At 32.3% G+C, this 114,386-nt stretch overlaps 1 protein-coding gene across 2 annotated transcripts; it reads right to left on the bottom strand.

Annotated features, from left to right (window-relative positions):
- Positions 1 to 12,856: 12,856 nt before the first annotated feature.
- Positions 12,857 to 102,668, bottom strand: LOC124366464 (tripartite motif-containing protein 3-like). Of its 2 annotated transcripts, XM_046823039.1 has the most exons (13): positions 102,170 to 102,667; positions 71,626 to 71,736; positions 58,585 to 58,689; positions 58,261 to 58,418; positions 56,987 to 57,154; positions 45,529 to 45,744; positions 44,026 to 44,266; positions 43,090 to 43,291; positions 41,381 to 41,546; positions 36,770 to 36,910; positions 26,216 to 26,407; positions 23,379 to 23,529; positions 12,857 to 18,993 (listed from the first exon to the last, which is right to left on the bottom strand). In XM_046823039.1, exons 2-13 carry the CDS (start codon positions 71,714 to 71,716, stop codon positions 18,755 to 18,757), a joined length of 2,070 nt encoding a protein of 689 aa, XP_046678995.1. In that variant the 5' UTR covers positions 71,717 to 71,736; positions 102,170 to 102,667; the 3' UTR covers positions 12,857 to 18,754. The 2 variants fall into 2 exon arrangements, with proteins under 2 accessions (XP_046678995.1, XP_046678994.1); XM_046823038.1 differs by lacking the exon at positions 58,585 to 58,689 and having other exon boundaries at positions 58,261 to 58,526; positions 102,170 to 102,668.
- Between the last annotated feature and the right edge of the window lie 11,718 nt (positions 102,669 to 114,386).

The following is a 114,386-nucleotide window of genomic DNA, read 5'->3' as shown; positions in this document are numbered from 1 at the left end:
TGCCCTCAACATTTTTTATTGCAGATGTTACAGGTTGATTAATTTTTTGAATAAATTCTTGTTCTTTTTCATCAATTCGAATCTGTTCTTTAAATTCTTTGATTAATTTCTTTTCTATTTGATCAAGTTTTTTTTGCTTCTTCTGAAGTTACGTTCGCCATTTATTTAGGAAAATTTTGAAACGTAAAACGTGAACGTGGAACGTGAAACACGAACGTGAAACATGAACGTGAAACGTAAACACGAACGTGAAACATGAACGTGAAACATGAACGTGAACGTGGACCGTAAAAAACGTGAATGAAACATGAACGTGAAACATGAACGTGAAACACGAACGTGAAACATGAACGTGAAACATGAACGTGAACGTGGAACGTAAAAACGAGAACACGAAACGTAAACGTGAACGTTAAAAACATGAAAACAACTAGATTATCACACGTTTATATTGGAAAATTTATTCAAATATTTACCATTTTTTAGGCTTCAAAGTTAGATTAATAGTTAAAAATCCATAGTCTTCTTTCCAAATTTTATCACACAATTCATTAAAGTGGTTAAAAACTCATATCAGATCCCACATAATTGTTATAAATCTTTCTCGAATAGTGATCATCTTGCTTAAAAATACACAAACATATTCAAATTATTTCTTATAACTTGTTTATCAACCTTTGAAAAGCATTGGGGAAGATAGATACAAGATATGTTTTTGTGACGGGACATTACGAAAATATTCCTTAATAACGTCCTGATTTTCCAAAATACAATCATCAAAAACGATTAACGAATTGGGTTTACATTCGCTTAACGGAACTATGTCCTCAGAAGCATTATAAAAATGTGATATTTTTTTGTTTAAGTTTTTCTCAATGTTTTTCAAATTCTTTCTTGTAATTTTTTATAGGCGTCCTGTTCTAAAGATTTACTAAAAACATAGAAATTGGAATAAGGAAATCAACCTATTGTAGATAAAATTCAATAATAAAGTTGTTTTTCCACATCCACTTGAACCAACAATTAACAATCTGATTGGGTTGATCTTTCTTATTTTCTTCAAACGTTTGAAGTTTTATCTGATCTTTTTGCTTTAAAATTTCTCCATTTAAATAGAAGATTTTCATCTTGAAGCAACGCTTGCGAAAATGAAGCTGTTCAAGTTGACTTCAGAAAGCTCTAAATTAGTTTTAAAACTTGGAACATCCTATACACTTAGAGGAAGAAATCAAATTATTTTATCGGTTTTAAGCGGTTTTTATTCTGACAATTTTTGTAATAAATATTAGTGAAAGTTCTCCTTATTGTATAGGATTTAGTGAGAAGAACATAACAAAATATTTATGGTTTAAACAAAGGATATTATACTTTCGATCAAATAAAAAATTCCCTTAAAAATTATCTGAAAACATTCAAACAATCAGATAAATCTTTAAACTTTGACGAAAACAAGTTTGAAATGCAAAAAAAATTATCTCTCTAATAAAATTCAAATAAAATCACCAGTAAGAATAATGTTTTCAGCAATTATTGTAGATTTATTAGGGTTTGTTCAAGAAACTATTGAGCCAAATCAGGTATATTTAGGAATAAAACGCTAAAATTTAGACCGTTTGATGTAATTGAAGTACATTGTAATCTCGTTGAACCTAGTTTTGAAAATATCATACCGAACATTTACACAAAGAATCTGAAATTTTGTACACTTTTTTCCCAAATGTTGCTTATGGATCAAAAATCAGTGAAAAACCGAATGAAATCGATTATATTCCAATTAGAAAAAATATTAAAAGAATTCAAAAAATCGTTCTAACTATACAAGACTCTGAGGGAAATTTATTAAATAATGAGAGTAAAACAACAATTTATTTAAGATTGATGAGAGGCGATTAGATTAAAATGACGATAATGACGAGAAAATAGCCCTTAAATGTATAAATCACTGGAGTCTATCCCATAGACCCCGAGAAAATATTCAAAAACATACGTTCTGACAAGGGTATCGAATCGCGACTCTTACAAACATTACATCCTAGTTCAATTTTTATTAATGAATCTGGACTTTACACTCAAATAATTGCTTGTTAAATTTTTTTCTTTCTAAATGGAGTCAGTTGTGGATCTGCTCAATAACCAACTTACATTCGATAACACGAATATCTTAACTATTGTAGACGAAAAACAATGTGATCTGGTTTAAAGCGAAAGATGTTGCAGAAATATTAGAATATGAAAACACTAGACAAGCAATCATATTAAACGTTGATGATGATGACAAAATTCAATATTTTTACTTAAAAAACAAGGGTCTATTCGAATGGCCCCTTAAAAATCTTCATCCCTGTACTGTTTTTATTAATGAAACCAGGTCTTTATTCTCAAAAATAAAAATTACTAGTTAAATTTTTTTTCTATCTAAATGGAGTCAGTTGTGAATCTACTCAAATTCAATAATAAAGAAATTTTTAACAATTGTTGACGAAAATAATGAATTTTGGTTTAAGGCTAAAGATGTTGCAGAAATATTGGAATATAACAATACAGAAAAAAGCGATTAGAAATAATGTCGATGAAGGTGACAAATCTCAATACTTTTATCTAAAAGATAAGGTAGCCCTCGAGGGCCACCTCGCAAATATTCACAAAGATATACTATTTTCATTAATGAATCAGGACTTTATTCGTTAATTTTAAGATCTCATAAAATAGAAGCAAAAAGCTTTCAACAAAGGGTTACAAGAGATGTTTTACCAAGCATTCGTAAAATTTGGTGTGTACAAAACTTGAAAACAAGATTAAATATTTAGAGGACAAAGTTAAGCACTTGCAAATTAAAGATGAAATCAAAACGGAAATAATTGCAAAACAAAGTGTAAAAAATTGACTTAATGAAACCAGATCTTGTTTGTAAAGATTTTGATAAGAAAAAACACACCATGTTTTTGTGTTAATTAAGAAGAATCACATGTGGGAAATGGCCTTATTACGTTATCAGAGCTCAAAAGAGAGAAATACCGAAAAGATTGAAAAGAACTTGAAATTGATTACCCAGAAATGGAAATTTTATTAAGACATGGAGATCCAAATAGTATAAATCTCTACAACCAAATGAAAGAATCTTTGAATATTTTTATACAACGGAAATCATTTTACTACAATATGGCAGAATCTCGACTGATTTATAGAATATCTAAATTACACGATGAAAATGTTTCTAAATTTTACTAAAAACTCTCGATTTATTATATTTTGTTTGTAAATGTTTAGCATAACTAGGTAACCATTGTAGAATTCTTTTTTCATATTCACAAGGCATTTCGTTTTTTATAACTTTTCGCTGAAAATTTTTTTTAGCACAATCTTTGCAAAAAAGCATCTTTTCTATCTTTACTATACTGCCAGTTATTAAATTCAGAAATATTTTTAATTTCTTTACAAAAGTAACAACTTTTTCTCTTCTAAAGTTAATTTGTTCATTTTATCGTATAATTCCTTACAATAACAGTCTTTTCTATTCTCTTCTTGACACTTTGTTACATTTCTTTTGAGACTCCATTTATATAGAAAAAATTATTACACGATGAAAATGTTAAAACTCTTTGAATTATGATATTTTGTTTGTAAATGTTTTTGATAATTAATTATTTAACCATTTTATAGTTCTTCCACATTCACATTGAGTATCTTCATAATATAATCTATGGTGATTCTTCTTTACACAATCTTTACAATATGAGTCTTTCTTATCTCTACTATAGTGATCACTATTAAACTCTGAAATTTTTTTAGTTTCTTTACATTTAGACATTCTTTCTCTTCCAAAGTTAATTTTTCTATTTTATCATACAGCTCTTTATGATACTTCCTATAAACAATCTTTACAATTATAAATAATTCCATCTTTTCTACTCTTATCTTTATAAAATCCTTCAAAACCTTTTAATTCTTTGCACATTGAAACATTTCTTTTGGGCCTCCATTTATATAGAAAAAAATCTTTGACTTTCTCAATTCATATTCATAAAACTTTCCGGTTATTTCTTCATTATTTAAATCTTTTATACTATAAGTTACAGGATCTGTGTTATTAATTTGATAAATCACAAAGATTTCTCTTGACCAGTTGTTCTTATATTTGTTCGAAAATGTTTGTTTTTTACTAACAATTCTTACATGATCATTGACTTTAAATTTAGTTTTCGTGTGAATTTCAGGTGGAACATACTTGAAAACGGTTCTCTAATAACTCCTTTTCTGCATCCTTATCTATGTCTTTCGGTTTCATTTTGATTGTGCTGTGAACTGTATCGTTATAATTGTTTACGATTTTTTTGAAGAATATCGATCCATTTAAAGTTTTTATTAATCTCAAAAAGAACCTTCATTCTTTCATTTTGAGTTCTGTTATATCTCTCTACAATACTTGATTTCTCTTCGTTTCAGTATGATAAATCTTAATGTTGTATTTTCTCAAAACATCGTTAAATTCTTTATTTTTAAACTCTAAACCCTTATCTGTATGAAGTAGGTTAGGAGGTTTGTGATTGATCCTTATGGCATCTTTTACTATATCTTCGAAAGCTTTTGAAATATCTTTACCGTTTTTTCTTTTGATAGCTCTTGACCAAGCATATTTTGAGAAAAGTATCAATAACATTTTAACATATACTTAAATCCATCATTTTGATCTGAATAGTTAGACATTATAACTAAATCTGCTGCCCATAAATCGTTCAATTCCTTAATGTTATAATTTTTCTCTTTTTTAAACTTTTTTTCGTACCGGTGCATGAATTTCTCGAGCTTCAATCTCTATCTCATCTTTAGTCTTCAATTCTTGCTTAACTGGTTTTGGATTTGGATTCTTTATAAACTTACTCTTGTTTGTCTTACATTTTGAACATTTTGCAGCAATTCTATACAATCCATTTTGAGTTTGAACGATTTTTGAATCTATATTTTTCGTTTTCTTTTTACACTTGTGACAGTGAATTAAATCATCTTCCATTTACATATCAAAGTTTCCAAGTTTGTTTAACTCTTCTAAAATATCTGTTTTATATCCATACGGTACTGTATCGATCTTATTTTCTAGGACAATTCTCTTATCATCTTTAGCGTTCAGTGCCAGCTTGTTTATGGTAACAGTGTACAACTCATGTTTATAACTTTTGATGACTGTCATCTCCCTAAATTTCTTCTTTATCTTCGAACAAACATCTCTTCAAGTTTTCGATATTTATTGTTTTATTTACAACGCTTCTCTTAATTCCTTTACACCCTAACTGGGTTTTTTATCTAGATATTTGTACGAGTTACATCTTAGACCTTAAACCACAAAATTCTTCTAAAACTTCGCTATTTAAACTCATCTTTTGAATTTCCCTATTACCTTCTTATTTTTAGTAGTGAAACATTCATGATCTTTTGGATAATCACTTGTATCAAAGTCATCTATATTTTCTTTAATAATTTTAAAAGGATCTCGTTTCAGTTCTAGAAAATAACTGTCTGTATCCATGTAACACAGATTCAAATCTGGATCAAACTTCTTTAATTTGTTGTAATAAAACTCGTACATTAGCAATTTTGAGAGGTCGAGAACTGAAAATTCCTATGTAAATCGGTTTGTTAAATTTAACCTTTTGTTTGTACATGTGACTCGCTATACAGTTGTCGTCAAAGATGTTAAAGCATTTGAAATTTGTTGTTCTTAGCTTGTTTCATTGAAAATTCTTCATTTCCAAGCTTAATATCACATCTGTTTCTCACATTTTCCATAGATTTTCCAAAAAAACTGAGTTGTTCATCAGCTTATAAAAGTCCTTTTCAAAGTCGCTTGTAGCTTTGGTTCTCATGTTTGTGTTAAAATCAATGTATTCTTTCATAAAAGGCTTCTGATCGAATGCAATAACTCTATTCACATGTTTCAAAATCATACCTTGTTCCAAATAGAACTTCAAATTTCTCGAATGAACAACGTATTCAGTTTTATCCAGTAGAGTTGTGCAAAGTTTGTTTTTAAAATGTTCTGGGAGCAAGAGGTAAATCCTTGTGATGTTCGTGTAAATTTGTTGGATATCCAAGATCGACTTCGAGAATATAGCCATAATCTTCGTCGCCAGTGAGTTCCAAAATTGTTTCTTTCCATTCTGCAGTTGTGTAAGTTTTTTGGATCCATCCACTTGATATCACTAAACGGCAGTTTTTTTTGCATTAGGCCATACCCATAAAGGTTATTAGCATCAAACGTATAACAAATAGTTTTCGGGCTTTGTCTTATCGAAATCTTTCAAATATTTGTTATTTGCTTTAACATATCGCTTAATACACTGAGAAAATGCCCCCGCGAATGCCTTTTTCAATCATCAAATACATATTATAATCGTTAATTAGCTGAAGCTCAATTTTCGTTAATTTTAACATTGCGTTCCCATGCGAGACTGGGAGCTGTTAGATAGTGTGCCGGATCGACTTTATAGCAATTCAAACAAATATTCCTAAAATTTTTCAAAGATATCAGCGAGCAATAGAACATCTTGAATGTTATAGAGATCAGAGTAATTTCCAAGATTTTTCTCTTTTAATTTGTTCCAAACGCTCAAGTAGTGTTGATAATCTTTCTCAGATATGCTCTCATCTGTCAAAAGTGAATAGAAATCTTGAATTCTTAATTCTTCTGTGTAATCAAGTTTTTCAATACTATCGATAAATTCATAGGGAAATATTCCTTTTCCAGATAGAATTTTAAAGATTTCTTCTTCGTCATTTGGCTGTCTTTCTATAATTTCATTCAGTCCATCCTGTATAAAATGATTTGTATGTTTGAAGTCTTCTCTCTTTAGATTTTTAGCTAACTTTTCTATAGACGAGGCCATGAATCTGAACGTGTCTACAAACGAAAACTTGATGAATTTTCTTGGCTTATCACCTTCGAATTCATAGCCATATCCAGAATTTACAGAATAATTTATATATTTTTCATCGGTGTTTGCAATCAAATCAACATTTCCATATTGTTTTGCCAATTCTTTTATGTACAAATGCGTATCGTAATTAGACATATTGTGACAGAAAACGGGAATATTCTGAGGAAATTTCAAAATTCAGATTACAAATTCTATGAGGCTGCACCTCGAAATTTTCCAGTCAAATGACAGTGATCTCTGCATTTTTTGAATGCATCATAAGCAGAACTCCAATTATCTGGTAAAAAACCCTAAAGTTTTTTCAGTGTCTTGATACGATATTTCTTCACAAATGTGGCAAAGATTTGAATTTTGATACGAAATTTCTTCTTCGTCAGTCAATTTCATGGGCTTCATGTTCTTTGAATTATATTTTTTAGCTATGTACTTCGATAATTTATTGAGTTCTTCAAACAATTTTGCAGGAACGTTCGGCAAACTCTTCTTCATCATTTTTTGCTCGATAACATATCGGCTTGTACATACGATTGGTCACATTAGACACTAAATATAGAGTAAAAACCATAAGGAATATGCTTCTGAATCTTGGTTGTAGTCGATTTTTGCGGATTGTTTTTGCATGTGGGAATCTTTCTCTAATATGCTTTCAAAATCCATATAAATAACGTACGGATGGCTAAACTTCTTTTGATAATTAGTAAATTTAGTTGTTTGACCTGGAAATGGCACAAATAGGTTTGCATACTTCATGTTGCTTGCAAATTTCTAAATGATCTGCTAAATCTCCAGATTTGTAGAAATGGCTTAAACATCTTCTACATAGCAATTTTTTATGTTCGTGTTTAGATAACTGAGAACTCACTAATCTATTTAAAATCAGTTATCAAAACAAAATGGGATTTGTCTTCTTGTTTTACATACAGTAGATCAATATTTAATTCTGCATCATATTTTTCAGAAATTTGTAACGGAACAACCTTAATACTTTCATCAAAACTGTAGACATTGATAGACATTTTTGGATATTTGTACTTGGAATTGTAACTTCGTTTCTCAAATAATTGTATATCTTTTAAGGACATTGGATACTCGAAACCTGAAAATATCTCGTCATTTACAAATTTTTCATATTGTTTTGATCTTTCGCAGTCTCTTTCGGGTTTTTCAATAGCACATAGGATAGAATAAATAAAGCAATAATCATCTTTATTTTTGATATTTATACAAGCTTTTTTATCTTTGATTTTCTTTGGCAAATCGATATATGATCCTGCGTTCATCATTTCGTGTTTGTTAAGCTCAAAAACTAGTTGTTTGCAGCTTTTAAATGTCCATCCAGAACCCTTATTTGGATGATTTGTCTGTTCTCGATGTGTTAATTTATTAAATTGCTTAGTAATAAAGTCGTTTACGTCAAATATTTCGTCTGATTTTATAGTAAAGTACATTGGACACGTTTGTGTTTCACCGTTCACTAAAGTTCGTTCGTATTCGCATTCTAAAGATAAATAACCTTTCATATTTTTAACGGTTTCTTGAAATTTTTCTATTAAACTTTTAATCTCTGGCCTCATAATTGATAGATATTTGTAAATTGACATGAACTTATCGTTTAAATTCGTTAAAATGTATTGCTTGAAAAGACCGTGTATTGAGGATAAAACTTCTACATCTATGATATTTTCAGGTTTTTCGTTAAGAGTTTTATCAATTTCTTCGATCATTTCAGACTTAGTTTTATCGTTTGTTTCTATGGACAATTTTTTCAGCGATTGATTGAATTTTTTCATCATTAAATAGATTGAGATCTTTTTTATCTTCCTTAAAGCTTTTCTTTAATTCACGCAATTTTTTCTATATTGTACATCTTTTCGTGACCATTGATTTTGATTCTCTTTAGCCCAAGTCCTCAAATAATTTAGTTCTTTTTTCATAAATATCTTTATTTTTCAGATGATTCTTTGAATTATAATGCCTGGTGTAATGATGTTCAAAAAACATCTTTTTTTGCAGTATGGGCACTCTATCTTTTTCCGCTCCATATTTAAAGAGCAAAAAAATTTGTAAACTAAAAATTTTGAGAAGTGGTGATTTTTGACACAAATCAGCACAATTTCTGGTCAAATGTTTTCAGATTGTTTCTATTTATTGTAGAAAAAATCTTTTAACTAAAATTTAGTTAAAAGATTTTTCTATAATAAATGGCGGCGCTGTTACAAGAGTTGAATAAGGTTGGTGAACTAAGATTCAAAGAATATAAGAAATTAGTGGAATTGGAAGAAAAAAAGAAACATAGAATCTTGAAATTTGGAGAAAATGAAAGATAAATTCGGGTTTACAATAATTGCCGAGTTGGAAGATTGTAAAGTACACTTACCGAACAGATTTTTGACTGTTTTGGATGAGAAAAAGATTAAAAGAATTAAACAAAAATGAAAAAATTACACTTGGTTGTTACTGGAAAGAAGACTATTAAAGATAAAGACTGTGTTACTATCAATTTTGTAGAGTAGAAGATTTTTCGTCGTAGCAGACATTTCAAATAGATTGATTTGACAGCTCAAGAAAGTAGAAGCAAACAGCTATAGATTCGGTAATTTTTCATTCGTGAGTTACAGATTCGTTTTATTGTCCTTTAAAACAGTATTTTTCATTGATTTACCGTCTGTCCCAAAAGTGAGCTAGAACCGCCTTACTGTTTGATTTTACAGATTCGTTTATTGTCCTTTAAACAGTATTTTCCCTTGATTTTCTGTCTGTCCCAAAAGTGCGCTAGAACCGCCATATTCATATCTACTTATATATATATATATGTGTGTGTGTGTGTGTGTGTACGTGCGCGCTTGCGTGCATGCACGTATATTTTCTGTTTAGGTTAAGCATGAAATGTTTAGTTTGTATGCATATAAATTGTAAGTTTTAAATTTGTTTTTGAAAAAAATAAAGTTTATTATTATTATAATTATTAATATATTAAGACTAAAAAACAGCTCATCATAGGATGGGAAGTTTCCTACTAAAACTTGAAATAACCACCCTCTATATGTAAGTGGATACCTACGTCTGCTCAGACACCACATCTAAACAAACAGGTTTACTAAACAAATGATAACTAATCGTTTTCAAATATTACATATATGCTGATATAAAAAAAATATTGCTACTCACCAATTACCATTGAAGATTTGGCAGGGGCATGGCAGGTGAGCTGGTGGAGATAACAGGTAAATGATAAGATTGGCAATCTCCTCTACATTCAATGCTGTTATTTGTTAGAGTCAAGTGAAAATAAAATGTAAATTAAGAAATTTGTATTTAGTTTAAGGAACGTAACATTGCATATTATCAGGGTTTTAATAATCATCTTAACAGGTTTCATTTAATTTTCCAAGGTATCTGTGCCTAAAGTAGTTAATTAAATTATCATGTGTACAGATCACATTAATAGTTTGATATAAAAATACATATTTATTTATTTTGTATAATTTATGTAAATGTTCTTAATTTAAAAAAGTAACTCATTTATTTTAATTGCGTACAAATTATGTTAATGTTTAGATACTTTAAAAGAAAGATCATCTTGCACTTAGTTCATGAATCAAAACAAAGTCAAACAAAACAATTTTGGGTATAATGTTTAACTATAAAATTTGTCATTGAAATCAATGAAATATAACTTGTAATATAAAATCCAATATCAAATTTTATTCATGCTCAGTATTAAAGTTTAATGTGCTAAATATCTATTGATGATCTCTGTTGTAATTTAATATGAACTCAAAATAATTGGATTTTTTTATATAAAAATAGGTGCTGGTTCATATGAGTGTGTTGTGTTGTCGATAGAACCTAGTAATAAATCTTCTCATAATAGCCCTAGCTTGAAATATATTTTAACTCACAGCCAAGCCTTACTTGATGAACTCCCAATCAGACTTTGTACGGTAAAATACAACCACAACCTGACAGTATGAAAATGTAATTTTTAATACTTTAAAAATAAGTATTAACATCGTCTGAGTTGTTCGTGAATTTTATAGAACACTAGCTGTTTCCTGCGGCTTCGCACACTTTTCGTAAGCTTTGCGTGTATATGAGCACTTCTGGTTCAAGTTAATTATATTTCCAATGCCGATGTAGTTTATCTTGTTGCCATCATCAAGAAAATCTGTCAAAAGTGTATGTTTATAGCCACTGTACATATACATGTAATTTTTTATGAAATGGTCTAATACTCAGGCTTTAAGTTCAACCAGAAATTTATTTTAAACACAAATATGTAGCATAACTTAGTGCTTTCAGGTAGTGTTTGGCTATTTAAAATACGTAACTGTCTCGTAATTGCAGTTTATAATGTCCAGGCCCTTTCAAAACTTCTATCTTTTGCGGCGCTGCCTTGTGACCAGTTACATTAATGGGCACAACATATAAACCTTCTCCATGAAAAAATACATATACATACAAATTTTCATAATGATCGGTCAAATAGATTACGATTCTATAAAGGACATACAGACAAACATTCATCATTTTTATATATTTTACTAGCGGGCCCGGCGCGCTTTGCTGCGCATTTCAATAATTTTTTGCAAAAGTTGCCCGCGGCTTCGCACGCAATTTCCCGTTGAAAACAGTACACTATATTCACTTATTCTTTTTCTATCACATTCTAAACATTGCTGAGATAATTGATAGTCGTTCCATCGTGAGCCTCTTGGGCGTATTATGAAGGTATGTACCATATTCCTGCCTCTATCTAGCTGTTACCCACGGCTTCGCACGCAAATCTTAAGAACCGAAGTCCTTATATTACTTAGTAAATTTTTTTTTTACTATAATAAATTTTAGATTAAATTAGTTATATCTCCGATGCCACGATTGAGCTTGCTTTGTTGTCTCGATCGAGAGAATATGTACACACGGAGTTTTGAGAACCATACTTCTGTCAAAAAAAACAACTAAGGTTGATTTTATAACATTCTTTATATTTGTAGCCAACGTAAGATAGTAATTATGATATCTGCATTACTCTTCTGATCAAGCATGAGCATGGTTTATATTAAATAAATATTGCAGTTAAAGGTGAATTTTTACGTCAAATTTGAATTGTATTATCTGGATAGTAAAGTCTATGTTTAACAGTGATTGCAAAAACAGTTTAAACAAAATTTGTCGTTTCTCTTAAGCTTACTCTATGCTTTAAAACTATAAGTGTAATATATGTTTACAAAGAACAGCTGATTAAAAATTTGAAAAGACGTTAACATATGTTTGCTGCAATGCATTTCTTATGGGTATTTCTGTAACCAGTGGGGCGGAATCCTGAATCGGGAAAGGGATGGGCATAGCTTATAAACCTTCTCCGTGGAAAAATACATATACGTACAAATTTTCATCATGATCGGTCCAATAGTTCACGATTCCATAAAGGACAAACATACAAACATTCATTTTTATATATATAGATTCATCAATCTCTTGTAAGGAATTTTGGCCCTCAAAGTTTTGTGTAACTAAGCATGCAGCAGTTAGTGTTTTACCTTGATTGTAGGACATTATAAACGAATAATGTAGATTTTCTACTGCAGTTATCCTTCATTTTGTAACGTTTGGTAAATTTTTATTATCAAATTTCGTAATAAAACTAATTAACCATATGTTTTTAATTACAAAAATATCTGTTTCAGCCATTTCCTTAGTTATTCCACAATAAGAAATATTAGCCACTGAAGTGAGTTGTAACAGCTTGAAATGTAAGGTTTTTTTTTGATAAAAGTTCCCCAGAAGAGCTCATCCTTGACATGTGATTTCTAATCTACATCCGATCAGATCCAAAATTTCTATATTTCTATATTGGATTAATACTATAAAGTAGACCTAAAATGGGAGGACACAGGTTTCACACACAAGAAAATAAGTCAAAAGGATGAATGTTGTAGATAAATGTTGCAGTTTATTGTGATATACATGAAGTACGGTATGACAACACAATGCGGCAGTTGAAACTGTTGTAGCTAGAGAACGATACAAATGATACAATAGTGAGTAATGACTAGAGGAGCACAGTGATATTAATACAAGATCCAAACACAACTGAACTGACAATGAAAAATGTTTCAAGTCAATAACAACAATTTATAGAATAAAAATTAACATTATATGTATAAAAAGGGAAATATCTCAATACTGATAAATTTACAGGTCATTGTTCTTGTGTGTGATGTGATGTAAAAACGTTTATGCAATTTTGAGATAAACATTTAATAAAATGTGAAAAACAGAATATCTTGTCATAAAAAAAACCAGCTGACTTAAGTACTTATAAAGTCTTGTAGTTCAATCATTTTCAAATTATAACTAAACACAACTATTTTAAATGTGTTCACTTTGTGACTGCAATATTTTTTATAAACGCTTTCATGGACTGTAACAGCAGTATGGATAACATTTGCACTTAATAAATTAACTTCTTACAAACAAATCTAATATTGATGTGTACACAGTTATTTTTATTTGTCAGAATAATTCGTACTTATTACTTCAAAATATTAGAATTAATTCTAATATTGAACACAGTATTACAGCTTACAATTTATTGCTAAAACAGGTGAGTTTATATAACCGAACAAAAACTTCTAATTTAAAGACCATTCTTAAAATAACAATATTTTTGTATGTGAATAATTAATTCAATAACAATCAAGGATTTTTCTGTACTGACTAATTTAAACATTACGTTTCATTTTAGTAGGTACATTTTTTACACAATACAGTTTATCGATTTAAAAACATGAAGAATCACGAAATATCATGATGAATGTAAATTTTTAAGTTAATGAGCGTATTTAAACCATACAATACGTATTACTATATTTACTACATTGTAAGATTTACAATGTAGTAAAAACCTTTTACAAAATATGTCTTTAGTTGTGTCATGAAAATGAAAATAAATCTAATATTAAAATTATACTGTATACATATTACTATAATAAACTAATATTTAATCATTGTCTAAAATATTTACCTATTATTGTTCACTATGATTTTTATTAATTTGTTATTGTTTTTAATATAATAAACAAAACATAAAATAAAACTAACTTCAATTCATTATTCTGATCTAAATTACAATTAAAAAGAGTTAGTAATTTAAAATTTTATACATATGTTCACTTTACAATGGCCAGAGAGCGTATGGTTTGTACTTATAAACTAACAGTCTCATGAGAATAAATTCAAGTTTGAGCTATTGGCAAATGCCACCATTGGGTTTTTTTCTGAGCTATTTGCAAATCAACAGCACTTTCAGTTGAGTATCACAGAAACACCCCACTATTATATCAGTATTTCTCATATTTTTGTCACTTGACACCTCCAGATCCAAAAACCAACCTTAACTTTAATTTGTTATCATTTTATTTATGCATTTCTTAACTAGTTTGAAATTCATATCTATTTTATTCTATAGCCCTGACCAATGTTAATAATCCTAGATAGGGCTGATACTTCATTTGACATTTCTACATTATTTCAGATATGGAACCCAGTTTGGGATTAGACATGAAGTGGGATCAACAAAAGAGGAAACTTGTAGTTCGATACCCCATTTTAAGGTGTAATATATAGTTGATATTAGTAGAGTATTTAAACACTGAATAAGACAACATCTTCTTCTGTGCAACTTGGGAACACTGGACACTTCCAATTGAGTAGAAATAAACCTGCCTTTCCTATCCTGTTCTAACTCTCCTATTAAAACCTGGTGTTTGGTCATTTTGTTCACAAAATTCAATTGAATTAAACTTAAAAATTACATATTTGTCTTCAAATTTGAAATTTTAGGATAGCGGCTGCATATTAAATCTACTTTCAACTCAACCGAAATTTGAGGTCACTCGTGCTCACTTACATCCAGGATAGCCAATCTTTCATACAATTCTTTTACTAATCATTATTTTAATGTTTTCCTTCATCTTGCCTTTATAATTTCATTTCATAAGCACAATTTTAAAACATGGGGTGGGTTTTAACTGGCAGTTTATACCATAAAACACCCCAGTAAAAATATACAATTTTTAATGATTTTTTTCAATAATAGACTTGCAGGTTTGTAATATATAATTACCATAGTTTTTTCTAATACATTTTTCCTGTTTAATTATATTTTGTCACTCCTTTAATTATAATATCTCAAATGAGGGGGGGGGGTTCCTTGGCTTCACCACCATTTCTAACATAACTAAATCTGAGTTGTACTGTGCACAATGTAGCCAAAGCTGCGTAAGTTTGTTTCCACGTTTATATTTCACTATTACTGCATTTAAACTTTGAAGGGCCACTAGTTAAGAGGTCATTTAAAACTAAATAGCTTTTTGTAAATTGTGTGTACATGTCTCTCTAGCTCTAATCCAAACTATCTGGAAGTCCAACTCTTCTGCAAGAAATATTACAGTATAATAGAGAAGTTACAAGAGAAATGACTTTTTCAAGTGAAAAGTGGATGACTTGAAAGGCAATAATGAAAAAACACTCTTTTATATCTAAAATATCTGTTTTAACTCTTGTAAACAATTTTAAATAATATGTAAAATACACAATATTATTGTGTCTCAAATAAGAGCTGTTACACAGAGAAGTTGACAGAACCTAATATAAAAGGTTATTGATGTAATATTTGGGAAACTCTTCTGCTAATTTTAATAGCTGGAAATAGGAAATTTATAAACGTCTGGACTGACTGATATAAACAGCAATCACAACAATATAAAAGACTTCTCTTCTCCCAATGCCGAGTATTGATTTACAAATGATTCTGGAAACATGAAAATTTGCATTGTTCCAGACTGATTTTGTACCACCGTAAATGTTAAACCGTCGGTTTCTAGTCTACATTAACCGACATTTTCCATGGATCGGAATTGTATAATTATAATGCACTATTTACTCCGGGGAATTATGTTTTTCTACAGTCCTGTTGCAGTTAGTTTTGTTCATTTAGAAATTTAATAGTTCAAACACATTTTACTCTTCTTACCTGTCAGAAATTTAATAACGAAATAGACTTACAATATCCTTAACCATACAAAAAATACTTAAGATTTGTGATTGCCTTTTTTTTCCTGAAATGCTACACATGACTTACAAATGGCTCATAAATCAGTTTCTTAATGAATAATATTCTTCTGTTTTTGCAATTTTTAATCAAAATTTGTTTGTTTGAATCAAATCATAAAATTACATTTGTCAAAATCGAAAATCGTGCAGTTAAATGGATGGAATCCCATGATGCATCAATGTGACAAAACGGAAAACACCGACCCAAACACATTATTGAAGTTTCATTTGAGAAAATTACAATATAAAACAACTAAAAATGTTACTTAAGTTAAATATTATGCTTGATGATATGTATGGATGTGACAAGATATACCTAATCCTATGGCTCCAAGTCAATGGCACAAAACTAACTAGTTATTTTCAATATAATTAGAATACACATTTTAATATTATCAACTTGAGATAGCAATACATACTGATAAGTGCTTCTAAGATCGACTCTAGGTCGCTCAATTACAGATCAAGATGTTATGTATGTGCACTTGGTGAGAACGTGTGCATCACACTATTTCTTTGTATATCACTGATCAACTATTTGTAGATAACTGTGTACTATATGAAACCTACAGATGCTGTTTATTTAAATTTACCACTGCTGCTACAATGAAAAGAGTGACAGTCTGAACCACTCGTCTGAGCTGTATCTAACAGGTTTGTTCAAAATTACCAGTATTTTAATAGCTTCCTTAAAGGGTATTTGACACAAAATTTAATACAAAATAAACGGCACTTGTTCTTACACAACACCTAATTTGAATCAAACAAAGATCTGTACCAAATTAACAGCTCGAAAGCACAACACGGCTTAGAAACACTTCAACGCCCAGTGAATCTAGTAGATCAGTATTGGAACAACTAAAGTTTCACACAGTGAAGCACATAATACATTATTCATACAAAATTAAGGCCATTTCGATAATACATCAAGTTCTTATATGAAAATAACAACAAGTATTGATGTGGGCTAAGGACTCGACAGTCTCGTCAATTACACTAGAGATTGCTACACGTGGAAAAGCTTCTACTTGACGACTCCGGCTAAGTTTTTGAAAAATTGAAGAAAAACATCTAATCATTATTGTCATCTATGTATTTACAGTCACTCGTAAAATACTACGCAGAGATGACAAAACATCGAGTTTGCTACGAAACACAACACAGTTATGGTCGGTGATAGCGATGAAAGATTGTTAGGCTTCACATTAACAATACTTAACGACTACAAGCTCAATTGTTCGTGTTGAGGTTCTAAATGTTACGACACAATGTCTGATCCTGTATATCACAATCATAAACATGTACACGAGAGGAGAACTTAAGTTCCAATATTGTTACAAGACCTGAGTGGGATTGTGCTTCGGGTAAACTGGGTAAAATGTAACGGTTTTTACAACTGAATAACAATACGTCATTTGCAACTTTGTTACCAGAAGGAAAACTAAAACATCTTTCAATTTATAAAATAGTATTATTAATTCTTACAGAGTAGAAAGTATTTTAAATTAGTATAACTAATTGCTATTTTAAAATAAAAACCATTATTTTATAATGATCATTTCTTTTTGAATATCATAATAACAGAAACACTAATTACTTGAAAATTCAGATATTAAGCAATTAGTATGAAATAAATGTGACAATACAACAACACATGTTTTTATGTACTAATTTTGAGTTCAAACGGTTATTGAGCTTAGTTGCCATTTCAAATGAGTAAATACAAATTGTTCAAAAAATTACCAACTTGAAAATATACATTTATAACTGACAAACTCAATGTAAAAGAAAGACTTTTGTTTTGTTTACTTTAAAGATTTACTTTATAGACACAGTATTTAATTTCTACAATTTCACACAGATTTAATTTAATTCTTGAGAACTTTTTAACATGTTCACTACGGTTGTATTCATGCCTTTTTTATTTGGTGATAACATTTAAAAATAATAATGTAAAATAAAGATTTCTCTCTAAAACACTTAAGACTGATGATGAATTCATTTGCTGATACATTTTTCAAGAGTAAAGTTTTATTTCATTGTATTTTTTTATGAAGCTCCAGTAAACAATTTTCTCTAAAAATGTTTATCACAAAATTTTAAGAATCCAAAATATTCCCACAAATCAGAATTTTATTTTCGTTTGACAAGAAATATATCTGGATTTAAAAAGAACTTTTAAAGTTTGTTGATCAAAGTACCCCAATCACTGTATTAAAGACCAGTGTGTGCATCGGAGTACAATACATCACCTTAAAAACACTTATGCAGACACAGGTGGCAGAATACACGTAGTTGTATACATGTTAAACACTATGCAGAACAAAATATACCTTGGAAATGTAAAAACTGTTTGTAGCTTGTGTAATGATTGATTTTATCATTTAAAAAATAAACATTTATAAATGTACTAGTTATTTTTTATACAAAGATATCCTCACTACTGATCTATGGCAATACTGATTTTTCATTTTTACCATTAATCATTTCCGTTTTGAAGTCACTTTGAAAAAGCAACTGGTCAATAAAAGAAGCAAAACAAGATTGGCACAACATAACAGGAAGGAAAGTATCGTTGCTAAATTAATTAAACAACTAAAAACGAATACAAATCAATTAAGCCTATTTGAACGTAAAAAATTAAAAACGTAAATCTATGTACTAAAATTAGAGCACCCTTAATCGGACCAAACCTGATGGTAAACGATTCACCAGTATCGGTACTTCTTTATGCAATCATTACCGAGATCGACTACGATCAAGTGTCTGTCGTTCGTAGCCGCGACACCACTGGGACGCTTCAGCTTGGCTTCGTACGAGTCGATTGTCGACAGCAATTTGCCGTCACTCAATCGAAATACTTGGACAAAATTGCGTCCTTTCTCTGACCGAGAGGCGACGATCATTCCCTCTGCATCCACAGCTACTCCTCCGTACCTTCCTTTGCCTGTTACATCACATTATAAACATTAATTAATAGCTTATCTAAACCCAAACATATGTTTCCATACTTCTGAAGCAGAGCCATATTTACAAAAATGAATCATAAGTGTAAAGTCTTAAATTTGATACTCTTAACAATTTTAATAAAATTATCATTCCCTATATAGATTTTGTTTGGATTTTTCAAATATATTTTTATAGAAATAAGTGCCTAAATGGGGTTTACTCTACTTATTTTATTGTTTCACTACAAAAACTATAAATTTAAAAATATTATACAAATTAATATGTATAAGAAAAATATATTTTAATGTTTCAGTGCAAATACTGTTACAAATATTTTACACTCTAATATTAGAGTGGTTGTGCTGGTTTTTTTTAACCATTATAATAATATAATGGTTAAAAAAATCAATGTTTTAATTGTTTGAGAACTTTTATATAATTTCTAAAAAAATAAAAAAGCCTAAAAATTGGACTCCAGGCAAAGGTACAAAGTGAAATGTGAATTTGTTGGCTATGATTAATAAACAAATTGAATATTGTGTTGTGAACAAAAAGAATCCTGGGATCAAAGTTTGAAAGCATTTCAAAGCAAATAATGTGTGTAAAATAGATTGTAGCAAAGCTATGATTTGTTTAAGTGATTAAAATATATTTCATAGGTATATAGGCTACTATAGGTGTAGCTAGCTGTGAATGCAAAAGCATTTACTTGCTGTGCACATGAGGTATGTAGCATTGCTAATTATTGTACAGCACAATGTTTACTTACAATGTTCATATTCAAAGGTTGCTGTAAAAATTTAAATTAACTTTAAATGTTTCAAATAGTTAACAATGTGATTTTAATAGTATTTCTAATACTACTACATCAATTAAGATATCTACCCAGGTGATAATTATCCAAACACTGATTATTTAAACACCCATTACAATTTTAATAGCATGACAGGATCCTGTTTGTGGCTGAAAACTATAGACTTCTGTTTATGACTATTCATATTCTTGTTAATTCTTCATATTGATTCGAATTTAAGTTATTTTATTTTAGAAAATCTCTTTGGATTGATATAACTCTTATTTAGTAAAACTCAATAACTTTAATCATATCATAAGAAGAAATTAAAGTTAAGTGAATCTCAAACTTAATATGAGTGATCATTACTTTGTTCGTGATAATAATTATCTTTTTAGTCTATACAAAAAAAGTCATACAGCGCTTTAATTTAAAGATGATGACTTTGGCAAAAAATAATGTCGAAATATATAACATTTGTACATAGTCGTTTTGTGATGAGTTTTGCAACTTCTGTGTCCATTAAGGAACCAGTTAAAAGAATTACCCACATTTACTGTTTAAAGTATTTTAAACTTTGTTTCATACTGATTTTTTTTTCTTTTCTTTCCTGTTTAGGATAGTTTGTCCCCATGCTTAGTCCTAAAAGGACCTTTGCGCCTCCCTTACTTTAATTTTGTGTCCTCAAAGTCCGAGGCTTTTGCAAAAGCCGATCAGATTTTAGGGCTCCTGTTCTCTGATATCCTTGGGGCTGAGGAGATATGCTCCCAGGAATCTTTTCTGAGTTTCTAAGATGGCAGGACAATCTAACCAAATATGCTCTGCTGATTCCTCCTCTTCTCCACAGAGTCTACATTTGTCAGCCTGGCTGAGGCCCACCCTCATAAGATGTTTCGTTAGGGAGCCATGTCCTGTCGACATTCCTAATATCATTCTTATATCCTCCTTTTTCTGATCCAAGAGAGCCGTCCACTCTTTAACGTAAGGAGAGATAAAAATTTTGGATAGTCTTAATCCTGAGGCTCTACTCCAATTAATGTTTCTTATCCTCTTTTCCCAATCTTTGACCAGAGCTTTACTGTTGGAGAAGGCTATCCCGCAACCTGGTTCAGGCCCCACCATTATGGACTCTGCTCCTTTTTAGGCGAGGATGTCTGCTTTTTCATTTCTATGCCTTCATGACCCGGCACCCAACCGAGTGTTACTCTGTTATTCGTTGCCAGCTCAGCTAGAGTGTTCTTACCTTCCCATACTGCCTTTGAATCAAACAAACAGATATCAAATGCCTTTAGTGCCTATTTTAATCCTTTTGTTCTCATTTGTATGAGTCTTCTGGAACATGAGTCTATTGCCATGACCTCCGCCTCAAAAACCGTGGCATGTCTTCCTAAGGGCACAGCTATGTCGACTCCTGGTCTGTGTATTTCGTATCCTGCCCTAGAGTCAAGGCATGAACCATCTGTGTAGAACTTCAGGACTCCTTTTGTAGAGTAGGCCTCCTTTTAAATCCATTTTTCCCTACTTTCGATAGAGACCGTATATGGATTGTCAAAGGAGTATTTCTTAACCATTGCGTCTGATACTTTGGTTAGCATTTCAGCCTCAAGAAGTACTTGCAATATCTTCATGTGGCCTTCTAAGGAGGTAGCATTTATTACCTTTGTTCCTAGAAGCTTCATTGCACTTAGAGCGACTGTTCTCATCACCTCCTGCCCCAGAGGAGTGTATCCCAGGACCGCTTCAATTGTGTTTCTAGTGTTGGGCAGGAGCTCATCGCTCCCGTGATGCTTAAGCAAGCTAGCCTTTGAAGACTGTAGTCTTTTAGCAGCTGTTGTTTGTTCTACTTTCGGCCACCACACTAAGGCAGCATTATGTGACCATTGGTTTTATTATGGTTTCGTAAATCCAATATATCATTTTGGGTTTCAGTCCCTATTTAAATCCAAAAAGTCTCTTATAGGCCCCAAGGGCCATTGTCGCTTAGCATATTCTGTTTTCAATATGGGAGTTCCAAGAGAGCTTCTCATCCAGGATTAAACCCAGGTGTTTCACTCCTTTGGTTTATGCTCGTTCCCTCCAGAACAGGTTGTGTAAGCTGGAACTTTCTCTTCCTGGTAAAGGTAATCATATTTGCTTCAGATGGGTTGATCCGTAGACCTTCCCCATGACACCAGTTGCTTATGAGGTTTAGTTCTTTTTGAATTAGGCGTTCCAGCGTGCCTTTGTTTTTTCCTTTGATCATAAGCACTAGGTCGTCCGCATAACATAGTAGCCTTGTTCCCCTCTTCTCTGCTTTGCTACGAAGATCATCCACCACCATCGCCCCCACAGGAGAGGAGACAGAACTCCCCACTGGTAGTAGCCTTTCCGGACCGTGATTGCGGCAGATTCGTCTCTTTACTTTGCTTTTACTTGTCTGCTTTTTAGGAGGGCTACTATCCATTTGACTACATCTGGGGAACTCCAAAATGTTCCATAGCAGTCTCCATGGATTGATATGCAACTCTGTCGGAAGCTCCTTCAATGTCCATACAGACGCTGACTAGGGCTTCCTTTTTTTCGAAGGCGTTCTTCACATCTCCCACTAAACTGTGGAGAGCGGTGTGATAGTTGATTTACCTTCTATATAAGCATATTGAGTGGGACTAAGTGGGTGGTCTGGTAATATTACATCCATTATGTGTGTGTTTATTATTTTTTCCATAGTTTTCACCATGAAGGAGGTTAGGCTTATGGGTCTGTACGAGTTGGGTTGAGTCGGATCTCTGTCTTTTTTCCATACGAACACCACCAGTGTTGTCCTCCAGTTTTTTGGTATATATCCTAAGGCGAAACTGCTTCTATAGAATGATAAGAGTATTTAATAGGATGTCCAGCCCTTCTTCAAGAGGGGCTGGAAAAACTCCATCTGCCCCAGGAGATTTAAATGGCTTGAACGATCTTATTGCCCATTTAATTCTTTCGTGTGTAAATAATCTGTTAGACCGCTGTCTGGCTTTTGCAATCTCTAGGCTGGATCTCCCCTCGATTAGAGAATAAATATCCTCATTTCGAGTCAAGTGACCCCCCGGGAAATGTGTCTCCAGAAGCAATTCTAAGGTCTCCTTCGTGTTCACTGTTAAGGTCACCGTTGGCCTTTACTAAGGTCCCCATAGAGTCAGTGTTATCATTTTGGAGTTTTTTGAAGCCTGGTAGCCTCAGGTAGGCTGTTAATGTTTTTGCAAAAAAAAGGTTCTTCTTTTATTCTTCCTAAGTTCTACCTTATATTCGTTTTGGGCGTGTTTATAAGGGAACCAATCGTCCGTCCTTTTTGCCCATTTTAGTAATTTTCTAGTTTTGTTTATTAGTGTCTCTAACCTCAAAGTCAACCACGGCACATCTTTCTTCAGCCTGTTTTGCCTGAGAGGGGAGTTTTTCTCATAGGCCTTTGTTATAGCTTGTTCACTAATTGTGCAGACCTTTCTAAGTCAAATTCATTTTTCATAATGATTGAACCTTCATCAAATGGAGAAAATCTAACACTAGGACATTATCAATTACTAAACTCGAGCCAAACTAAATTATATACAAAACTAACACATCATAATAACCTTTGCCTTCGGAGAAAACTTCTTGCAAAAAATCACCCTTGGCAGAAAACACCTGTATCCTGGAGTCTGCCACCACTATCTCTCCTCCTGGACCCACGGTAACACACGAGATCAAGTTGAAACAACCTTTCTGGCTGCCTTTCTTGCCAACCTGGACAGACAGACAAACACATTACCAGATTTACAGTGGCTCTGAGCAGAGAACACCTGTATCCTGGAGTCTGCCACCACTATCTGTCCTCCTGGACCCACGGTAACACACAAGATCCAGTCGAAACAGCCTTTCTGGTTGCCTTTCTTGCTAACCTGAACAGACAAACAAACACATTACCAGATTTACAGTCGCTCTGGGCAGAGAACACCTGTATCCTGGAGTCTGCCACCACTATCTCTCCTCCCAGACCCACGGTAACACACGAGATCAAGTTGAAACAGCCTTTCTAGTTTGATTTATGCTTCTGCATTGCCAACTTATTTTGGATTGTTTCAGACATACAAGGAGGAATAACTTGCCTGGCAATGTTGAACTGTCTGATAAATTCTACAGAAAGTTTGACAATTTTTTATATAAAGAGAATTTACCAACAGATCAAACTTATAATGCCAACGAGATCGGTTTATTTTATCGTATGTTACCAAGCAAAACGCTGGGTACGGAAAATTTTGAGTCAGCAAAAGGCTTCAAGAAAAAAGCAAGGATGACTTGTGAATCGAGGCTGTCCTACTTATTGACGATGCCCCTACACACCCAGATGCTGAATCACTTGTCATAGGTGACAGACAGTTGAATATTGAACGCCTAATGTAACTGTACTGATTCAGCTAATGAACCAAGGCGTTTTAGCGTGTATACAGGCGACACATGTTACTCCAGGTAATTGAAGGTGATAACAGAGTGTGGTGGGCATTCTGAAATTATTTAATGTCGAAACAGTTTTGTAAATGGTCTCCGGAATCATGGGGAGAAGTTGGCAGAAGCTACGGCCATCAGTGTGTGACTTGCCAAAGAGCCAGATTGAAGCGGTGGGGAGAAAAACTGACAACAAAGTGCAGCCTCAGCAGTTATTAGGGATGTTTATAAATGTCGATGGATGCTCAGGTTTCGTCATTAATGATATTGAGAGGTAGTTGGAAGCTGTCAATAGGGTCTACGGTACTCTCACTGATGGCCATAGATTACATGTATTGTGACTTGTTGCAATAAAGATGCCAATATGTGAGGGCTCATAGATCACAGCTGCAGACACTACGGCATGGTGTGCCCCAGGGGTCTATCCTGGGACCTCTATTGTTTTTATGTTATATAGGAGGTTTGCCAGGGGTGATGGAGGGGTTGGATGGTGCCGTGTGTCTGTATGCTGATGATTCAAATGTTTTGTTTTCTGGTCAGAAGCTTGAGAATATTGAAATTTCATCATATATTGGTCTAAGTAGGATTAAGGATTTTTTGACAAAAATAATCTTTTATTAAATTCAGATGAATCTAATTATATTCTTTTTCTACAAAGGAATCTAGGTCAAATTTAAACTGTAACATTTTTCTAGACAATGACAGACTTAAACAAGTAGACCACACAAAGTTTTTAAGGCTTATAAAAGATAAAAATTTAGCTTGGGATAAACATGTAGATCATGTTACTAAGAAGATGTCTATTGGTCTATATGCATTGCGACAAATGGTAAAAATTAGTAATTTACATACACTGAAATTAATATATTTCTCTTTGATCCATTCACATTTAGCTTACGGAATAAGCATTTATGGAGCAACAATAATAAGTAATTTAGATGGTCCTACAACAAAAATCTTTGAGAATAATAACAAATTTAAGATATACAGATTCTGTTAAACATATTTTTTCTGAACTTGGTATTCTGACAGTATATGGTTTACACATATTTGAATCAATAATTTATGTAAAACAATTTTTTTATCCGATACTAAAAAGCAATAATACATATAATACTCTTTTAATAGACATGTTGATCAACACAATCTTGAATTTTACAAAAAGAAAACATATTACAGAGGTGTTAGATATTTACATAATTTACCAACAAAATTTATAATGGAAACAGATCTGTTAAAATTTAAAAAAGAAGTCAAATTATTTAACTAATTTGTCTCTATATTCTTTTGAGGAATTTTTCAATACAAAAAACCAATTAACTCATTTAAAGAATAATTGAAGATAAATTGTTAAGATGTTACGATTTTATTTTTTTACTTATATTTTAAAATTAATATTAATGTTTAGTTTCATTGTAGTGATGCTATTCTTTGTACCTTGTACATATTACAGAATAAAGTAGTTTGACTATTGACTATAATAATAGGGAGGATATACTGATGAAGAAAACATTCAAAGTGTCGCAGTCATAAGCCGTGCAGAAGCAGCATCTCATTTGGAAGTTAAGGATTTATTTCGAGCAACAAGATGAGGCAACATCGGGCGAGCTTCTCATGTTAAAAAGAATACAATGCACGGAAACAGCATTCAAAGGTTACGCAACTAAAATTAACACGATTCTTTCAGAAAAATTAAAACTGTATATACTGTATTATACTTTATTGTAATGTGTATTTTGTGTTTTTCTACAGTAGAAAAATATTGTATTTTTTGTACATGTTGTTCTTAATTTGTTTAACCCTGACTGCGGTCCTGGCAAGCAAGACCGACTTAATGAGGTTGCACTGTACCAGCTTCTTACTATGAAAGAATGTGTATTTTGTAAGGTGTCAACAAAACTCTGTTGAAATTGCTCAAAATTAATGATTTTCCTGTGTTCATTTCATTTCACTGTTGTGGGTCTAAAGATGTTTTCATTGAACTGACCTGGAACAGCAGTTTCCCCTCAGTGTCGAAAACGAAGACACAGGATGGCCCATTGTCTGCTACCAGGATGTGGCCATAGTTGGTGTCGATGGCTAAGTCTATTGGCTCCACGAAGGCGGTGTGTGTGAACGCGGCGAGTGTTGTGCCCTCCCTGTCGAGCCGCGTCACCGTCCTACTGCGCCAGTTCACCACCTACAAAGTAGTCATAGTCATTTATACAATTACTTGAGTATCAATACAGGTGCAGCATCAAAATATTACATACAACTACGATTAACTTAAAATACACAAATAAGATTATATAAGAAATGTACAAAGTTATAAATACATAAGAAAAATACTGAGATTTTTCAGTGGGGTAATAGACACTTCTATGGACAGTCCACATCAACCTAACACTTATTACTATGTGTTTTATCATCGAGTCTTTGGTTCATGATATTGTGACTGATAATACTATTAATATAGAATTTATTAACAAATTCACTCTTTCAAATTTGGAAATATAAAGAAAACAGTCTTTAATAGCATAATTTCTACTTATTGCCACCACTCTAAGTGATAAAGTAATTTATCTCTTCATAGACAAACCTGAAAAACTGTGATAAATAGTTACAGTGTAATATAATAACAATATTCAATAATAGTACAATGTACTCAGTTGAACAATGTGCAGCAGAATGTTACATTTCGTACTTTCTTTGAGTACCATCCCAGCCAGTGTAGGAGACTAAATTGACTACTAAACTTCCCAGGCTAAGATGGACACACTCGGATGATCCATCCATGATCCTAGTGTCTCTCGCTTCTTCGTGTAACTGACAAGTTACAGACATCTTGAAATGCTATCAAAGATTCCACAAGCTTGCATCCCATTTGGGACTCTTCCAACCTTACTTAAGGAGAGGAAGCGGTGCTCATCTGCCCTGAGTGTGTGAACCCGAGCATGAGGCACAAGTTCCTGCTGTGGGGGTTTCTCTACTGATTGAGAAATACGGCAATGTTGGACTCACACAAGTACATCAGTGTGGTTCAGCTTGTTGGCACAGCCAACGCAGTTCCATCAGGACCTGCAGCTCATACTACCTGAGGAAGGGCAACTTCTTTGCCTGGTCGTGCTCAAGTGGTCCTCTTGCATACTCAGGTTGAAGGTTGTGCAGCAGAATGTTGCTTTCTTCGAGTATCATCACAGTCAGCGTAGGAGACTAAACTCAAATACTAGTAACAAATAGTTTTCCATCCGATCAAAATAAAATGCTTGTAACTGACCCCTGGACCAAAGTAAAGTGAAATACCACCTAAAATCGAAAACAGTATGTAGTCAGGCTCTATCACAAAATAGGTTTAAAATTCTTCAAGATACTTACAATGCTCAATATCTTCATAGACAAGACAAGACAAATAGACAATAGAAAAATTTCCTTATTTACATAGTCTTCAAGAATATGTAATAGAGTCATGTATGTTCAAAACACAACAGTTAAAGTTAATATTAAAGTTAATATTGTTTACAATAATTGATGTCAGGATGAGTCTTGGAATCTCCATTCTTCCCTGCTTGCTTCTAGGAATTCTTCAAGAATATAAAATGGCTGGTTTACAAGAAAGTTGTGGAGTTTCCTCTTCAGAGTTTTTCCCTTTAGTCTTTTGATAGTTTCTGGTAGTGTTCCACAGTTTTTGGCCGATGTAAGATGGCTTTTCTTCAAAAAGTGCTGTACCGTGTGGAGGCAGAACAAAGTTGGTGTAGCGTGGCGGGTGTTATGTGAGTGGAGGTCTTTCTCTGTTTGGAGATTCAGCTGATGAGCATGCAAAATTACTCCTTGAATGTACAGCCCAATAACGGTCATTATTCCAATAGATTGGAAAGCATGTCTGCAGCTTTGTTGGGATTCAAGATCAGCAAGGGCTCTTATTGCTTTTTTCTGTAATATGAGCACTCTGTTGAAATTTCCAGCAGAGGATTCACCCCACACAATAAGCCCATACCTCATATGGGTTTCCACTAGTAAATGGTAAGCTGTCATTACTGCCTGAAAATTCCCAATCCACTTTATTTGCCAGACGACATATATGCCAGTGCTGATTTTTAACAGAGGCTGTCTACGTGCTCAGTCCAGGTGAGATTCCCATCCAGAGTGACGCCAAGGAACCTTAACATGGTTTTCAGTTGTTACATAAGATATTTTAGAAATGTGATTCTTTTTTTTACTGAAATTTACTTGTGTTGTTTTCAATGCGATGGGTTAACAGCCAGGTCATTTCCTCTAACTCTGCAATACTTCCGAGCCTTATTTAGCGAGTTAGATGCAGTAACTTAAACTCCTTCAGCAGTGGTTGTTTTGAACAAGAGTGTTGTGTCATCTGCATACATAACACAGGTTGTATTATGTTCTTGGAGGTATGTTGGAAAATCATTGACAAATAGAACAAAGAGGACTGGACATACACCGGATCCTTAAGGTACTCCTCGTCTAACAGGCATTGGGTGAGATTGATGTAATGTAGTGCTCTGCACCTCAACTATGTGGGATTATCCTGACAGATTAACTTAGGAACCAGTTGTTGACTTTACCTCTGATACTTAAAGATGACAGCTTCCTTGAGATCAAATCATGTCCTAGGTGGTTGAAAGCTTTACTATTCAAATTCAAAACTTCTTTATTCATATTTATATAAGACAGTATATTGTACATAGAATAAGGTCAAAATTATTGTGTCACATAATGTACAAAATTATAGAATAATACAAAATTATAGAATAATACAAAATATAGTGCCAGTTATCTAATATAAGGGTAGTCATAATCTATGGTAATAATGTATTAACTGTAGATAATGCATTTTAAAAATTGTTAGTTAGCTTTTTATTGAGTTAATATTGTATTATTTATTTATATGTTAAGTGTATCAAAATATCAAAGTTGTTTATTTTTTGCTAATGTAACTATATTAAATGTGACTAATTAAGTTAAAGAAAGTTAAGTAAGTATTATACATGGCTCAAAAAAACTCTTCCAGGCTATAGAGTGATCTTTTTATTAAATACCGCTTCAGAAGGACTTTAAATTTATTTGAATGTGGCTCTGATTGAATACTAGAAGGCAGATTATTATAACATTTTGCACCCATGTATGAGGGTTTTTTTGCAATAAAATTGTAAATTATGTTTTTCTAAGCACAACTTGTTTTTGTTTCTTGTTGAATATTGATGATGGTGTCCTAGTTTTAAATGGTTATAAAATGTTTCTTTTATGCTTAAAACCGTTTCAAAAACGTAAAGAATATACACAGTTGTTGTAAATAAATAGTCAGAGGATTAATAATCAAGTTAATGTTTATTAATTAGCAAATATTACACATTAAGCACACCGACAATGTAACACGTGGAAGACGTACGGAAAACAATAATAATAATATTTATCTATAACAGCTGTTGTAAAAGTTGGCGCATGCGCACGTTGATTTCTTTGCTGTCGTAGTGTGTGTCTGTGTGAACCACCAATACACGCGGGTATTGTCAATTATTTATAACACCCGCCTCCTCAATATCTGCGTGGATCGGTTACTTCAGACCCAAGGTCCCACAATGTTGCCAGTGTTTGATTGATGGTAGTGATTTCGTGAAAAATATCGGCTGACCATTCGTCCGTCGGTATATGTTCCACCTTGATCTGGCCTTCTTGCACTTTCTCTCGGATGAAGTGATGACGAATGTCTAAATGTTTTGTCCCGGGGGTGAAACATAGCATTTTCTGACATCATTTTGGCACTCTGATTGTCGCAAAGAATTGTGCCGTCGATTGACTCCGTTGCTCCCAATTCAACCAGTAGACGATTCAGGAATATTGATTCCTTTGCAGCCTCGCCCAGAGCCATGTATTCGGCTCCTTCGGCAGTTGATTGTGCCACTGTTTTTTTGTTTTCTGGCTTCGACCAGCTTATGGCTGCGCCGCCCAACAAGAAGGTGTATCCAGTGTATGAACCTTCTGTCCAGTGTACATGCACCCCAATTCGCATCAGCGTAGCCTGTCAATTTTCGGAATATTTCCATCAAAATGCAGGGAATGATTGGCTGTCCCTTTGAGGTATCTCAAAACCTTTTTTAGCCGAACCCCAGTGATGATCGGATGATTTGTCGTTGAATTGTGCGAGCCACACTCACGGTGTATGCTTATATCCGGCCTGCGTACATACCGACAAGTACATCAATGAGCCTACCAGCTCTTTTGTACGGATGATTATTGAAGATTTTCCTTGGTCTTCTGCTGTTCCTCGATTTTTGTACTTGGACTCGCTGGGTATTTCCACCGGGTTACAGGAATCCATTCCAAATTTCTTTTTTATTCTCAAAATTTCCAGAACGTATCCTCTTTGTCCCATTTGATCCCGTTTTGTTGATCATTTCGATGCCTAAGAAATATTTGGCTTCTCCAAGGTCTTTGATGGCCTATTTCTTTATTTATTTTCATGTTTTACGTGATCCAGCAGCGCCTCATTGTCCGCAAATACCAACATATCATCTATCCGAGACAGCAATTACGATGATATTATTTTCGTGCTTTGCAGTGAATAAAAATCACGGGGTCTGATACCCGTCGGTTGCAATCCAATTTTTCTTAAAAATTTTGGTTAATGGTCGTACCACATTTTTCCCTGATTGCTTTAACCCGTAGATAGCCTTCTTCAAACTGCATTACTTGGTTCTTTTTCTTCAATGCTTTCTGCATCTCCATAGCTGGCTTTGTATGTCTTCGAATCACGTCTTTCAGTTCGTACGATGTCATTCACGGCCTCAGCTAGCCCCCCTCAGGCAGTTCCATGTACAGCTCTTCCTTGAGCTCACTGTTCAAATATGCCGTTCTTGACATCCCAAATGCTGAACTTTGGTATTCAAACCCTGATGCTTAATGCCATCGCAGTTCCTAATCGACTCGAATCTTGCCACCGGAGCAATGTATCGTCGTAATCAAATCCTGGTCGTTGAGTAAAACCCTCGTGCGACGATTGCGCGCCTTTCTGCGCTCGATTGTACCGTCTGGATTTAATTTATTCTTGAGTACAGTTCGTGTTGTGTACCGATGACGTTCTTGTTTTCCGGGGCCTTGGCCACTACTTTCCAAGTCCCATATTCGAGATGTGACTTCACCTCGTCCATGATAGCACGCTTCCACAGCTCAGCGTCATCTCCAAGTTAATGCTTTATCTGTTTGCACGTCGGGCATTGAACACTAACTCCTCGAAGATGTGCCTATCTTCGTTGTTGCATTCATCAGAATCGCAGGAGTCTTTTTGCTCGCGGTTTGTCTCTTTCCAACTTGCACAATGGATGATTTCTAACGGCCTTTTAAAAACACGGACCTTGCTCGTCGTCAATGAATACGTCGTCGTCACCAGTATCCATATCTTTTTCCGCGGCCTGATCCAATGCTAGAGACACTTTCGGGTCTACGATACTTTCGTGGACTGGCCTCGGCTGCCGGTCCGTATCTTAGGCGGTCTGCCGACTCTTTTTCTACTGATGATGAAGATCTCCCCGTTTTCCTGCTCGTTGACGATTTCTTTTTCTTCTTCTTCTTCGAATTCAAGTGGATCCAATTACGACCTTCGCGTAGATTGATCTCTGGCTTGTATTTTTGTCCCTGAATTTTTTTCGATTGTTGATTCTCAAAATTTTTATTTTTATCGACTCTTCCAGTGGATCAACGTTGGCTTCTCGATGACCCCATATTCTCGTCAAAACGTACATCTCGGGTCTCAGACCGTTTTTCCAGTATCCGAGCCGCACTCTGTTACGCTTTTGATTCCAGGTCGTTATCCTATGAATCTACCTGCAGGCCGCTCTCGGGGTCCATTTTTCAAGTCCGACTGTTTTATCTAACACGTACGCTCTCGAACCAAATATATACGCATGTGTTTGAGGTCCGGCAACTTGCCATGCCAAATCTCGCTACGTACGGGGTTTTTCCACCGATACATGTACTTGGACAGCGATTCCTGATATAATTCGCCGTCGCAATGGCTTCAGCCCAAAATGATTCTGGCATCCCGGTCTACGATCAGCATGGCATCTGGCTTGTATCCAGCAGCGTTCGGTTCTTCCTCTCCGCTACACCGTTCTGCTCAGGTGTGTACGGCGATGACAGTCTTCTCTGGATTCCCCTCCTGCTTCAGGTACTCGTCGAAATCTCCATTTCGGTATTCCCGAACGTTTGTCCGACTGTAAAAATTTAATTTTTCGGCCAGTAAATGTCTCAACAAAATTTTTATATTCTTTGAACTTACCGAGTACTTCGGATTTCTTCTTCAAGAAATACACCTCGCACACGTACTGTAGTCATCGGCAAACGTCACCATGTACTTCGATCCGCCGTTGGAATTTGCCCTCATTGGCCCGCAAACGTCGGTATGTACAATCTCTGAACAACCCCAAAAAAAAAAAAACCCCCCCCCCCCCCCAAAAAAAAAAACCACACACACACAACCCCCCCCCCCCCCCCCCCCCCCCCCCCCCCCCCCCCCCCCCCCCCCCCCCCCACAAAAAAAAAAAAAAAAAAAACAAAAAAAAAAAAAAAAAAAAAAAAAAAAAGTGGCACTCTACTCCTGTCAAACCCTTTCTGTGAACGGTGGTCTGGCAAGCCTGCTTACCGCGGACAGCAAACGTCGCATACTGTTGCTTTGCCCTTGAACGACAAATTTATCCCGGTTGCCAGCTGCTCATCAAATAATTTATTGACCTGCCATCCATGTGTATATGCCCAAGTCTCCTGTGCCAAATTTTCGGTGAAATTTTTGCCCCTTTTCTAAAAGGGTTTATGACTTGACGTGTCCTCATAATTTGCTTGCGCTCGCGTAACCACCTGCGCATGTTCAGTATTTTCTTCTCTTACAAAGTACAGGTCTCCCAGTCTATCGGCGGATAATCACGGTTTTGCCATCTGTATTACGTACCTCAGCTAATTTGTCATTGAAGATTACTGTATTACCTTTGTCAGTAATCTTCGATACCGACATTCAGATTAGTTCTTAAAGTTCCGTCTGGTACATACAGCGTGCCATGCAAGTTCGCGGTTGAAAATAACTCCACCACTTACATTTATCTTGGCTACGCCCTTTATATTTGCATTTGGTCGATGCTTTCTGTTGCTAACTTGAGCACAGAATCGCACGTCACCGTATCTTCAAGAATATCCTCGTCGCCGCACATGTGAGTTGTGCATCCACTATCCAAACACCACTTGGATTGGCTACGACCTTGAAACATTGTTGACCTCTTCTCGGTTCAGTTCCGAGATGTAAAAATCCTGTGCTACCCTAAGCACTTCCTTGTGTTGATCTTCCACATCCTCCTTTTCGGGACAATTTTTGGCAAAATGGCCAACCTTGCCGCATTTGAAGCATTTTCCCTTGAAATTACCTTTTTCGCCGCCGCTGCTACGTCTACCAAAATTACGTGTTCTGGATCTTGGCCATGAATGCTTTGTCTTTCGGCGTCTTATGTGATATCGCCTACCCTGGCCAAACATTCATTTAAGATTTTTATCTTGAGCTCTTCCGGCTTTGGCAATTGATCACGACTCTCGATTACGCATCTAAAAATTCTCAAAATACTTGGTGGGACAAAACCGTGTGTGCAGTATCATAGTAGTTAACAGATCTTCATGAATCTCGATATCCATTTCCGCCAATTTGTCAACTACGTCGAAGAAGTTGTCCAGGTACTGGTGTATACTTTCCCCCTCCTTCACCTTGTGCACGAACAGCGACTTCAATAACGTGGCTTTCCTTGCCGGCCCTTTTGATGCGTAGATCGTTTCAAGTTTCAGCCACAGCTCACGAGTTGTTCTTACAATTTTTAATATTTTTCAACTTCTGATGGCGCCATCGCCAAACATGATGCTTGCCTGAGCTGATTGATCTCCATCTTCCCACTTGACTACAGCGCTTCCATTTTCAAAACACTTTCTGCCGGTTTCTGGAGACTTCCATCGGCATACGGCCATAATTCTTCTGAATCAGCAATGCCCGAATCTGAATTTTCCATGTGTCGTAATTGTCCTTCGACAGTGCTTGGTATATTGCTACTTGTACCAGCCATCCCTTTTAGGTTATACAAACCCACTTTTTTAACACAACGTGATACACACACTTAATTTCCACTTTTACTGACTTTTATTAACTTTTAATGCCCAACGCTATCACACAAACGTTACTGGGCCCCATAACCTGTTGTTAAATAAATAGTCAGAGGATTAATAATCAAGTTAATGTTTATTAATTAGCAAATATTACACATTAAGCACACCGACATGTAACACGTGGAAGACGTACGGAAAAGAATAATAATAATATTTATCTATAACAGCTGTTGTAAAAGTTGGCGCATGATGCGCACGTTGATTTCTTTGCTGTCGTAGTGTGTGTCTGTGTGAACTCACCAATACACGCGGGTATTGTCAATTATTTATAACAACAGTTAGTATTCCTAATGTAGAAAAATGTTGTTTAACTGAATAACTATGACCCAATCTTAAAATGATTCTAATGGCCTGTTTTTGAGTCTTTTTTTAAAGACTCTATTTTTAGAGTCCATATTTTTATTTGTAGTCCCACCATAAAGGCTTATGCCAAATGAAATTATTGAATTTATGTATGCAAAATAAATTATTTTCAGTGTTTTTGAGCTGCATATCAAGGACATTTTGCGAAGGGCATACAAACCAGATGATATTCCTGGCAATATCATTGTACATGATTTGTCCAACTTAGGTGTTGGTCGATTACCAAACCTAAAGATTTTTAGCTACTGACCTGTGATATGGTTTGGTTATCTAATTTTATTATTGGGTTATATGATTTTCCTTCTTGAGTAGAGAAAGTGATAAAATTAGTTTTATTTGGGTTAATATGAAGAGTGTTCTTTTTAAAGTAACTATTCATGGTGGAAATATTTAAACTAGATAGAATTTCAATTTCTTCTTTGGAGCTGGCCGATATTTTTAGATTTGCATCATCTGCATAGAAAACCACTTTCTGTTTCCCTCTAGTTGTGGTACACCTTTAAGGTAACAGATTAAAAGAACTGGACCCAAGATTGAGCCCTGGGGCACACCAAATTTAGTAGTCTTAACTGTTGAATTATGTATACTTTTAAAGTTTTTTCATTTATGTGTTTATTAATTCAGGAAGGGTTTCAGTACGACATCTGCTCTAAGTTTGACAAGCCAACTGTTTTCCGCCAGGGATAAGAATTTATGTAGTAGTTTAGCTGCTCTTGATTTCTCACATGCATTCAATTCAGTGAATTTTGATATGTTTTAGGCTAAGCTGCATTACTACGGTTTTGATCAGGTTTCAACAATGTGGTTTCGCTCTTATCTGATCGACAGAACCCAGGTAACCAGGGTGAATGATCGTCTTTCAGGGATTGCTCTCAAGGAGTCAGGGGTTCCTCAGGGTAGCTGCTTAGGTCCTATTATGTTTCTATTGTATACTGCGGATCTTAATCTTGAGTTATCATTCTGTTCCCTTTACTCCTACGCTGATGACACTCAGCTTGTGTTGTCATATCCTCCATTACAGTCTTCCTTGGCAATGCAGCAGATTAATGCTGATTTGTCGAGGGTCAGGCTCTGGGCTGACGATCACGGGCTTCAGTTGAATCCAAGAAAGTGTTCACTTGTTAATTTTTACCCCTCTTCAAATGCAGTCTTTCTTGGTAATGGACCCTTGGGAGGTGTTCCTTTGCAGGTTTCGGACACAGTAAAAATCCTTGGCGTTACTTTTGACAAGCAGTTAACCTTCTTGAACCATGTCCAAAATATCAATCGTGGTGTAATGAATAGGTTAAGAGTGTTGTTTAGGTTTAAGGGGTTGCTTCAGGAGGAAGTGAAACTGAAGATTGTCAAAGCTGTGGTTTTCCCAGTTATTGTTTATGCTCTTCCTGTATTTGGGGGAAGATTGACCCTTGAGGGTGCGGTCCTGATTGATAGGTTACAGAACTCTGCTGTAAGATTTGTGTACGGCCTGAGAAAATTTGATCACGTTAGCCAGTATCGCCGTACAGCAAGGATCCTCCCGATAAAGTACATTTTCAAACTTCAGGTGGCGTGCCTTGTTCACAAGGTGTTGCTGACGGGAAAACCCTCTTACCTCAGGGGGATGCTACAGACCCGGGCTGAGATTAGGGACTGTCACACTCGGCAGGACGCCATGCTGGAGGTACCCAGGGTCAGGCTGGAGATGGGGAGGAATGGATTTCGATACTTTGGCCCCCAGATATACAACAGTGTCCCTCACAGTCTAAAGGCTTATGGATATTCCTCGTTTAAGGACAATCTCAGACTGGCTTTGGAAGAGGAATGTTTCACCCCTAAATAGCTGTTTAATGTATTAGAGGTTAGATTAGTTTAATTTTGTATTTCTCGGATGATGATATAGATTTGTATGTGCCTTGATTAAAAATGTATGACTAACTTGAGTTATTTTGAAAAACAACAATGTAATGTTGAAAATCGCTTCAAATAAAGACGTTATTATTATTATTATGCTACTCACTGCCAGCCAGCCGCCGTCATCGCTCACTGCTACTCCGGTGCAGGATCGACCGGCCAGTCCGGTACTCTCGATGTGACCGACGAGCTGCAAGTCTGGCGTCAACACTTTCACCCTGGAGTTGCCTGTGTCCACGACGTACACCTGTGAGTATACACAGAGCATGAGTACATAATCAGTTTCATCCTCTAGTTACCTGAAAAACAGTTTTAGCTCACTTCCCATCACCCCTGTTTTTAGTAAAATCCCTCCTGAATTTTCTTTCAATAGGATAAAACTTAAATGCTCCTGGGTTTTTTTTTCTGATAACTTTCATAATTTAGTGAATAAAGAAATCTGTAACACTACTTTTCAAAATCTCCAATCTGATCTCTTCCACAGGTTATCAACTAATTTAACAAAATTCTAGGTTAAAATTAAATGGAAAAAATCATACCAAAGCTTCCTGATACATCTAAGCTACTGACACTTTCCATACTGCAAAAGCAACATTTGTACACAGAGCAGGAACTGAAATTTAAAATGGTGACTGAATCATGTTGACACAATGATTTTATAAACTATATTTAGCTGAGCGTTAGTGAATCCTATCACTCAGGAGTTGGTAAAATTTGTTTTCTGTTTGTCTGTCTACACAATATCTCAAAAACAGATTATGGACTTAAAATTTAGCATGAAGCTTCATTTCAAAACAGAAAATGTCATTGTTTTCTTTAAAAGAAACATATAATTCTCTAATAATTTGACGACCAGAATTGCAAAGGGATCTAAGTGCCATCTTTTAGCGCAATGGGTTTTTCACTGCAAACCGATCTATGTCCACATGCCAATGCCCTGCAATGTGATCTGTGTTCATAAAAAACTCCTAGTAGTTGTTATAGGATGCAACAGAATGCGCTGGTAGTATGTCGGGGCGGGCTTGCAATGCATAGGGATCTAAGTGCCGTCACGTTGTCGTCCGCCCCACCACTATTCCCGCCACTCCTGTTGATACAGGCGTGCTCTACCCGTTATTGCCTTTGCCTGTGTTTTTCATATTGCTTATTTTAAGTCATAAACTTTTCTTACAATCATGGCTGACGACACCAACAATTTGAATAACAGTGCTTTTGGTGAAGATGTCAGTGAAAAGAAGCTGGCGTTTAGAGAAAAACAGAAGAAAGCAAGACTAAGTGGGAAGTCTTATATGACACTTAACAAACACACTAGGAAGGAGATAGCAGCGAAACCATTGCCTGCTGTAGAGGTAAGTGTGATAGCTTTACCGGTAGTAATGGAATTAGAAAAAGTATTCCCTTTGCCTAAATTGACACATTGCAATATGTATTATTTACGCCAACTCACCTGCTACAATTTCAATGTCCATAGCACCAACGCTAATGATGCTATAATTTGTATGTTGCACGAGGTGCAGTCAGGTAGAGGAGGGAATCAGGTAGCGTCTTGCATTACTCAGGCTATAAACTCTGGTTTACTCCCAAATCACAAGAAACATTTGGTTGTTTGGAGCGACAACTGTGCCGGCCAACTAAAAAATCGAATGCTTATTTTTCTATACCTATACATGGTAGTTAAGGGTATTTTTGAGTCTGTTCAACACAAATTTCTGCTCTCCGGCCACAGTTTTTCTGTTGCCGATAGAGACTTCGCTATTATCGAAAAAAAGTGTCGGTCAGCTAGAATGCAAGTGATGGAAGATCTACAGAAAATTATCGAGGAAGCTAGACCCTCAAAGCCTTTCAAAGTTTTTAAAATGGCTGACCACTTTTTTGACTTTGACAAAGCAGCTTCTAGTTGCATTGATACAAAAAAAAACTAGGCATCAGTCAGATTTCCGTGATCAAAGTGGATCAAATTGAACCTGTTTTTGTATAAAAAAAATTTAACGATCTATGTTCATGGGAAAGAAGGGCAAGACAATAACAGATATTGAAAATGTATTGCACAATGATTCCATACTTGGATGAAAACAACAGAAACTTCTATCGTGAGCTGTGTTAGTAAAATGAACTCTTTTTAAGGCACTTACATCCTTTTGCACTGTTTGGTAGTTTGGACTTAGGATCTTCTGCCGAAAGGAATTTATAAACTTTTTATTCAAGTAAATAGCTTTATAAAACTTGATAATAATTTTAAACATAATGTAAACAATGTATCTCAATAATTACAAAATATAAATACAAATTTTTTTTGAAAATGTAAAGTTTTTTTAATTTCCTGAAAAGTTTTGTTTTTGGCACTTAGATCCCTTTGCAATTCTGGTCGTCATTTGTATTTATTACAAAGCCATTTAACACCTGAGATGCCAAATGGTTTAAATTTTATGTTAAACTTCATTCCTAGATAGACAAGAATGGGTATGATAGTGTTGCTTGTACATTCATAGCATTTGGCTGAGTGTCACTAAAGCGTATCATTCACTGAGCTGATAAAAATTCTCTTCTGTCTGTCTGTCTGCAGAACATCTTCTGAATGAAATAGCTTTTGCATGCAACTTCAGTCAAGCCTGATATGTGACATGTAGTGTGGAGTACTTCTACCTTGTATATTTCAGAATTTTGATTTGTACAAATACATTACATTGATGCTACAGAGCAGCAGTAACAGGTACAGTCACATGACGTTAGAAATACACTTAATCTATAAATAAGGTAATTTTTCTATCTAAGTTATTACGCTAAATTATAGTCATTATCTAAAACATAATAAAATAAAATTTATAATACTCCAAACATGTTATATATGAAATTGTGACGGCAAAATTAATTCAAGGTTATCTGCCACAGGCCAAACACAACTGTGTTGTAATTGACCGATAACTGATGAATGCTAAACATAACCGTATTGTAATTAACAAATAACTGATGAATGCTAAACACAACTGGGCTGTAAATTACAGATAACTGATGAATGCTAAACATAACCGTGTTGTAATTGACAGATAACTGATGAATGCTAAACATAACAATTGACAGATGTAATTGACAGATAACTGATGAATGCTAAACACAACTGTGCTGTAATTAACAGATAACTGATGAATGGCAAACACAACCGTGCTGTAATTGACAGATAATTGATGAATGCCAAACAAAACCGTGCTGTAATTGACACATAACTGATGAATGCTAACACAACTGTGCTTTAATTAACAGATAACTGATGAATGCCAAACACAACCGTGCTGTAATTGACAGATAACTGATGAATGCTAAACATAACCGTGCTGTAATTGACAGATAACTGATGAATGCTAAACACAACCGTGCTTTAATTGACAGATAACTGATGATTGCTAACCATAACTGTGCTGTAATTGACAGATAAGTGATGAATGCTAAACACAAATTTGCTGTAATTAACAGATAACTGATGAATGCCAAACACAAATGTACTGTAAGTAAAAAATAACTGATGAATGCTAAACACAACTGGGCTGTAATTTACAGATAACTGATGAATGCTAAACACAACATGCTGTTATTGACAGGTAACCGTTGAATGTCACTCTAAGAATTGAAATATTTTCCCTGGCTATTTTAATATTTTTTACTATCCAATGGTGAAATACCTGTATACACGTATCTCTTACATATAGATATGAAGAAAGACATTTTACCCTTTCACTCACATTTTTCATCAGAATTTACCACTTGCCCTAGGTCTTATTATACATATACAGATTTTATATAGTAGTATTTGCAATTCATAGTTGATAATGGTCATTAAGAGATAATGTTTGAAATAATAATTAAAAAATTCATTACAGTATTCATCAATCACCAAATTGCAGTATGTCATCAGGATTGGTTTAATTCATCAAATTGAATTCAGAGCCAATTTTATATGGAGGTGTCAATCAGAATTATGATACAATTGTTTGGTTGCAGACACATCAGAAAAATGCTATACATTTATTGATAGATAACTGGGAATGCTGTAATTTGCACAAGAAAGTTGAGACAGCTGCATCGATTTAATCTGCACATAGCTCACCAATCATATAATCAAATCAAGCTTAGAGTAATTGAGAGTAAATACTACAATCCAGGAATCAAAACATTTTGTAACAAATCTATTATTCCTAGTTTTATTAGTAACAAAGCCAGTCTTTGCTTACTTCTATGTGAGTGCCTCTCACACAGGTAGTTTGTTATGCTACAAGGATCTATTGCACTTCTTGTTACAAAACATAGTACGTACCTTACTTATAATTTCTGTATTCTGACAAACCGCTGCATACAACTGATAGGACCTCTTGAAGAAAACAATAATCCTTGTTTAACTTGCCAAAGGTTGAGAAACAACCTCTTTCAAGAACTGGACAATCATATAACAAGTGCTCCATAGTTTCATCTGGCTGGCTGCATTGCCTACAGAGTAGGCTATCCCTAGAAATGGCCATCCTGTGGATAGATTAGGCTCACGAAATGGGAAGATGTGCTGCAAAATTAGATAGTGAACCTTAATTCGCTAAGTTATCTGTCCTTTCACCCTTACTACATGATAATTACAAAAACCCAAAAATGTAATACCGTTTGTGATCCTATCGAGAGCAAGTATTACTAGACAGGTTTTGACCTAAAGGTACAAGTTACAGATATAATAAATTACCAGGCCAGCCTGATTGTCGATAGCGACTGCGACAGGCTGCAGAAACTGATCTTTGTCTGAACCTCGGCTGCCGTACGATCGCACGGGGTTGTTGTGCTCACTGACCGTCACAAGCAGAGGTGACTGCCTCACAGGCCGATCCAACACACTCACTGACAGCGAATACCTGTCAACAGCGCACATCAGTATCAACTAACAAGTTCCTTACAACAAAACTGTCCAGATTAATATATTTCACATCTTTAACAAATTTCGACTACTTGAATGTGGTGAAAACTTTAAAAATAATATTGTTTTGCGTTAAACACTGTTTAAACAGTACTGTAATTAATTTCACTGTGTGTGTGTTGTGCTTGTTTTGATGTTTATTCTGGTACATGTGGTTCAGATTATTAGAGTTGTTGTGATCTTGTACCATGTTATTATTTTGTGATTGTTGTTTGTGAAATAAACAAGATTGAGATATCTAGAGACCCTGAATTAGTTTGTAATACTTTAGAAACGGTTTGTGATATTTTTGAGTTTTCCAAAACTAATCAGATATTAATAGAAATACCTGTACAAAATTCACCTTTTGATTGGTTTAATTTATTAGCGGATGAAAGTTTTTGAAAAAATAGTTAAGTTCATTAACCAATATGAGTTAAATTCATCAAACAAAGCGCTTGTGATGTTTTTGGAAAACCATACAGTTTGGTTTGGATTGGTCCCTAACCCCACATACAGATGTAATCTTACTATTTCAGAGGTAACCATCTTTATTAGAATAATTTACCACATGGGGACGATCAGACTCAATTGTTTCAATGCTTATTGGAAAACCAACAGGGTATTCAGTACACATATTGTTTAGAATTTATGAGCTGAGATAGGTTTTTATTTATTTTATTAATTTTTGCACCAACGATCATGTTCTAGTTGAGACACAAGAATAGGTTCTTAGTTTCGTATTTCAATAATAACATGGCTGAAGTCTACTATCCTTGCCGTGTACTCTCCTGTGATGAAGGGACAATTTTGTAGAGAGGTCACCTATATTTCAGGCAACTCACTTTGCAAAACTGGTGGCATGTGTATTCCATTTACAGTTAACATGGTAAAAGTGGAGAATTAACAGATAAGTGGTGTCTCATCTGATGAATGGCTATCTTGAGCATGGCCATGCATTTTATATGGACAATTATTATAATAATAGTTTTGTTTGGGCTTCCTAACTACTAGCACATGACTACTGCGCAAGTACCTTGTAAATAGATTGTCAACAAATGTTGAAGGTCTTGGTATGGATGCTATCTTATTACCTTTAACACATTGTATGAGAATTTCTTTTAATGAGGATGTTTTGTTGGGGAACTTAATTTCTTCAAGATGGGTTCCAAGTCACCCAGTTACAGGATAATTTTGATCCTTACTCTTAGCACGAGTTTACAGCTTATTATCAACAATCACAGGGTAACCACCTTTGAATTATTTCACATCGTCAGTTGAATTAAAGTTTAGTCTTGCACAAAGAATGGTGGTACAGTTTAGTCTTGCACAAAGAATGGTATTGTATTTCAAACAAGTTGGATTGCTGTTGTACATATATTTTTTTAGGGCTTTTGGTGAGATTTTATCCTCCGCATTCCCTCCCTCCCTCCTCAGTGATGCCACTGTATTTTAATATTACTGGCTATAATTACCACTACCAACATTTGCTCTCGTCTGACCTGCCATGTGTGACTGGTCTGAACCGTATCCAGTACGTCCCATCCTCTTTGTCCTCGATGTGGGTCTCCATCATCGGACCGTCCGCACTGTCGGCTCGAGACACCTCGGCAGTGATAGGGTCCCCACCGTTGGTCCGAGCGTTCCCGTGGTAGTCCACCGTACTCAGGATTGCTGTTGACTCCAAATTTACTACACAGGGCTCTGGTGGACAGGACAAAATATCCGGTTTATATTATATTAAGTTAAATTCCCACATACCTAGCTTAAGCTCACCTTTCACAGATATTTAACATTTCTTTGATTGTCAATCCCAAAATGTAAAACAAACATGTAGCTTTACTTACTGAATAATAAAAGTAATTATTATTTTATTAAATTTTATAGAAATCTACCCATTGCAACAGTTTTCACGACATAATTTTCAGTCAACCATTACATATATTCATTAATAACGATACTCAAATCCCAAAATTCAATCCCCATTCAAAAGGATTTTTTTAACTGACAACCTTGTGCACTTCTGCAAAGTTTTCTCTCTGTTATTGCATAATATACGTGAAAGGTAAAACATTTTACAAAAACAATTAAAACCCACTTTTATTCTTACACATTATTCTTCAATATCAATTAAGGATTCAAGATGGTGGTAAGTTTTAAAAGGGTGTACTTATATTTCGCTACTATACATCATTTTAACTGTAGAGTTTAAATATTACAATAACAATTTTTGGGTTAGCTTATTCACAAATCTTCAGCTTGAAAAATTTCAAGATGACGATTAAAGTTTTAAGAAGTATACGATAATATAACAGCAATATGAATGTGCGTACAACTGGTTCAACACCAATGTGTTTAAAACTGAAATTAGACAACTAACATGCACAATCACTGAATATTAAATAATGATAATTTCCTCTACACACTGTCCTTCTCACCTCTGACCGTAAGTGTGGACAGACTGGGGAAGGTAGTACTGGTCCTCACGCGGCCCAGAGATGCCAACGCAGCCTCCAGCCGCTTGAGGGCATCGGACGCCAGGTCACACGCGAGGAAGGCGTTCTCGCGCGGCTCAGCCAGTGCACTTGCACTATCCAGCTTCTCTCCGAGGCTGCTGATTCGCCGTGTGATGTAGCGCACCTCCACCTGCTGCTGCAGCCCATTGCATTCCTCTCGGACCTTACATTTCAAAACAATTAGGAGACAACCCTACTACATTCTTTAGTAGTCAGAAGATCCTTGTCTACAATTTTTGGACAATTACATGCCTTGGATTCAGGGAAATCGAATATGAATACTTCAAAACCAGCATTTACAAGTACAGTAGGTGTTATGAGCATCTACAGTCTACTAATGATGAGACTCTAGTCTGTGATGGGAAATCAGTTTGGCTGAAAAATGTAGTGGCATTATTGTGGGTTCTGACGCTACTGACAAAGTTCTTCTCAAAATTTCATTCTCTCAGTCACTCAGAAAATCGTTCTAACAATATGAAAGATCTTTGAGTCATCTGATAAGAAAATGTAATCCAAATTAGAAAGACGTACCACTGCTCTGATGCAGTTGAGGCATACAACCCCTCCCCTAGTCTTTCCTTTACATTGGAACAAATCTTCCTATTCATTCAAAACCAATACAGAAAGATATTGTCGGAAAGTGATTCGTTGGTTCAAAGAGAGTATTTTTTTAAACTGTTAGCGACATCAATACCATAGCTGAGATCTTAAGGTTTGTGAATTACACAAAAATGACACAGTGATTTATAGATCACTGTGGTTAGGAAGGCCTGTTGGGACCTCCAGATATACGAACTGTCTTAAGAGTAACAACCAGAGAAAAGAAGCTCCTCCAAAAATAAATTAATAGTGAGCCAGATAAAGACACAAAGTCAGTGAAAGAGGAGATCTGAAAGTGTCTGGGTTTGGTACCGCCGTAAGAGAAGTATTATTTGACTGTCTTCCAAAAATGGGAAATTTTGAGGACAACTTCAAATTTTCCTTCAAACGACACCTTACTGTAAAGAGCTTAAATACGTAGTAGATAAATATTGAACAGTTATCTTCTCCAGAATCAAAATGGTGACAAGACAAAGTTTCATTTTTAACCGAAGCCTTCAACAACATTCCTCAGTCCACACATTCCCTTTCAGTGGGCAAACAAGGTTATCTATTTGTAGTATAAACTTATTAAATAGGATAAACTGTTTGAAAACCCACTTATCTTTCAAAGAACACAGTTAGAAAGTTTATTTTTAATAGGCATAATTGACTTTGTTAAAGCAGGATTTCACAATGTCGACTAGGGTCTTGTTATTGGTGGTAGTCTCTTTATTGCTTCACAAACTTGATTATACCTGAATGTTTTTACATATTATTGTTCCATTACATCTGAACTTATGACAATTCTGATAAGATTATTTTAAATGTGTCTCATTTTGTTACCTTATCCTTCTCTGACTGAATCAGCGCCAGTTGTTCGTCAAGCACTTTCTTCTTGGCGTCACGTGCCTGTGTGATAGCCTCTGACATCTCTGCGCGGCGCTGGTCCACGGCTGCAGTGATCTCCTGGAACGTCGCGTCCAAACCGGCCAGACACTGTCGTGTAGTTTGCTCCAGCCGTGCCATCTCACCGTTTACCGCATCCTCGGCCTGTGTTAGCTATAAATACAATTGAAATTCAAACTAATGTTAAATTTAGTTACATTCCTTTAGTTTGAAGTCACAAGAAACTGTTTTCTGTAGGTTCTGAAGTATTTGAAGGTTAAGTATAACCGACAGGTAAACAGCAAGACTCACCTACTGGCAAGTACACACTGATATTTAAAAATTAATAATGGTACAATATACGTAAAGGTGTTACCCAATAGTTACATTTCTTTAGTTTGAAGTCACAAGAAACTGTTTTCTGTAGGTTCTGAAGTATTTGAAGGTTAAGTATAACCGACAGGTAAACAGCAAGACTCACCTACTGGCAAGTACACACTGATATTTAAAAATTAATAATGGTACAATATACGTAAAGGTGTTACCCAATAGTTACATTTCTTTAGTTTGAAGTCACAAGAAACTGTTTTCTGTAGGTTCTGAAGTATTTGAAGGTTAAGTATAACCGACAGGTAAACAGCAATACTCACCTACTGGCAAGTACACACTGATATTTAAAGATTAATAATGGTACAATATACGTAAAGGTGTTACCCAATAGTTACATTTCTTTAGTTTGAAGTCACAAGAAACTGTTTTCTGTAGGTTCTGAAGTATTTGAAGGTTAAGTATAACCGACAGGTAAACAGCAAGACTCACCTACTGGCAAGTACACACTGATATTTAAAAATTAATAATGGTACAATATACGTAAAGGTGTTACCCAATAGTTACATTTCTTTAGTTTGAAGTCACAAGAAACTGTTTTCTGTAGGTTCTGAAGTATTTGAAGGTTAAGTATAACCGACAGGTAAACAGCAATACTCACCTACTGGCAAGTACACACTGATATTTAAAAATTAATAATGGTACAATATACGTAAAGGTGTTACCCAATAGTTACATTTCTTTAGTTTGAAGTCACAAGAAACTGTTTTCTGTAGGTTCTGAAGTATTTGAAGGTTAAGTATAACCGACAGGTAAACAGCAATACTCACCTACTGGCAAGTACACACTGATATTCAAAAATTAATAATGGTACAATATACGTAAAGGTGTTACCCAATAGTTACAGTTATAAGTACAGTAGTTGATGCTAACTGTTAAAGACAGAATAATGAAAACGTTTAGTAACTTTGTGTCTTGTTGGATGGAAAGATAGCAAGAAGATGGTGTCTATCTGAGGTTGTGAGGGTAATGGAAGTTAGTGATCCACCAAGAGACAAGTTCCATTCTCAAGAGCTGGTAATTTAGGGGATGAAAGAATGTTTTGGCGGTAAAACCACTATTGTCAAAGTTTTTGCTGTGGAGAATGTTGTGGGAGAATAACGGTTTGTAGAAATGGCTTTTGAGTCTTGCTGTCATATGCTTTGAAACAAAACATACTGACAACAAATAAAGTTGAATTAAAATTACAGTAAAATAATTAAAAAAATAAAGCCTGATTGTATCAATTTGTTAGCAAAATATTTTCCCAATTTCTATATGTCATTCTTAATGCAAAAGTTATATCTGTAACATTAAATAAGTTTGAAAACTATAAGCTAAAACAAATATTTGTGAAAATAATCTATTTTTATAGTAACACTTTCTTAGAACAGCTTCCTTTAGACAAAAAATTCTATCTTTGTAAGAGAATTGCCCAATAATAAACTTTGCAAATAATTTGTCTCGTATTGAACGTAATACATTGAATTTAGGAAGCAAAAGATTATTCAGACACAGGTTCACACTTAAACTTCCTCACTTCTCATCCCAGCTGATTAAAAACACTTGATTGGCAATTAATGGATAACCACTGATTTTTCAAGTCAACTCATATTAAATAATTTAATTTGGTAAGCAGGAAAAGTTCATTTATAAGCATGATATAGTAGCAATAAAACATAATTTTCTATCCTGTATATGTAAGTATTATATAATGTACTACAATTTACATTACAATTCATTTTCATGTTAAATAGTCTAAAACAACTCTTTTTCTTTTGATTATTTTTAATTTATAATATTTTATTTCTTATAAAACAAACAATGTATTAATTTAATGTATAATTAATTATATGATTTGGTAAGATAATAAGATACACACATACTTAAACAATTTAGTTCATTTGGTGTGAGATATAATAATTAATGCTTTAATTTGTTACTATTTCAGCTAATATCTTTTGCGGACTCACATTTTCAAAATCACAATACAGGTGTTATTTGCGTTTACAATTTTCTGTATTTCTGTGTATGAATATGGAGTTTTTAATTACTATTATTTGATATTAAATTATTTATAGTCAAATTATTGTCTCCACAAATAATTTTCGGACAAATATAATAAATTACAATTGCAGTTATCTACAAATTGTTTATGATTAAAAAATAACATGTAACGTAAAAATAAACACAATTAACAGCAAAATAATTAGTTAAATTTTCTTACAAAAGAGATGATTAAAAAGAATTATCAAATTACAGACCTTCATCTTTGTTATCTGCCTTTTGTAAAAAGTTTGAGAGTAATATATTTGAAACTGTAAGAATTTCTTAAGAGAATGATTTGCTAGAAGCAATACAGCTTTAGATAAGGAAGGTCTGTGACTAATACTGGGTTTGAGTTTTCTGAATCAATTATTAACTCTAGTGTTAAAAAAAGTTTTTTTTTTTAAGTACCTAACTAAAGCATTCGATAGTGCGTCTTATGAGTTATTACTTAAAAAGTTAATTCATATAGACATTAAAGATAAAGTATTACATTGGTTTGTGTCACATCTCATTGGTAGAAAAACAATACGTAGTCATAGATCATCTCAATAATTTTACTCAAATAATTACCTATTCTCCAACAAGTATTGTAAAGTGTGGAGTCCCACAGGGATCAATAATGGGACCACTATTGCTTTTAATATATATATATATGTCAGGTTTCCCCTCAATAATAAAAATCCCAACAGTATTTGTTAACCCTTTCCGAGCCAATGACATTACTAGACGTCATGCCTAAACTAGCGCTAAAAGCCAACGACGTCCACTGACGCAAAATCAATTAAAAAAAAAAACAAAATATTATTTAAAAGCATTTCTGGGTAACACAATTAGTAAAAACTGTTAAAAAAGGTTTATTTTAACAAGGGACAACCGTTTCTGTCTATTTTGAAGGTCACGGCTCTTGTTCGAGCGACAAAATGGCGGGCTGCCGGATGTTCATAGTCTCCCGCAGAGCCAATGACGTCTACTCACGCGCGCTCAGTCTGCCTGTAGCCTTCCGTAAGGTAGATGTTTATTCGCCCTTCCATTTTCGATCCGCGTTTTTTATCTTTTCAATTTTGATGTTAATCAATATTTTTAATCAATGTACAGTGTAGTTTATGTATAATGTCGTGATGTAGGGCTTTATTGTGCGCAAGACGTGCGCGTCGAAGCCTGCCTTGCATCCTGACCTGTGTTTTTGAGATGTGCCACACACAACAAACCTACGCCTAAGGATCACATATATGTAGCTCATTTTCAATAAGTATCATTTATAAGTTTTCTCATGTTATAATATTGTAAAATGTAGTGTTTTCTTTATTTTATACTTGGAAAATTGAAATTTTTTGTAGTTTCATTGCTTTTATTTAATTTGTATATATAAATTTTTACTATATTCTTTATATTTTCTCTTAATAAAAATTACTACTATATGCTTGCGTTTTGTAAAATATTACAATAATTGTGTTCAACTATTGTTAATTTTATATATGAACACATAGAATGTCAAAATTAATTTTTTTCAGTGAAATTATGATTTTACCATTTTTTGGCTGTAAATTAACAATAAAGTGTGAAAAAAAATATTTTGTTGTTTTTCTTACCTCTTATGTTATAAGAATTATAAAAAATAAATGGTTTTGGTATTTGGGAATTTTTTTATTTTTAAGGTGTATGGCTCTTAGGAGTAGTTTTGGTTATTTATTTGTGGCTCGCTAAGGGTTAATTTGCGGATGATATAAATATCTAAATATCAGGAGACTCTGATTCCGATATAAATATGTCTTGCCTCAAAACATTAATTAATGGTTCATAAAGATGTATTTATTCATTAAAGGATTAACAAGATTTCTTTGTTTGCACAGAGTTGGAACCTTAAGAATAAAAGAAATATGAAGAATGACCAGTGGATCAGGGGTCAAGGCTCTCAAGGCCAAACTTCACCTCATCAATATTGTTGGAGTGGCTATTCTACATCAGCCAAGTGCTGCGAATATTAATATTAACTGTAAAAGTTCTGAACATAAATGGCCTGGCAGCATTGCACGCGATACTTTCAATGTGTTGTTACTTGTTATTCTTTTGACAACCAAAGATTTCTATTAATTCCTTTGATCGAGTTAAGAGATAACTGGGAATAATCTCTAATATAAAACATCTGCATTTCAGAGAAAAAAGTTAGACTACTTGCAATAGAATCATGAGCATTCAAAGGTACTTAACTTAAACAATCTTTAAGTGTTTCAACTGTATTTAATCTGTTTCCAAAGATGGCTGGGTCATGTTTGAATTTGACTATGAGTTATAGATTACAGTTAATTTATCTCTACAGATGGCAGAAGTCTACAATGAGGGTATTCAAAACTTGTCCCCCAATTAGGTGCTTTCATATAAAAAGCAATAGAGTGGAAAACTAGCTGAGAGTGTAGCTTTAAGTTGTATACATTAACAAATTTTTTAACGTAATGACTTTTTATAACCAAAATGAACTTACCTTCTGAAAAGTCCCTGTATCACCATGAAATGTTACAGGTTCTATAGCGTAATCCAGACTTAATTTATTCCATCTTTTTTTCTAGTGCTAATTGCCGCACTTCCCCCTCTCTTTATTAATTCACTCTCATACTTTCTACCCCATCTTCCACTTGCCTGACTCCTTGGTCTTCTGCTATAATCCCCCTCTCATTGTCCAAATGGCCATATTAAACTCTTTTGATCGTCACATCTGTATACAAAGACATAAACATATCTGTGTAAAATTTTGATGTCTAAGGAGTCTGCATTAAAATTCAGCACCCAAGTATACGGACGATTACAAATAAATTGTTTAAAAATATAAAATAAAACAAAACTTTCATTTGTGCTATACCAAAATAGTCACAACAAATCTATCCTTTATTCAGGTGGAAAAAATGAACTTTATACAGTGTTTCACTAATAATATAGTACATATATTGCAGCTTGCTATGCTTCTATATGTAAATCAACAGTAAATGACAACCATCTACACAGTAATTATTACGTTATTGTTTGACTATTATTTACAGATGATGGGTCCGGCAGTTCAGTGGAGGACATAGTGAAGTGGACGATGAAGAATGAAGTGGGCATCCATCTTTGGAACTGGTTCACGTGATTGATGACAAGATACAGGAAAACCGCCAGTTTACAATTAGTTCTCTGGTTATGGATTTTCCTCAAACCTCACGATCACTAATTCATGAAATTGTTACTGAAAAACTGAAATTTTGTAAACTTTGCTCACGTTGGGTACCAAAGATTCTTACTGAGCAACACAAAACAAAATGGATGGATAGTGCATTTCAGTTTTTGACCCGTTATGATGAAGGCGGCGAAGAATTTCTGATAGAGATAGTCACAGAAGATGAAACTTGAGTTTCTTATGACACCCCTGAAAGTAGGCGGCAATCAATGGAATGGAAGCACACGTCATCTCCAACAAAGGTTAAGGCGAAACAAATCTTGACACCTCGGAAACTGATGTGCACAGTTTTATGGACTGGAAAGGCATCTTAATAATTGATTTCTTACCACGTGGTCAAACAATCAGAGCAGATGTTAATGCGAGGCACTCAGGAAGGTGTCTAAAGGTGTTGTCTTTCTTCACGACAATGCATGACCACACACTGCAAATGTGATGAAACACCACCTACAAGGATTTGGCTGGGACGTGTTTCACCATTTTCCGTACAGCCCTGACCTCGCTACTAGCGACTTTCATCTGTTCTTACATCTTAATTCGTTCTTTGGCAGTCAAAACTTCAACAATGACGAAGAGCTGACAGAAAATGTTTCCAACTGGTTGAAGACACAGGCGGCAAACTTCTATGAAGCAGGTATACAAAAATTTGTGACACGCTATGACAAATGCCTACAAAATTTCGGTGGTTATGTGGAAAAGTAATTGAAGAGTTTTGAATTTTGTGCAATAAATAATTGTTCTGTATCTGTACACACTTTAATTGTATACCCCAACGGAACTTACTTTCTGGACCTACCACTTAGTTATCTATATTAAAAGAATTTCTTGATTTTTGTACCACAATTAGTTATTTAAAATTTTATTTGATATAGAAATTAAGCATCAATTGAAAACTCTTACACTCTAGATGGTGTTTTGTGGTTTTGAAATAAATTAAACTGTAGCGCTCTGTCCAACAGGTTTCCATTGTACCAATCTCAATCTTATAAGAGTATTTTTGTTCAGGGTCATTCCATGTCAAGTCAACCAGGTCATGACACCCACCTCTTTAGATTTTGATGAAACTTGGCACAACTGTTGTATTTGCTATCCTATTGATAAATACCAAATTTTATTTCTCTATCTCTTATAGTTTTTTCTACAAATTTTTAAATTTTCTTAACCCCTTAACTGCTGTAGACGTGTTAACACGTGCAGTAGCTCAGAGCCATTACCGCGGCAGAGTGGGAGAGTTGCGGCACAGCCAGCGCGGAGCATTCAAGGTTGGATAGTCCACGTTGTGCCGTCACGCTGTTTTAACAACTGCTTAGGCTCTACATATCAAAATTACAGGTTATATTATATTGTTGTAAGATTCCGTATTTTATGAACAATAACAAGTGTACATGTACATTAGTTGCTGATAAAATACCGGTACAGTAAACAATAACAAACTGTAAAGAATACTTACCAAATGCATATCCTGATACTGTTTAAGTGGAATAAAGTTGTATTGTTCATTTGTATACTGGATTATTGTTTATTTACACTATGTACAGTCACAACCCAAAACTCACTACGTTTATAAAGTGTGGTTAGACACAAACTAATATTTTGTTGATGTGAAAAATATACCGACGTAGTACCAAAAATATAAACCACGCAGAGACACTTGTCAAGGGGAGCTACAGTCATTGTAGTACTGAAAATAGCTGCCAGAGTGCAGTCAATGCTCCGTAGGCAGGCAGAAATAAACAACAACCAGCCGTCTTTCAGAAACGTTTTAACACGAGAGTAGCAGTGAGGGCACGACGCATCGAAACGTGTAAACACGTGAGTAGCACTGTAGGTGCCTGGCTCGTGGTATTGCTCAGCAGTTAAGGGGTATTTAACGCGATTTTAGGCCTCGGATTTCGCGTCTTGCAATGTAACTTGTAGCTTAAAAAATTAATATCATGAAATGTATTTGAGATATCACCATGAAACTTTGCATAATATTTAATTAATATATTTAAAATAAAGAAAAAATACATTCACTAACCTATCTCAACTCCAAAAAATAATAAAAATATTATAATCAGAATTTTTTTTTATTTGAAAACCGATTTCGGGATTTACTAAAATTACAATATCTCAGGTCTCAGACCTGGTAGAGTGTTCATATTTTTTTTTATATACTCCTAGATACATAGGCTAACAGATAAACAAAAAAGATGTATGGCTTTTTCACATGTTTGACTGATATTTAACATTATTTATGAGTAACAAAATTACAGACCAACTAAAAGAATACGAAATTTAAAACATTTGGTTTGAAAGTAAATTAAAGTTTAATTTTAACTTTTCTTGTATTAAGTTGTTATCAGAATAAAAATACTCAATTAAACTTAGTACTCAAGTCACTTTCAATTTAAAAGTATTTACAAAACCCTTATGAAGATAAATTGTAAATTATTTACTACTGATTATGTGTGTATCAACTATGAAGTGTTTAAAAATGACTTTGGTGCCAGAATCTTGGAGCCAGAAAAAAGTTGCTACAGAATTTCAGGTGACCTAATATATGGTAAAACAAGCAAGAAAACTTAAACGAGAGAAAGGTATCCTAGCTATCCCTGACCTAAAAAAGGTAACACACTCTCCGAAAACACAGTTAAACTTGTGACAGACTTTTACCAAAGTGTTGAGAATTCAAGAGTTTTACCCGGAGCAAAAGATAAAGTGAGCATTAAAAAAAATATTTATATGCAAAAAAGACTTATTCTCAGTAATTTGAGAGAGCTTTACTCTTGTTTTAAACGGGAATGCCCCGACTTGAAAATAGTATTCTCGAAATTTTGCAGTTTAAGACCAAAGTGGTGTGTCCTTGCTGGGTCAGCAGGTACCCATACAGTATGTGTATGCAGCATACACCAGAATGTGAAATTGTTACTAGATGCTGTAAAAATTGAAGAAAGTTACAAAGATTTAATCAAGATGTTGGTTTGTAATGTTGAAAACAGTAAGCGTATGCTACGCCATTGTGACAACTGTCCGTCTGATGATGCCGTGATTGAATACTTAACTGCAACATTGAGCGAAGATTATGATTTAGAAGAAGAAATAATTATAAGCCAATGGGTTAATACTGACAGGACAGAAATGGTTAAGCAATCAATCAGTGTTGAAGACTTTATTTCTTTACTGAGCAAATCTGTAGAAAACCTAATCCCATATTCATATATTACAAAATCACAGTCTAAAACTTTCAAAAAACTGAAAGAAGATCCGCCTTTGAATACAGCAATTGTAGTAATGGATTTCAGTGAAAATTATTCTTACACCATTCAAAATGAAATCCAAAGTTATCACTGGAACAGAGGTGGATGCACAATTCATCCAGTTGGTCTCTACTTGAAAAAGGATGATAAAGTTTTAATTTCCAACCATTGTTTCAAAAGTGATGATTTACAACATGACACTTGTTTTGTGAATTACGTACAAAAAGAAATTTCGAAATGGCTGAAAGAAAATCATCCCGAAATAAACCAAGTTCATTATTTCACTGACGGCTGTCCTGGTCAATATAAAAATAGAAATAGTTTCAAAAACCTAACAAACCATCATGAAGACTTTGGAATGAAAGCCGAACATTCATTCTTTGCAACAAGCCACGGGAAATCAATATGTGATGGCTTGGGAGGAACTGTTAAGAGAATTTTGAGAAAAGCCAGCCTTCAACTTTCAGATGAAAATCAAATCAAGGCAGCAACTGCAGTTTATGACTTCTGTAAAGTCAACATTGAAAATATAAACTTTCACTTTATTGACACAAAAAATGCTGAAGCTTTCAGATTGGAGTTAGTGTCACGATTTTTAACCACCAAGACTATTCCCGGTACTAGAAGTTTCCATTATTTCAAACCATTAAACACAAATGAAATTGAAATAAGGAGGACTACTGATAGTCCTAATCCTACTCTAATGTTTTCTTTTGATTCTGCTACGGATTGGGCCTACATTCAACCATCTTTAAACGATTATGTGGCTGCAAACTATGATGGAAAGTGGTACTTTGGACTCGTTAAAACTGTGTTTCATGAAGAAGAAGATGCTGAAATTCTTTTTCTTCACCCTCCAGGACCTGCTGCCAGCTTTTACTGGCCTCAAAGAGAAGACTTGTGCATAATACCATTGGAGCACATTATCAGTACAGTTGATGCACCGCAATCAAATAGCACTGGCAGAATGTACTACTTCAAAAAAGAGTGTATCAGAAAAACAGAAGAGTGTTGGATGAAGTGGAAAAAATATAACAAGCAGAACTAATAATTGCTATAAAACATATTGATTCTTAGACTTCAGTTTTAATTTTATTTCACATTTATTAAATGTAAGTAAACCGCAAATTTATAATTTCTTAATAATATTCTACTTTTTGGAATATTAACTAAACATGTGAAAAAGCCATACATCTTTTTTGTTTATCTGTTAGCCTATGTATCTAGGAGTATGTAAAAAAAATATGAACACTCTACCAGGTCTGAGACCTGAGATATTGCAATTTTAGTAAATCCCGACAACGGTTTTCAAATAAAAAAAAATTCTGATTATAATATTTTTATTATTTTTTGGAGTTGAGATAGGTTAGTGAATGTATTTTTTCTTTATTTTAAATATATTAATTAAATATTATGCAAAGTTTCATGGTGATAACTTAAATACTTTTCATGATATTAATTTTTTAAGCTACAAGTTACATTGCAAGACGTGAAATCCGAGGCCTAAAATCGCGTTAAATTAAGAAAATTAAAAAATTTGTAGAAAAAAAAACTATAAGAGATAGAGAAATAAAATTTGGTATTTATCAATAGGATAGCAAATGCAACAATTGTGCCAAGTTTCATCAAAATCTAAAGAGGTGGGTGTCAAATTAATTATTTACTGGGTGATTTGACATGGAATGACCCTTCAGTTTAAAACAGCTGATTACAGAAACACACATGTTACAGTAGTTATTAATCCACTAACCAAGTTAATATCAGCTGATTGATTATAACATCAATTAATCACCATCTTCAAATCAGCTTCTTTCTTTATGATGGTTTAAGCTTGTTTTTGTTTTATAATGCTTAACGTGTTTATATTTCTTTCACACAATTTTTTTTTATTTAATGTTAGGCCTATAGAGTTTAATTTTAACTACTAATACTGAGAAAACTTGCAATTCCTGAAAAGTATTTTAATTTGTAATGGTTAATGGTTCAAATACAAATTACATCTCATTTTGCACAAAGCACTGTAAAACCAACTGGGAATATACCTTACAAATTAACAACATAAAAATAAAAGAGATGGAGAAAAACAAATTTGGAGAAAAGCTGGGATGGTCATATCATGCACATTTCATAAACAAAAATCAATTATATATCAATTTGTGTTTTTTTGTTTATGTATTTATTTGGATTATTTTGTGTATTTATTTAAATTATTTTTGAAAACTTTAGAAAAAAATTGAAATATATTATTATTGTTACTGTTGTAGTTCCATAGTTTAAAAATGTTTCTTTTAATTATTTATAATATTGTTAACTATTTCTGTATTTTTTTAAAATTAATCTGTGTTAAGGCTAAAGCTGCAATTTTTGGGGCATTTGTGATTAGATTGACTATAGGAGTAGAGTATATTTTCACACTATAACTTCTTATATTATAAGTATAGTAGTTAAGTAATTTTTGACGCTATTCGATGTATACAAAATAAATATATATTCAATGAATAAAGAGATTTTCAATTCAATATACATTACTAGAACATGTAATAAAATTCGTCACCTTGGATATGCACTCGTTAGCCTTGTACAGGAGGATCTCTGACATGCGCTTGATGGCTATACTGAACGGTATCACAGTGTGTTCGCAGGAGCTGTTGGCTGTAGAGTGGCTCCCGTCAGTACACAGAGAGCAGAAAACTGTATCACACGTTTCACAGAACAGTAGTTCCTGCAAACCGGTGTCTCAATCATTTTCAAATAAGCTTAAAGGACGGACAAATATATTTATTCTTGTGTGCAATAGACAAATATAGCACGAACAAATTGAGTGCAGTTTGTATGCCTACGTACAACACAGATGAAGTTCCAAACATTTTCAGTTGACCAGTAAAGAAGTTGATAGTACAAGATAATTGTAAACAGATATAAGATTAAAATAATAAAAACTGGTCAACAAAATGATAGAATGAAAGTTAGCATGGTAAAAACAGCTGATACCATTGAAAATAATAATTGAAACAGTAAACAACAAGGATAAGAGGAAAAATTAACTTAAGGTAACCAAATACTCAACATGTAGAGTGTTTGGCTACAACATGTATATTTTTGTGCAAAAGTCTCTTTATTTTATTGAATCTAAAAACTAAAATTAATAGCAATTTTTAATTCTTTTACCTGTAATTGAGCAATATGCTTATTTGCATATTTAATAATTCCACAATTTGTTAGAATTAATTAAGCTAGTAGTATTTTTTTATATGAATTGGCAACAAATGCTCAATCTAACTTTGTTAATGCTTTGTAAAGTTTTATGACAACGAATTGGAATTAGACTTACAGGGTTGCTACAGGAGTCCAATAATGAAATTTCCTGACTTTTCCCTGATTTCCAGACAAAATTTTTCATTTTTCCCTGACTTTTTTCGACGCAATCCCCAGGGTTTTTGGCAATTAATGGGTGGAAAAAAGCGGTGTTGAGGCTAACAGGGTGGCAAGTATAAAAAAGCAAAAAATAAAGTGCGTCGTCTGCAGGCTTGGACTCGGCGCAGCGGCAGTAAGTTTATTTGTGTAAAGGGATTTTATATTTTTCCCTGACCAACGTCGAAATTCCCTGACTTTTCCCTGACTTGAGACCGGATTCCCTGACTTCCCTGATTTCCAGTCCTGTTTTTTTCCCTGATTTCCCTGACCTGTAGCATCCCTGAATTAAAAAACTATTTATCTTTTTTCATTGGATATAAATTTCAATGTCGGAAGAATTATCAGAGTTGAAATAACTAAGCAAACATGATACTCTGATAATTAAATTATTTATTTGTATCCACTTAAAATTACCTGGTTGAGATGAACAGAGCACTTGGGGACGACTTCTCTGCGTTGGCGGGCCATCAAGTCGAGTAACTGGTTTACGAGGAACGAAGGTGGCAGTGCCGGTACTCCTCCGCCACGAGGAATGTTGATACACTCACGACATATGGGACAGCGGAACGTTCCTGTGTCACGAGTCTGGGAGGCGGCTACTATACGGCTTAGACAGTGTAGACAGACTGTGTGTGAACAAGGTAGTAACTTGGGAGTGTGCTCTCCTCCATCGTACATGCCTGGCAACATCATGTTAAAGTTGTGTTATACAGAGACAAGTAGATTCATCAGGTGTTCCTGTGTCACGAGTCTGGGAGGCGGCTATACGGCTCAGACAATGTAGACAGACTGTGTGTGAACAAGGTAGTAACTTGGGAGTGTGCTCTCCTCCATCGTACATGCCTGACAACATCATGTTAAAGTTGTGTTATACAGATACAAGTAGATTCATCAGGTGTTCCTGTGTCACGAGTCTGGGAGGCGGCTATACGGCTCAGACAATGTAGACAGACTGTGTGTGAACAAGGTAGTAACTTGGGAAAATCTTTTGATTTTGGTTTAGGCTACTTAGACATATTATTAATGAAAATTCATGTTGATGATTTTTAAGACAGTTAACACTGTAATAACAGAACCAAATTGCAAGGATGATTTTAATGAATTTTTAGATTTGAACATGTGAAATGGTCTTAAAGCTGAGATGGAATCATTATCAGTATCTGTTGGTCTCATCTATTGAGATACACTTTTAATTGTGAATTCAAGGCTGTGGTGTAATTTAATCCTGGAAGAAAATTAGTGTTTCTATTGGTTATAATTATAACCTTTACTCAATTGCACTAGGCCTTATCTTATGCTAACTTAAAAAAAATAAATTACATAACAACAGATTTTAATAAAAATATTTCTGAAGAAACGTCAAAACCATTAACTGAGGTTTTTTTTTAAAGATAGATTAAATTTAACACTGTCAAATGATAAAACATAAGTACAACGAGATATGGATAAACAACAGATGTGTTTACAAGATATTGAGCAAGATTTGATTCCAGAATTTTTATTTCTTATTTAAATTATTATAAACCCATAATTCTATTTCTAAAATGTAATGAGAATGAAAATGAAGTAACTATTTCAGAAATACGAGATTGCAGTGAAAATTATACTGACCAAATTATAGAAACTAATACAAACAATAATAAAGAAAATGTATAAATAATTACAAAAATATGTATAACATTAATAGAAAATATTAAACTTTTTTATGTTAAGGAATTGAGTGTCTCATATTATTATAAAAATATAAAAAATAAACATTTAATGATTAGTAGCAAACATACTTTTTCAAGATATATATGTATATATTTTTTAAGGTAAAGTAATTAAAATCAAAACAGTATACTTGTTTTAAAGAAACTCCAAATTTGTTAAAAAATACAAAGGCAGTTGTGGTAATGACCGACAGAAGTGACTACTTCTTAAAAAGGGCTGTGAATGAATATATAAATATATATTCACAGCACGTGGATGCCCTTGCAATTTTTAAATAAATTTGGAGTTGTTTAAAACAAGTACACTGTTTTGATTTTAATTACTTTACCTTAAAAAAAAAATCAAACTTCTGATTCAACATTAAAAATGAAATAAGAAACATAAATCATTCAGTAAACCATCATCATTCCTGTAGACCGACTTATTTTCTTCAAATTACAATCTAAAAACAATAATTACAATAGCAACAATTGATGTGTTTTGGATTTTGCGAGAAAATTCACACATTTTGATAATTTGTTACTTTTACTAATTTTTTAATTTTACTTTTAATATAAAAACTAATTCAATTTTGTTTGTGATTCTTATAGATTTACATATTTGCTGTCTTTTCTATAATTTACATAAAATTTCTTTTACATTTTTCAAAAGGCTAAATTTGGAACTTTATTCCAACAACACCCTTTTATATCCATTCTACATATAAAGGTGTGCCTAAACAGTTACAAAAAATATAATTATGATAAAATATGAAAGCAAATTTTTGTGTGAATTAAACAGTATGCAACATAGTGGGATTTACTATACAAAGCCTATTTTTATGATTTTTTAAAATACAACTTGCAGACTCAAAATTATTTTGCCAGTATTGTAGTTCATCATTGAAAGTTCTAGGATTAAGAGTAATAGATCTAACTTAAATTCGAGTAAGTAGGATTTTTTTAACTTTTAAAATTAATTTTCATGTGCATAATAAAATATAACTAACTTTTTAGGGTGAATTACTTAAGAGACTATGTTTATTAAAAAAGGATTCCTAAATTAAATATGATTTGAAACTCACATTTGCCTTTTTTTTGGAATGAATACTGATATCTGTCTTTTAGAAATCTTTGGGTTTGCCACTGCCACCGTGACACTACTGTATAAACTTTACTGATTTTTAAACTTTATAAACCGTTTAGACATTGTAATTGAATTCATTCACATTCTATCTGATTGGAATTATTTTGTAATAACTAAGAAATATATGTACAAGAATGATTTGTGTATTGTCTTTATCTATTACATTCATACTAAATGGAAGGATAGTACTGATATACAATAATTAAAATTCATAAAGTTTTATTTATTTTGCCCCAATGCTTATTTGTTTCTACTATTCAACACTTAATTTGATGTTATGTTTGAACTTATTACCAAACTGCATGAGTTCTTGACATAAGTTGTAATAACATAAACCATTATTGTTGATAAGACTTTCATTCTGTTCCGTTAGATCCTTTATACTCCGTTGTATCAGTTTATTAATACATTTTTGTATTAATAATTACTTAGCTTTATATTTTTTGAAGTAATTACAAAACGTATGTGTTCACAAGATGTGTATGTACTGGTCAGATTGTAAGTTATTCTGAACAGCTTGTTGCTGACTGTGTAACATCTGACAAGCACCTAAAAACTATTATATTAAACTTGTTACGAGCATTTTCCGATATAATGATATCTAATTTTGCATCCTTTAATCACAGCACTTAAATCAGAAGACAGGTTTTCGAGCAATGCTAACATGGCCCTTAGCTACACTTAGGTGGTCCGGACACTAACTTAGAGTCTATGTTAAAACGGAAAACTTCCTCAATTAAAACAAATAGGTCTCCACAATATTGAAAATAATTAAGCCATTTCAAATGTTACAGCGTACATTCAACTTCAACACTTAAGGGATAATTTTGTTTCTTATCACTAGTTAGGCCTACTAACTCAGACCTATACTACTGTCAATTTTGCAGTGAAATTCCTTAGGATTAAATCCCATTTCTACAGAATAAATATTTTTCATACCTATAAATTCCTCTCTTGAAAAACTATTTTAAAGTTAAAGATAACCAACAACATATATTAAATTTCCAAGGTGAGGTTAAGTGTACCTGGTTCTTTTTTGAATATAAACTTCAATAAAAATATAAAATAAAGTTATAGAGTTGTTATTGAGATAAAGTATTAAAGTTATAATTTTAAAAGTAGAAAAAGTAGCTTTACACTAACAATAAAGTTATAAGAAAGTAACCAAACTTAATAAAATAGTAATCAAAATAGGTTATATTCGAAATCTATCTAAAGCCACCATTATTAAAATATGGCTCGAACATGAAAGTTTTTAAGTGCTTGAACTTGCATGTTATTACTTATAAAAATAACAAAACATTATTAGAGATCATACTACAGAAACAAATTAAAATTTGAAGGCTAAATTGGAGGTTAATGCACTATTGGATAGTTATACGTTCAAGATTACCGCACAAACAACAACAAACTATAATTTCAAGTATTTAAGTATTAACAATTAATTTTGATATTATGCCCACATTAAAATTACTAATAGATCTATAATCCATACTTAAAATTTTTAACAATAAACTCTCAAAAAAGAGCAAACAAAAACTGAAAACTGAATTACCTCAATTACCTTATGTAATGATAAATTTCTAATAATTACAAGATTACAGTAATATGCGACAATATAATAAAGCATCCCTGACAGTCAAACCTAACAAAATAAATAAAGAATAATTCATTAATATTAGTGAATAATATGTTATTGCATTACAATATTATATGATGTGGAAGAAAAGAAGGCTAAAGTTTAATAATTCTAAACATCAATCCATTTGCGAGACCTCAATCCAATCAAACTATCGAGATGGTTTTGCAAATGCTCAGCCAAATCCCATGAGGAGGACATGTACCATCAAACATTTCTATAGGTCAATTAGTTTTAAAACGTATTGAGTGGACAGACAGACAGACAGATTTACGAACATTAAAATTTTTCCAACCCCTGAGTGATAGGCTTCACTAAAGTTCAGCCCATAAAAGCCTGAAAGTAAATTTAGGATCACCTTAAAATTAGATTTATTTTACAGTGAAATATACAATTTTACTTCTTTATTTGAAGGTTATCCTTGACAATGGAAGGATTGTGTAGGAAACAGGATTTTTCCGGACATTTGCCATTGGTCAATGAAGCAAGAAATCAGTAACACTATAGTGTTGTGTATAGTTTTTTTTATTAAGTGCATGTTTTTAGAGTTAGTGAAGTTGAAAAACAACATGGTGGTTGTGATTCCTGACTTAGGTGTGCCACAACGCTTTGGTATGATTTGTTTATTTTAACCTAGTTTGCAATTATGTATTAGGTTAGTTATACCTGAAGAAGAGATTAGATTGCAGATCTCGAAATGTAGTGTTACTGATTTCTTGTTTCACTGAACGATGGCAAATGTCTGGAAAAATCCTGTTTCCTTTACAATTTTACATTACTACATTGTTTTAATTAATACAGAATGTTACAATTAAAATGTATGCACTTTTGGGCTTTGAAATGCTTAAGTAAATTAAGTGTATCATTTCACATATGACAAGTCAACCTTAGAGTTTATGGAAACTAAAATAGTGTTTTTTTTTTTAAAATTTGTTTAGTGCAAGAGAATTTTTAATGGTGTATCGTGTCTTATACAGGGTGGCGCATATGTTAGATTACCCATAAATTGGGATATTTTGTTTCGATAGGTTGGTTACATTGTTAAGTTGGCAGCAACACGGAGTAAGTTCATTGTTGTCTGTTCCAGTGGGTTAGTGTAAAGTGACGCTCTTTCCATGTGTTATTTGTTTGTGTGTTTTTTAAATGTTTACAACCCAACAATGAGTTTACATCCTTCAGTTGTGGTGGAAACATAATAAAAATACTGCTATAATAATTGAAGAATTTAGTGGTAAATATCCAAGTGTCAAGATACCCATTTGACAGTATATGCGGAAGTTAAATAAGCAGTTTGAAAACACTAGAAGCGTTTTAAATGCCCTGAAGTGTGGTCATCCATGATATAAATTTCTTGCTGTGATGGTTTCAAACAAAATGGAAGCGTTAACCAGCATAACTGCATGTACTGGTCGGATGTAAATCCTCATAACGTAATCCAAGCAGAACTCAATGTGCCTGGTGTTATGATATGGGGAGGTATTTTGAGTACTGCACTGATTGGTCCTTATTTTCTTCAAGGAAATGTTAACTCAGAAAGTTACTTACGATTGCTGTAAGAAGTAGTAGTTCAAGAGCTCAGAAACAATCCTGTTTTCAATATACATTCGCTCATCTGGCAACAAGATGGTGCCCTAGCATATTTCAGTATCCAAGTTCGAGATTTTTTTAAATAACACATTTATAATGAATGGATTGGTTGCTGTGGTAAAATCGAATGGACTGCGCGATCGCCAGACCTGACCCCATGTGATTTTTCACTGTGGGGTATTATAAAGGAGACTGTGTATGCTTCAAAAGTGCAAAATCTTGACGAACTCAGAAACCTAATTAGAAATGAATTTGAACTTGTTAATAACGATAAACCTTTATTGCTAAACATTTGCGATTATGTTCTCAATCGTTGTATGAAGTGTATATAAAATCAAGGTGGACATTTCGAACAACTGCTATAACATTTTATGAGAGAGAGAGAGAGAGAATATCTTTATTTCACAATCCTAAAGATTAGAAATGGTGTCACATACAGTTACAAAATAAATAAACAAACAAAACAACAAAATTTAAAAACATTTGTAAACAGCAACAACAATATTGTCAATAAGTAAATAAATTACCAATATATTAATTAATAAGTAACTAAATTACCAATATATTAATTAATAAGTAACTAAATTACCAATATATTAATAACTTTTAATAATCTAAGGGAAAATGTCTGTCCAATTTAAAAATTAGTTTATGTTGCAAAAAGGCCTGGTTAACAGCCACTGATGCAGTTTCTTCTTCATCACTTTTATTGATTCTTCTTTCTTTACTTCGTCAGGAAGACTGTTGAAGAATTTAGCCCCCACGTATGATGGTTTTTTTCTCAAAATATGTCCTGTGGTGACTGGGTAAAGTAAAGTTGTTGCGATGCCTTGTGTTATAGTGATGAAGGTCCCTGTTCCGTTGCATGTTCCTTCCTACTGCGTTAAGAACTGTTTCTTGTATGTATAAACTTTTTTTAACAGTCAGTATTTTCCATTCTTTAAATACCTGTCTACAGCTATCAAGGGGTTTTAAACAGGCCATAATTCTTAGAGCTCTTTCTTGCAATACTAAGACCCGTTCAAGATTCTTTGCTGAGGAAGCACCCCAAACAAGAATTCCGTATCTAAGATGGCTTTCAAAAAGAGCCTGATAGGCAATCTTGACATGGTAATATGTAGGTAATTTTTCATATAATGAATTTGTTTTCTAGCCTAAAAATGTTTCATTCAATTAATCTATAACGCCTTGCAATTTCTCTTCTGGGAAAACTGACATATGTAACACCCTGCGTAAGTGGAGCAACAATGTGTGGCTATTATACTCTTATTTATTATAGTTACAAATAATTAAATAAAATTTTTATCCATGTCAACATAAAAAATACACTGAAAAACTAAACTTTTACATTCACTCATACTATGCATTCTATTGATTTTGACCAAATAAACTAATCATGTATTATGGGTGCTGCTGGGGTTTTTATCCCTGGCATATTTATCCTGTCCAATTGATACCGAAGCAAATATAGTAAAGGAAATAATCAATAACTGTTTTACTCAATTTTGTATTCATTATTACTTCAACATAACATAATGACAATACAACTCAACTGAACTTGATTCCAAACAGTTATATCTGATAAGACTGTATTGTATTTGTGATAATCCAATTAATTTAAAAATATTTTTCAAGGTTATGATATTTCTATGAAGTTGCACAACTTAAGTTATTTAATGAGAATATATGTGAATAACAATATGCCAACTTTTGTCTAAATTGGATTCTAAATAAAAAAAATTTACATTAGCTCAGTTTTTCATCATAATTATTTTAAATTTAAATTACATGTTATTTTTATACATATAAAGACATTAAATTAAGAATATTCTGTAGTAAAATGACCTCCAGTTTTTCCCCGATATGAACAATGTTAAAACTTCTTACACTTTTACGCCCTTATTTTGATTGTAGCGGTATGGGAGATGTCACATTTTATAATTTATAATTATTAATATACATTCAAACCTTTTTAGATTTCTGTAACGTATGTACATTTTGAGTACCTTAATGATTAAGTAGAAAGTTTCAGAGTTTTTTCAGTACAACCTATAAAAATGTCAGAAAAACTAAAAAGGATCAGTGTTGATTATCTTTAAAATTAGACATTCCCCATAATTCCAGAACAAAACTAAAATTGTAAAATTGCATGAAGTTTAACAATATTCTTATGAGGCTAGAACCAAGATGGCCGCTAGTGTAGCTGGCCCTTAATGCTTTCTTCTTTGTTTAGGCCAACAGTTATTTATGTTACATCATTAAAAAAAGGATGAGTGAACTGATAGCTTCAACATACCTCTATTGGAATACTTCATTTTCCATTAAAAGAGAAATATTTTTCATAAAGGAAAAATTTTAGCCATTTTTAAACGTACTATATTACAATTAAGCTAACTATCTAATGTATAACTGTGCATGAGTTAAGTATTATCATGGCCATATCAAGTTCAGTTTTAATTAATTACTAACTAAAGCAACTATTATTATATTCACAAGCTTGTTCATTGTGTTATAATGTATATATGCCCATGAGCATGCACATAAATTTTAACACTGGGGACTTTATGGAAAAATGATCAGGAAATTATGTCTATCTAACAAAACAAATTAATTTCAATCATAAATAAAGTCCTGAATTAAAAATTTTTCTTCCTCCATGAGGGACGATTTAAGATTAGTCAGAGCATTATAAATTTTGAGACAAGAGTCACAGAGCATTGAAAAGTGTTACATATTTGTAATGAACCTTTTCAATGCTAATCTTGTATAAAATATGTTCTATTATAAATATCTAAGTATCTAGATATTCAGTACGTAAAAAGTATAAATTAATCAAAATTATGGAGGAAGGGAATGATATTGAAACAATCCTACTTAATAAAATATTACTATAAACTCATATATGAGATTTTAAAATATTTTACAGTGAACATGATGTTATAACGAAAACAACATTGTTAGAGGTGTACAATGCAGTTAGCACATGTAAGGATGTCTATTATTAGCCCATTTAGCATACGACAGAAAATAACTCATGCTGATGTGCTATGTGCGCAAAAGATGACCTCTTACAGTTCAACCAATGTTTATCATTCTGAGGCTTTTGACATTGGAGTGAGTGAATCACTCACACATAAATTTAATCTATTTTTGACGTTTTCCCCCCACTTGAAAGCTTATCTATCAGCTAATGGCAACACTGCTGTGTTTACTGCGCTATAGGTAATTCTGATACATTACAGTCATTATAATAGGGAAGGTGTGACAGGAAAATAGACAAATGGATTTAAATTTGCTTTTAACAATATTTGGTCAATAATTACACTTTAATTGTTTTGTAATTTGTCTTGTGGCACCTTAAAACTGATGATATAAATTTTAAAATCTTAATTGTTTCTAAAAGTACTTAAGGGATTGATAGTGTAAACTTTATATGGTTAAATAAAATACAGGGTTTTCATCGAGTTGATTTAAGGAAGATGCTCGTTCACACACACCATAAACATGACTCATATTCAATCTTAATCCTTGATAAAAAGATCCTAAAGACTTGAACATAGGTTACTCTAGGTGCAAGAAAGAACCCTTGATTTCTGTGTCAAAATGCTAAAGGGCACTTTGTCTGTTTGGGACAGAGATCGCAACTTGGCATTTGGTCTAAGGAAGAACCCTATTGATTGTGTGGGTAAAAAGTCAAAGGGCAGTCCATCTGTATGTCTGTCAGTCTGTGTGCAACTCTTGACAAAAATGTCATAGAGACGATACTTGGGACAGAGATCCCAACTTGGCATTTGGTCTAAGGAAGAACCCTATTGATTGTGTGGGTAAAAAGTCAAAGGGCAGTCCATCCACATGGGTGTTATTCTGTGCGATAACTCGTGATAGTAACGTCCCAGACTTCAGACATGGTACACATGTTTCTATTAGTTCAAGGAAGTACACTACTGATTTTGAGGTAAAAAAGTAAGAGAGAAGTTCATCCGTTTGTGAACTACCGATTTCGTTGTTTTGTCGGGTCCTTCAGTATTTGTTGTATCGGTTTATTTTCTATTACTTTGGTTTCTAAATTGTTTTTAATATAACAATACAAATGTAAAAAACAAATGTAATTCTCAAACAAAATGCGTGTATCATGTATTAGTAATTATTCTATTATTAGACACTTACATTATTTAATCCGAGGATTGCTAACGACAGCTGAATCCCTTGTTGTCTAATTTAAACACAAGATATGTTTTTCACTGTGGAAGAACATTATGCAAACGTAAACAAATTACAAACTTGAATAACCAGCCCTACTGTGGGATGTGGATTTTAAAAAAGTCAAGCAAGAGCTACAAGTTGAAGTGTGGTGTTCACGGTTCAAGGATGGGTCGTTATTATAGTCAAATATAAGCTCAGTTGCATCAGTATCACATCATCTACAGTACATTTAGAGACACACAGTTTTTTTGGTTCAGTACAATAATTGTAGTACAAAAACACCTAATATGTATTAGTAGCAAATTAAATGGTTTAAGATGGCATAAATGTACCATCTATCAAAAACATCAATGTAAAATTCTAATTGAATAATAACATTTTTTATTTACAAAACTTTACAAACTGATTTTTCAACCTGAACTTTCAGTACTCTCTTATAGTGTAAAAGCTGTGAGATATTCAATATTAATTTGTTACAATATATATAATAACAAAAATAGCACTTTAAAATAATTAAAAATATCAATGCTGTGTTGCCTATATAAAGGGAGAAATCTTGTGCCTTATTTTGTTTAAGTACTAAAAGTACTTAAACAGTTATTTTTAAACATAAAATAATCTATATATGTTTGAATTTGAAAACAACCAATAATTAATTGCATATCAGTTTTTATAATATACAGTATCAGATTTCATGAATCATATTTGATGTCTTATGAAGTAACTATTTATACTGAACCATGCTAAATACCTATTTTCCTCACAGATTTCCACAACTTCACCATTTTCCTTATGGTATGAAAAAAGATTAATGTACTGATTTGATTTCATAGCTTAGGAGCCAAGAGCCATTTTGCACTGTATAAGAACACAACCAAATTGATTAAACAATTTCCCCTACGAAAGACTAATATACAAACATGATTTAATAGTCCAGGAGCCTAGGGCCATTTTGCACTGTATAAGAACACAACCAAATTGATTAACGTGAATTCAACTAAAATCACAAAATTGGGACCATATTTTCTTTTAATACAATTTTGAATTCAAGAATAACTTCAATATCATAAGTGTTTAACTCCACAATTATTTATGTTTTACCCAATAAAATTATAGTTTAGTCCTTAACTTTTAGAAATACCCTGGTTATTTTTATGAAATATTCACCATCTATATCTCATTTCAATTGTAAAAAATGGCATAAACCATATCTGTATACAATTTTCTTACATTAATAATAATTTTAGGTAAAAAGCACAGGGATCAAAATAAAGACATAACCAAGTCTTTTCATAACTCGCTGGTGTGGGATAGGGCATAATACAGTTTACCGTGTAAACGAGAATATCTGTGTCAAAATTTAATTTTAATTTGTACAGCTTGTTCATTCTCTTGAAGTACACAACATTTTGGTCTCATTCGACTGGTTTCCCTGAAATATTGCTAAGTTAGGATTACAGCAAGCAGGGATTTAGTTCCCTAGCCAGATGTTATAACTACGGTTCGACCCTGAAATACCGATTATCTTTGGAACTGCAGTGTACAGAACTGGTGTCTGCCTGCCTCTGCAGACATTCTCTATTTCTGTTCCGACGTGGCTGCACCGTGCACCCGACTGGTGTCAAAGAAGTGTTCCACGCTGAAAATACCTCGGTTTGTAAATGATACTGGCAGGTTCCCAGCGACTTCAGTCCACCCACTAGACATGACACTTCACTCTCCTCTCAATGGCAATTCTGTTTGTAAACAGCACGGCCAAGCCTGAGCCCACTTCCTTATCATAAACAGCCCAGATTGTTTAACAAGCATTATGACACCCTTTGTAAACAGACATGAGCAAGTCTTACTTCACCGTGCTGTGTGCTGTGCGCTGTGCTGCGTCATTGTACAAGTGGGAAATCACCACCAAGCTTAGTGGTTATTACTGAGCAGTAGAGATAACAGGAAATCATAGTTCCAATAAAGATAAAACTGGGACTCCATTTAATTTATACTTCTGTGAATATTCGTTAGGTTAACATTGATAAGGATTCAAATAATTCATAATTGCAGCTTGTGTTTGAAATAAAACAAAAACACAGACACACACACACACACACACACATGAATCAACATTTCAAAAACAATATTGTTTGTAATAGTTTATTATATTTACAGTAACTATTACCAATTTGTATTGCAATAGTTTTGAATTTTAATACTTTAATATACAAGACTCTGTTAGTAGTCACAAATCATGTTGTTTTATGAATATTTATAATATCCTTATACACCTTAAAAATCCCAACCGTGTGCAGTATCAGTCCCAAGTGCTGATTATAATAAACATTCAGAAATCACAAAATAAAACACATATTTCTATTAATTATTATTGAATTACACATCACTACTAAACTTTAGACACTAATATATGTACATAAATATTTTAAGCTGTTATAATAATGTAACATGGTTCCACAATCAAATTTGAAATAATAAAAAAGTTGTGAATAATCAAAATAAATAAAACTAGCAATTTTAACAACATAATTCTTAGTGTTTTTAATCAAAAATAAATAAATCTCTTTGTATTAGTGGTTATAGTTATTAATTTCTTGGCAGTTTCTACTGAAAGAACTTGTAAGGCTTCTAAAGGTTTGCTAACTTCTCCTACATGGAGAACTCCATGGAGACTCTGAAGTAAAAACTCTTTAGTAATTTAATAATTATTAGTAGCTTCATAAAATATTATACTAAAGCTTGTCACAATTAAGAAAAAAACAAAAAAAGGCTTTAGTTTATTAAACCAATACATTGGTCTTGCAAAATAATTATTCTGCAAATCTGGATGTTCAGACCTAGTATTTAAATTTGTAATAATCTTACTGCAGACACCATGAATTTAACACAACCTTCCAGCCATACATGAAAATTGCAAAGAATTATCCAGTAATAATGTTGTTTGCTATCAAATTAGATGCTTGGTTATTGATTAGTGTCAAACGTAAACCAATATTCTAGTTAACAATATAACATGGTATCTAACGATCTGACAAAGAACGCAATGCCTGACATTGTATAAACAGACAATTTTCTCTTGAACCTATTGATTCCAAAATCATAGGACTAGAAAGATCCTTGGACTAAAAAGAAATTATTTATTAATTTTCAAGTATCTATGCACTTAATATGTAGAGTTATCACACAGATAAGCAAACGGACAGGCAGACGACCCGAGAGACTTCCCTTTGACATTTAGACACAAAAACCAACAGGGCTTTTTTGACCCAGAGGACCTATGTACCAACTTTTAAATCTCCAGGACCTTTCTATCAAGAGATACATCACAAACAGAATACAGACATACAAATGGCCTGTCCGACCTTCTGACCCAGGGTTCTTCAGATTTCAAGAAAGAAAATCTTCAAAATTGTCCTGTCAGGGCCTTGATAACATTTAGTTACACTGTTGTATGACAACGTTGTTGCATATTCGGTACAATATGGGTGTATCTTCAATAAGTAGTAACTTACAGAGACAGGTGCCGCAAGTGAGAAAGCTCTCGTTGAAGTCCTCGTAATTGATGGAGACCGTCTCCACGAGGGTGGAGCTCATGCTGACCATGGTGTAGGCTCCAGCCTCACCTGCAACACAGAACAACTGTTACTACACACTCCAGCTGTTTGTTCTGTGTTATCAGCTGTTGTAAATCCGGAGATTACCAGACACGTTCACACTCACTCCGTGTTAGTACATGCACAATAATATGGTACCAATCGGTAGCGAAGTATTTCTTCATCCCATATGTTCTTACAAAACTAAGGTTATAACGATAGTATTTATTACTATATAATAATATATCCACTATAAAAATCCAAACTTTTCACATTTTTTTATTTTAAGGGCATTTTAAAGGAGAGGCATTAGAATTCAAATGCACTTCTCAACTGAAACAGTAGTTTTTTTATAACTCAAGTTGAAAAATAACAGCAAACCTTACAAAATTTAGCAAACGTGGGAAATATACTTAAAATGTTTTGCAAATTTTTACTTTAAAAATTGCATAGCATATAAAAAACATATTGAAAACTGGAGATTTTGAAATATTTTCGAATTACTGTCAATACGATATTAAATGAAAGGTATGATCATTCTGAATTTTGATATGTACAGTAGTTTGTGTTAGTGGACATCGGAGCTCACAATTTTGTCAAAACAGATCTTTCATTACTTCTGAACAAGAATTAGTACATAAATACAGTATTTGGAATTACTGTCAATACGATATTAAATGAAAGGTATGATCATTCTGAATTTTGATATGTACAGTAGTTTGTGTTAGTGGACATCGGAGCTCACAATTTTGTCAAAACAGATCTTTCATTACTTCTGAACAAGAATTAGTACATAAATACAGTATTTGGAATTTTTAACATATAAGTAAAACCCGCTCCATGAAGTCATCACAAACTCAATCAATCATCCAATCCATTTATGGTTAAGAATCTAGGCTCAGTTTTGATTTCATTACTTCTTACTAATCACAATAGTTAATTAGTAAACATAATTTGTTATACTTTGGGAGTTACTGAGTTTATTACTGAGTATAAGTTTAAAAGGTTTTATGGCTACCATTTTTGAAAATTCCAAAGATAATTTCAATGATAATATTTTTGGTAATTTGCCCTGTTATCTTAAAAATTTGAATTAAATTTGGTATAATTAAACTTATTAGTTTTTTTATAAAATGGCATACAGACAGGCAGATGGGAAACCAAGCATGAGAGCCATGCTCAAATGGTGAAATATGTTTGTCTTGACCTGAGCATTGACCTTGTATACCTTTGTCCAGAGAGTTACAGGACACTAGTAGGATTGAAACTTGCTATACTTCTATTATATCAATCAGCTGTATATGACAACATAGTTTGTTGTTGATAAAGCATTGCATAAGTGTATGATTTTATTACTTAGTTATTTTTAGTATTATTCTTTACACTCTTATGTTTCTTTTACAAGTAATTTTTATTTAAAGTTACCTCTAGTTAGATGTTTTAAAAGTAATACTGAATAAACTTTACATTTGTTTAAACACTTAAAATTTTGAAAAAAAAAAACAAAGTTTTATTTATTTACTGAAATAAATTTATGAAATTTTGGTTTGGCTTTTTCATTTTTAACTTACAATTTGTATAAAGTTATCTGATGAGCCCTTAAAATTTATATATATATATATATATATATATATATATATATATATATAATATATATATCTCTCATTTAAAAACAAAGAAAAGAAGTATTTTAAACAAATTATTTTGATCATAACATACTGCAAGAATAAATATTTCACACTGAATAAAAATACATCTTGAAAATTGGTTGGAAAATAATTGTTTACACAGACTCGCAAAACAGGGAAAATAGTACTGAGAAATTACCAGTTACTTTTCAATAAATTACTGGATTTTTGGGATATTTTGGAAAAATTGGAATCAAAGGGATAAAGGGGCAACAAAAATTAATGTTCAGTTTAGTAAAATTAAAAAGGGTCGAAAGAAAAAAAAATATTTTAAATATTTGTTAAAAACCCCTACAATACAATTTTTAAGTATATAGTATTTTAGCCTATCTTATTTTTACCCCTTTATTAATCATTCAAGATTTTGTAATTTTTATACAGTAGTAATAAGTTCAAAAGTTTCTTCTTTTTCTAATTTTAGACGATTTAAAACATAAATTCAGTACATAATACACAAAAAATAATTCTACTTCAAGCAATATTTACCATGTATTTTTTTCGTTAACAAATAGAATGTAAGGTATCGTAGATGGACATGGAGGTAGTGACTTTTGACAGTTATCGCTACTTCCATCTAATAACCTCATAAGAGCTAAAGAAGAAAACAACTTACTATTATTGTTTCATTGTCAATTAACTTTTTTAATTAGTAACACCACACTGTCTACGCTAGAATGAACATTACGACCGTCAACGTCCAATAAGTTGAAACTCTCCTTCAATCAAATGATCAGATTTTAATCGTAACGTGAACTACAAGAGTTTTAGTTTTTTTTTTAATCATGACGAATATTCGAACAAGATCAGACTTGTTGAAGCTAATTTAAATTAGCTCTGCCCAATTTTATTTTGAAACAAACTCTTAAACAAAATTTTGATTGTTAAGATTAAAAACTTCAATTACACATTTGATGGTTGCACAAAGAAATGTTTTAAGCTTATTGTACAGTGGAAAAGTTATAAAAACAAAAGTGTAATTTAAATGTAAGTTGTTGAGTATGTTTTTCACTTTTTATTTTTGAAAGTGCTGTATCATTCTTATTAGTTTTATAGAATCAGGTTTGTATATTACACTGAAACACAGAAATATCTTTTCAATTAAATTTGATCTCTCTTACCATTTTACTATAGTGTATCAACTTGTTTGTATACTCCACTGTTGGGGCCTGTGGAAATTTAATCCTTTCAAGCTAGTCAGATTTCACAATAGTTCCGACTGTAACACAGGGGCGTACCCAAGTGGAGAGATAGGGGATCAATCCCCCTCAACAATTTTATAATTGACTAGATTGAAGAATAATACATTTTGGATTCCAAAATATTTGTTTACTTTTAGTTGTCAATTATGATTTTCTGGAGTAAAATATTCTAATAATAAAAGCAAACAATATATATTTTAGGTCTATTAGTGACTTTATATACTTGAACCTCTCACCTAATTAAAAGGTTAATTAGACTTATCTCACAAATGAAAATAATAAATTAGAATATCATGAATTCCAAGAATAAATTTATTTACTGATTCTTAGAAATCTAGAACTAATGTCATGTACAGGTATAATAAAACTTGTACTTAACCTATAGTCTAAGTGGCAAAAAAGTTGCTTCCTTTTTAGATTTGAGATATATTTGTGTCCTTAAAGAGAGGTAAAGTTTCCTTCCATATTGTCAAGTTCACAGGACGTACTAATTTTAAAGATCTTATCATGAAAAAAAAAGTATTCAAACTAGTCAACAAGGTCTAAATAACGTCAAAAAATTTGCCTCACTTAATTTAACTTTGGACTTTCAAAATGTTCTGCAATTAGATTTGAATTCTTGGACTTATGGGACCAATTTTAGAATGATTTGAAAACATTTTTCTGGCTTTTTGGCAAACTAAAAATGTTACAATGGGATTCAGTGGGTCTCAGTTTACAACATATTCTAGGCAGAAACATTCTTAGAAATTTTATTAGTTTATCCTGTATTTTTAAATTGAAAATAGTTGTAAAGGTGAGTAAATTTAGCAACAAAATTTTATTTTTTGCATGTGTTTTAACTGAATTTCAATTCTTTAGATGGGTTCAACTTCATTTAATAAAATATTTGGAAAAACATTGAGATATATACTTTTGAGTCCTTATTTTTGAGTTGGAGTGCTCTTCTGCTTTGGAAGCAATGCACAACATTTTAAGGTCAGTCTTTACAATCATTCTGTATAATGAAGCATTACTAAACGTATTTGCCAAGATCTGCTAAATGATTTTGTAATATTGATATAATGTTGGTTTCATAAACAAAGCTTCTGAAATTCTGCTATCAATCAGTATGATTTAACAAAACTAAAATATAAATAAAAATAACAAATGTAAACAAACTAAAAATAAGAGTGAGTATTTTTTGATAAAATTAAAAAGAAAACTTGAATTTAAGTTGTGCAACAGAAGAGTTTGAATGGGGACAAAAGAAGGAGCTCTACAAAATTATAACTAAAAAAAAACCTTTAACTTATTTTTAATGTTATACATTCATGTTTAAAATATAAAATTGCTTTAAAGTTTTAAATTTAGCGTATGTTTTATAAATTTACAATACAAGGAATAACACTTTTCATTATAAATAAACATGTATATACAAACACTGTTTACAGCTAATAAAAAACAAGCTAAATAAGTATTTCAGCCAGTTGATAGAGCATGTATGAATACACAGCTTTTATAACCCATTACATGTATATTAGTGCATTAGTCGCTTTTACCTAAATCATATTAGGAATCAATAAATAAATATATTTCTGAAATCTGTAACTGCTGAATTTTGTAGTTTGTGCTTGATCTATAAGTATAATAAATTACACACAGTGCCTCACCCCCCCCCCCCAGAAATGAGATACTGGGTACACCCCTGCTGTAACATAATACCAGAGTTCCTGCACAGGACTGAGTGCCTCACATGTTATTTGCGCACACAAACCCACAGAGTATGACATTCATCAGTACTCACTGGTACCAACCAGCCCGGTTTGACCACCATTCTCCAACACTAGCTGAGTTCAATAGCGTGAATCTGGGCAACTCTGTACGCCTGGGTTGGCTTGAAACCTTTGTTCACATCTTAACAGGACTGAGGACTAAAGGCGGGGGGACTCTCAATCGGCCAATACAATCAGAATAATACCCAAGTGGTAGAGAGGTCATCTTAAACTCTATCCCCAAAGCATCCACTGTCACTTCCTTAGTCACTTAAATTAATAACACTCTAAGGATCTATCAACTTTAGATAGTATAACGTATAGAAAATCTAGGAAGTCTGAAAGTCCAAATAAAGTTGGAACATTTTAACTTTTAACTATTTTCTGTTTTCTGGTTCAAACAGTATGAAAACACTGCTAACACAATTAAAATCTTAATTTATTTTGGCCATATTCACTTAAAAGATGTTCAATCAGTCAGAACAATGTTGAACCTCAAATACTTTAGTGCTTTTATTATTGATTGTAGGATCCTGGTACATATTGCATTTTAAAGATACAATTAGGTTTTCTTCTAGAGTGTATTCTTTTTGAATGTTTAAACAATAATGTGATTAAAAGTTTAGAATTTTAAAAAATAACTAATAAAATGAACTAAAAAAATGTTGGATGCTTTTTTTAAGGTATATCTTAAAAATTAAAACTCCCATTAAACGTGGAATTAAAAGTGTTTGAGGTTAACATTTCTTTTATGGAGCTAAAATCAAGATGGTGGTGGTGGTGGTGGATACAGCTGACTCTTAAGCTTAAGAATCAAGATTAACAATTTTGTGTTCAATACTCTGTGATTAGAACCGCAATCTTTGAAAGCGTAAAAAGTATATATAAAAATGTTTTCATTATAATACATAATGCAAAAACATCTCAAATGTCAATGTTTTTCAGAAAAGATAAATGAGGTTATATCTTGGTTACCACAACACTACTTTAATTTCTTGTACAATTAAACAAGTTCAGGCCAGTGAAGCCACAAGCTTGATACAATGCTAGTAACAATAATGCCACGTGTGTTTATGCTGCTGGATATTTCACTATTTAATATCATATCTCACTCTACTCACAGCTGCAAGTTTAGCTAAATTTCTACGAGTACCAAAGTTAATTTGGATTTTATATATTAAACCCAACAGTATTACAGATTTTTACTGTTTATGACATAATTTTGAATGGTTATAATTTAGCTGTACAAGAGCTGATATGGATTTCTGCCAGTTCCTTAAATGTATCGCTCTAAATTAAGAAGAATTGTTACATAAAAAGTAAATTGTATCAATGTACACTTTATTAATACAGCTAATCCATCAGACAGATGCATGAGTTGACCATCATCGGCACTGTTAGTACTGTTGACGCTACTGTCGTTATATATAGAGTAGTTTCATCACCAATATTATATCCGCGTGGGACGTAATATCACCTTTCAAAATTATTAGTACAGATAACATGACGGTGTCCTACACTATCATGTTAGCGGTACTTTTTCGTTAATGTTAACTGAGTTTCGTTAATAAAATACATTGTATGATGTGATTATGAGGCTAAATAACAACATTTTACAAACAAGTTACAGGGTGTAAAGTTTATATATTAGACTGGTTATTAAATTGTGACATCGTCTCAGATGGATAATAATAGTTGTTTTGTAATGATTTAAAATTCACAACGATTGCTGGTTGGCCTTTCCTTTCACTTGTTTACATCGTAAACAATGACTGCTGTAACCTTCCAAGTGAAGTACTCAACGCTGAAAAGCAACCTTCTCAGCAAATAGCAAGCAGCAGCTCAGTCGAATCAACACCGGTTCTAACTTCACCTGCCACAACGGTTTGCCAACACATACATGAATGTTGACTAAGACCAGATTTCCTTTTGTTTGTTTTAAGGAATTTTCTAAAAACAGAACACATCAAATATCTCCGTAAATACATTTACTACCTTTTTGTTTGTCTTACTTCCTGAATTAAGATCACAAATATTTTATCAACTGCTCTCATTTATTATTGACATTGCTTCAGATAAAGTGAACGGAAATGAAGATTTCTATCGCTAAACATGACTAAACTATGTGGAGTTAGAAATCCAATGACTGGCTCACCTATTCAAATTCAACTTCTATTTTCCAATTCAATAGGAAGCTAAAATTTAACACTCTATCAACATAACCAATAAAAAGAAGAATGTCTTATTTATTGCCTAATTTTTCTAGAGTTTGAAATCTGAGCATACAAAAACATACAAAATATGATTTTCTGACATTTTTTAACGGACATTACTTGTTTAATAAAGGGGCATTTATTTTTTTGTGTAAAATTATTAAACCTCTACTGTTTCAATTAATTTAAGAAATATAAATTGTATCTATCAAGTAAAATAAAACAATGTAAGATCTTGTATAGCTTACAAAAATTGGGAGAATGTAAACTGTGATTTAAATATTACATACTTATGATATTTTCACAATTTCAAGACAAGTTTTACACTATTATGCATTTTGTATAGAAAAAAATAATAAAAGTAGAAAAAACAAACTTTTGAGAGTAAAATTTCATTATATTTTTCAAAGCCATTCGTAACGCTAAACAATGGTGTTAGTTTCACTAAAACAAGTACTGTAGTACATAAAACACTCTAAAAATAACTTAGAAAAGTGGAGTTAAAGCAGTTTTGCATGGCCAGAATTGGGCGGGTACATACAAGAGCCGAGAAACATTTATGGCTCATTTTGTCTCCACGGCAACCTCAACATTCTGATTTCAGATCATTCCGGTAACAAAGGAAATTAGATGAGTAGATGGATAATATTATGTACAACTTAGTTGTAAATAAAACATATCCCTATTATTTTTTATTTTAATAGTAATTTACTTCACTTACTTGATTTTGTCAGAAATTACAGAAATTATGAGGAAAAGAGATACAGTACATGAAAGGAAACAAATAATAGTAATATCACATTGGTACCGAGATTCATAAAACACTTGTGGTTTACATTGACAATAAAGGCAGTTACCATTACCACACACATGTACCACAATGGATCTTGTGATTGTTCTATCAGTTCTTTGTTACATTCTTTCTTTTATATGCATTAAATCTCTTGTATTTTCACAATACCAGCACAATATAATGATTGGCAACACATTCATGCACTCCCACAACTTACAAATATGTAGCGGAACCATTCACAATATCAGATGCAGGGACAGTGCTGCGAGTCTAAATATTAGTTGTGTACTATAGGTACTAGAATGGCATGACAACAGTACCAGCACAATATACTGATTGGAAATATATTCTTGCACTCCCACAACTTACAAATATGTAGCGGAATCATTCACAATATCAGATGCAGGGACAGTGCTGCGAGTCTAAATATTAGTTGTGTACTATAGGTACTAGAATGGCATGACAACAATACCAGCACAATATACTGATTGGCAACATATTCAATACCAGCACAATATACTGATTGGCAACATATTCTTGCACTCCCACAACTTACAAATATGTAGCGGAACCATTCACAATATCAGATGCAGGGATAATGTTTCTGAGTCAAAATATTAGTTGTGTACTATAGGTACTAGAATAGCATAACAAAAAAAGCACACAAAATTGAAAAATGTGTACTCTATTTTTATATTCGATTTTAAATACTAACGTTCAAGGTCACCTCAAACAAATCCACTGACGAGCAGATCTACTTGAAAACCACTCTGAACTCAAGTTACAATAATGAGATAACATTATCAGCACAATAAGAAAAATGTTAAATCAACCAATGATAATTACAATATACCAAGTGCAATGTAAAAAAATTGATAGGACGACTACCCTTTGAAATATTTCTAGCAACAATTGGGAACAAAATTAAAATTTACAAGTTAAAGTTAATAAATTAATTTTTGTCATTTCATCTTATGGGTTATGGCGTTGGGTTTTATAACCCTACAAAGTATTTTACGGACACTTTGAATTATTCCATTCTTTTTGCTGAGGTGACAAAGTTATTTTATTTTGTACTGAAGGTGAAGAGGCTGTGCACGTGGGTGTGAGAGATAGAGCTATTGTGCGAGCCAGACAGTGAACTAAATAAAAATACCAGATCCTTCTTTAGTCACCAAGAGAGCACCAAGCCTTTGTCTTGGTGATTAGAGCTATTGTGTGAGCCAGACACTGAACTGAATAAACACAGCACAAGCTTCCTTACTCACCAGCTCACCTGACCACCAACCTGTCACTAATGAAACATATCTCATCTGTTACAAAAAAAAAAGAAAATGTTCGGAAAAAACATATAAAATATTACAATTAACCCTCTGACTGACACAACCCTGAGTTACTCCATAATAGTGGTACTGGTCGTCAAACAGTTAAGAGCATTCAGTACAGAACCAAGTATAAACACTGTTCTTATTCCACTAGTTTTATAATTTATATTTATCTTTTAATTGGTCGTGTTATTTGAAAACCATCTCCTGTAAATAAAAACATACTCAATACATTTAGGTCTTTATTACATTTACACTGGAATGGTTAACTTATAAATGTTAACTTTTTAAATAGCTACTACCATTTAAATTTTAAGTAATTATCATATTTGGTTACATACGCTTCAATACCTAATCAATAACACTGCTTCTCTTGTGCACTTGAAATAAACACTCATCATGATTAGAACAGCCAACATATATATATATTTTCTTAACATTGGCTTGATTTTGGGCAATACAGAATATCGGATAATAGAGTTTCTACAATAAATTATTTTTAAAAATATTGTGGGTATTTTAGGTTTTTATAAAACAATAAAAACCCTAATCAGTTTTATAAAATACTACATTTCCACAATAAAAAGACGACCAAAGATTTTATTGAAACAAATTTGATCTTTTAACACATTATTATGTATATTCTCTACAAATGATCTAAACTTTAAAAATTTCAATTTAAACTTAAATACACAGTGTTATCTCCTTTTTTAATAGGTTTTCTGATAACAATTGAACAAATTATTTGACCTCTTAGTTTAAATTTTTACTTCATTTAAGATGAATGACAATCAAATGACCAGGAAATACTCAAACAATTTACTGGCAGGGTGTCGACAGGATTCTGCAGTAGATTTACAAATCAGAGGCATTCTCTGTCAACTGGCAATTCAACTCATTTGTAATCTTCATTAAAAAGTTGTGTTCCTTGTAGAAGTACCAACTTTAAACAGCCAGCAAAGTAAATTAATGAAACAGAACAGGACAAATCGTTAGCTGACGAAAAACTACAAATCCTTTTTTCCAAAAATACACAAATAATGTTTATCTTTTATTAGTTTTCAATAACACTTGTATAAACTTTCACAAATTATAAAGTGATAAACTTTCACAAATTATAAAGTGATAAACTTTCACAAATTATAAAGTGATAAACAGTTAAGTAAATTAAAAAAAAGAGATTAGTTCCTTTATTTTTCTATAAAAAAACTTTCCGTTTAAAACATTTTTTCAATATATCTTCCCAATTATTACAGAGTAATTTACTTACAATAGGACGTTCTTAATTTCTTGATGTAGTTTACTTGTTTAAAAATATAAAGAAAAAATATTCACTTAAATAAATAAAAATGAAAAGCTGTAGGTTAGTAAACACTTTACTTGAGAATGGCTGAATTGCTATGTTTACTTTTTGTTTTAAAATGTTCATAATAATAATCAAAATTAGGAACGAAAAATTGGAAAAGTTGGAAATATTATAGATCCACAGTTCTCATGGAGTTTTCATTAGTTGTGTACTACAAACTAATGACATTATCTTTATCAAACTTTTACTATTCATTCACAGCGATCAATCCAAACTACAAGTATATTCTGGACATTATTTTACGTATCATTGCCATAAAATTCAATTGAGTGCTGCGTTTTGCACTGATGACGGATAAGATACTAATTAGATTTATAAAAATGGCCACAATCCTAGGCTGAATCAAAGAATAGGATGATATACCTAGTGAACGGAGATCAAAAAGCAAAGCTATAATTGATAAACTTTACAGATATTTATAGTTTTAAGAAACAAAAAACTTAATTTGCCAAGTTCTACAAACAAGAAAAGCAGACATGTACTGTATATCCTAAAAGCTCTTAGGTGCACTACAACCTCCATATCAAGGCAAGAGTTTCAAGAGGATTTGGGAAACATTATTGTTATTAAGGGATTCCATTAGTTAAGGTTGTGCTATCAAGGTTACACTGGTTTATTTGAAAATTTTTTATATTACATGCATTTTGGAAAAAAATCCTCCTCTGGTGATCACTCAAAAGTAGTAAGTGTAAAGTCTCTTACTCACATTGTTAACGGTTTTATTCAGAAGTCATGTCATCGAATCTAAATATTTCTCGTCACCCCAGTATATAAGAAAGGTCAGGAAACACTAATAGATAAATATCACCCAACACCTGTTTTGCCTTCTTTTTTTAAAATTTTAGAGAGTAATCTACAATTAAAGTTTAAACTTTTTAGAAAGACAGAACAAATTAAAGTTCAAACAATATAGTTTCAGCCCTAATAAATCAACTAAATCAGCATATAAACAATTTATTTAAAAAAAATAACTGATCCAGTAAACACTAAGAGGAAAGTTGTTGCATGTTTTTTTTAATCTTAGCAAAAGCATTAGATCTTATTAATTTTGATAATTTAGTAGGAAAACTTTTCAAAATTGGTATACACAGCCAGTATTTGGATTCGTTTGCAAATTAAGTACACAGCAGATGTCAGTGTGTACAAATAAATCACACAACCAAAACAAAAGCTAACCCAGAGTTTAATTTCGATATTGACAATGTAAAAGCTAGAATCTCTTAGGGTTCCATCCTGGACCCTCTACTTTTCCTTGTATTTGTTGTTAACAATATTACTAAACATGTTCCTAGTGAAAAATTAATTGTTTATGCTAATAAATCTTAATAGGTCTCCCACACTGTTAAAAATTGACCCATACATCTTGGTCAATCAGATTGTTATTTATTTACAAACTATTAACATGATAGCAAAGTTGAAACAACCAAATCACTGATAAATCCATGACTATAATACAATTCTGGGTGATAATGAACTGAAGGAAGTTAATGATACACAACTTCTGGGTGTTGAGTGGAATCTTTTCTGACTTAGAAGGGACATTTACATTACATCTCGTCCAAATTATCTACTTTTCATAATTAAAAATATATATCCTAGAAAATAAACAACTTCAATCAAATTGTTATTTATGTTTTCTACTATTCACACATTATTCATTCAATGGGGTTCTCCTTCAAGGAAAAATATACAAAGAATATTTATTTTATGAAGAAAAAAAACATGAGGTGAACCATGCAGAAATTTGCCTTCTGGTAAAAATACTTAAAACTGTTCCATCAATTTATATATCCGAAACCATTCTTTATCATCTTGAAAATAGGCTATTGGAATCACATAACTGGGACCATAATTATAACACTTGCTAAAACACATTTTCTGAATCACACTGTTCAAAATTAAATGAAACTAAAACAAGTTAAATTGTTAGGAAACTTTTTGAAAAGCTCCCTCAGTCCCTGAAGAACAGTCCATACAAACAGTTTTAAAATGAAACTTAATAAATTGCTGGTCAATCAATGTTATGATAACTTCGAGGATCTGTTACTTCTGAAGGGTGGTCGGTACTGTCACACAACCTTGGGATAAAGTATTAAATTAATTTTTAAATTTATAACGTAAGTACAATTTTGTTTAAACTTGCATGATGTGTATCTATTAGTTTATTTGTTAAGATTGTGATGGCCTTTATATCCTGAAATAAGGTTTGTATACAAGAAAAATAAATAAATAAAAGCTCATGGTAGGCTGTAAATAGAACATTTATTCATACTAAACATTTATATACAACATTTTTATTAAAGATGAATCTTAAAAAATCAATTAATATATTTGGATAAAAACCTAAATATAACATACAAAATACTTTGTGCTCCTTGTCCCGAATGGGAGTTCAAAATAAAAAAAATTCTGAATGGATTCTAAATTAGGAAAATTGTAACATTTTGAGCTTCATCAAATGAGTTGAAAATTGAATCATCATTACAAGTTTAAATTTAAATTTATTTTTAAACTTATGTCTTAGCCTATAAACAATTAAATTATCTCGTTCCTATGATTTATTTTTTATAAATGTATACAAAATATAATAGTTATTTATTATTGAAACAAAATGATCATAATGTGTAGAGTATATCAATATTCCACTAAATTGATTACACCAATCTAAACGATTTAGGAATGATTTTTTTATATCACACTTTGAACAATATTTTTTGGATAATCACAAGAATTGCAACTCCAACACAAATATCAAAGCATTTAAAATTTTAAAACTCTATTCAAATTTTATTAGATAACCGTACTTTTATATATGAACATTTTAAAAGAAACAGAATGATAAAACAAAATATACCGACTGTTTTGCATTTAAGTCACAAATATTTGCTTTCCACTTATTGCAAGCTTTATCTATCTATGAGGGAATTTCAATTAAGATATTTCTCAATTGTAACGAGAAAATTTTTAAACCAAACGGATTGTTAACATTGAAACAGCTCAACAAAATAAAGTTTAGAATCTATCCATTGAATAAGATCTAAATAAATTTTCTGGGTTTCTAGATATTATTGAAAGGGTTCGATATATATTCTATAATATGACGGTACTTTTAGTTGAAGAATCCTAAAATAATATTATAAAAAATAAGTAAATATACAGTCTTGAATGAATCAAGAATAATTTATTTTCCTCGAATGTAGGTATAAACAATTCATTGCTTACAATAATTCCATTCTATGCCAACAATTAACCCAAACAAAGGGAAAACAATAGGGCCTCAAAGGCAAGCCTGTTATGAGGTTCCTTCATATTTAATAACATAACCTGGCTGTGATCAGAATTAAATAATGGTACTATACTCTTTAGATATAATCAGTGCAGTCTTAAATAACAATTTGTCTTTGTAAAACTCAAACTAGACACAAATAGATAAATATAATTTATAAAACAATACAATAAAAACAATTTATATATAACAGATACAATGGCCAAAAAACAATAAATAATACTTTTATCAACCAAGAAGTTATATTTAATTCAGTTCAGCAGATCTTCTATGTTGCTTACGGTAAACAGCCATTTTAAAATGCCCTTCTTAAATTTGTTAAAACTGCTTACATTTTTTAAATCATATGGTAGCAAGTTGTACATTTTTGGTGCAATAAATATATAACTTTTTTTATAAAAAGTTATGAATGGTCTAGGGACATAAATATTTTCCCTACTTCTTAATTTATTTCTAAACATATTCATATTTCTTGGGGAATTACCACTCTGTTTGTAGAATGCTGCCATAAGTTTAAAAAAAAGATGTCTTAATGGTAGAATTTTCAAGCTAAGGTACAATTGCCATGAATGGCCAGAAAATTTTTTTCTTGCCATAACTCTAATTAGATATTTTTGCTGGATTATCAGTGGCATCAGGTTGCTGATGTAAGTTCCACCCCAGCATACCAATGCATACTCTAACCTAATTTGTGCTAACGAAAAGTAAACAGATCTTAAAATATCTGGAGGACAGTGATCTCTCAAAATATACATAGTTCTTATAACATTATTTAGCTTATTTTTAAAATTCTAAATTTGTATACTCCAATTTAATCTTCTGTCTACATGTAACCCTAAATATTTAATATACTCACAATCAACAATGTTTACAGTTTTTGTTACATTTACTTGACCTACCCAAACAATCAATGCAAGAGTAAGTTATACTACAACAATCTGACTTTGCTCCTACTAGAGAGAAATTTACATACACAGTTTTCTCAGGGCTTAGTAGCAATTTGTTTTCAGTAAACCACCATTTTAGAGATGCTAAATCATAGTTCATACCCAACTCAATTTTATTCAAATTCCTAGCAACATACGTAAGAACTGTATCATCAGCAAATGAAGTAACATGCCCCCTAAACTTCCCATCACACAAATCGTTAATAAATATTAAAAACAAAATTGGACCCAAAACAGAACCCTGTGGCACCCCATTTTTAGCACACTAATATTACTAACACAATTTTGAATTATTACACATTGCATTCTGTTTTGGAGATAACTTTTAAACCAATCATGTATTTTACCCTGAAAACCATACTTCAAATCAAATCAAATCAAATTACTCTTTTATTTTCAAATATACAATAATTACAATTACATGATTATTATTATTATTGTGTTGTACTTATATAATTTATCTAACAGTACATCACCATTCACACAATCAAACACTTTCTTTGTCCAAAATAAACAACTAACTCTTTGACCTAAATTGATGTTACTTGTAACATTATTCATAAAATGCAATAATGCAGTCTCTGTTCTTATACCCGCTTGGAAACCAAATTGATTTTCGATAAAGAAACTTGTTTTTTTCCAGAAACCTTAATACTCTTTTTTAATAGCTTTTTCAAAAATTTTTTAAAAGCTTAAGAACGAAATGGGACAATAATTACTGTAGTCTCGCTTTGGCCCTTTTTTAAAGATAGGAATCACTATGGCTGTTTTTAATGCATCAGGGAAAACTCCTGTAGACAGACTTAAATTTATAATAAATGCAAGAATTTTTTTAAATGTTTGAACAAATGTTTTTAACAACCACAGAAATTATGCCACCAACCCCTGTAGTATTACTTTTTTTTAGATTGTGAATTAGACTAACCACTTCCTCTTGTGTGATATTACACTTTGGGTTTACACAAATTATTATTTAACATTACTTATTACGGTAACAAAATACTTTATATTCTCAATGTAATATTCAAAATTTAACTAATTCTAAATTCTAATTTACCTTACTTACTTGTATTATTGATCCTTTCAATCGGTTATGCTAATAGAAATAAAGCTGCATGTAAATTTAAAGATGCAATAAACATCTGACTGTACACTGACACAATAAACTAATAGAAACAATAAACACTACTGCATCGCGGCTAGGTACCTAAGTTCAGTAAATCCAATATTAATTCAAAGCAAAGCGATCTGTTACGCTCATTTCTTCTCCGAAATGACTTCTTGGCACTGAGAGCTCTGCAGTTCTGTTGGTATTTTCTCTCATTCCTACCATGACTGGACACACTGTTTGGTGTATTGTTTCTTTTGTCCTACACTAGGTAAAGGATAGATTGTTTTGCATACTGCTTCGTCTATTCACAGAAATATGAAATAAAAATCAATACTACCATGTGAACTTTTTAATATTTCCTCTCACTTTCTATATTTTTCCACTGTCATTTGAATATTATTTTTTCATCTTGTCTGTATCAATATGTTTAAAGGTAATGAACAAAACATTTCTTTACATCAAATACGTGTTATTACATATAAGCAATGTTAGAACTAGGCAGCGTACCCTTTTTGAGAGAGATAGTCAATATCATTAAAAAAACAAGTAATATTAGATAGACAAATATTAAGTTAAAAAAATAATTTTGAAATAGCTAAGCTTATGGTTTTAAAAAATTAGAATCAGTTGTGAACTCAAACTATACATATTACCTAAACATAGGCCTCCCCGAGCAGTTTGAACACAACAGAGCCTGGATCAAGTAGCTGTCTCTGCTCTAAACCCAGAAGCTGGGACGGATTGCTGTTTCATTCTATCCTAATTATATCACATCCATTCTCTCCCTGGAAGGCATCCTTTGGACTATCTAGTAACTTTACAGGCCCATTTTAATATTCACTACTTGAAACATTCAAGAAATCAAAGAAGACAGCGTTTGCAAAATTATTAGTAAATCTACTATCCCTGAAGATTGCTTCAGTTTTACCTGACAAATTCTAATTTAGACTGTAATGTTATAGGTGAATAGGTGAATTTTGGCAGACCAGAGTTACTGAGATTAACAAGGAAATAATTTGTTTATTTGAAAAACAATCTCAGAAATATTTAATAATCATTGCAAAGCTTATAATGTAATAAACAACTGTTTTACAATTCAATTTGTTGACTTCTCAAATTCTCCCAATTTTGGACAATAAATATTGTACTTTTTTTCATAAACATTAAAGAATAAAAAATATATTCATTCAATCTTTTCACTTTGATTTTCTGGTAATTATGACGACGCATCATCTTGTAGTTGGTTTGTGGCATCTTTATACGGGTGTTATGTGCAAATAAATCATTGAATTTGAAGTGACTACTTAATTAAAAAGTGTTTTAATTAAAAGAGTATTTTTAACAGATTTATGTGAGTAAACAAAATAAGTATTGGCATTAAGTTCTATGATTCTAGGAGACAAGAGATCTATTTAAGACCTACAATTAATACAAAATGTCTATGAAAGTAAGGAACTATAAACAGTGTAATACAATATCAATGGAAATTTGTTTTGGCTTAAACTTTTAGTATATGTTTAGTTCAGCAATTCCTATAAAAAACTAGTTAAAAATAGATGAAAACAAATTATTTCTAGCGTATGCCTAAATTTTAATCAAACATAATCCACGAAGAATGTAATCTTGATATACATTTATATGATATATAAAAACCTCCAATAGCCCAGGAGTTAAGAGCCAATTCGCCTTCTACGAGCACGCGACTTGGTTTTCATGAAACTGATAAAAGATTGTCCCTTAGTAATGAAATTGATCGTCAGTCATGTCTGTTTTGCTGGGTGTTGAAATTGGATGGTATCGAAAGGATTCTAAATATGAAATGATCATTTTTTCATTAATTATTTATGTCTGACGCGCTTTATGTGTTTTCAGCTAAGAAAAATATGATTACAATAATTCAATAATAAATTTTAAAATTATACTCAAAAGCTCAGATAACGTATTAATCAACATTATTAATTAAATCTTTCACTTGTTTTATATTAACGACAATAATTTTCTGAAGTGGAATGTCTATGACAGTGGGTCACGGGCAGGCCACTCTAGGCGGGGTTTGATAAATGTGTTATGGCATGAAGGTTACACAGCAGGTACCAGACAAGAGCGAGTCCAATCATTTGTCGAGGGCCAATCAACTTGTTATGGTCGGCGGTGCCAGGTCTCGCGTAATGCGAAGCAACAATAAACAGCTCCTGGGAACGCGAGGCCTTGGTCGCCTATTTCTGTCACACATGGGGTGAAAGCAGTTGAATTGCTCGTGCAAAACAGCATTCCCGACACCATTCAAGATAATCTCATTCAAAAGAATTCGAAAATTGTTTTAAAGAATTCCATAAGATATAGCGTAAGACATGTTTTAGAAAAAAAAGAATGGTTATTACTCTTCCAGTATAATTTTTGTCTGATAATAAGATCAATGTTAAATTGGTGTCTTGATTTTGTTACTTCTACACCATACCTTGTTGAACATAGGTAATTAATAAAAGCAACAGAGGAATATATTATTGCAACTAATTATTTCATAACACCTAAATACACATTTGATTACAATTTTGAATTAACATCATTATACAATAAATATGTAATATTGAATACACATTGAAACTATGAAAATAATTTATATCTGAATTTTATAATTCTTATAATCATTAATTTTCAAACTGCAACGAGTGCAGTGCTTGTTTACTAAATCCCAATACAAACAATTTGTACTGAGGTGTTGTTTCACAGGATTACTGGCCTTAAATCCTACACAAGTTGCAAGAACATCTCTCTGGAAGGCAGGAACATGTAGAACTGTATAAACTACATAAAAGGATGATTATTGCGGAACAACTAACACGGCAGTACTGGCAGAGGCAGCTCCCAAAAAGGGCAGAAGTGATTGTGTACAGACGGACTGCCAGCCCTGACCTTCCATCTCAAGGAATTCCACTGTCGTCTTGTTTTCCTGCAGTTACGCTTGGTTAATCCGCATTGTCCAAAACCAGCCATTGCTCCTCCATTAGATATCCGTGGTTGCACAAGCGACGGAATGAAACATCTCTGACGTCAGATGTAACAAAAAACTTGTAAAGAAACCAATGTGACGGATTCTGACAAATTACTGACAGCAGTACAAAAGCTCTGACAAAATGATATGGCAACAAATTATTTAAATATAAGTTTTATAGATGCTAACCACAAACTAAAAGCAAACAAATTATATCCCTTCACAATTTTCATCATAACTAATGGTACAAAAATTAAAATATTATCTTATTTGATATAAATTATCCAGTGTTTTGTAAATAAAATATCAAAAGCAGTAAATCATCCGTAAATACGAAATTTGCTTTCCAATTATTACTTTTTATTTATTTACATTACAGTAGAAATGAATTTTAATTTACTGACATTTTATTATTGTTGAAAGAGAACAAAAGTAATTTGCCTATACATTTAAATCCAAATAAAGCATTAATTATAAAAATACATGCATTGAAATGTTTAAAAATTACACAAAGTTCTTCACTAGAGAAACTAGCTTTATCCGGAAAGATTAGTTACCATATAATATAATTGTTTAGTTACATAGAAGTTTTAATCAAGGCCTTACAACACCATGAAAATTGAACTAAAAGGATAGTCAGGCAGAAAAAAATTCATTTTTATGAAAATCTGTTTTTGAGACAAACAATACAGCTCTTTATTTAAAAAGAATTATTAAAAATGAACCACTTGAAAATTTTGCTGGAGATTCAGTGTGATCAAAACTCTTATGTTTATGCCGGTACACAACAAAAAGTCAGAACAAGAGGCGGGAAGGGCCCTAATGAGACCAATTTCTAAAACAGAATTAAGGTAAAACCAATGATTAAACTGTTGAATATGATGATGTAAAAAATCATTCAGAGCAATCAATAGGATACAGAAAAAACAAGTAGAGCAGCTTTGCGTTGTACTGAAAAGTACAGGTTTTGTTCCAAACAGTGAACAAGTTACATATGTCTTATATAATTGCAACCAATAAAACAATTTCCTTCATAAACAGGCCAGTGTTTTATGATATTTATATGAAAATCATTGGAACAGAGTTTGTGAGTTTTTGATATCTAGGTGATGATGTGATTAAATTGTGACAAATCCAATCCGAAATTTGGGTGCTTTCTAATCCAACAGCTGTTTATGATATACAAAGAATAGTTCATGAAACTCGTGAGAAATCTGTAGAAAATGGATTCATTTGCTTTGATTAAGGTAGATATTTGTCAATCCTAAAAGTTTATACTGTCTAGTAAAAAAGACAGTTGCCTTTGTTCATGTTTTAATGTTATATTTTTATCAACAGATAATGATTGTTTGTAAGAAGTTTGTCATAAACTAATGGAGAATTCATAGTACTTGATTTCAGCTATTCAGTAATTTATTTCCAACTTAAACTTCACTAAATATACACTTAGTTAATAGTAAAAATTGTATTCTAGATGTATCAATTAAAATAATGGCTTATTAGTTTTTAGACAGATTTTCAATGGCCTAGCCAAATTCACATGTACTAACAGGTCTAATCGAAATTCTAAGACCTGAGGTAACAACCATCTTTCAACAAGATAGGCTTGTATCCGTAATACTCCATTAATGTAAACAGCCACAGTAATTTTGTTATAAGTTTTAATGTTGAAAAAATATGTTTTTATTGTGTAAACGATGTATTACACCTTTTCAAGGAGAAAAGTGTTAAGTCCTCTTTTTAAACAAACATATGTATTTAAATTATTACTTACTAAAGTGTAAAGAAGGTTTTATTTCTCTGTTTAAAGTTTGTTATTGATGATAGAAGGTTTGAAAGGAAAATAGGATTTTGGACATTTTACATTGTTATATGTTACAAAATATATAATGCAACGTTTCGAGGATTGAAATTCATCCTCTTTGTCAGGTGGGAAGATAATTAGGACATTAACAATTTTTTAAGTACTAATTAACTTCCTATCTGATGAAGAGGATAGATTTTAATCCTCAAAACGTTGTGTCATACATTTTGTAACATATATATATTAGTGGCAGATGTTATGTATTTAAATGTATTTTTAAAATTTATAATCCATAAAAATAAAATAACGTTAAGACTAAAAGGTTAAGCAAAATACAAAAAATTCTTTTCTCCTGAAGTAAAAATAATAAAAAAGTGGACATGTTTTATTTTTCCATACTTTTAGTACAATACTATGCAACCTTTTATTAAATTGACCAAACATCTACAAAAAAATTGCAAAATCAATCAAGAATATATATAAGATAATACTGTACATAAAATTAGATTCTTACAAATGAATATATTTTGATAGGTTTAGTATATTTCAATAAGGAAGAGCAAACCGAACGCTAACTTCCAAATTAATATTTACCCATATTAATATTATTTTATTACTATAAATTTTATCAACCCTAAGTTGCTATAATGTTTTATTCATTTATACAGATTCGTACAAAGTCAACCAGAGACAACTACTTTTATGCAATTTTTTATTTCTGGTAAGCGAAACCAGGATCCTGACGGTGAGAAAGTAAACATTGCCGACCGGCGACTGGTGCCAATGCCCTTGACCCTGGAAGGTAGATGACCTTGAGGAGCTGCCGGGTGTGACCCACTCCTCTTGCTCATGGTTTGTGCACATTACATCACTCGGGTAACTGAACCCTGTGACCATATACAGTTACCCTCGCTTTGTGTCGACAATCCAACGAAACCCTAAGACTGCTGACCACTTCTGTATGCCACCGCTCACACCACACTGACTCGGCTTGGCTTCCTTATGAATTATACTTCTGGCAACGACACTAAGCTCTTAGAGCATAAACTCGTGTCAGGAATTCATAACAAAACGTTTGAGGAATAAGAACTGACAGAACTACACAAAATGTATATTTGGTGTTCCATCTTTACATAAAAAACACAATTTCCTGTTACTCCCTGTATGGGAACCAAAAATAGAATAGTCTTAAAAATACTGATTCTAAAAACAATGAGGAAATCAATGTATTGGTTTCCTCAAATTAAATAATATATTGAATCCACTATTTTCCATAAGAATTGACTTATCTACCCCAGGTATAAGTAGAAAATGTCTAAATAAAATAAATAGTCAATAGTCAATAGTAAAAAAGGTGCACAGTTTGTACATTGGCAACACTAGTGCTATGAAAGGTTTTAATGACTAGAAAGTCCCTATAGGCAATTTCTATGTAGGACAAAATTTTGCATAAACTATAGCACACTCTCAACTACAGTGTTTAAGACATAATATTCCAACCTTCAAGTAATTTTTACAAACACTTTTAAGATCAGGTACAAATAATTATATAACCTGTAATGGCTGCACACCAATTTCTATCAAAAGTGTACATTTTTATTAAGTAAATGTAACACACTATGAATAAGAGGCAAATAAGTTGTGAAAAATTTTGAACAGAATTAAACATGATTATGTCACTGAGTTCGAAAATATTTTAAAACAGCATATAAAAAAATCATTTTTCGAGAATCATAAAACAGTTATTAATGGTCAATATCTCTTAAAATGACAAGTACAAAACAAATGTAGCATAAAACCCCTTTAGAATAAATGCGATCCAACTTATTCTAGTCTAAACTACAATCAAATATATACTGTACTGTCAAATTTCATATAATAAATGTAATATTTCTCAGCTAGGTGTTTTTTTATTGGAATACAATTATTTTAATATATGTAAAGTTGCCAGTTTGCAATTTCTTTTATTTAAAATTTTTCTTCAGAAGGTCAGGGACTTGTTATTTCTGCTTCCTTACGAAGTTACCAATCAAACGAACACACAATCACCAACTTCTTAGACTGAAGGACAAGTAACTGTATAAGCAGAATAGAGTTATGTTCAGTTTCTTTCTAGATCGAATGAATTGAAAACTTATTATACAATCAACGAGCCTTATGTAAAATACTGGCTTGTTGTGTTCTCGTTTTGAAGGCCTTATGCAATTAAGAAAACATTCAGTGATTTCCGCAAGGTTTTTGATTGTGCAATAAAACATAAAGTTGTGCAATAAATGGGAGTGTACTCTGCTATTAAGGGACCAGACAATAGGTAAATTAGATGGGTAATAATGTGTCCCTTGATTTGTAAGGCTTATAGACTTCCTATTGTTTAGAGGTAAGTGTGTCTTAACACATTTAAGTTTTAACTCTCAAACTGATTATAGTAACTTTCCAGAATGGTCATACTTTTTGGCTTCAGGAACTGTAACAAATTTAAAATAAAAAATGTTACAAAATAGATCTAATACATATTGTATTATTTATTTGTTAGTTATAGGTTGTAAAACATTGTATTTTTAAATTCAGGTACAGCAAAAAAGGTTGATTTAAAAATGTGACAAAGTAGGTCTCATTTGTATTATATTATTTATTTGTTAGTTATAGATTGTAAAACTTTGTACTTTTAGTTTCAGGTACAGTAACAAAGTTTAAAAAATTTGATAAAAATGTATAATATGTATTGTAATATTTATTAGTTGTAGACTGTAAAATATGTCTAGTAATAAAAAACTGACTTTTACGTTAAAAATATTTTATCCTCAGATTAATATAAAATTGTAATAAATATCTTTTTTACATATTATAATTTTGACACAAATCGAATGCATGTAGAATGCAAAGAATAAGTACATCAGTGGACCGCTAGTGTGCGGATATTCTGTCATCTGTGTTCTGTAGTCTGAACTTTACTTGGTGGTAAGGAATAAATGATGTATATAATATACATTGTTACAGAACTCGTCTAATGTTTTGTGTTTTGATGAGCCTGTTTTATGATTTGATGTCGTAAGTTCTCAAAATAAGTAGTGTGTGAATGTTTTATTAACCTACAATAACTTGAAATGTAACTTAAACTGTAGGGGTTTTATAAAACAATTGAAACTTCAATTGGCTACAAAATTTGATAGAGTAACATTAGAGACCTATAGTGTGTGCCATTCTTCTTCTTTTTATAATACCTTTAAAATGACGTGTTACTTGCTAGGGATTCCTATTTAAACATTTTTGACTTACCCCTAAAATACCCCATTTTGGGGAGTGGGGGATCAAAAATTATCATACATAAAAAACTTCTTAGTTGGTCATATTAACATCCCCCAAGGTAAATCACTCTATCTTTATTCATAAGAATGTTAATGGCGGGAGGGGGGACTTTTAGGATGCCCAGTATAAAATCAAGTGGGTAAATCCAGTACTGATCATATAATCAAATGGTCAAGTAGATCAATCCAGTACAGGTTATTCTGCGAGTATAATCCATGATTCATCCATGGATGAATTTTTAAAACTTCTAAAAAAATTAAATAATGTTTGTAATTGGAGAAAACACAACACACTTTTAACTCCGAGTTCAGTAATTGGTACTAGCCAAAGCTATTGCACATAGTATATAATTACAAATATCTTTGCTAATCTCGTTAAGTCACATAGAGACAACTGTGCCTTATACACAGTCCGAGGACTATGAGGACAGATATACAAATTATCTATTAGCACTTACTAACAAAACACTGTCACTCTAGACAAGTTACTTACAATATGCACATCACGGAATGTCTAAAAAAGTGTTTTGTACGATATTACAATTTTTTCTGACGAGGAGTCATATTGTGATTGATATGTGCAATGCTGGAGTGATTTTAACCAATTACTGTAGTTGAAAAATATTGCAGTCAAAGACGGACTTTTGTGATTATGCAATGTTGCTGAAAATAGATTCTTTTTCAAGTTCAATGAATACATTTTTATAAATAATAATTTCTCTTCTGAATTCAAATACTTGGTATACTTATAAAAATTAATTTGTTTTCTGCACACACATCACTAAATTTTTGTCCTATAAAATATTTTCAAATTACATATAAAACCAAAAATACACATATACATTTAAACATTTTACAGATAAATATACGATTGTATTAATTGAGTGTTTGTCTGCATATATGTGATTATTGTGACTAATGATATCAGTAACGATGCATTGGCTATAATTCAATGTTAACCTATGATTCCTGAAGATGGATTTTTAGAATCTGAAATTTATACAGGCCCTGATTTCAGGTTGCAGGCGTTCTGGGCAAACCACATTTCTACGCCCCCTTCATCACCCTTCCCCATGTTGTTGACTTGATTCTGCTCCAAGTATCTTGGCTTTTGGTTTATAGACCCTTCTTAATAGATTACTAGGCTAAATGCAAGATTATTAGTCCGTTCAAATCAAAACATATTTATATAGGTTTATAGACCCTTCTTAACAGATTACTAAGCTAAATGCAAGATTATTAGTCCGTTCAAATCAAAACATATTTATATAGGTTTATAGACCCTTCTTAACAGATTACTACGCTAAATGCAAGATTATTAGTCAGTTCAAATCAAAACATATTTATATAGGTTTATAGACCCTTTCTAATAGATTACTAGGCTAAATGCAAGATCATTAGTCGGTTCAAATCAGAACATATTTATATAGGTTTATAGACCCTTCTTAATAGATTACTAGGCTAAATGCAAGATCATTAGTCGGTTCAAATCAGAATATATTTATATAGGTTTATAGACCCTTCTTAATAGATTACTAGGCTAAATGCAAGATCATTAGTCGGTTCAAATCAAAACATATTTCTATAGGTTTATAGACCCTTCTTAGTAGATTACTAGGCTAAATGCAAGATTATTAGTCCGTTCAAATCAAAACATATTTATATAGGTTTATAGACCCTTCTTAACAGATTACTAAGCTAAATGCAAGATTATTAGTCAGTTCAAATCAAAACATATTCATATAGGTTTATAGACCCTTCTTAATAGATTACTAGGCTAAATGCAAGATCATTAGTCGGTTCAAATCAAAACATATTTATATAGGTTTATAGACCCTTCTTAGTAGATTACTAGGCTATCTTGTATCACCATTAATGACACTGCTTAAAAGTTAATCTGGTGCAAACATATATCTTTTAAAAACCAAGAACTATTTAATAATGTACTGCATAATGCAACATTTATTTTGTATTGCAGTTACAAATTTGTTTGTTTCTCATAAACCATTAAAAATCAACTATAGGCCTAATTGTTTAAAAATACCTAGGTTTTGGTATATCAAGTAAAACAAATCAAGCCGTACATGCAATTATTATATTTTTATTTTAACAGAACAATTTTAATACAAACTAAACAAATTTTCTAGACATTAGGCTCATAAACATTAACTTAATAGGGCAGTATTATTTAAGGGTTGAAAATTTGAAATGGATGAGAATTGTTGATTAAAAATTGGATCTATTTAAACATATTACACAAAATCTATTCTTTGACTTAAAGTTACATAAAACTAATCAGAAATGTAAACTTGTAATATTTGGAATAAAAATTCAGAAAAGAAATAAACATTCAGCAACCTTAAATCTAAAAAGGCATCTTGAAATTTTGACAATAAAAAACCGAAGTCTTACATTAAGTTACATGAAAGATTTATTTCGTGACTTTTTATCAGTATAGTTTTTGAAAAGTCTGTTTTAAAGTTAAATGCTTTTCTGTGTATGTGATCACCGAGAATTCAATTTTTTATTTTTTAGAGTTGTGTTTTTAGCATTTTTTACCCGTTTTAGCACTGAAGTCTCTTTCCACAGTACAGTTTGTCACTGGTAGAGTAAAAAACATTTTAATAACAATTTTGATATTTGGAAAAGTACTCAATATTTGGTTTTTTTTATGTAAGAATACAATATTGGCAAGTCTTGGAGTCTTTCCAATTTGACATACATCTGAAAGTGAACACATTGGTTCAAGAAATCTACATTAATGTCTGTAAATTGACACAGAAAAGTAGTTACAATTACCGGACAAACCATAAAGTACTACGGTAGCTGTGCAGCACTCTGCGGCAACAGAACCAACATTTAATGAATGTGCAGCACACGGTACATATTCCACTAGTGGACTGTGCTGCTTTATTCTGGCCTGAAGATCTGAGTAAGGCCAAAACGTATTATAAGGAAAGCCGCTCTACAGGGTTACGTTATCTCGGATACATATCACAGAGCAATACAGTAGCTAATTGGTCATCACAGTGAGAACAATCAGGAGTCGAATATCCAATTTAACTATAGTTTTTATTTAGCACATGGTTTCCCATAATTCCAATAAACTCATTGCAGGTTTTAGATCATAGGTATGAAGTGCGCTCTTGACCTTTGTTACTATGCTTTCAAACGTGCTGGGCATGGAAAGGATCGTAATCACTAACCAACTCTAGGCACCCAAGATACAACCCATTTGAGGTTGATCAAAACATTTCGTTATGTTCCTGAAATGGTAAATCTAACAGTCAAAAATCTAACTACAGAAACTATTCTTGATAGTATACTTCGCCAGTCATTAAAAGCTGTAGAAAAACTCGTGTATTAGCTAATTGAAACAAACAACAAGAAGTACAAATAGTTCCTCATACATAACTTACAATTAATTACAAATTTTTGTAGCCTACTTGGTATTATATGAAGGCCCCAATTTTTAGAGCAGTTTTTCTTATTGGATACCTAAAAAACTATATTAGTTAGAAAGAACAAACTTTATTTGACTTGCAATGAAAAAGGAAACAATATCAGCGAGAAATAGGCCACTTCGTCCCTATCTACATATGGTTATCACAAGTAGGTTTAGATTAGGTTATTATAAATATGTTACTAGTAGTAACAAAGTTAAAGATAACTTTTATAAGCACACATGTAATGTGAGCTCGAATTTTGGTAAAATCTCAAAAGACGTTTTTCTTTATTTGCCAGAAGTGTGGAGTGGCACCCACTGAAGCTTAGCGGCATTTGCGATCAGTACTTTCCCGACCCCAAATCATGTGAGCACTTGTTAACTTTTTATATTTATAATAAGTATGTATTTATCTACATATAGATCCTATAACAAATAGTAGATAGGAACAAAGTGGCCTCCTTCTAGCCGACATCGCTATTGGGAGCATAAAACATGAATCAATCGTCACAATGGCATATATAATTTTCACAGTAAGTCAAATAGTCTCTTCTTTCTAATAATGTAGTTTTTTAGGTCCCCGGTAAAAATAGTATGCCTCACATAATAACAAAGTACCGCCCTCTCTAACACTTAAACTGGGGACCAACGGCTTAGATATCACTTCTGAACCACCACCAATAGGTGGAATTTGCAAGAACAGGATCGCTCAGCGGTAACCCATCTAAGCAGCAGCTACGCTCACTTTAGTTACTCTGCAATAACCGCTACACTGTGCCATTGGCTGGAGATTAGTAGCGAGTATTTGTGTTGGGAATGATAAAAATTGAAACTGGTATAAACATAACAAAACGAGAACAACATTACAGATTGGAGATATGTCCAGAAAATAAAAGAAGCCACAATACCCTTAATAGCAAAAAATCTGGAAAAATAATAGTGACGGATTTATGAAAATCATATAATTTCAAACTAAGTAAAGGAGTTCCATTTGACACAAAACATTTTTTGTTCTCCTCATAACAGCAAACGGTCAAACAATAGTAGTAATAATTTTGGACAGCAGTGAAAACGTCTCGTAAAACGGGCATAACATCCTCAAATTTGGTGGATATCCTTACATACATATCCTTAATCACCTGAATATCTAAACATTAGGGAAGCCAAGTTATCTGGTGAGGATCGATTTTTGAATTTTATCAAAGTCGTGATGAATTTGTATCCATAAAAACAACAATAATTTGATTTTTAGTTTGTGTGTGTTTTGATTAGTGTAATTAGCTAACTTATTTTTATATTTTTATTTGCTTTTGATAATACCAAATGTAAATATTAACTGTTTGATCCAATCAAAATTTATATTTTTTATTCAATTACTTTAATGGAATTGATAATCAATGTTTTTCAGTATTCAAGTGGTTTACGTATTAGATTGTTTTGGTGGTCTGATACGGAACTGCAGCCAACATATACACCCAAACTAAATCATTTGTAAGAACAAAAAATACTTTAATAGAATGCATAAACAATGTGAAACAAAGTCTAATAAGCTTTTCACAGTTATTTAGACAGAAATAATCTTTTAGGTAGAGTACAATAAGCGGACCCGGTTTTTATATCGATCAGTATAAACATCGATACTTAATATATATATATCGAATGGGAGCCTATTACTCATATCAACATACCTATAATCATATTTGAAATTAAAATACTATAATATAGGCATAAATAATGACAATCTCATAAACAATAAGGAGCTATAACCATCAAACAAGCAATTAGAACTGGAAATACGAAAAGTCACAAATAATAACGAAATGATAACAATATAACATAATATGATAATAATGGCTGCTGCCGTTGGAAATAAATAAACAACATAGGCCTATAATAGAAAATACGAAATAGTATGCTAACTATTTATATGTTTTCTCCTTGGTAGCAATGATTAATGATTTTTAAGAAGTTATTAAAAGTATCCTCTCTAGAAAACCGTACAAACTTCTCTTATGTACAAATACAGAGATGGGCAAGATTTTAATAAGTGGCCCACACATTTGTTATTCAAACGTTATTATCGAACGATTTGGTATATTACTTCGATATTATATATAGGTAATAATCGTACAACAAGAATTATTATACATTACAACAAAAAACAAGTTAACAGTAGCATTAAAAATAACTAAACCTGGACCACATGTTAGAGATACTTTACAATACTTACAGCTCGATAGCTATGAGCAACCACTTTTGTGAAATGGAGAAAAGGATTATTAATTGACAGGCACACTTCTCTGCAGTACAAATAATTACAAAGATAGATAGATATTACTCGTTGTTTATTGTTTACCTTAGACATTATAAATTTATCAATACGTCAAAGTCATAATATGTTAAATGAAATAAATTGTAATAGGCCTATCGAATTATTAATTTGATAGAAACAATCGATACATTCGATAAAAATAACCAAATAATGAGTGTAGGCCACTTATTAAAGTATATCCATATATTTTTAAACTTTGTTTCACGAGCCTCCTGGCTTTTGACTGCGTGTTATTGCCTGTAAAAGATAATGCGTTTATTATATAAAGTGTTTAAGCAATTTAGTTATCATTCAAAATCAGTATCGGTTGGTTATATCGATAGTTATAATTAAGTAATATCATTTGTCAATATCGATATAACCTGCCTTTTATAGCCACGTAAAGATGAAACATTCTAAAAAATCAAATGATCATCATCAATCATTAGAACATTGCACTTTATTCTGCAGTTGAATAATCCTGGTTGTTTTGAAATCAAAATATCCCCAAACACACAAAAGTAAAAATTCAGATTTTCAAACACCTACTTCGCACCGTACATAGGCTGCAACATTGCCATAACAAAAGCACCCTTCATGCTAAAGGCTGCAAACAAGAATCAAGGTGCATTGTTAAATGAAAGTGTCTATTGCTAGCCTAGATATGCGTCTACACCAATACCATTTAATTTGTCTTTTTTTCTATAGTCATCAGTGTCTTAATTCTACAACCCTAATAGCTTAATACAAAACTATAGATTAAATTATACAGTTTTGTAGGTGTACTTTTAATTCTACTACAGTAAGTATACTTAATAAATATCTAAGAGATTTTATTTTCACAAATGTCCAGAGGTTAGTAGTAAATAGTTTTGAGTTACCAAAATATTGCTTGATATTTACATGTACATATATACTGCTTACCTTTGGTGGAGTATGTGTCAAAGCTGTTGATCACTCAGAATAAGGCCAACACTCCGTGAATTCCGACAAAGATGGTCAGAAAAACTTAATAAAAGCCATATTAAAAGAAGAATTTGGCTTAGTGTAACATTCGTTACAAAATACACTGAAAGACGTTGTTGGTTGCAGAGCAAAATATGAGTTGCCAAACAAAGAAGGAAGTTGTAAATGTTTAAAGGTTAATGCGTAGCTGTTGCAGTGATCGATATTGCACAGTTAGCTCTCGCAAAATTTCCCTGTCAACAACGAAAATGTAAAAACTAACGCTTACACTAACAGTAATCACAACTCGCTACTCTTTATTTTGAAAGAACCGAAAATGTCTGTATTTGATAAGACAAACAAATCAACAAGACTAGCAATGCAATCAGCTGATAGCCGATGCGAGTCAGCTGCGCAGCATCGATCTGGCACTGGCAGTCTGGCACTGACGCAATACACTGCGGCGGCGGCGCTCTGTGTGTGGCAGCGGCTCAAAGGAAACAAAGGAGCAGCTGTTGAATTGAATGTCACAAGTTCACGACTCCGGCGCTAGTGCTGTCCTGCTGCATTGTCACTGGAACCAATGTGCTCTGGAGTACAAAACAGTTGAACATAAAAGTAAAAATGTAAAAGATTTTACATGACAATATTTAAAGCTGACATGGCTCTATTGGCTTTTAAAATTATTACAAATTAAGAAATAAATATCTTCTAAACTTATTTTATTAGCCTATTTGTCTCATTCAGTGCAAAGTATAAATAAAGAGGGCATTAATTTCATATAAAATGTTTATTTATAAATTGCTTCAAAATTAGTTTTGAGGCCTAATACCTAGTTTAAAGTTTTGCTAAGTGTGATAAACTAGCCTTGGCTTTATTACAATGGCCTTTAACAGCATTTCTACTCAAAATTAGATAATGTAGAATTTATTATTCCAAGTGTTAAATTGTGTTTTATATACCATAATGTGCTGAATTTGTACTTAGCACACATCTATGAGTTTTTTTTTCATGAACTGACAATATCAAAGAGCTTCAAAATGTATGCAATTTTAGTGATATATAAGTATTTCAAACATGGACTTAAAGTACCATCTACTTAAAACAAATTTGTGGTGTTTCTACAGTGGATCCTTATATATCCGGTTTACAGGAGAAGATACTCTATTCGAAATATTGGCTAGTCGACTCTGAAATAATTTTCATCATGATAATGTCCTTTTTGAAAAACATTGGTGATGATGAACATTGTAAAAGAATCTTTATAAATCTTTATCTTTATTCCTATGTCGTTCAGTTAAATATGTCATAGTCTAATAATATCTCTAGACATATTTTTTGTTTTTGAATACCAACATAGTTTTGTTAAAAATTAGAAATTTTCTTTAAAATGGCTCTAGAGATTGAAACCATTTACAGATACCTAATAAAATGGCACTTCTATAAAACTTTGTTAAATGCTATTTAAAGATTAATAGTACATTATTTTGGGCAAAAACGAAATGAAGAATATATAGACAACAATGTGACTTTAATGAAATTTTTAAGTAGGTAAAGTTTATAAATATCTTATGAGAACACTTAAAGATATCTTCCATTTTTAATACCTAAATTTTTGATAACATAATATATATATATATATATGCATATTGAATTCTTTGACTGAAAATATATTTTAGTAAAATCGTGGTTAGCTTGAAGAGTGCTTTCACAACTGTGGTAACATTTTTAAAACACATATACAATCAAATATCGAACTGCATCATCACAGGACTGTTCATTTAAAAATATTAAGTTGTAATTTAATATCAATATTCAATTTAAACCATTGAAGAATCCTGAGCAATGCCATCATTCAACCAGTACTTTTCCATATTTCACTTTTTCTTTTTGATAATATTATGGTACCTATGATGGTTCGATATCGTATAGTGAAGAATCCATATAGTAACTAAATAACTAAACCAGTACTTGTCAGAAAGCTCTTGTATATGTGTAAAAAAAACTAAATTGTTAAAAATTTTGTACTCCTCAATCCATTATTTTAGTTACTTAGAATTTGGATATAAAAGATTTTCTATTAGTAAAAACACCAAATTTTTGGGGTTAGAACTAGATTTGCATTTCAATTGGACTAAATGCATTGAAACTATTTTAAGAAAATTAACTCAGCATACTTTCTTTCAAGTGCTTATTTTGAGACATACCATAGATTTAAAACACATTTAACTATATATTATGCTTATTTTTATTCAATTCTTCAGTACAGGATTGAGTTTTGGGGGTTTTCAACAGATATAGATACAATTTTGAAAATTCTGATGAAATTTTTAAGAATAATTAAATTTTCACTTTGGAAGACTTCTTGTAAGCCTTCTTTAATGAACATAAAATTGTAACTGTACTAAGCCCAATATTAACAATGCAGTCTAATTACAACAACCTTTGTAATGAAAACTATAAACCCAATCATAATACTAGGTATAAAACTAATTTTCAATATCCCAGACATAATCTGAAAGTGGTGGAAAAGACACCATCCTACATCGGGAAAAATTAATTAATAAATTAACTTTAAGGTTAAGGAATTAATGTATTCCGGGATAAAATTTAGAAGTTATTACTCAAAAATACATATTATGTGAGTTTTTTTTTTTAAACTTTAATCACTGTATTACAGTTTTTTAATGTTGATTTTTATGTATTTAAGTAGGTTTACAAGTTGACATAATTGCTTTCCTATGATAAGTCTATTAATACTCTGTTTTATTGTATGTTTCATTGCTGTTTTGTGTGTTTTTTTATAGTATGTTTGGTTTTACTCATACAGGGATAGTGTAACTTATATTTGACAATGTCATCGGTTTATTAATGTCATATGTAATTGGCTTAAAGGTGCATAACAAATTGAAACATCTGATAGAAAAATGCTCTCTTATCATTTATAAAAATAAACTTTATGAATAGCTGTTAAAAAACTCTTTATATAATATTGATGAGTTTTTTCTATTAACAAAATAGACTTTTAATGATTGTTTTAAGATAAACTCATGATATAACTAGTATAATTCTCAACTAGGCAATTAATGTCTTATATTGTTATATATATATAATATTTATATATTATACTTATTACATATTATTTAGAGACTAGTCTATAGTAAATTAGACTTTGTCAATGCATGTAACATGTTTTACAACAAATACACGAATTTATTATTATTATTTTAAAGCTGTGTTATTGTAAAACGTTTGTGACAGTAAAGTCTTATTTATGAATGCCAAGTTTTGATTGCGTGTGTAAATCAGATCTACAATGACTACTGCACAAAAGGGAATTCAGCATCATTATTATATATCAACTATTGAGAATAACAATGGTCCTAGGAATTCCTAAAATGAGTTAAGGTTTTTTTCCATAGTTTTTCCATTATTATATCTAAAATTGGTATTACTTTTTCTGCGATACCCATTATGAGTTCAATATGTTATGACAATTAAGCCTGTTTTGGGTAGAAGAGAGGAAAAAAGGGAAGTAAACACGATCATCTTTTGTTCCTATTTTAATGAGGTAGGCTAGCAATGAAGGAAAGGAAAAGCCTTAATCTCACAGCTTTTAATATTATAAAACTCCAAGTGGAGTCAGCTGGATTTGCTTATTCTTGAAATTTGTCCACAACTTTCCTGAGATATAAATAAATAACGTCTTTATTTGAAGCGATTTTCAACGTTACATTGTTGTTTTTCAAAATAACTCACGTCATACATTTTCAATCAACGCACATACAAATCTATCATCATCCGAGAAATACAAAATTAAACTAATCAAACCGATAATACATTACATTAAACAGTTATTTAGGGGTGAAACACTCCTCCTCCAAAGCCAGTCTCAGATTGTTTTTAAACGAGGAATATCCATAAGCCTTTAGACTGTGAGGGACGCTGTTGTATATCTGGGGGCCAAAGTATCTAAATCCATTCCTCCCCATCTCCAGCCTGACCCTGGGCATCTCCAGCATGGCGTCCTGCCGAGTGTGACAGTCCCTAATCTCAGCCCGGGTCTGTAGCATCCCCCTGAGGTAAGAGGGCTTTCCCGCAGCAACACCTTGTGAACAAGGCAAGCCACCTAAAGTTTGAACATGCACTTTATCGGAAGGATCCTTGCTGTACGGCGATACTGGCTAACGTGATCAAATTTTCTCAGGCCGTACACAAATCTTACAGCAGAGTTCTGTAACCTATCAATCAGGACCGTACCCTCAAGGGTCAATCTTCCCACAAATACAGGAAGAGCACAAACAATAACTGGGAAAACCACAGCTTTGACAAAAGTTTCACTTCCTCCTGGAGTAACCCCTTAAACCTAAACATACTCTTAACCTATTCATTACACCACGATTGATATTTTGAAAATGGTTCAAGAAGGTTAACTGCTTGTCAAAAGTAATGCCTAGGATTTTTACTGTGTCCGAAACTTGCAAAGGAACACCTCCCAAGGGTCCATTACTAAGAAAGACTACATTTGAAGAGGGGTAAAATTTAACAAGTGAATACTTTCTTGATGAGGACCTACCATAATTCCCACAGCACGGTTCTGTGAGACGAGACCTTTCTGAAGATTGTTGTTTGGAGAAATGGCCTGTAGCACGATTCCATACCTAAGTATGTCACAATACCGATATATGAGTTACTTAGGATACAATACTGTTCTAAGCTTTAGGGGTAGTAATGGCTTTAATTTTTTTTAGTGCAAACAAGGCTTAGTTTACAGCATAAAAGTCTGCATGTTTGTTCCAGGAAAGGCAGTTGTCTAATAGTTTTAATGTAACAAGTATAATATATTTTAATAAACTTCCTTACTCAGGCCATCTTGTGAATAAACATAGATAAAAAAAAGTTATGCACAAATAGCTTTTGGAAAAGCCTATCCATAATGTTGTTTTTATACACTTCATTTTATGAAAAAAATTAGTGTGCCTTAATGCTGGTTTTTTATGTGTATTTTAACTGTGATTTTAATTTATAATCTGATTATTTATTTAATTTATTGTTGGTTGTGATATTGTCTACTCCATTGGATGCTTAATAACAATAAAGAAATTTGAATTTTTGAACATTCCGAGATATTTTCTTATTTTACAAGTTTTAAGTTAGATGGATTAGATTTAGTATCCTTCCAGCATTTTATAGTCAGCTGTTTATTTTTCATAAAAAAGGAATCTTTTATAAATATGTATTGGGTCATGATGATTTTGAAAGCTTAAGTGGATTGTTAGCAGTTAATAAAGCTGCTGTCTGCATACAAGACAGGGTAGAAATAAACTGGGTAGGTTACAAATATGAATAATATTGGCTCTAGGATGGATCCCTGGAATGCCTATTATTACATTCAAAGGCATAAGGGGGATGTTACACATTTGGAAGATCCTTGGTATTTTTATTTTATTTTCATGCTTCAAAGCAGCGCAAATCAGTTATTTTGAAGCAGTTCATAATTACATAAACATTTCTAAAATGGGAAACTTTTGATTCATTCACCACTAAAAATATCATTATATGCAACAATTTCAATTATTAATAGCAAAAATTACATAAAAAATGATTTAACAACTTGACAATAAACATACAATAAAACTTGTTTCAATAATATGAGGAAAAATATTGTGATAGTTGGGATTTTAGTCTTATTTCGACAACCTGGTTCCTGTCAGAACAGATAGGGGTGGAGTTTAAATAGTCTTGGCATGACATACAAAGTCTCCCTTGTGTTGATACTTAGACACAGAGGAGTGGCAGGTAATAAAACAGTTCAGAGGCTATCAGAGGTCGAATTATGAAACGCTTAACTGGTTTGCATACATACAGGGTAAAGTATGATCCATTTCTTGTCTCTTTTGAGAATAAATAAATAAATAAAAATAAATAATAGGACACAGAGGAGTGGCAGGTAATAAAACAGTTCAGAGGCTATCAGAGGTCGAATTATGAAACGCTTTAGCGTCCAATTTTAATTGGACTTTTCAGACCCCTTACTGTAATGGACTTGTAACAGTAAGACCCCTCTCAAAAATTATGTAACACTGCCACCAATACCCTACTCCCAACCAATTTTTATTATTCTAAAATTGTAATATAATAAAAGACTAATCAACTTCCAAAAAAGTAAATAAAATTTAATAAAAAGTAAAACATTGTTTATTAATATAAAACATTCCACAACTGTACACCAACCTCTTGAACAGTTTACTGTTTTTGTCGGGATGTGCATTTTTGTAATTAAAAAGTTTTATCTTGTCCACTTTTTTACAACACAGCTAAGAGTTGATTTAATGCGAATGTTGAGTTTAGCTCCACTTCACCTTCCTCTTACGTGCAGCATCTGGAATCTGATGCTGTCATAGACTTGAATCCTGAAATCTGGAGTCATGTTCATCTGAAGAGACCCAAAAATAGTCGGTGACGAAGAACGAAGAAGCTCAAAACAAACTCTTTACATCGTTTCGACTTCAAAGACACCTGGACTACAGAAAGTAGTGTAATACAAATGAGGAATGGCATTCTAATGGTGTGACAAAATTTACTCAGAATCCATACAAGTTTTTTTGTTAGGGTCTTACAAAAAATATACACTGCTAAAATTCTCATGTAACAATTTATTCATTAATATTAAAGTGTTCCAGGTGATAAGGCTTTGTGGTCCATGCACCGAGTCTGCTCCTGGTCTGTGTCCAGTTGATACGATACTGATCGGCTGACGCTTTGATGTCTCTGTAAGCCATTCTCTGGAACCTGTCTCCAGACACTTCCAGAAAAGATCTCAGCAGCTCCATTTTGCATACCATAAGACGACCGTTGTCACGACATTTCTTAGTCACCCCTTGCCTTCGCCCCTCCACGCACACTTCCAGTGGTCTGAGGAAACAGTTTGTGTTACAAACTTAACTTACACAAATATAAACAATTTAAATTACTACTGAAGACATTGCTATTGCAACTGGTTTGCATACATACAGGGTAAAGTATGATCCATTTCTTGTCTCTTTTGAGAATGATAATTAAACCATATGAATCAGAATTATACGTGTTAAACAACACTGCCTCAAATTCCCCATAAACCTATGCATGTGTGTGTATATATATACAGGGTGTATGTGGGGGGGGGGGGGGGTGGGGGGGGGGGGGGGTGGGGGGGGGGGGGGGTGGGGGGGGGGGGGGGTGGGGGGGGGGGGGGGTGGGGGGGGGGGGGGGTGGGTTGTAGTTTCAGTGTATCACTCTCCCAATTGCAATCCACAGGAATTTTTATTTGCACTATAACATTTTTTAATTTTTGTTATTAGTTGGAAATACTACAATATTATAATAGAGGGTAATATATTATAATATCAAAATCTCAATAGCAAATTTGATATTACAAAAAATACCAAAACTGCAAAAGATTTTCTTAACATTTTATGACAAGTTTTAACCTTTTTCTTTCAAATAAAAATGCAACTAGAGGAAAAACCTGCCTCGATAATACTTTTATTTTAAATAAAAATTTATGTGCTTCTTCTGTAATTACTTTATCATTTCTTTATTGAGATCATGAGGGAATACTTGTTAATGTTTCAAAAAGACAAATATAGCATTCAAAGCATGGTATTACCTGAAAAGAATATTGGATCTCTCTCTTTGGGGTCTTATGATTGGCCATCCTTGTTTGGTGGGTATAATGAAAGAGGTTCTGCAACACTGTTTACTAAGATTTATGATGTAATTATGATTAAATCATTACAAAGTTGTTTTAAAGAAAGGTAAACAAAGAAAGAATAGAATATAAAAATAAACAGGATTGGTTCACGCCTGAATTAGCTACTGTAGAGGAAAGGCTGCTGTTCTTTGGATAGATTAAGAAATGTACAGTTAATACAAATAATAAAAATCTAAGTAAGAGTTTTTGTGAATTAAAATGTAAATAAAAACTCTGTAAATAAGGGTTAAAAATGCTAAAAATGTTGATTACATTCAAAATAGTAAAAGCAAATGTAAAGCTGCCTGGGATGTAATCAGATGCAATCAGATGTAGTATAGCAAATAGTAAACAAGATATTTGTAACTTTGAGCTTGATGTATTTATTCTATATTCATTTATACTATATGATTTATTTATTGAATATTTGTCCTTAAATCGATAGAAGCAAATCAAAAATAAGATTGTTAATCCAAGTTTTATTTTTTCTTTTGATGATTTTATAGTTTTAAGCACTAATAATGGTTTAGTACACTTTACGTGGTCAATTGTAACTATGAATAATGTTTTGAACGCTTTCAAGGGAATGAGAAGTTCGTCTGGACATATAAAGTATTAAGTATTTTTTAAAGGGGCCCTAAGGACTAAGCACAAAGCTACTGCCTGATTTCTGTAATTCCTGTGCTTAGTAAATTAATTAAATCATTAGTTTTTATAAGCAAATTACCTCTTCCTGGGAAAATAATAACCTTTTAAATCCTTCACAATTTGGATGTATAAATGATAAATCATCTTTTAATGCATTAGATTACTGTTTAGTCTAATTCACTGATCTACTGATCTTTTGAGGACGAAGGTTTTACTCAGACTACTTTCTGTGAGCTGATCAGAGCTTTTAATTGTGTTGATAGTAAAATTCTTACTTCTAAATTAAAACATTATGGATTTTCTGGGCCTAATCTAAATGTTTTTGATATGGGTTAATTTCATATGGTAACTGTGCCACAATTTCAAAAATATTAGTATTACAAAAGAAGGTAATCAGGGCTCTTAACAAGTTTGACTCCAGAGAGCATTGTAAACCTTACTTCAAAGAGTTTTGATTTCAAACTGTTATGGATGTGTATATATATATATATTTTTTTTTATTTATATATATAACTTGATAATATACATATATAAAAATCCAAATTTCCTACATTTTAAAAACAAAATTCATGAACACAACAATTGTAATAGAAACAATGCTGAAATTGTTTTCTTTTGTTTAAGTTAAACCTTAAACAATTATATTGTTGTGTCTAGGAGTTTATTACTTTTTGGAGAAAAAGATTTGCTCATATCCCTTTAATTTTTTAATAAATAAACTCTATTCCTGTTTGTTGAAGAATCCATTAATTTAGAGTTTAAACGAATTCTTCAGCTCCAAAAATATAGATTTTTAATTATTAAAGATTTATTGATGAACAAAAATTGTAATCCATCTAGCTATTTGTATTTGTATTGTTCTAATCGTTTTAGAAATTTCAAGCTGTTTGATTCTTTTTCTTTTGAGGTTTTTAAGAAAAATATCTAGAAATTTTTTATTCTCATCAGATGTGAGGAGGCCTAGTCACTTATCTCTGTTGACTATAGACGGACACAGACTAACTGACAACTGACTGACTGGATTGTCCCCTCTCCTCTCCTCTCCAAATAAAGATGGAAAAATCTGTTTTCACTAAGTAATTATCCTATTTTTATTAATTTTTGTTCACTCTTTATTTTTATTTGTTTTGTTTACTTTCCCTACAATATTGTAAATTATCAGAATTCTTAAGTCATATCCATAAGTTCTTCTACTTCAGATAACTTCTTTCAATTAAAATTTTATAAAATTAATCTACTCCCTGCTCAAGATAAAATTCTAATCTTAAAATTTCAACTCGAGTTTACACACATTAAGGCCATGTATTCTCTTTTCCCATGTTATTTTTAACTATACAGAAATCAGGTAGCAAATTAACTGAATTTTATATGCTGTTAAAATTTCAACTCGAGTTTACGCACATTAAGTATTCTCTTTTCCCATGTTATTTTTAACCATACAGAAATCAGGTAGCAAATTAACTGAATTTTATATGCTATTTTCAGGTGTGTATATATTTTTTTAAATTTTAATTTCTCTCTTTATTTCGATTGATGGAATATTTCTTTGTGATATAGGTTTTTTTAATATTATTTAGTGTTAACATTATTATAATGTTAACTGTTTTGAATTGTATTACTTGAATATTATTATATTTTTTATTACCATTTGATATCCAAATGCTACATTTGTTTTCTTTTTCTGTATAAAATATTGACTTCTGTTTTTCAGTAATTTGTGAAAATAAATGTGATTTGTATCTACTGTATTATTTATTTTAATTTTTGTACTGTTTTGTACTTAATGACTTGGCTGTATACCATAACTTTGTTAATAATGTTGTACATTTTTATGGCAAATAAAGAATATCATTACTACTATTGTTATTATTATAGTCACAGTTAAAATATTAGTGTTAATCACTCAATGTATGGTTTTTATAAATCACTGTCATAAATTTTTGCACAAACCATGCCCTTACTCGTTAAAATACCTAACTCAATTTGTAATTCATTCAGTGAATATATACATTCACTAAAATTCAATAAAACAAAAGTGTATTTGTTTATATATGTATATATAAAACATATAATATATATATATATATATATAATATATATATATATATAATATATATATATATACATTAAACAAATGTGTATAAATTGCAATAGCCTTATTTAATTTTTCAATAAACATTGAATCACAAAAGTACTTGTTCCGCCGGGACTCGAACCCGGATCTCTCACTTGCCGGGTGAATGTGCTACCATTACACCACAGAGCTCTTATTTTTTACAATTCAATTATATTGTATTTGGCCGTATCTGTCACATATGCGTTTAAGTAACTCTAAACTAACATATGATCGGAAGACCAAATACCTGTCGAACGACTTTAGTTTTTCATTAATCAAATTTGTTTACATATTACACATATATGTATATATATATATATATATACAGGGGTGCTGAAAAGTCCCGGGACGGTCTAATAACTTTTGAACTAATTACAATATAAGAACCAAAATTTACATCAAGCTTTTGCTCATATAAAACTATTATTTTATGTATTTCACCATGATATCCTGCTTATGAGGGACGTCCCGCTAGGGGTTGGTGAAAATTCTTAAATAGAAGCATAGGTTGAGTCGTACATCAAATTAAAGCTCTTTTTAATTGAAACATTTTGGTGAAAATCTGACGTAAAACAGTTGACGCATTACAAAATGGCGGACACTCAAAGATTATAAAATACAGAATTTTTCAAATGCAAACATTCTGGTTGTTAGAGAAAACTGAGACACTTAATCTTTTATTTTACTTCTTTTACTTCAAATCACTTACCAAAACAGTTATAACAAATGTTCAAAGTGTTTGCCTTCAGTTTGATGACAATATCCCAATCGATTGTAGAACGCTGATATCGCATTGTTTATCTGGAAATTCCTTATCAGCAGGTAAGGTTATTACCTTCCTTATCTGGGAAAAGTATCATTAAACAGATGTCTTACCTCATCACATGATCTAATACGGTCACCAAACCCGCGCATCATTAATAAAGTTATTCTTTCTCTCTCGGAAAGCGCCATAGCAAAATAAAATAGCACTACTGAAACTACTTGCAAAATTAGGGCTTGAAGACTTCTAAGTGACTGAGTTGATAAAACAACTGTATCTGTCAGCTGGCAATTTCATTGTTGTCTTTTTGGTCTTGTTTGCTCCAGCTGATTACCTTCCAGATAATAATAGTAATAACCTTACCTGCTGATAAGGAATTTCCAGATTGATAAACAATGCGATATCAGCGTTCTACAATCGATTGGGATATTGTAAGCAAACTGAAGGCAAACACTTTGAACATTTGTTATAACTGTTTTGGTAAGTGATTTGAAGTAAAAGAAGTAAAATAAAAGATTAAGTGTCTCAGTTTTCTCTAACAACCAGAATGTTTGCATTTGAAAAATTCTGTATTTTATAATCTTTGAGTGTCCGCCATTTTGTAATGCGTCAACTGTTTTACGTCAGATTTTCGCCAAAATGTTTCAATTAAAAAGAGCTTTAATTTGATGTACGACTCAACCTATGCTTCTATTTAAGAATTTTCACCAACCCCTACCGGGACGTCCCCCATAAGCAGGATATCATGGTGAAATACATAAAATAATAGTTTTATATAAGCAAAAGCTTGATGTAAATTTTGGTTCTTATATTGTAATTAGTTCAAAAGTTATTAGACCGTCCCGGGGCTTTTCAGCACCCCTGTATATAATGTACAATATTTTGTTGTAATTAACAACTTTGTCAAGTACACCTGTAAAACATACATTTTAAAAAA

Source organism: Homalodisca vitripennis, chromosome 7 (assembly GCF_021130785.1).
Source record: "Homalodisca vitripennis isolate AUS2020 chromosome 7, UT_GWSS_2.1, whole genome shotgun sequence".
Classification (NCBI taxonomy): Eukaryota; Metazoa; Arthropoda; class Insecta; order Hemiptera; family Cicadellidae; genus Homalodisca; species Homalodisca vitripennis.
Note: the sequence above shows the minus strand (reverse complement) of the source record. Positions and strands in the feature narration are given on the sequence as shown.

What these genes read in the sequence shown, in the direction of transcription:
- LOC124366464 (XM_046823038.1), bottom strand. Translation starts at nt 71,716, where the DNA reads ATGGTCAGCATGAGCTCCACCCTCGTGGAGACGGTCTCCATCAATTAC. An exon ending in TCGACAATCAGGCTGGCCTG is followed by an intron (nt 36,911 to 41,380) that starts GTAATTTATTAT and finishes GTATACTCACAG; the next exon opens with GTGTACGTCGTGGACACAGG. An exon ending in AGGGGAAACTGCTGTTCCAG is followed by an intron (nt 23,530 to 26,215) that starts GTCAGTTCAATG and finishes CTGTCTGTCCAG; the next exon opens with GTTGGCAAGAAAGGCAGCCA.